At 37.8% G+C, this 138,604-nt stretch overlaps 19 protein-coding genes and 2 pseudogenes across 24 annotated transcripts; 10 read left to right on the top strand and 11 right to left on the bottom strand.

The window, feature by feature from the left end:
• The first annotated feature begins 443 nt into the window (after positions 1-443).
• Positions 444-6,779, top strand: LOC114738023 (probable glutamyl endopeptidase, chloroplastic; annotated as a pseudogene).
• Positions 6,780-7,934: 1,155 nt separating this feature from the next.
• LOC114738024 (uncharacterized) lies at positions 7,935-9,859 on the top strand. The gene is made up of 3 exons (XM_028926035.1): positions 7,935-8,393; positions 9,031-9,629; positions 9,676-9,859. The coding sequence occupies exons 1-2, from the start codon at positions 7,961-7,963 to the stop codon at positions 9,573-9,575; spliced, it is 978 nt and encodes a 325-aa protein (XP_028781868.1). The 5' UTR covers positions 7,935-7,960; the 3' UTR covers positions 9,576-9,629; positions 9,676-9,859.
• A 1,344-nt stretch (positions 9,860-11,203) lies between these two features.
• On the top strand, positions 11,204-13,942 carry LOC114738015 (protein trichome birefringence-like 6). Its single transcript, XM_028926028.1, has 5 exons — positions 11,204-12,392; positions 12,535-12,727; positions 12,812-13,002; positions 13,242-13,400; positions 13,485-13,942. The coding sequence occupies exons 1-5, from the start codon at positions 11,674-11,676 to the stop codon at positions 13,798-13,800; spliced, it is 1,578 nt and encodes a 525-aa protein (XP_028781861.1). The 5' UTR covers positions 11,204-11,673; the 3' UTR covers positions 13,801-13,942.
• Positions 13,943-14,748: 806 nt separating this feature from the next.
• On the bottom strand, positions 14,749-22,950 carry LOC114738032 (histone-lysine N-methyltransferase EZA1). Of its 2 annotated transcripts, none has more exons than XM_028926043.1 (17): positions 22,800-22,950; positions 22,208-22,309; positions 21,493-21,767; positions 21,138-21,299; positions 20,811-20,895; positions 20,514-20,669; positions 20,362-20,412; positions 20,210-20,281; positions 19,107-19,747; positions 18,058-18,211; positions 17,339-17,559; positions 16,716-16,847; positions 16,179-16,266; positions 15,792-15,839; positions 15,580-15,708; positions 15,317-15,394; positions 14,749-15,211 (listed from the first exon to the last, which is right to left on the bottom strand). In XM_028926043.1, the coding sequence occupies exons 1-17, from the start codon at positions 22,836-22,838 to the stop codon at positions 15,020-15,022; spliced, it is 2,625 nt and encodes an 874-aa protein (XP_028781876.1). In that variant the 5' UTR covers positions 22,839-22,950; the 3' UTR covers positions 14,749-15,019. The 2 variants fall into 2 exon arrangements, with proteins under 2 accessions (XP_028781876.1, XP_028781877.1); XM_028926044.1 differs by having other exon boundaries at positions 20,362-20,409.
• Positions 22,951-24,199: 1,249 nt separating this feature from the next.
• LOC114738018 (DELLA protein RGL1-like) lies at positions 24,200-25,789 on the bottom strand. The gene has a single exon (XM_028926031.1). The coding sequence runs from the start codon at positions 25,787-25,789 to the stop codon at positions 24,200-24,202; it is 1,590 nt and encodes a 529-aa protein (XP_028781864.1).
• A 2,873-nt stretch (positions 25,790-28,662) lies between these two features.
• On the bottom strand, positions 28,663-29,669 carry LOC114738035 (uncharacterized). The gene has a single exon (XM_028926047.1). It carries the CDS (start codon positions 29,651-29,653, stop codon positions 28,784-28,786), a length of 870 nt encoding a protein of 289 aa, XP_028781880.1. The 5' UTR covers positions 29,654-29,669; the 3' UTR covers positions 28,663-28,783.
• A 3,403-nt stretch (positions 29,670-33,072) lies between these two features.
• Positions 33,073-34,647, top strand: LOC114738031 (probable WRKY transcription factor 69). The gene is made up of 3 exons (XM_028926042.1): positions 33,073-33,586; positions 33,717-33,854; positions 33,979-34,647. Exons 1-3 carry the CDS (start codon positions 33,507-33,509, stop codon positions 34,520-34,522), a joined length of 762 nt encoding a protein of 253 aa, XP_028781875.1. The 5' UTR covers positions 33,073-33,506; the 3' UTR covers positions 34,523-34,647.
• A 2,898-nt stretch (positions 34,648-37,545) lies between these two features.
• LOC114738010 (ATP-dependent Clp protease proteolytic subunit 5, chloroplastic) lies at positions 37,546-41,053 on the bottom strand. Its single transcript, XM_028926024.1, has 9 exons — positions 40,842-41,053; positions 40,142-40,261; positions 39,941-40,055; positions 39,758-39,850; positions 39,474-39,519; positions 39,298-39,370; positions 38,800-38,834; positions 38,573-38,661; positions 37,546-38,018 (listed from the first exon to the last, which is right to left on the bottom strand). The coding sequence occupies exons 1-9, from the start codon at positions 40,967-40,969 to the stop codon at positions 37,797-37,799; spliced, it is 921 nt and encodes a 306-aa protein (XP_028781857.1). The 5' UTR covers positions 40,970-41,053; the 3' UTR covers positions 37,546-37,796.
• Positions 41,054-42,003: 950 nt separating this feature from the next.
• LOC114738014 (ABC transporter F family member 4) lies at positions 42,004-46,238 on the bottom strand. The gene is made up of 7 exons (XM_028926027.1): positions 45,911-46,238; positions 44,316-45,028; positions 43,399-44,041; positions 43,201-43,301; positions 43,009-43,098; positions 42,796-42,923; positions 42,004-42,396 (listed from the first exon to the last, which is right to left on the bottom strand). The coding sequence occupies exons 2-7, from the start codon at positions 44,979-44,981 to the stop codon at positions 42,252-42,254; spliced, it is 1,773 nt and encodes a 590-aa protein (XP_028781860.1). The 5' UTR covers positions 44,982-45,028; positions 45,911-46,238; the 3' UTR covers positions 42,004-42,251.
• A 1,539-nt stretch (positions 46,239-47,777) lies between these two features.
• LOC114738028 (pectinesterase inhibitor-like) lies at positions 47,778-48,420 on the bottom strand. The gene has a single exon (XM_028926040.1). It carries the CDS (start codon positions 48,343-48,345, stop codon positions 47,803-47,805), a length of 543 nt encoding a protein of 180 aa, XP_028781873.1. The 5' UTR covers positions 48,346-48,420; the 3' UTR covers positions 47,778-47,802.
• Positions 48,421-48,945: 525 nt separating this feature from the next.
• LOC114738026 (proline-rich receptor-like protein kinase PERK3) lies at positions 48,946-55,314 on the bottom strand. Its single transcript, XM_028926037.1, has 8 exons — positions 54,744-55,314; positions 53,404-53,802; positions 52,538-52,909; positions 51,658-51,867; positions 50,501-50,872; positions 50,143-50,386; positions 49,912-50,059; positions 48,946-49,639 (listed from the first exon to the last, which is right to left on the bottom strand). Exons 1-8 carry the CDS (start codon positions 54,772-54,774, stop codon positions 49,262-49,264), a joined length of 2,154 nt encoding a protein of 717 aa, XP_028781870.1. The 5' UTR covers positions 54,775-55,314; the 3' UTR covers positions 48,946-49,261.
• A 1,136-nt stretch (positions 55,315-56,450) lies between these two features.
• On the bottom strand, positions 56,451-60,960 carry LOC114738027 (beta-carotene isomerase D27, chloroplastic-like). 2 transcript variants are annotated; one of them, XM_028926038.1, is made up of 8 exons: positions 60,648-60,954; positions 60,465-60,560; positions 60,071-60,175; positions 59,408-59,507; positions 59,236-59,327; positions 59,028-59,108; positions 58,827-58,895; positions 56,451-56,965 (listed from the first exon to the last, which is right to left on the bottom strand). In XM_028926038.1, the coding sequence occupies exons 1-8, from the start codon at positions 60,774-60,776 to the stop codon at positions 56,822-56,824; spliced, it is 816 nt and encodes a 271-aa protein (XP_028781871.1). In that variant the 5' UTR covers positions 60,777-60,954; the 3' UTR covers positions 56,451-56,821. The 2 variants fall into 2 exon arrangements, with proteins under 2 accessions (XP_028781871.1, XP_028781872.1); XM_028926039.1 differs by having other exon boundaries at positions 56,826-57,358; positions 60,648-60,960.
• Positions 60,961-62,114: 1,154 nt separating this feature from the next.
• LOC114738011 (uncharacterized) lies at positions 62,115-66,814 on the bottom strand. 2 transcript variants are annotated; one of them, XM_028926025.1, is made up of 8 exons: positions 66,460-66,814; positions 66,243-66,310; positions 65,934-66,000; positions 65,637-65,791; positions 65,437-65,513; positions 64,454-64,522; positions 64,076-64,179; positions 62,115-62,573 (listed from the first exon to the last, which is right to left on the bottom strand). In XM_028926025.1, exons 1-8 carry the CDS (start codon positions 66,715-66,717, stop codon positions 62,277-62,279), a joined length of 1,095 nt encoding a protein of 364 aa, XP_028781858.1. In that variant the 5' UTR covers positions 66,718-66,814; the 3' UTR covers positions 62,115-62,276. The 2 variants fall into 2 exon arrangements, with proteins under 2 accessions (XP_028781858.1, XP_028781859.1); XM_028926026.1 differs by having other exon boundaries at positions 64,076-64,176.
• A 2,681-nt stretch (positions 66,815-69,495) lies between these two features.
• LOC114738019 (nodal modulator 1-like) lies at positions 69,496-81,954 on the top strand. Its single transcript, XM_028926032.1, is given in 28 exon segments — positions 69,496-69,734; positions 70,153-70,218; positions 70,637-70,723; positions 71,354-71,410; positions 71,550-71,614; positions 71,718-71,887; positions 72,389-72,450; positions 72,780-72,863; positions 73,096-73,255; positions 73,634-73,749; positions 74,355-74,483; positions 74,808-74,879; positions 75,036-75,131; positions 75,204-75,281; positions 75,747-75,875; positions 76,321-76,497; positions 76,625-76,828; positions 76,928-77,041; positions 77,173-77,414; positions 77,744-77,789; positions 77,878-78,126; positions 78,444-78,674; positions 79,017-79,108; positions 80,617-80,786; positions 80,789-80,844; positions 80,941-81,297; positions 81,404-81,477; positions 81,582-81,954. Coding segments are annotated over 28 exon segments (3,594 nt in total). The 5' UTR covers positions 69,496-69,635; the 3' UTR covers positions 81,694-81,954.
• Positions 81,955-82,538: 584 nt separating this feature from the next.
• On the top strand, positions 82,539-85,574 carry LOC114738017 (stachyose synthase-like; annotated as a pseudogene).
• A 1,016-nt stretch (positions 85,575-86,590) lies between these two features.
• Positions 86,591-87,514, top strand: LOC114738029 (putative ubiquitin-conjugating enzyme E2 38). The gene has a single exon (XM_028926041.1). It carries the CDS (start codon positions 86,591-86,593, stop codon positions 87,512-87,514), a length of 924 nt encoding a protein of 307 aa, XP_028781874.1.
• A 3,104-nt stretch (positions 87,515-90,618) lies between these two features.
• LOC114738022 (transcription factor UPBEAT1-like) lies at positions 90,619-91,176 on the top strand. The gene has a single exon (XM_028926034.1). It carries the CDS (start codon positions 90,619-90,621, stop codon positions 91,006-91,008), a length of 390 nt encoding a protein of 129 aa, XP_028781867.1. The 3' UTR covers positions 91,009-91,176.
• A 6,537-nt stretch (positions 91,177-97,713) lies between these two features.
• LOC114738021 (WRKY transcription factor 23-like) lies at positions 97,714-99,239 on the top strand. Its single transcript, XM_028926033.1, has 3 exons — positions 97,714-98,081; positions 98,357-98,500; positions 98,617-99,239. Exons 1-3 carry the CDS (start codon positions 97,714-97,716, stop codon positions 98,984-98,986), a joined length of 882 nt encoding a protein of 293 aa, XP_028781866.1. The 3' UTR covers positions 98,987-99,239.
• A 1,155-nt stretch (positions 99,240-100,394) lies between these two features.
• Positions 100,395-107,558, bottom strand: LOC114738009 (flowering time control protein FCA-like). Of its 2 annotated transcripts, XM_028926022.1 has the most exons (15): positions 106,988-107,558; positions 106,228-106,298; positions 105,467-105,545; positions 105,206-105,288; positions 105,046-105,097; positions 104,416-104,463; positions 104,181-104,245; positions 103,706-103,757; positions 103,222-103,301; positions 103,069-103,133; positions 102,676-102,732; positions 102,260-102,557; positions 101,549-101,710; positions 101,333-101,449; positions 100,395-100,787 (listed from the first exon to the last, which is right to left on the bottom strand). In XM_028926022.1, the coding sequence occupies exons 1-14, from the start codon at positions 107,367-107,369 to the stop codon at positions 101,372-101,374; spliced, it is 1,572 nt and encodes a 523-aa protein (XP_028781855.1). In that variant the 5' UTR covers positions 107,370-107,558; the 3' UTR covers positions 100,395-100,787; positions 101,333-101,371. The 2 variants fall into 2 exon arrangements, with proteins under 2 accessions (XP_028781855.1, XP_028781856.1); XM_028926023.1 differs by lacking the exons at positions 100,395-100,787; positions 101,333-101,449 and having other exon boundaries at positions 101,630-101,710; positions 102,245-102,557.
• Positions 107,559-117,453: 9,895 nt separating this feature from the next.
• On the top strand, positions 117,454-119,366 carry LOC114738034 (probable glycerol-3-phosphate acyltransferase 3). The gene is made up of 2 exons (XM_028926046.1): positions 117,454-118,173; positions 118,340-119,366. Exons 1-2 carry the CDS (start codon positions 117,454-117,456, stop codon positions 119,234-119,236), a joined length of 1,617 nt encoding a protein of 538 aa, XP_028781879.1. The 3' UTR covers positions 119,237-119,366.
• Positions 119,367-124,534: 5,168 nt separating this feature from the next.
• LOC114738016 (long chain acyl-CoA synthetase 1-like) lies at positions 124,535-130,287 on the bottom strand. Of its 2 annotated transcripts, XM_028926029.1 has the most exons (20): positions 130,187-130,287; positions 129,668-129,887; positions 129,453-129,516; positions 129,304-129,393; positions 129,161-129,217; positions 129,021-129,069; positions 128,752-128,828; positions 128,592-128,631; positions 128,390-128,484; positions 128,014-128,181; positions 127,594-127,704; positions 126,503-126,590; positions 126,338-126,404; positions 126,162-126,237; positions 125,937-126,054; positions 125,523-125,768; positions 125,297-125,436; positions 125,009-125,191; positions 124,784-124,903; positions 124,535-124,668 (listed from the first exon to the last, which is right to left on the bottom strand). In XM_028926029.1, exons 2-20 carry the CDS (start codon positions 129,811-129,813, stop codon positions 124,615-124,617), a joined length of 1,989 nt encoding a protein of 662 aa, XP_028781862.1. In that variant the 5' UTR covers positions 129,814-129,887; positions 130,187-130,287; the 3' UTR covers positions 124,535-124,614. The 2 variants fall into 2 exon arrangements, with proteins under 2 accessions (XP_028781862.1, XP_028781863.1); XM_028926030.1 differs by lacking the exon at positions 130,187-130,287 and having other exon boundaries at positions 129,668-129,947.
• Positions 130,288-138,604: the final 8,317 nt, after the last annotated feature.

Below are 138,604 nucleotides of genomic sequence, written 5' to 3'. Positions count from 1 at the left end.
TGAGGGGAAGGTGTCGACACTTGACCCGAAATAATATAGTATCCGTTTTCAGACCAATTCAAGGATTCGAAAAGGAGAAGGGTATCCATTTTTCCTCCTTGAAAAAGCCGGAGGTAATATAATTTGTAGTTTTTTAACCTCGTCTGTTAAATTTTAAACTATAAATTTTGGTTATTAAAAAAAAAAACCGAGAACAGGCATGAGATCGGCCCGGACATAGTAATAATGTAATAATATATTCCCTTTACAGTCGTTAAATAATGCCTAATAACCAAAAAAAACCGAGAACAGACATGAGATCGGCTCGGACGTAGTAATAATGTAACTAATATATTCCCTTTGCGGTCGTTAAATAATGCTTTTTTCCTCTCAAAAGGGAAAAGGATAACATGATTGGCAGCCCCACTTGCCAGCAAGCTGCAAAAGTGCACAGTCTTTAAAAATATCGAGCAGGAATAAAATTTTCCTCTCTCATGATGCGACTTCACAAAGTATACCATCGCCTTTCTCTTCTCAACTGCTCCCCAATCTCTTTGCTTTCCAATCCTTGTATTCTTCCTTTAATTCCTCCATATTCATCACGACTCAGATTTCCTCGCAGAATCGCCGCTAATTTTACTAGCATCACCTCAATGGGTTGCTCCCGGTTTCGCAATATTGCTCCTCTTAGTGCTATGGTTACTGAAGATGGTGGGGGCGGAAACTCGAATGCTCCTGGTTCTTCCTCTACCGCCACCTTTGATGACGAAGGTAAGCTGAGAAGGGTTTGTTTCTATTTTTAATAACAGTTTCGCCGATGTTTTGGTCTTCGAATGTGAGAAAGTTGCTGTATTGGTTGACTTTCCCTGAAAAAACACCTTAGTCTGGAAGCGGGTAGTATCCCTGAAAACTAAATTTGTTAATTCCATGCATGTTGCAGTCAAAAGATCGAAAAGAATACTACTTCTGCATCAGTTCAATCATCTCTCCGAAATTGTGTATATTATAAGCTTGTCCTGTTTTTGTAATGGAAACGTTGGAGCTGTAATAAGAACAATCGATTTCACTGCTGTACTGTGATGACTAAATTGAATATCCTTTTCTGTCTTAATTCATTATTTGTGAACCGGCAATATTTTTCTCATTAAGAGTCATATATATCTTCTGTGGTTAGCATTGCTCTATGCACATCTAACTTTTTGAGCTCAGTATTGGATATGAATACAGTTCTCTAACTCACAATGGCGTGCGTGTTCTTATTTATACCATGATAATGTCTCTAATTGCTGGGAACTATGTTGATTGGTTTTTATTAGAAGAGTCAACCGTTGGAGTAGCATATCGTGTTCCTCCACCTGAGATCAAGGATATTGTGGATGCTCCCCCCCTGCCTGCCTTGTCATTTTCACCGCATAGAGACAAAATTCTATTTCTCAAGCGACGATCTTTACCACCACTGACAGAACTAGCAAGACCAGAGGAAAAGTTGGCTGGTATACGCATTGATGGAAGCTGCAATACTAGGAGTCGCATGTCATTTTACACTGGCATAGGGATCCATCAAATTCTTCCCGACAACACATTAGGGCCAGAGCTAGAAGTTCATGGTTTCCCTGATGGTGCGAAGATCAACTTTGTTTCTTGGTCTCCTGATGGCCGGCATTTATCCTTTAGCATTCGTGGGAATGGGGAGGATGATGAGAGTAGTAAACTCAGAGTATGGATTGCTGATGTTGAAACAGGGAAAGCAAGACCTTTATTTCTGTCGCCTGACATATGCTTAAATGCAGTTTTTGACAATTATGTATGGGTAGATAACTCCAAACTGTTAGTTTGCACTATTCCGATGTCTCGTGGAGCTCCACCGAGGAAGCCTTTGGTCCCTTTTGGCCCTAAAATTCAGTCTAATGAAGAGAAGAGCATTATTCAAGTAAGAACTTTTCAGGATTTGCTGAAGGATGAATATGATGAAGATTTGTTTGACTACTATGCAACCTCACAGTTGATTTTAGCTTCCCTGGATGGTACAACAAGTGATATTGGCCCACCAGCTGTTTATACTTCAATGGACCCATCCCCAGACCATAAATACATTTTGATTAGTTCAATTCATAGGCCATACTCTTTTATCGTACCTTGTGGAAGATTTCCAAAGAAGGTAGATTTATGGAGCGCTGATGGAAAATTTGTTAGGCAACTTTGTGACTTACCCTGGCCGAGGACATCCCAATTGCCTTCAACAGTGTACGGAAAGGGATGCGGTCAATTAACTGGAGAGCTGATAAGCCGTCCACACTTTACTGGTACGCATCCGAATTTTTGGCTATATTTTCTGGTGGGGCATGAACATTTGAACCGTGACAATTACTGGATTGAATTTTACGCAAATCACATGCACTTTGCTGATAAATGCCATTTAATCAACTATTTGCAATTTCTTGAATTATTTTTCCTCAAAATTTTTAATTGCTGAAAACAATTATCCCGAGAGTGCTTTCAGTGTGGAAAGCTCAGAATGCTCTGAGATGCCCAAGGGAAAAGAAAAAGATCCAGAGGATGAACTTTCGACAACTAATTTACTAGTGGATAGTTCACTGCTATTTGTAACCTTCTTGGACCTCTGTTCACTGCTATACTTAAATTTTACTTTATTCAAGTATGCCGTGCAATTGCTTTTCCCCTTTATATACATATATTGGTTTCAAATGCAACCATAGGGCACATAAAAAAAAAAAAATCAATATATGTTTTTACTGTTTTGCAATTCTCTTGGGCTTCTATAATTCTATGGTTATTTTCCTGGGGAAAAAAAACTGGCATGTGATTTCTTTTGAGTAAATTATTTCATTTGAGGTCTCTAGGGTAGAAACACAAGATGGAGGTGATGCGAAGGTGGAGGTTTCTCCACGAGATATAATTTACACACAACCTGCTGAGACACTAGAGGGTGAGCAGCCAGTTCTACTGCACAAACTTGATCTCCGCTATGGGTATGTTCATGGTCTACATTGACTTCTCTTTATTGGTGTCTCCATGTCTTTGCCATAATATTGACATTATTGGACCATTTTCCCTAGTCAATCAACCGATTAGCATTTCATGTATGCTACCAAAGGCTGTAATTGACCTTATTTTCAGGGAAGTTATTGAACATTTTTCAAATTATCAATGCTCAGATTGTGCATGTAAAATTAGCATGCACTTTCTTATCTGATCAATAAACTTTTTGGCAAAGAATGCGTGCTAGTTAATATGAGCATTATGTCTATCACATGTCTTTGGCATGCCTGTAGCAGTTGTTAGGGAAGTTCCTTTCCATATTTAAGGTTAACTCATCAGTTTCTGTTGTCTTAATCGTGTGATTTGTGTTGGGGAAAACCTGAAATAGTGGTTGATGTACACTTTTTCAACTCTACAGAGGGATTTCATGGTGTGATGATTCTTTGGCTTTGGTATATGAATCATGGTATAAAACACGACGAACGAGGACATGGGTCATCTCTCCTGGAGATGATGATGTGAATCCCCGCATCCTATTTGATAGATCTTCAGAAGATGTCTACTCTGATCCTGGCTCTCCCATGCTGCGGAGAACTCAAGCTGGGACATATGTTATTGCCAATGTAAAGAAAGGAAGTGATGAAGGAAGATATGTTTTACTAAACGGAATTGGTGCTACGCCAGAGGGGAACATCCCATTCCTGGATCTATTTGAAATGTAAGTGTCTTACTTCATTTGTTTCCTGTATGTTATTTTGGCTTCTTACTTAGGTGTTGTGGTCTAAACCAAAACCTTACAGAAATACAGGTAACAAAGAACGAATCTGGGAGAGTGACAAAGAAAAAATTATGAGACTGTTGTTGCCCTAATGTCTGATCAGGAAGAAGGGGATTTGCATCTAGATCAACTTAAAATACTGACTTCAAAAGAGTCAAAGACTGAGAACACTCAGTATTACATTTTCACCTGGCCAGATAAAAAGGCATATCAGATTACAAATTTCCCTCATCCATATCCTCAGCTTGCATCATTGCAAAAAGAGATGATCAGATATCAAAGAAAGGATGGGGTTCAACTTACAGCTACATTATATCTGCCACCAGGCTATAATCCATCAACAGATGGCCCTTTGCCATGTCTGGTTTGGTCATACCCTGGGGAATTTAAAAGCAAAGATGCTGCTGGACAAGTTCGTGGTTCTCCTAATGAATTTGCTGGGATAGGTCCTACATCAGCCCTTCTTTGGCTGGCCAGAAGGTGTGGATTGCCTTTTCCTATTCTTGTGTGCTTTAATTCTTTCTAATTCAGTGTTATTTTCTCTTATTTGAAAGTGAATTGTGGCATGAGCTGGATTTTTCTTTGATTACTTTAAATCTTGCAGATTTGCCATTCTATCTGGACCTACTATTCCTATTATTGGTGAGGGTGATGTGGAGGCAAATGATACGTAAGTGAATTGTTATTGCCAAGTGATGTTTACCCTATGTTTATCACCAACATGTTCTTAAAGACCATTAGGGATCTTCTCTGGGAGGATCAATGCTTTGAGTGCTGTGGTCATTGGTCTTGTCCTCATTTTTCTTTATTCCATAAATTTTTAGTTTCAGATATTTGAATTCTCATGTATCTCTTTGTATTTTGTAAATCCTTAGAATTATATCTGATTATAAACTGTGTATTGATCAATCAGGTACGTAGAACAATTAGTTGAAAGTGCAGAGGCTGCTGTGGAGGAAGTTATCCGGCGAGGGGTATGCTTTATTCTTAATGTATAGTATTTATCAAGAGATTTCAAAGTATGGTTTAAGTCAAACCTATTCACGTTGTCACATCTAGGTAGCTCATCCAAAAAGAATAGCTGTTGGTGGACATTCCTATGGCGCTTTTATGACTGCTAACCTCCTGGCACATGCCCCTCATCTCTTCTGCTGTGGAATTGCTCGGTCTGGTGCTTACAACAGAACACTCACTCCTTTTGGTTTTCAGGTAATATACTGCAAACAATGGCTTGATTTTTGGTTCCAGTGGTTAAGGGCATATTTGGTTCACATTATTATTTGATCAATAATGGAATGACTATTGCTATTTCAGTGTTTGGTCGAGCTAGGGATGGAATGACATTGATTCCGTTCCCCTCATATGTATCGTACATGGTATATTTATGAGAGAAAATAATAATTATAATGAATAAAGATAAGTCAGAAAAAAAAATGAAAATAGACCCTGGCCCCTGAATGGAACTGTCAATCCGTGTCTTCTTTCCCAACAAATCATGGAATCCTCATTCCAGTGGGATTGAGACAAGAATGAAATCGTTAATTTGTGGATCAAATGTAAGATAAGTAGTATAAATTGAGGTTTTAATATGATGATCATGTTTTCGTTTTATCACACCTTATTCTCTAGCACCAGATGTCACTGTACTGTTCTTTGCAGAATTTGAAGGCCATGGTCTTATGTTTCATTTCCTTTCTGTAGAACGAAGACAGAACTCTTTGGGAAGCCACTAATACTTATGTAGAGATGAGTCCTTTCATGTCAGCTAATAAAATTAAGAAGCCCATCTTACTTATGCATGGGGAAGAAGATAATAATCCAGGAACATTAACCATGCAGGTAAGATAGCAACTGTTATCAATCAACCTTCCTAACAGGTTACCTGTAATTTACTTTCCATGTGGGCCATCCAACTAACTTGTTTCCTCCCCACTTGTAAATACTTTCTGGTTATGCAGTCAGATAGGTTTTTTAATGCTCTGAAGGGCCATGGTGCTCTATGTCGACTTGTGATTCTGCCTTATGAAAGCCATGGTTATTCTGCCAGAGAAAGCATCATGCATGTCCTCTGGGAAACAGATAGATGGCTGTATAAGTACTGTGTATCCAACAGTTCTGATGCAGATGAAGATCATGGCTCTGGCGCAGTCGAAGGAAATGCTGACAAAGGTAATAAAGACTCTGAAAGCAAGGTGGTTGTTCCCAGCGGAGGTGGTAGCACAGAAGCATATGATCTCAAGTATGAAGGACTCCACTCTATGCCAAGGTCGTCATTGTGGTAAACAGCCCTGTTAATATATATATATATATATATATATATAAAGTAATTAAGCACCATTTATTGGAACTTGAGATAAAGATATTTTGATATGATAATTTTGCTATCAGTAAAATACTCAAATGACCTGGACATCCTTGCAGCCTTATTTAAAGTGCTATAGATAATATCTTATACTTTTCCAGATTAGATACATGTTCAATGAAAATATCCTGGACAATAATAGAACAAACTATAGATTATGCTTGGTGCGGTTATTTTCATGGTGTAGAAGAGACGGCTAATTTTTGGCTGCCAAGGTGAAGCATTGGAATGATAAGCCCGAGCAACAAGATGCTTCCATTGAGCATGCAACGGCGTCAAGTTATGACAGAGGCGGACATGGGGAGTATGAGAGGTGTAATTGCACTCCATCACCATCAATCAGGCAATCCCTTGAAAGCATTCATCACAGGCACAAATTGATGGTGTAGTGGATTCGCCAGGATTTACCTCTCTATCACTTTTCCCCCCGGAATGGTCCTTAACCAAATAATTTAAATATGTTATGGGAATAACTGAACTCTTATTCCTCCTTTGCAAACTATATTCTGATGGGGAGTAAGTAACCTTGTAAGTCTATTCTAAGGCTGATCCAGAAGTTTCTATCGTACTGGCGCCTGCATGGTTGTCTTTTACAAACATTCTCATTTGGCTGACGTCAATGTGTCTCTGGAGATTAAAATCAAAATAGGATTTGCCCCTTATTCAGAAGGTGTCCTCTGGGTAATCAACCGGAGAGTCAACAGCAGTGGCAGAAACTGACTCTAAAACATGAAGACGAATGGACAGTCAATAACCATCTGGATTCATTGCATGGAGGGACTGTTCGTAACGCCCTGCGCATTTAATTTTAAATCTGAAGTTGACTAATTGACTCTTGATGAATTAACTGGGTAACAGTCATGTCTTAGAAGGTCCTAAAATATTATGAAGGGAAATGAATTGCAATTGGCCGTTTTGGTAGTAATTGCTCGGTAGATATTTACAACTAGTACATGTTTTTAAACTTAATTGTCATTAAATAAATTGATTTATTGAGACATGACCCCTTTTTTAAAAGAATGCTCATGGCGTTGGCACTTGGCAGACACACAAAAGGCTGGAGTGGATAGCCCGCGTCCGTTTTTTAATTCCGAGTACGGAAGCCCATGCTTCGCTTATAGCATCAGATTTTCGCGAGCAAACACGGCCTTATATCCCCATAATTCATCCGGGTCTGTGGTTACTGCAGCAGGGGATAATTATCGACTTGGGTGGATGGCGACGTTGGTAATCATTGTTATTGTTGAAGAAATTTGTCAATGGCTTCAGACAAAAATAAAAAAATTATTGATATTGATATTTTCCCATCAAGATAATTACCAGATTGTCTTTGGATGCATCGTGTTCCATGGGTGGAATTTGTTTATTCATTCATTCAATCCTCGCTATTCAATTTTTTAGTCAAATGCATCCGCCAAGGACCACCACTCATCTGAAATAGGTACATGTGTTTTCTTGAAATTTAAGAATAAACGACAAACGCTCCAACGTCCAAGCTGTCAGGGATCTTCCGTTTTCCCGACCGCTCACCAGATTCACGAGATTTTTCCCTTCCATTTTTGTTCGGTTTTTCTTTTATGACGCTTCTTTATATGCCATGCACCCAGAGAATGGATCTGTTTCCCTCACCCAATTTTTCCAACCAAAAATCAAGTTTCCTCTCAGAATCAATGAATTTCTCCGTCGTTGCAACAACCCCACTTAAATTTAATTTAATATTACTATTTGTTGGACTTTTGTTTTTAGCATCCACGGCTCAAATATTCCAGCCAATTCCCGTTCTTGACCGCGCTCTCAGTCTTACCCACAAGCCTTCTCTCTTTTTTCTCTGTCTAGCTCTGATGGCTTCCTCGAGGCTTTGCTCCCCTAAATTTCTAGTCTTCCTCCTGCTCCTCTCAGCCATACCGATCGGCATAATCATCTCCCTGGAGCTAGCAAAACCCCCCACTCACGTGTACCATTACCACAGCACGGGGTGGTTTAGAGAGTGTGGCAAGTGGGATGAACAAAATCGGCGCTTCATCGTGACTTTCTTCGAAGGAGGAATCGGTCAGATTCCGGTGACGGGAGCGGAGGGCGAGGTATTAGAGGAGATACCGGTGGTCAAAGACATCGACCTGGCTGGAAACGCATCCCTCGGACTCGTCATCGACCGGCCGAGGAACCGGCTGCTGGCAGTTCATGCAGACGCAATGGGAAATCGGTACGGGGCACTTGCGGCCTACGACTTGTCAACTTGGAAACGATTGTTTCTGACCCAACTCAGTGGCCCAAGTAAGCTTTCATATTCGTGTCTTTGTCGTTTCCATTCTCCATTTCCCCGCCTCCATCTTCTAGGTGTTTGATATTCTAACTTACGAGGTTTTGATTGTTACACACACACACACTTCCTCCCATCCTAAATATAAATCTCATTTTGTCGATCCTAAATATAACACTCATTTAGGATCGGAGGAGTATTTGCCAGTAATGTGTCGGAATAATTGAGTATTAGGACTAATTTATGGCTATTGGGTAAAAACAAGTGAGTTCTAAGGTTAGAAAATATCAATGATTAAGTTTATGACCGCATTGACCATAAAAAAGCAGTCTAAATAATTCAAAAAGATTTTACTGGTAAAAAAAAAAAAACCTACATTTGTTAGCGCTTTGCCCTTTTGGTGGAGCAACTAACATTAAATTGTGTTAGCTTTAAGTTTGGTGTGCGACAGCTGGTAGTCTACCAGGTTCAGACGCTGGTTAATCTTGCTTTTGGAATCATTGCTGCTACATATATACAGTCTTCTCCACTAATGAATTTTCGGGAAATGGCTTCTCCACATTTGTAATCCGAACAGTTATAGCAAGATTATTAACATTCCCTAGTTAGTCTGTTATTATTAATGACATAATTTTTCTCCATGGCATGTAGGCGACGAGAAGTCATTACCAGATGATGTTGCAGTGGATGCAGAAGGCAATGCTTATGTAACAGATACCAAAGCCAGCAAGATCTGGAAGGTTGGGGTGGAAGGGAAGCTTCTATCAATCATAAGAAACCCACTATTTGTTGCAAAAGAATGGTACAAGAACTTGGTTGCGCTGAATGGCATCGTTTACCACCCAGACGGATATCTGATAGTGATTCACACACTTAGCGGCAACTTGTTGAAAATTGACCTGTCAGGTGGCAAGGAGGAAGTGAAACTAATAAAGGTAGAGGGAGGGCCACTTACATTCGGAGATGGCCTAGAACTAGTGTCCCCTACCAAGGTGGTGGTGGCCGGGAATCCTTCAGGTAGATTAGTGGAGAGTTCTGACGGCTGGGAAACAGCTTCTGTGGCAGCGACATTCCGGGGGCTTAAGCATCGGTTGGCCACTGCGGCCACCGTGAAGGACGGCAAGGTGTATCTCAACCATATGATCGGAATGGGCTATCCTAAAAGGAAGCATGCTTTCGTTGAGGCACAGTTTTAAAAGAGAGAAGAGAAATCACTGCTCTATGCTCTGAATTTCAAACGCTAAAGAAATCTGTCGTACTTTTGGCAAAAAAAAAAAAAAAAAAAAAAAAAGAAATCTGTCGTACTTGTATGATGATCATTTATTTTGATTTTGGTTGTATGGTTGGTGGGTCTGTGCTCGTCAATCATTTGTGCTGGTGTTCAGGACACACAATTTAATTTTTATCCTTGGAGTGACTGATCATTGACCCTACTGGTTGTGTTTGCTGCAATTTCCTTTCTGCTATTGTCTGCATTAAATTCGGATGACGGTGAACGAGAGGAAGCTGCAATGGTAACCCCACTTGAGAATGTTTCCTTTTGCCTGTGGCCTGTGGGGACCAACGATTATGTGACTAGAAGGCTCACCAAGCGGGGACTTTTGTTTTTCTTTTATCTCTTATGTGGACGAGGGGATAAATGGGCCTACGATTGCAATCCAGTGCTCGTGGGCTTTTAAGTTAGTCGTCTCTGTTACTCTGGCTTTTGTCCACTCAAGTTGTTGGATTTTTTTAGTCAGTGTTGAGCCGAAATAGTAGGAAGTGGGAAGGGGGAGCTGTCGTTGGGTTTTTTTAATCTTCTGGGGCACGAGGACAGTTAATGCATGCCTCCGGGTGAGGGGACCACTCAGATGGTTGAAGTAGGGGGGTGGAGTTATTAAGTCTAAATTTACACAGTGATAGTAGTAGTAACCCTTAGACATTCTAGGAAATAGCAACACGGACAACAACAGAACAAAACAACGGGGACGGGGAATGATGTTTTCTAGTTTTTAATAAATCATAAATATAGTCACGCATGGGGAAGGAAACCTCGAATGAATGATGATATCCGGAGAAACGCTAGATTTTGACTGCCCACTTTTGACCCCATTTTACGGGCTTCTCCAAAACATCCCGATACGGTGTTTGCTCACCACATCAATTCACACACACCAAGACTCTAAGCACCTGAACTGTGCCCTTGTGATTCGCTTGTGAGAAGAGAGAGCTAAAGAATTATATTAACTTCCAAGTAGAGGGAGGTAAAGAATTTTACACCGACATGCGTAACTAATAATGTGATCATGAGCGGTCACCTATGTACTATATATAGTGCTGAGGTATTATTTTAGTCTCCTGTCTAACGAATAAAGGTATTCTCGCTGGCCACTTCATTCACATCTAGTTTTAAAAACTGATCAGGACTAGGAGAGCCCTAATTTGAACCCAGCGTCCGGCCAAAGAGATGAAAAAGAGGGGAATCCGATGAGGCATTTCACAGACCATAAATGGATAAGTATTTCAGTCCTCATCCGTGGCAGATGAACAGCGTCATCTTTTTTAAAGGAAAAGCCAATCCTAAAAATGCTTGTAAGATTAAAAAAAAATGTATTTTTACCCAAAAGAAAAAAGTTGGGGCGGGAGGGACAACTTCTCCCGTGCGCCAGAAGACATCATTTCAAGGCTCTTCTCCCGAGCAAATTACTTTCTTTGAAGTTTAAACACCTTTGAATTAAAAAACATAACTTCCTTTGAAGTTAAACGCAATAATGCGATCTTGTGAAAATGACTTCTGGCGCCGCCCCCTCCCCAAAAAAAAAAATCCTATTCACTATGAGTTGACGTTCTTGAGAGCTGATCGGAATTGAACCCCGGAAAAACCCGTCTGTGGTTTTCTCGTTCTGGTTTTTGCTCTCTGATGTGAATGTGATTATCCAGGGATTCTTAGCCGAAATATAATAAATTTTGTTTGAGAGCAGATTGGCCTCGTGGATAGCTGTCCAGAGATGTTCTTCTCATCAGGTGGCCAAATATGCAAATATCCTTCCGTTGCCGCTACAGGGAGAGAGAATCCTTTCCCTCCCTATTTCCGGATTCTTCTACCTGCTCGCCCCTCCCATTTTTATTTTTATTTTATTTCTAATACTGTCCTCCGTCACACTCTGTCCGCCTTATCTACTGTCTCTACGCTGTTGCCTGGATTTTTTTTCTTCCTCCAATATCAAATCCTGCGTTAACCCGTGACAAAACCATATGCGAACCACATTACATCAATTATCTGCCTTTGTTTTCTATTAGAGTATAGCTTCGTCTATGGAGAGGCAGAGAAGCTTCTCCTTCAAACCCACTAGGCTTCTGGTTTTCTCGTTCACAATCTGTTCCTCTGTCGTCTTCCTTACTACTTTCGCGTTTTGGGTCAAAAAGTTCTCACCTTCAGTCCACCAGCAGACTCATGTTCAGTTCAACAGATCTCTCAGTGGCGGTGACGGACCTTTGAGCCTTCAGAACTCGACTGGTTTTACTAGAAACTTTACGGTAGATGGTGTAAAAATCCCTGCTTTGATTGAAAATCGTCGTGGTCGGTCCGATAACTTTTCTAATGGTGACAGTTATTCCGGGTCAAATTCTTCTGTGCCGGAATTTGGAGGACATGAAGCTCGTGCTTCGGTTACTAATTTCACGCCAATGCAAGATGTCGTTGCGGATGAATCTCTATCTGGGGTGGTTAGAGATAAACAGGGGAATACAATTCTTGGTTTAGATGAGAGAACTGATGGCAACAGGAAAGAAGAGTTTATTACAGCAGCTTCGTTCAAGAAGATTGAAGTTCTGGCCGGGAAGAAGATTGGGCAGAAAACAGTCAAAGGCTGTGATTTAACAAAAGGGAGTTGGGTTTTTGATGAAAGCTATCCTCTGTACACGAAAGATTCATGTCCTTTCATAGACGAGGGTTTCGATTGCTTGGGAAACGGAAGATTAGATAGCGACTACTTAAAGTGGAGATGGCAACCGCAAGACTGTGATCTTCCAAGGTACTATCAAATTCAATCTCTATATTTCTCTTCTGATTCGCGCATGTTTAGTTTTACGATGATTAAGCTGAGGAACTACTGAGCTTTGACCAAAGTGATACTTACAGGAACAAGTATTGAAGTAGTGTGTGATTTATGATAGGTTCAATGCAACAAAAATGCTGGAGTTGATAAGAGGGAAAAGATTAGTGTTTGTGGGGGATTCGATTAATCGGAACCAATGGGAATCACTGCTGTGCATGTTAACTGGTGCTATCAGAGATCCGAAGAGAGTGTACGAGACCCGTGGGCGAAAGATTACCAAAGAGAAGGGAAATTATAGTTTCAGGTTTCTGGTAATTCTAATTTCTGCTGAATCTCACTTTGTTTTTGTGTGCCCGTGGGAAGCGTATTGAGTCGTTGGACTACCCACCTCGCAGGATTACCAATGCACAGTTGAATTTTATGTGTCTCATTTCTTAGTCCACGAAAGCAAGGCAAGAATAGGGCAGAAACGGAGACCAACCTTGCGAATTGACGCCATTGATCGCGGTTCCTCAAGATGGAGAGGAGCTGATATCTTGGTTTTTAATACTGCACATTGGTGGTCACACTACAAAACAAAAGCCGGGTGAGCACCATCTTTTATCCTCTTCACTCATTAGGCCTTTGAAGTTAAATATAGGGCTCCTTCCACAAGAAAAGTGCGTTCGTTTGAGTGTCAGATTGCGTTGAAGAATCATTACTGAAATTTTGATGCCTTGAGGTTAAAAAAATATTGCAGTTGCAAAATCCTTGTCTGCTAAATGATCAGCCATAGCTGAATTACTTATTGATCTGCTCTGGATTTCATCTTTGTATTAATAACAGGATTAATTACTATCAGGAAGGAAGCCTAGTTCATCCGCAGCTAAATGTGTCAACAGCTTTCAGGAAAGCTTTGACGACTTGGTCTTCATGGGTTGACAAGCACATCAATGCCAGAAAAACCCGAGTTCTCTTTCGAAGCTCAGCACCTTCTCATTTCAGGTTTGCTTATAATTATATTATATTTGAACTGTGAAATAGTTTCTGTAATCTCCCAGACCTCTGAAATTGGACGCCTTGTTACAGGGGAGGTCAATGGAACACGGGAGGGCATTGTAAGGAAGCGACAAGTCCGCTGAATGAAACCTTAAGCACAGCTGAACCGGAGAAGAACAGAATCGTGGAAGAGGTGTTGAAGCAGATGAAAACTGGGGTGACATTGTTGGATATAACAAGGTTGTCAGGGTATAGAATAGATGGGCATCCATCTATATATGGATGGAAATCAGGCAAGAACAGTAAATCTCAGAGAATACAAGATTGTAGCCATTGGTGCCTTCCCGGGGTTCCAGATACGTGGAATGAGCTCCTATTCTATCATGTGCACGCTACATCAAAATGAGCCGTGCAAGACGGTCGCACCCCCTCAATTTATTTATTTATTTATTTTTTCAGATGTTTATTTGTACAATCCACCTCTAATTTAGACACCTATCTTCATTTGACTTTGGGCTTCTTTTTGGCATAAGTGCGCCTTATTTCTAGCATAGACATGCACCGCATGTTCTATCTCGCAAATCCAGGCAAGAATCGCATATTTTACTGGTCAACTCCATCAAAGTTCCATGGCCCATTTATTAATTAAATTAATTCGCAATTATTTGGATAGAGACGAGAGTAACGATAACAGATTATTTTTCAGATAAGATAATTAAGGCATATAACACTAGTATTTATTATATCTGTGTTATTATTATTTATCTTTATATTTATTATATGTTTGGTAGAGTATATATTTCTTTTGGATTGATTTGATTTACTTGGGTGGTTTCAAATTTACTGTTTTTTATTTGATATTTTTAAATCAGTATTTTTTATTAATATATTTTAAAATGATTATCTTAATTAAATGTACAAATAAAATAAAACTCTTTCATATTAAATTTAGTCAAAATTTCTCTCCGGCTAAAAGCATCTACATCCTTGTGTGTAAGTCTGCTTAAATACACAACAATAAAAACAAAAAAAAGACAAAGAAAGAAACTTACCTTCATATCCTTTTCTTATTTAATACAACATTGACCCTATTTTCACGAGATTTATCCATCTTCGGTTCTCCTGATATAGTTTGTTAAGACTTAAGATATTAAACTAGTATATCAAAGGTGTAATCTTTGAATAAAATAAAACTCCCCATTTTAAATTTATTCGAGATTTCTCTTCAGCCAAAAACATCTACATCCTTGTGTGAAAGCCTGCTTAAATGCGGAATTATTAAAAAAAAAACAAAGATGTAATCTGCGAGTTGTTTCTCAAAAGTTGGTTGCCCGATGCATCATCACGGAGCATCTTGAAATATGAATCTGCGCTTACTTATAGCAAAAATCATGAGCAACAACATATTAAACAGTACAATAGTTAAAATCATTATGAAGGGTATCACTGCTCTCAATATTAACATTAGAATGTTCCATCGCTTGCCCATTTTTATTGTTACTCTGAACATATGTAGGGATTACTATGTGCATTTCGAATTATTATTTTCCTCCCCTTCAGCACTATGCTATAAAATATACTAAAATACAAGCAGAAGGCAAGCCGGATGTACAATGAATATCTCATCAATGAGACTGGTGTTTTTTGGCCCTTCCTTGAGAGGCTGCCGATTCATCCCGCTTGGAAGACTCAGGTTTGCGAGCCCAAGCGGGTGCTTGATCTGGACCGTAACGATAATCATAGAACAGCTCCTCACTAGCTTCAATGTGTTCCTTGGCAAAGATGCCTACTCGATGATCCCCAGCAACCAGCATCACCTAAGCAATCACATTATGATGAGGATTGAACAATCAAGCTCATGCTTGTCAGCCTAAGAGAAAAACTCATACAACCCTCCCAAAAATTTAAGTTACTGAACTCACCTTTGCGTAACAGTTTGGATTTGATGAGTGGTTAGCAAATTTTAGTTTGTCTCCTTTGCGATAAGCATCCAGAACATACTGTGAAGATACAAGTAACAGCTTTAGGGTCATGAATATATTGCCAATGTTCAAGTCCCGGTATATTGTAGTTTGTCACGAAGGGAAGAGTGAAAAAGGGCAGCTTGGCAAAAATACAAGAGAGGCCCAATCCATGGAAGAAGATAAAGGGGTAGGTTCGGTTATGAGGACTATAAGACACTTGCCTGATCATTCAAGTCAAAAAGGAATGATGAGTTTGCACGATCATATATTTTTCCACGCTTGTCTGCTTCTCGGTGGGAGATCAGTTCCCCAGTGTATTCTCCTAGGTAGTCATTTTTGTTAACTGGATTCTGAAATGAATCCATCAATTAGCCACCAGAAAAGACTGACACTAACTAGAAAATAAACAAGTTCATGCATCTCAAGTCTCAACCTTTAAGAATGCTCCCCATCCTGCGACATCAGACTCTGCCAAAAGAATCTGACCAAGAGAAATTGAAACAAATGGAAAACAGTGTGAGACAAACATATAATTACAATGTTAAATCACAAGAAAGATGCGCGCGCGCGCATAACTTCTCATGACAAACTTCAGTTGCTAGAATCCATATGTCCTCTGATTCTGTGTCCCATCATATGGGACAGGAAGAATGACACAATGGATGTGATCTCCACACAGATGTGCCTCATCATGTAATCAAGTCACATTAAGGGTGTGATACCCGCACAGGCGGATTCCACTGGCTTCACTCATCATGTCATTCTCTCTCCCACCTAACCGGGCACAGAAGAGGAGGGGATTCAGATGACAATTACTAACCCTCTGTTGTTGCCTTAAAAGAAGCCTCATATTTCCACATTGACTATCTCCACGTCTAGGTGGCTCTCCCAGTGAACCGTCTCCACAACTGTTTAAAGAATGTGATATTCAGTGTCGTTGCAGAAGCTTAAAATAAAAACATCCAAGTTTAGATATTAAAATGCCCATGAGTGCCACCAAGAGTCAGTATTTTAACCCTAACATCGGAACCGACAGGAAGGTCACATGATGCACACGACTGTTACTGAAAAAATGACAGCCACATCAACTCCACATGTTTGGATCTTCTGACTTTTGCTTTTAAAGAGGTAGAAATTGGAATATAGAAATAATCATAGTTTAGATTTAGATCATATAAATTGGAAGCACAATGCACACATTAATTGCTAATAGATAGTGCAGTATGCATAAAAGTTGGCGAGTATACTGTAGTCAGTACTCAGTACCCCAAAGTTGTGCATAACAATAAAGGTACGGATGCGTAATATCCCAAGCCATAAAGTCAAGATCACCATACAAATGTTCAAAAATTGTTACCTAACCCAGCAGTTTCGACAAACATCTGGGTCACATTCGCGCCCAGCAGCAAAGCATGGACATTGTCGACTTCTGCATTGACTCTTGGCACAGTGGCAACCTCTGAATCGATTTTTGCAGCTTTTGGAGCACCTAAAAGTAGAAAAGCTAATTCAATACATTTGCTTGATCTGGCCAAGGAAAAAAGCAAGTGACTTGAGGCAAAATTTTCATCTTGGACAAGTCCCTACAATTATTCACGAAGTTTGAAATGTGTTTTAATTTTCTGGCCGCCGTAGCCAAATGCCAGAAAGAAATGAATTGTAGCCTGACATGCATGAATTTATTAATAGCTCGTAAACAAACAGATTTATGATCAAACGAATTTCTCCTTCATTGCTTCAAGAGTTTTTCCCCCTTTCGTTCTTTCTCTGTTTTTTCTTTTTTTGGTATTGGGAGGGCATAGGCTTAGCTAGCCATAGCTGACAGCATTTCAAGATGGTCCCCATTAGAAATCATCCTCAGGCTAGATGGCACCCAACACAAAACAATTGGGACAGACTCACACATGGACATGAGACAGATATTTCGTTGTGCATTTTGATTGATTAAAAAAAAAATTATCAACAGAAAAAATGCCATACCCACAATATTTTTCACAGCAAGTTCCATTATGAAGGCACGGGCATTGCTTTCCACACATTGATTGACATCCACAGGGTGTATATTGCTTGCAAGATTGGTTTTTTCCATCTGCAATTCTTTTCCATATTGATGGGTGGCCAGCAGATTTCCAGGAATATTTAAATTTCCTTGTTTTGCCTCTTTTCCGTATCAATCTTGCTCTGGTTGGCATCTCTTGGTCCTAAAAATGAGTACAGAAGCAATTTAATGGTGTCTAATATGCAGAGCACATAACCAAGAAGGGAACACATTGACAGGACAATAAATTTGGAAAAATATATTAATGTGCGAACCGCATCATTTATAAGCCAAGAAAGAGTACACAATGATAGGGAATCTCCTCCATGCAAAATTACTTGGATCAAATTTCATCAAGCTTCTCTAACCATGCATTACGGAGATTCCAAATCTTTTATTAAAAAAACAGAGAGAATAGGTGTTGGAAAAATAAAATCTGTTATGAGATTATAATAAATGCAGATTAAAAATCCTTTGCCACATCTTCACCAAGCACCAAGTCACTTCACTCAGCCCAGCCCATCCACCCACCCCCCCCCCCCAAAAAAAAAATCCACGACCATTCTCACGCCCAAAGTGAAAATAGAAACATCAAAGACAATGAGAATAAAATAATGTAAATATAAAAGAAGACTGGGAAAGTAAAGTTTGACACTCTCACTGTGCATTCTGCATCAGTGTTTCCGTTGTCATTCTTGAGTGAATTTGGGGGAACATTAGATCTGTAGGGCATTGATGCTCCACCAGCATGCATATAAGTAGCTACTTCCATGCAGGTCTTCAGGCCAGAAAGTAAATTCCTTGTTATCAGGCAACTGCAGAGCATGAGTTGCACATGATCACAAAGCTGACAAATTCAAATTCACAGCTCCTACATAAAATTAAGATATAGGATAGCTAATACCTGGCAATAAATCCTACTTTTAAATTTATTGTTTTATGATCCAACTATGAAGAAATACAGGTCCAAGCATTTTAAATCTTGCTTTTTTTAATCACGTGTTGGGAGAAAGCTACTCTCTAAAAGCCACTTCAAACTTCAATAGTAATCATCGACCTCAATTTAATATAGATAAGAGTTCCGTAGAACCCAAGACTATTTTGCATGTATAGAGAAAACATAAAACATTTTCATATTGAGTTCAACTATATTCCAAACTCACAAGTGCTTGGCATGTTAATTTGAATTTCACAAACTATGTCTTCAAGTAGAATACTTGCAATAGAAGCTAAACCAAGAGGACGTGTTTGTAGGATATAGAGACCAAAACAATATCGTTACATGTGGTAACATTCCCTAAAACGAAACTGACACCATCACATCATAACTCACCATAATACTAATACTCCCTCCTGTCCTTTTTATAATAGAATTTTGGGGAGGGTTCTGATGGTTTTATTTATAAGAAGCAACCTATTGTTTGGAGCATTTATTACAAGTTTCCTTTTTTACCCTCATTAATAAGATCAATTATTAAAAACCAATAAAATTATTAAATGAGGACATCAAAAGAGACAATTTTACATTCGGAACATATTTCTTGAATTCAAATTCTTTAACCACATTTTTTTTATCCTTGAAAATTAGTTATTTGTTTGGTATAAAATAGACCAGAGGGAGTATTGTTTATGAAAAATAGTGGAAACAACAAAACTTGACCTTAGTGTGTTTTTGAGTAAGAATGCAGGACGATTCTGAAAGCCACATACCTGTTTCTCCCAAACATTTCTACTCCCTTCAAGTATAGCTCTTTCTCCAGAGGTTTCCATTCTGAAAGACTTTTCATGCCTTCAACATGCTCATTCATGAAATAAGAGGATTCATTGAATTCTGCCTCAGCCATGCCATCTTTGGGTCCATCCCCAACATTTCCATGTTCATCAGGACAAGTGCTCCCAGAAAGTAGTGGTTTGTTAGAAGCACGCTCAACAGAATCATTTAAACATTCAGAAGCAATAATACATTTTTCATCACATGCACTGACATTTAGGTCTCTGTTATAATCATTAACTGCAGTGACCACATCAGTATCTGTGATTTTCTTTTGCTTTTTACAAGAACTCTGTGAATCATCAGTAAGCAATGTTAAATCAGACAGTGCTTTATCTGACTGATTTATGGTCTTCCGTTTCCCCAGACTCTCTGCAACAGGCACATTTAAGTTGAGACCTCCACAGCCAGCAACTTCCACTGGGAAAGGTGTTGCGTTCATAGAATTGCATCTTTCCTCCACCAAGGTAGTTGCAGTACTCTTGTTTCCCAGTTCTGCTGCACCAGAGGATGCCAAAGTCAATACTCCCTCTTCCATAGTTGTGGCTTCATTTCCCTCCAAAATTTTCTCAGCCTTTAACTGCAAGCAAAAGAAAATGCAGTCAGCCAAATTTTGCCCATCAAACATGTTTGATAAAAAGGGGTGACATTCTTAATAGTTCAGTCCAAAAGTTGGCAATAAAGCCTACCCACACAAGAAAACTTGAATATAATGGTTCTGCAGCAACTAAGTAACAAGCATGTCTTATTGATGCAATTCAGCAATGTCATTTTGAGTGATCTATTTGATGTGCACATTCCTTGTGAAAACGTTTTTATGAGACTTGCAGGCAATTCAAATGTATAAATTGCTTAACACAGATAGGCCACCATTCTGTTCAATATGTATACTAATCCCAATCCCACTGACAAAAGAAACAATTTTCAAATGGAATGCCAGAAGAGAAAAACTAATTTACCACACCTCATTTCTTCTTCTTCTCTTTGAAATCAAAATAAGTATGTGGTTTCATTTGTTCTGGTATCAAAAGAAGAAAAATACCCTTAGGTAACATTGATCACTGCATGGCTTCCTGTCCTCTTCATGTTCAAACCAAACTGGCTGCTTTTCACTCTGCCAAACAAACGATCAAATTTTTTTATGGATGGTCTATCTATGGTTTAAGTAGCAAAAAACATATAGTGCTCACTTACAGGATATATTAGGGGTTGAGAACATCCATGCAGGCGACAATCAAACATCTGCTGAAGAAAAGCCCCCCAAAAAAAGATGAAAAATATATTAACCAATCATTTTTCACACTATGAAGATGTCCAGAATGTTAAAGAAATAATGAAGCATGTACCATGCATCGGCGACAAAAAAGGTTATCAAAAGAATCTAAAGCAGTACTCAAGCTTTCCTCCAAACTTATGCCAATCCGAGATTCAACATCTCCAGAACTTTCAGACTCCTGGTCCTGCCTCTCCATGTTCTTTTCCCTAAGAATTTTGTACCTATCCTGCATATTATCATGAAAACATTTTTATCAGATAAGAAGGGATACTTATTATAACTACTTCGCACAATACTTTTTCCAGTAATTAATTAAAAGCGACAACCATCAAGCTTTAATCCACGTCCATAAGTTATTCAGAGTCACCTGAATTTCCTGTCTAGTACCTCCAACAGACTCGCTCACAGCATCCAATACTTCCTCAGTTAACCCATATTCCTCAAATGCCATCCTAGTATATCAGAGAGTTAGACAATGATTATGAAACTTTCGATATTTATATATTTTTTGAAACACCTATGAACTTATATTCAGAATTGAATATCTTGTGTGGTCATGATGGGAATAATATCACTTTGACTTTGACGCATCAATAAAGGATTCATATTGCAAACCCATATGCACTTAAAAACAGCTCCTCCAGGGGAAAAAAAATCTTGTTCATTCAAACCTTGCATCTCCATTTTAACTTACCATAAAATTCGATCTTCAGCATCAGTAAATTCATGCTTATCTTCCTCAGGTTCTGTTAGCTCTTCCTCACTGTCACTGCATATCAACGCTTCACTTCCATGTTGATCGTAGTAGATACGCCTTCTGCCTACTACAGACTGATCTTCAGCCATTCTCTGATTTCTGTTCTGTGAGTAAAAGATAGTAAAATAGCAGAAGAAACAGTACTATCTGCATATGGACTGGTAAAGGTTTTATAATCCAAGCTTCTAATCAAAAAAGGGATCAGACTCAACAAGTAGGCATTTTTATTACCCAGAAATCCACATTATGCACAACTGGGCAGGAAATAAATGAAATTTATAAGGATATGCACCTGTCCAAAAATATCCAAGATGTGTATGGTGGTAATCTTTCGATATAAGGCATCTTGATACTCGCTGTAAAAATCACATCTAGACTGTTGTTGAGATCTTTGTCACCAGAAACTTGAGAGAAAGCATTGAACTTAAATAGAGGATGGTCAATTCTTGAAGAAAGCATTTGATTAATCCTATTTTCCTGTGTATGCAAAGAATCTCTTTTTGATATTGCTGAGACAACATGGGAAACATGACATTGTACCTTCTTGCCATTCCTCAATAGTTTTTCCTATTAAAAATCAAGAATTAGTTGCGAGCAAACATGTAAGGCGTACAGAAATAGGTCTTCATAGTTGAGCAAGAAATGATGCTGTAGTCCTAACCCACATACGAAATTGAAAAGCCACGTGGTCAATAAATTCACCACAATATAAAAAGGATCTTTTGTGAAACCCTTGTAGTTGATTTGCGTGTTGTAGTTTGACAATTCATATTAAGCTTTGGTCCTGTCCAGTTTACCCCAGAAAATCTCAAAAGACAACTGAACTGAAAAATGATAATTCAACAAGAATGAGTTGGTGGGGAATACTAAATATTACTAGAAGATCGGTGCAAATTCCCTCCGTTAACAATGAATACATAATGAAGTATCTGACCGTAAAGCACATCAACAAAAGTACCATAATAAAAGCAAAATTTCCACATTCCCTTTTCCACAGGGCAACTTACTTTAATTGATACGAATCTCTCCGCCTGGATTTGCTTTTCAAGCTGATCAATCTTGCTTGACAAGGTTCCAACAGCATCATTAGCTGGCTGTCCATGTGATTTCTGTGGAAATATGCAGTAATATCAATAACATGATTTGGTTAAAAACACAAGATAAGAAAATTAACCCAAGAATAAAAAGATTCTACAAAAGCTTCCCCTGTCTCTGATTAGCTTGTTTGGCTGCCCGACCAAAAATTGCAAGTAACTTGTTTAAAGTTAAATTCTCAATCGATGTAGGAGAAAAACTATCCGTTTACTTCAAAGAAATTATCCAGATTAATCATAGAGCTGGATTTAAGAAGCACGTTATGGGGAAGCCCTACACCTGAACTCAATTGTTGGAGATAGAGATCACAGGAAAACGAAAGCCTTTGGGTATCAATCTTTACTATCCGATTAGATTGAGAATTTTGCGTGATTATCTGAATTTGAATACTGAGATAACAACACGATTCCAATTCCGAGAAAATTAAGAGAGAGAGAGCAGCCAGGCGAATTATTCAATTCAAGAAATGGAGAGAAAAATAAGGGAAGTAAAAGAAAAACTGACTCTTAGTTTGATCGCAGAGTCTGCTGCTTTGGACACCATGGATGCTCTGCTCTGCTCTGCGAGTTGATGAAGTGAACGGAGCGAGATACACTCAAATATGCAAGAAAGTAACGCTTTAGACCTTTAAGACTGACACGTTTGCTGTAGGGGGTGAGGAGTGACATGGCCTACCGCGGAACTCAACGTAATTTCGGGGACCGTTTTATGCGGCATTTACGTTGTGCGCAAATCGCAGGGCCACTCTGGGAAATCACTAGGCAGTGTTTGGTTCGGAGTTTTAGCAGATTCCTTTTTTGCCCACAAGAAGTCTCGTTCATCGCGTTTGCATTTACATTTTCGTAAATCGCACTCCGAGTCTTCTACCGCACATGCGTTATTGCGTATGGAGTCTCTGTATGTTCAGCTGCTGCTAATTAACTTGAGCTATTAAGAAAAGCTCTTAACTGATTTCGCGCATGTTAGATACATTATTAGTTGTGCGCGGGTTTTTTAAAAAAAAAAAAAAAGTCTTAGGCGGGAAGCATTTATTCTGTTGATATCCTTTTTATTTTTCACCCGAATAATAACTTTGCTGAGCACAATAATCAGTTTCCCCATCTACTTGTGAAGTGCTAATCTTTTTTAATAGGAAATTTAAATGCTTAAATATCAACTAACTCAATCATTTACAGCATGATCAATTTTAAATAAAAATGGTCGACAGTTAATAATCATTGGATAATACTAAAATTAATACGTTGTCTAAATTAATAAATAAAAGATATTTTTATATCGAAGTAGTGGGATTAAAATGATTGGGTTATTTGAAGGGGAGAACCCGTTAAAAATCATAAAATGGTCCTGAAAATAAGCTTTTCATAGTCATCCCTGTAATTTTTTTTTTTTAAAAAAAAACAGAATGACAAAATCATATTGAAACCGGCCAGTATCTTTCGGCTTGTCAAGACAAGCACAGTCATTTTAGGCCCATCTCGATCCAAAACTACCCAAGTCATTCGTTGAAAAGGCGTGTAACTAATTAAAAAAAACTTTGTAATCAAGAAAATCCCAAAATATCATAATAACTTACATGGTAAAGAACCAAATTATTTGAGTTTTACGAATCAGTTTCAATGCTCATCATTTTAATGAGTATTTTAAGCTTATTAAATTTAGACTGTTTATGTCTAATTTGAAAGTTTCAGATTTAAAACTTTTAATTAATTATTTTTAAATAAAAAACTATTTTTTAAAAAAATGATAGTTAAGAGATTATTTCTATTTTAGATTATATATATTAAAATAATTATTTTGAATGAATAAAAAAAATTAAATATGGATTTTCAGATTTGATGAGTTTAAAATACTCATTAAAGTAATTAACTTGTAAGTCATGAACTTGCTGAGCTTCCATATTTAACTTACAGCGACGATTCGCTAAAACTTGTCTCCACCACTCTGTACCTCGCAAAGAACCTTCTCCAAACATCCACCTTCACATGCCTCTGTGTCCTTTCTTTGCCTTCCCTGGCCACAACGTTCCTTATCCTGTCGCTGAATAAAGCACCCATAGTCACTCTGCATTCTGCCTCATCTTTCATGCATGTTTCAGTGCAATCAATATAAGCCGAGAAGAAGAACAACGCTTCCACGAAGCGCTTCCCGAAGAACTGCGAGTTACTGTTTGCTTCCGTCTCATGCACTATCATTATGCGTGGTTTCTTTTTCCTCAGTATGCTCATCAAGTTTTCCAAGCACTCTGGCCTTGGTATCATTGTCGCCAGAACGCAGGGAGCGTACACCGCTACGGCTTCATCGTCATTGATCTCGAATTGTTCTTCCCTGATTTCGATCATGTCCGTCACAAAAACCACTTTAAATGAGAAGGGCAAGTTTAAGGATCCTGCAAAATCGGCTAAACACTCGCCTGTCTCTTCTAACTCGTTTCTGCCTTCGAATCCAATAGCAGTTATGGTGAGAAGCTGAAGGGGTCTTTGACGACGCTCCGCGAGGGCTTGCATCAGAGCCGTCCATTGCACTCCCCATCTGATTTCAAGATCGATGAGATGGATTTTGGTCCCTGACGCGAGGTGCTCTATCATAGCCTGTACGCCGGCTATTTGCATTGCTTGACAGAATGGAATCTTTCGGAAGCATGTAGATATAAACGGTAAATTATAATTGATCTTCTCAAGTAATTCGTGCCTTTCGGTTTTCTTATATCCGTCGAGTGTTGTTACCATTCCTGTTTCCTTGTGGATCCTCTCTCGCAGAGCTTGAGCGAAATGGTAGACTATTTTCTGAACTGGGGTTGCACAAGCGGATGAATTCAATTCACATTGTAAAAGGATCCTGTTTGCTCCTTCGTATTGTTCGCAGCTTACCCTCTCGGCTGCAGTTAGAAGAAATTGAGCCAGTTCAACGTCTTTGTTCTCTTCGTCAGACAGACCACCCAGACCAAACCCATATGGGTGCGTAGGCATGCAAGTATTATCGTCCCAATAGGCTGAGAATTGGACGTACCTTTCTCCAGTGACTCTTATTATTTCTGCAGTCGACAACTTCTGGCGACCCACTGAGCAATCAGTCTCGGTTGTGTCGTTGATATTTTGCCCCTTCAGTCTCCTGAGCCTGCTTTTGTAATTGTTTAAGAGCTCCAAGGAAGCCAGGATTGAAGATGCTGGAGGGACTGGCTTATCGTTGTACTTGACGGATTCAGAACTCGCCACTGCTTTATTGTTTACCTCAACCGTTTCCTCAAACGCTTGTGGCGGTTGCAGAAGAAAGTCAAAGCTGAACTCTTCCAGCATCAAGTCGTCAAATTTAGGTTCATGACTTCGATTTTGATGTGAATATGTTTCTTTCTCGTGATTCTCGATAGGGAGAGCATTCATCTCTTCTGTAAATTTCATGTCTAGAAGACTGTTTCCCTCGTGGAACACAGCCTCCTCTGGTGCAAACTTATGACCGCCCTGGGTTCCATTGCAATTCAGAGCTGCATCGTCCCCCATGTCGGATTGTGACAAACCAGAAGTGGTTTTAGCAATTTAGCACTCAAGAAAATGTCCTCATCTAGATCTTGCTCACGGTCTGATGCGAGGGAATAAAGGTAATAAATACGGATGAAGAAGCTCCGTTGCCAATAAAATAATGGGGAATTGTCAAAGGTTTGCGTAATACTTTGATGGTGATACATGGATATCCAGCTGGAATATTTCTGAAAATAAAAGGATGGGTTTTTTTAAAAGTCATGTCCTTGTAATTGTAGGGAGTTAACAATAATCAAAGAGACACAATCTTGATTCTAACTCCGTACAAGAAGTCAAAGAGAGACAATATCTTAATTGTAACTCCCTACAATTACCGCCATAAGCATCACCTTGATGAGGATTGTGTTGTGAATTCGAATTAAAATTAAAGGAAAGTGCTGTATATGCTTTGAAGATATCATAAACTACTTTATATGCGTATATATCTTTTCCTTGCACCTTTAAGAGAACCATTGACGCCATACAAACGTCACGCAGCGATTAGTTATGACTAGAAGACGATTGATGGAACAGTCCGCCTTACCATCGTGGATCTGGTACTTCTCAGTTTGTCGTAATTGAAACAGCTGCAAAATTCCAATGAAATGGAAGGAACAACTTTAGTATTATATCAGTTTTCCTAAGAACTTCCGCCCAGCGTGACTGGGAGCGGTTCAGGAGCAACAACAAAGTGACTTTATCTGCCGAAAAATGAAGTATGCACTGACAACTAGTGTGTTCTTCAAATACGAGGTCATACCTCTGCAAGCATATAATATTGTTGGCTGTTGTTCTAGGAGAGACACTGGTGAAATAAAAAAAGGAAATTATGACATTGTCAGATTTTGTTTTGACGTGTCATCTTGGGGAACAACAAGCAACATCGGAACTGGCGGAGCGCTACATTTTGCGAAGTACAGTTAAGTTAGGTGAAAAAAATAGAAATAAAAGCAGATGCGCCTGCATAGAGAATGACTCTCTTGTCTGTGTTTGATATGGCAGGATCCATTTTTCTCTTTGGGTCGATTGCAAATGGGATGGCCGAATATAGTTAGCGTGATATGCATAACGATAAACACATTGCTTTCTGAAAATGTATCATTGAACCTAGGATTTGCTGGTGAGATCGTAATGCTTTCAATTGTTAAATCACGAGTTGGAATCGGCGGGCGACCGAAGAATACGCATTAAAAAGAAACAAGGCGGAGCATACTAAAAGTCTCACCAGATTATAAACTACTAATTCTGCTGTAGTTTCTAGTCTTGTAGGAAAAGAGATGCACGTTCTAGTTTTACCCGTGAAAATCAGATGCCTGGTTAGAGGTACCACGTGCCACAAACCGCTTGTTAAGACACGACACAATGGAAAAATATATCAAGTTAGTGAAAGTCATGGGCTTAACAAAAGAAACCAGTAGCTCCCGCAAGCGGAATGAGGAGAACATGATGCTGGGCTGTCTGTAGGGAATAAAAAATGCCACCTCCTAAGCCAGGCTATTATCTAGCTATGGGCTGGGTGGGGCCCATTTTCTATTTGGGCCTACCAAACCTTGTCTTTCTTGGCCCCCGTTTTGCTAATAGCATGTTCTCTTACAAGTTTATAACGACTCTCCTGATCTATGGTCATCTCCCCCCCCCCAAAAAAAAAAAAAAAAAAGAATGATGGTCTTATCCATGTGTTAGTGGGAGTGTTTATACTTTCATTTTCATCGCATTAGCAAAAATGATCACTTTGATCTTTTAGCTTAGACTAATTCTAAAGAAAAACACTTCACTAAATTTGATCCTGTAACTTCTTGAATCCCAACAACATCTTTTAATTTTTCAACCTATATTATATTCATCCCATAATTTACTGGGAGACATATGTAAGAATTAGCATTTGCTTGCCGGGAGCACGATTTCTGACGCACTTCTGAATTTTGACACCGTCAACGCGCCATTACCAATTGCGCTGTAATTAGTGTAATGCATCATACTGGTTTATTTATTTTAAGGGAAAATTGCGGAAAAGGATTAACTTTTTCCCCATGTTCCATGAGTCTGGTCTTTTTCCTAAATATTTTGCTGATCTGGGATTTTTTTCACAGTTTTCTCTTAATTTAATATCCATGTTGAAAAAAATCTGTCGCTAAAATTTTAGCGTCTAATGTCTTCTTTTTCCCCGTACTCGTCATTGGGTTATTTAAGTGTATGATGTCATAAAAAGTTAGTAATATTCAGGGATCTGATTGAATAACTTGTTAAATTTTGTGGCCTTAAAAAAAAAAAAAAACTGTGCCTTTGAACCTTCCCGGTGAGAGCCACTAAGGGTGAGTAAAACCGAACCGTAACCGAAAACCGAATCGGACCGAATTTAATTTCGGTTTTTCGGTTCAGTTATATATTCGGTTTTTATTTTTTAAACAATTCGGTTTCGGTGTTCGGTTCGGTTAGTAGAAAAAAATTCGGTTATAACCGAATAACCGAAATAAATATATTATATATTTATATTTAATAAATATTATTATAATAAATATATATGTGGGTATATGTGAACTTTTTAAATATATTTATATTCAACAAATATTATTATAATAAATATTATTATAATAAATCACATTGAATGATGAAATATTTATTAATTAATGGTTATAATTGTGTTTTATTATTATTTTTAATTTAAAATTATTTTTCATATTTATATATTTCGGTTAATCGGTTAACCGAACCGAAATTTTCGGTTAATTCGGTTTCGGTTCGGTGTTTGAAATTTACTCTATTCGGTTATTCGGTTAATTCGGTTATCACCGATAATCGAACCGAAAAATCGAATGCTCACCCCTGAGGCCCTAAGAGCCACGACTGTATGCAAATTTATTGCATTTGCAAAAGCGAATTTCAATATTATAACGTCCGAAGGATGTCAAATGTGGACGGGCAGATAAAGAATTCATTTGAGAAAAGAAATAAAATTTTAGAATGGATCAAATTAATTTACACCTTGTCATCGTTGTCGCGGGATTCAACCGGAGCAATCTCCGACGGGCTTGTTCCGCGCAGACAAAGGGAAGCCATCCACATGAGAGCCTTCACCACCCTCACCATCCCAATCGTGACGGTCAGATAATACAACCACCACCCCACGAAATCCGCCATTCCCACTTCCATCCAATGCTCTTTCTTTGCTTCCGCCATAACCACCAACGTCTCCACATCTTCCCTCAACCTCCACCACCACAAACCACCCAGGCTGGCCGCCATGATCACCCTCTCCGTCCATCTTTCCTTTCTGTCAACCCCGCCGAACACCGTGTCATCCACAACCGGCTTCACCACCCCTCTGCTCCAAAGCTGCATCGTTTCGTGCAATCCCATGAGAAAAATCACTCTGCTCAGTAAACTCCGCTCCACCCCAAAACTCGAATCAGAGTCATAAAGTCCCGCCGCTATGCTCCCCTCAATGCCCAGACCAACGCAGACCTGGAAAGTGCAGAGGAGAACCCACGCGGTGAAGAGACGAGGCCGGTCAACGGAGGTAGATGAGTCGCTGAAAAGGGTGATTTTTCCGGTCAAGCCGCGGATCAGAGTGGCCACGCTGACAAATGAGACGAGAACGTAGAGAATGGCAGGGTTGACATGGAGAGCGAGATATAAGAAATAGGGAAGCGGGTTTGGCGAACGGTACCAAGTGATGAGGGATTGAAGATGGTATTGGGCGCCGGAGAGTCTGGCCAGTAGAAGAAACGAGAGCGGGAGGAGGAGGCTGAGAAGCGTGAGGGTGAGGAGGTAGAAGATTTCTGTAGGAGATGAGGCATAGCTTTTCAAGAGCTCTTTAGCTCTGTGCTGACATTTTTGTCTCCCCATATGTGAGCTGAAGCAATGATAATCTGAGTCGAACTCGAAGACCCCTTTATTTGCAAGCCACGGAAAGTTGAACATAAACTTGAGGTCTCTGTGTACCAAACTATATATGTGACCTCTCAACTTGGTGCTGGACGAGCAACTTAAAGTGGTTACCACGTCCTTTGTTTATAGGACATGACCATACGCGGTATGTATATTTCCACGAATCAATTATTAATTGATTAAATAATTAAATTAATGAATCAAGTACCCCTGCCCAGGACAACAGAAGACGGGGATTATTATTAGCTATTCCATTGTTCCTCAGCGTTTGTTACCAGGAAACCAGTTTTCTTGCTCATTATTTTAATGGGTACTCTAAACTCATCAAATCTAAACTGTCTATATCTAATTTGAACCGTCCAGATTTGAAATTTTTAATTAATTATTTTAAATAAAAAACTATTTTAAAAAAAATAATAGTTAAGAGATTATCTTCATTTAGATTTTATCCATATTAAAATAATTATTTTGAAAAATAAAAATAAAAAAGAAATCAAGTGCTAATCATCCAAATGAGATATGAATAATCCAGATCTGATAAGTTTAAGGTGCTCATTGATGAGTACTGAAACTAGTTGCTCATTATCAGTAATTCTCCTCATACGAGAGGAATCGAACGGATGAATAGTTTAGAGTTGATAAGTTTAAGGTGTTTATTGATAAGTACCGAAACTGATTTCTTGTTATCAGTAGTTTTCTCTCCGGGGGGGAATCGAACGGATTAATGATACACAAATTAGTTCCTTTTTCCGAATTAAAATCTATAAACAGATAATCTCAGTAACAAAACAAACACGTACGTAGACCTGGCCTTCGGTGAGTACGGTAATAACAAACCAAGTCAGAGTAACTAATTATAGAATTGCAAATTGGGACCTCGTCAGGTGCTGAAGCACAGCTCTGATATATCATCGTGTCAAACAAGTGTTTATACGAAAGTCGTATTACATGCAATAGCACGACAGGAACAATCCAACATTGGTGTGTGCGCGCGTGCATCCTGGTTGACTTGACCAGCTAACATTCGGCGTTGAGCCCTCAGGTTTTCTTTTTTACTCTTCTTTTTTCTTCTTCCAGTTTTTTTTCCCAGACCCTACCTTGCAAAACAAGTGATGAGTTATTACATCTGTTATACTCAACTAGTGGATAATTAGCTTGCAAGATATTTCAGATAACTGCGTGACCCATAATCTAATAAGACATCTTACTTACTGGGAGTCAATTAGTTATCTTGTAACTAGTAATCAGTAGTAATATTTAGTATGGTTATCTAAGCTCTTTCATATGAAAAGATTAGCCGCGGTGAAGTCATGTCAATAATTACACTGCAAAATTTCTGCCATAAATTTCAAAGTGTTTAGTTTTTCTTCCATTTTCTAATTTTACCTTGAAAACGGAGGTTTATTTATACCTTATTAATTATCATTACCACTTTTATTATTTTTGTTTTGATTTCTTCCTTTGCTGTGCTGGTAGGTTCTAATTAATTATCATCACCACTGCTATTATTTTTTTTAATTTTTTTTCTATGCTGGTAGGTTCAAATTTCAATCAAGTAATTAACTGAACGTTGTAGAGTGGAAAGAGATTTTTTTTATTTATTTAAAGAAGGATATATGTTTGACCCGTAAAGCTATAAAGTCTATAATATTTGGGTGAAAGTCAATATCCACACAAGTAATGAATTCTAAGAACGGGAACTAGTAAACACACGTTTTTGCTTCCCGGCAAGTGGTATATAATCTAACCAGCAGTGGGACTTTACCCAATCCGCCCAAGTTTGTTGGACGGTATTTGATCATTTTTTTTTTTTGATATTTTGGTCCTTGCAAATGCATGTATTGGATCACCTGCAAAATTACTCGGTGTTTTTTTGAATTGTTACGTGTTCTATAAACATGTCTTGTTTTTAAAAGCGGAATTCAAACAAAATACGTGGTCTAGTGAAAAAAAGGGGGGGCTCGGCATCTGTGGAGGGAGATGGATGCCATATGGCTCAAAAATATCAAGCTGCATGGTTTTTTCTTTTTAGTAGGAGACAAGCCTTGAAAAAGAGGGGGGGAAAAAGGGTAGGAGACAAGCCACAGAATAGAAACTGTTTTAACTTTTTTATTTTGCCCTGAGGAAAATAGGATCGTTGTGTTTAAAACAAAAAAAGGTGCAAGGAAATGAACAGCGGAGAAAGGGGAGTGAAAAGAAAGGGCGCGGGGCAGTGAGTGTGGAGTTGGTAATTCTCAGCTGTCAAAGAGATCACGTCACGGAGAAACCCAGGGTGCCGGGTCCTTGTTCATTGTCTTTTTTCTTTATTGTTATTTTCGGAACGAAAAAGCGTCACCCTATATATATCTTCGGAACAAGCCCTTTTTTGGTTCATATTAGGTAGTGCAGAGTCATCATGTTAGCGGGGAAGAAAATCGTACAGCTCACTTCATAGCTAGATTATCTTACATTGTTAACAGTTTTTGTATTCTTGATTAATTTCTACTCCTATGCCCAGAGGCAGAGAGTAATGAGAGAATTTAGTCTATAATCTTTTATTGTGTTTGAGTAATGTCATCCAGCTTTTCATTTTAAAAAAATGACAAAACATGTTGAAAATTACTAAATCTCAAATTATATTTGGTAGTAATATTTTATTTGGTGTTTGTAATACTAAATTTATAAATAACAATAAATTTTTGTTAATATTTTTTATTTAATATTTAGTAATTTTCATTTTTTTTGGGTTATTTTTTCCAAAAAAATGTGGTTACTTTCACGGGTGTCTTCTTGGGCCCGTAAACTGTGCTCCAGGGTTCAGCCCAGGCTGTTTTGGGCTTCATTCAAAGTCAAGCCAAAAAGCCCATCGATGATCCAACTACCCTGCTATGCTTGGGATTCTGGTTTTTGTTTTTAGCGGCGACGAAGACTTGCAATTCCCTTAACATGCATGCCCACGAACAAAAATGAAGTACGAGGTCCAATCATATTGATGAGCTTATAATAATCACAACTACCAACTCAGAGACATTTTTTTTATGACGTAGACAGCGCTGGTAAATGCTCTGCATAACATGAGATGCCCCGGGGAATATGGAGAAGTCCGATACTTTCGGGTATTGCATATACGGGGTCAACCTTCGTTCCTACGAGCTTCAATTTCGAATCACACTTTGCTGAGTTAGCACCACCGATTCTGGTGAGCATATATAGACACGCCCAATGACTGGTGGCTCAGTTCAAATGAAGAGAGGCTAATAGAACCCTTTTAAAACAGTGATCTCTTCTAATATGCTGCCAATGTGTAGTTTTTATTTTTGTAGGATAAGCATAAACGAGCAATCCCCAACGTGGCTCAAGACATGGTCATTCACTCCACAGTAATCCAAAAGGCAAAGCAATTCAACTGTACTTGCAATCTGGAAGTTCCCAATTGCTTGTTTCCTCGCAGACGGTAGTATGTTGGAGTGGTTGTCGCAAGACGCACTGGGCAAGGATATCCATGACTCACACGTGGCAGAAAAGAATTCAGCGTAGTAACGGAGCAGGACCACGCTGAGCTCAACAGGTGCGGGGGTTGTTAAGTGTTTATTATATTGCAAGGTGGGCTCACATTGATATGTGCTTAGTTGCTCCTAGCTTTACATTAAATTAAATGAGTGAAAAGAAAGAAAGACAGCAACTCGAGGCCTTTGTCATCATCCCTTCTCTGCCCTTCTTTTCTCTCTCCCCCTCTCTCTAATCAATGATCTAACCTTGCCTCCATCAGAGCACCATATCTTTCAAGCTTTCAGCGAAAATAAAGTAACAAAGAAAGGCACTGTGAGCTGCTATGGAGGGCACTATCTCGCCTAAACTTGAGTCAAAAGCATCTCAAGCGCCCACACCAGAAATTCAAGAATCCAAAAAAAGGTGAGTTGGACTTTTTTCTGGTTGGGAGAAAATGAAATGAAAAGCCAGAATTTTAGGTATTGTCATTTCCAAATTTGGGATATTTGGTTTAACTGTTTGCTGAGCAAGTTCTGAGGTGTGCATGTTGCAGGAAAATGGTTCAGAAAACAGTTGTGAGGGTGAAAGTTGGAGAAAATGTTAGTAAAGTGAAGAATGAAGGGCTACCATCGGACTCATGGTCTTGGAGGAAATATGGACAAAAGCCTATTAAAGGATCCCCTTATCCAAGGTTTACATTCTTCCCACGTCCCAGATATAAAGTGAAATTTAATTTAATGCATGCCTTGTGATTTCTTTACTGTGAGGCTGCTCATACAAATAGACTTCATTGTCTGTCGGTCTGTCTGCCGCAGAGGCTATTACAGGTGCAGCACATCCAAAGGTTGTTCGGCCAAAAAGCAAGTAGAAAGGTGCAGAACAGATGCTTCAATGCTCATTGTCACCTACACTTCTTCACATAATCATCCAGCTCCAGAATTACCCCGCAAAGAATCGAAAACCCAAGCTACTGAAGATCTCTCACCTGCTACTTCAAAGGCGAAAGACGACCAAGACCACGAGGAAGAGAAGAAAGATCTTCAACTTGCAACAGCTAGCGATCAAGGTGCAAATGAAGAAAATTTTCATTACCTGCAATCGCCGATAGGCTGTCCTGAAGACATTATTATTGACCGAGAGGATCTTTTCAAATTGAACCCAGAGAAAACGCAAGAGAGGATGGATCTTCTCTTGGAGGAAGAGCCCCTCGGTTATTCTCAGCACAAGAACCTCTCGACGCTCAAATCGGAGGAACTTGACTTCTTCGACGAGCTTGAAGAGCTACCCATGTCTCCGTCTTTGTTGAAGTTGATGAGGAACAATTTTTCCGATGAAAGGATTCCGGTTGCCCCGTCATGATTCAAGCCTTTGGTTAGTGCTTGCTGTCTAGAAGAATATTACCAGAATGTTCATATATACGCCATACCCACATGAGCTAAGTCCTCAATTACGAGTATTTATATTAATTTTCTGTTTTGTGTACATCTCATATTGTCGTCGACGGGGAAGGGTGGTTGGCAAATATGGCGGGTGATTAAATTTGGCACTGACAGGGAAAGAAAGAAACTGCAGCTCAGGTCAGAGACAAGGAGATGGAAGGAAGCGGTACAAGGGTAGTTTTGTCGTTTAATTTAATTCAGGGGAAAATGGGATCCAACGAGCTTCAGGGTTGTTTGGATTTAAACTAAATTATAGTTTTAGAAGTGCTTTTACAGTTTATGAAATAAAATTATAAAAAATTTGTCTTGTTTTGTAAAAAAATACTTCTGAAATCATGATTTACAGGTTATCAAAAACCCCCTAATAGTGTAGAACTGACATGAAAAGATTCTTAGAAAGTTAACATTTTTATTAAACGATTTAATTTCTACCGTGTCAAGACGAAGGTGCTTACTGCTGGTAAAAAAAAAAAAGACGAAGGCGCTTACCTTAAAGTAATAAAACTAATAATGATAATCATCGATATTTTTAAGGGTTGTGTTTATATTCTTTCAACCTATAACGGTTTTTTATACCATAAACTTTTGTCCATTAAAAGATAGAATGAGATTCACGTGTTAATGAGATAGAAAAAGCTTTCCCTTTTCCTCTGGGGGGTGGCTGAAAGTTGCAAGGTGATGTTCAGTCTGTCTGGCGTGACGTTTTTTTTTTGGGAGGGAGGGAATAATTATAAATATGATAAGTCAATTTATAAATTTAAAAACTGTTTGTTATAAATCCTTTTCAATATGATTTATAGGTCAAAAATTATTTTTTTAAGTAGGATTATAAAAACATCTAAAACTTATTTATTACTTATACAAAAGTAACTTTTTAAAATTAAAAGATATTTTTACCCTTATATCTTTGTTGTTCTTATACTTCTCTTTATATATTTTTTGTAATTTCCAGTCAGTTTTTAGTTATTTATTTTAATATTCTAAAATAATTTTTAACAGTTGTTATAATATTTTTAATTTTTAATATTATTTTTCATTCTATATTTACATAAATTATATAGAATATGTCATCTAATTAATTACGTAATATTATGTGATTCAAAAAATTTTATTTCTAATTTAAATATGCTTTATTAATTAAATATAACTTTTTCATATTATTATATTTTGTAAATTCCTATTTTTAATCTTTTTTATTATTTAATAAAACTCATTCATTTTGGTCAATCGGAAAACTAAAATTACTTATTTAGTCATAATTCAAACAATTTTTTTATTTTATAAACTAACTTTTATAAAAGTGAATCCAAACATAAATCAAACTATCTACTCTAATTTTTACTCAATCTCACTTTTCTAAAGGTCAAATTGAAAATAAATGATTTTTTTTACCAGTAATTCAAATGGGCCCGTTATCTGGTATGATGAAATTGGGGTAGTTCATTTCCTGAACCAATTCGGTGTTTTTTGTTTTGTTTTGTTTTGTTGGCATTATTCAATGAATAACGAATATATCAAATACATAAATCGTACAATTTAGAACGAATATATACTATTCCAACCTTTTTTTTAATAGGGTGTGGCACAATAAAGGACTAGAAATGAGACTTGTATCAAGTGTGCTGGTATAGTGGTTTAAAGCGCATTCAAAAGCTGGGAGATTCCAATGCACCAAGATGTCCTTGTGACGGGGGATTCGCAAAGGCAATGGTCTTCCACGATCATGATTCATGTCTTTAGTGCAGCACTTTGTGTGGCAAGTCGCAGTTTCTTTATCGAACTTGAAGGACTCGTGATGTGGGATAGCAGAATCTGATTTAGTCCTTGATCATTTATGTCTTAATTTCTTAGAACTTGGTCTGGAGAAACAATATTTAAATATGGGTTATGGTCTTCTCCCGAGAGCTCTCATTTTACTATTTTAGCCAGTCCAGTTCTTAATTTCTCTATGAGGCTTGGTTATGGTAGACCTTGTGCTATTTTGTTGTTTGGCATCACAATATAATATATTTTATGGTGTGCGTGTGAGGAATTTCGATTAGAAAAACACAACCCGATTTCCAAAACGAAAGAGTTTGTTTCTTGTTCTTTTTTTTTTTTTTTTTAATCTCTAAAAACTAAGTTTTCTAAAATAACAAAAAAAAGGGCTAGATCTAAGGGTTAAGGTACATCCAGCGTTTCGAAATATTTTCTCGGATATATCTAGCACCCGAAGTATTTTTGGTGTACCCATTACTAAGATAAAAAAAAATATTTCATGATGTTAGATGCACCTAAAAAATACTTTAAAATATTGGATACACTAAAAAATACTTGAGAGTACTAAATGCATCCAAAAAAATAGTTTGGAATGTTAGATTCACCTTAACTCTAGATTTAATTAAGACTTAAACTGGTTGAGCTTTGTTCAACTTTAACAGGTTACTTGATGTGTAAAAATTAAGGATGAAAAGTACACTTCGAGACTTGATGTGTGAAAATTAAAGATGAAAAGTATACTTCTATTACCCATTCAAGTGAATAACAAAAATAGTAAAAATAATTACAGCCTCACGTTCTCACTGTTCCGGTCCATTTGTGGGGGCAATCATCGTTTGTATTCTGCCACGCTTCTACCTTGCTAAATTATGACAAGAGATTTATCTAATCACTATTACTGGGAGTCGGGTCTTCACTTCATCATTTTTAATTTCACGAAATTGTGATGAAAACATGGATTTAACTTATTAATACTCTTTTCAATTTATAATATAAAAACTAGTTAAAAGGTAAATATAATTCTAAATATAGAATCTTAATAATACACATTGGTATTTTTAATTACCTAACCGTGATTTCTATAATCTCTGTTCACTATATTTTGCACAACCACTAGGAACTCTTGACATTTTTGAACACCATATAACAAATTCATCTTAAAACTGTTTGCCAAGAAACCAAAAATCACTTAATATACGACCAATCATCATAGCAAAATTAAAATGCATGAAGGACAACGCCTGCTGTGAATCTATAGCTCCAGCGTCTCTCCGCATAAAGCAAAACGGGAAATAAAATTTTCACCACCTTATTATACAGTTGGAAAGCTATGAACGGTGATATAAATTAAGCAATGCAGATGCAACGAACAGCCGAAATAATTGTTCTAGTTTTTACACTAAGACATTTGTCCGCATTAAGGTGCAAAACAAAATTCAGACGGTAGCCTGATCTAGGCCCTCTGCAGCAGCAGCTAATGGCTGAAGAGCTTTGAGAGGATTCATTATGACACCATCGATAAGTCCATATTCTTTGGCTTCTTTTGCACTCATGAAGAAATCCCTGTCTGTGTCCTGGTTAATCTTTTCTAGACTTTGGCCAGTGTGATACGACAGATAACCATTCAGGTTTGCCTTATGATGCAGCATTTCATTTGCCTGAAAGATTATGGCAAAAGAATCAGTTTTCTCCGAAAGGCTTATGATACTTGTGGAACGAAATCAACACAAGAATCAATTGTGGAACCTGTCTCGTCCAATTTCAGCAAATTATCAGGAAGCCTGGAATTAAATACTTAAGCTTAACATGCAACAGACAACCTGAACTACTATTGAACATTTTAGCACCTCTTACTTAACCACAGGACCAACTCAAGGATTCGGATTAAAATGAAGTATGAAATACCATATGTCACAGGTGTCAAAAAAAAAAAATCAGTTCTAAATCCAGGTTGTAGGAACTGACTTTACACACACACGCACGCAGAAACACAGAGAAAGACACAGACATACTAGGGGCCAAATTCAGAATATTAACTATATTGACAACTTGCACGTTTACCCTGTGCAAACCCATCAACCTCAATCACCACAAAATTGAGTCTTAAAAAAAGCCAGAAGAATAAACTAACTGGAACACATAAATTCAGAAATTTAAAAGCAAACAAGCAGTTTACGTCAGAAATAAATGGAATAACAAACAGGATCTATACCTGAATATCTATGTCTGTTTGGCCACCTTGAGCTCCACCAAGCGGTTGATGAATCATTATCCTTGAATTAGGCAAGCTGTATCTCTTCCCTTCAAGCGAAAGGAAGAAAAGGGATGAGGGATTAGAAGAACGCATCTTCCTTGGAGATAAAATGACAATGAGATCTACCATAAAACAATGAAAGGGGACAAAAGTATGCAGTGATTACAAGATAGAGGAATAATTACCTTTAGTCCCAGCGCTAAGGAGAAAAGCCCCCATACTGCTCAAGAAAAGGCCACAGATGTTATTATATTAAGTATTAAAGGGGCAAAACATCTCTAAAAACCAAAAGTAACAAGCATATGGTCAAGTATGGATCACCCCTAAGAGAGAAATTATCAATATTAATGGGGAGTTTGAATTCTAGGAACTATTCATACACAAAAAAAGTATTTTGGCTTTTATCTCATTGCCATTTCCGATTGCTTTACCCCTAAGAAGAAAGACCGTATCTTTGGAAGAACTGGGAATATAATGTATCTAAGAACCAGAACATAAATCAACAGGGACAAGAATTGTTGAAAACATCATGAATTCAAACACCATGGTGCATCTCTGATAATAGCTGGTACGAATAAATTTCAAGGCCATAGCAAAAGAAGCCCTCAGGTTGTGATCTTGACATATACTTAGATCAAGTCAGAATTAAGGTGATCCCATCCGAAAGAAAGATGAACCATTACCTAGCTGCTAGCCCAACACAAACTGTGGACACATCAGGTCGGATATGTCTCATTGTATCAAATATAGCCATACCTACAAAGAGAAAATGAAATCACATCATTTTTACCCTGTATATATATGTATGCATGCATGTATATAACAAAAGACACAACACGGCTACTTCAAGAGCCATTACCGGCTGTTACTGATCCTCCAGGAGAATTTACATACATGACAATATCCTGTTCAAAACATGGCAAACTAGTCAATTGAAAAAACTTCTAGCACAACAAAAATTAAAGGTAACACACACACTAGAAAGAATCAAAGACACATTCAAGGTAGTAATCACACCAAAATGACAAGATACCAACATATTAGTATTTGATGTCATACTCCAGAAATGCAAAAGATTGTTTTAAATAAACTAAGATATGAAAAGGTAAACCAAATTTTTAGTGACTAAACTGAAGAACAGACCTTGCTAGGATCGACAGCATCAAGGTAAAGAAGCTGAGCAACTATGATATTAGCCATATCATCATCAACTGCTCCACCACAACGGATTATTCTCTAAAATCCAACACAGCTTAGAATCAATAGCTGAAGACCAAAACTAATAATCAACCTTAGTAACATTTACAAGAGTGAAAAATGGCCTACATATTGAAAAAGCTGACTTATAACACTCTGAAAACGCTCCTGCACCATGGGAGGCGGACCTTGTCCTTGCGCATAAGTAGGGAAATATGGAGAAGATGGGACTTGCAAATCATCTCTTCAAGAACATTTTAAGAGCAGTCAATATAAAATCTTAAACGAATAACACGGGAAAAAAAAAGAAAAGAAAAAGAAAAATTATACCTTATGGACCAAATACCCTGGCGTGAACTTCCCTGAGGTGCCCAAAAATCATTAGCGTACACCGCCTTCACAGGAAAGCTTTGAGTATTCCTTTTATTTCCTACGAATTTCTTTAATTTCCTGCAAGTCATATAAGCTTCATCCGCTGTAAAGACACATCTTACAGGGATATCTGACGATATTCTCCTCACCTCGAGGCTCAATTGCAAAAGCATAAACAAGATAAGGACCATACATAATATTTCATTCCGAACAAATCAGTTTACAATTAAGTTCAAAGCCCGCGACCCAAGATTGATCATTTGACTTCAGTGAAGAAATCCTACAGCTTTGTTAAACGGAAGCAACTTTGTTCATATCATAACGTGACGTCATTCCTTCTCACGAAATATGCTTCCTAGTAAAATCTGGCTAGTTAACAAAGAGGTACTCAAGGACTGCTTATGTTTAATTCATCATTCCTCTCGAAATCTAAACCAACGATGATAGTCAAAATAGTCCAATATCGCCATTATCACCAGCACCAAAGTGTAAAGTCATTGTTTTTATCAATCCTTTCCTGGTTTCTCTTGAAGGCATAAGACTCACATCATTCATTCAGACAAACGCTTCAATCAAAGTGTATAACATTTAAAAGGGGGGGAAAAGTTTACAAATTTCCGGACTACAAGTATAGAACCCGAACATCAGGGGAAATTACCTCGACCTGAAAGGCTCCGAGGCGAAAGAAAGCTTCTGAGTGTCGGAACAAGAACTAGGGCTCGACGAAAGAAAAAGAGGGTTGAATCTAAGAGAGGATGCCTGGGTGGAGACGCACGTATGAGCCATTTTTGGATTTGCTTGAGGGCTATGGTATGGAATTCACTGGGGCTACGGCAGGCCTTATCCGCATGAACGAAGGGCACGACGGCGCGCAGAAGCAACAGCGAGCAGAGTGTTCCTTGGCAAAAAGTAACCAACTAATATCTCCGAGCTGCGTTCGTTCTCAATGTATGTGACTTCACCACGCAACGCATGAACAGCCATAGAGCTGTTTTTCTTAAAACAATTTTTTTGGGGTAATATCTTAAAATATATTTTTGTTCGTTACTGTTTTCATTCTCCCCCGCAAAGAACCTCAGGCCACTTATTAATGCAGTTTAATAAAATAGAATATATTGATATTATAAACTTAAAATCGTTTGTTTAAGATTAAAAATACTTTATTTTGACATAATTTAGAGATTTTATAAAAAGCAATTTATTGTGTAGAGATTTTGAAAAAATAAAAAATTATTTTATGTTTCGTTACAATCATAATAAGTTTCTTTTTGCTCAAAGCAATTATTTTTTAAACATGCGAAAATAAATTTTTGCAATCCGTCCCGAATTTATTGAGAGGCGGCTGTCACAATGTGGCTTGAGAATCAATCACACATACACCACCACGACCCATTAGATATAAAATGATACCACACATCATCACAACTTCTTTTGACAATCATGAAAAGTATTTTTTTAAAAACATTTTTTTATAAATTAAGATAAACTTTTCCATATATTTACTTTGTATATCATAAAAGTAATTTGAAAACCATGACTTTTTTTTTTGGTATAAAAAATCATGACTTTGATTCCATTCAAACATCTTCTTACTGAAAATACAGAGGAAGACTGTTTTTGCTTTCTAAAAGACCATTGAAGGGACCACCTTGCCCAAGGCCAAGGGAGGCGGTGAATGAGGATGGGTTAGAATAATTTTCTGTGCTTGTAATTTTTTTGACGCAAAAAAAAGAAAAAAAAAAATAAAAAGAAAAAACCACTGAGAATCTTTACTCAGGTGGATACTGATATGTTCAGAGCGGCCCTGGATCGGCTAGACATTATCTGCTTCATCAATTTGTATATTATCACGTTAAATTTCATGCAACTAGAGCAAAGGTTATTCATTTTCATTTAACTCGCACCATCACCCAAAAAGATGCAGGGCGCCGCAAACGAACAATCCGCAACATTAGCTCTCGCAATGGCTCAGAATCGATCTACCCTAAATCTATACCCAAGAGATATAAACACTTGTGAAGCCATATATAACAGGCAGAAGTCGCGGATAGAGGGACTTTAGGTAACATCAACTGGTATTTGCAGGCACCATCTGCTCCCGGACTGCCTTGTAGCATTGGAGACTGCAAAGCGGGAGCTTTGACTTTGAATCTCGATACTTGTATGGGTTACCACAAGATGGACCCGCACACTTCTCTCGCGGTGGAGGATACCTGCCACAACACCATACAATTTTATCAGCACAGAACCTTTTCATTTATCTGCTCAATAACTTTACATGCATCAATATCTGATTCACGATGGATGCAGCCAAACAAATTCTCACGCCGACAGATGGGAAAGAAGGCTCAGGACTAATTCTGACTACTTTTCTTTTCTCTGTCCGGGGATATCTCGTAACCTTTGATCGATGATCAATTAAAAAGGAGAAACTGAGAACATAAAAATTTATTGGGGTATCCATGCACGCAGCATGTCTTACTAATTCAAGGCCAAATTCCATTTCTCATTTTTATTTTTATTTTCCAAGACACATAAGAGCTTCTGGACGACAATCAAACAATAAAAGTGCATTGAACTTATGAATTAATTGAATTAGCAGAGTTCGGTACCCGCAAGGTTTGGAGTTGAATAACCTAGGGAGGCCCATCTCCTCAGGAAATGTCACAGTAGTCCCGGCAGGACCCATCACATATCTGATGGTGTTTGACGCAAGCATTCGTGCATTGGCTGCCTTCTCCTGTGGGGAATAATTCAATGAAAACTGTATCTATACAGAAAATCGAAATAAATAGCATGTAAAAAATCTTTCAATGCTGTAAAACCTGTGCCAGTTCTTCTTGGCGCTTCTTCATTTTCTCTTCTCGTTTCTTCCTACTGGAGTCTTGACCGAGTATTTTTCTGATAGCTTCAGCCTGCAAAATGAATCCAAGCAGTCATGAGTCTTTTCAGTGTGAAATAAGAAGATAAAAAACATAACAATTTAGAAAGGAAATTAAAAAAAAAAAATAACAAACCTCAGATTCCCTGGCAGCTTTCTCTACTTGCATTCTTCGCCTCTGGGCAGCCTCTGCCTTCTTTATTTGTTGTTCAACTTCTGAAAGCTTCTCCTTTTGCTCTGCAATTATGAAGTAACAATATAAATATAAAGTCACATGGCTGATGAATGAGGTATGAAATTCAAATAAGAAAATAATATGGTAATAAATTCTCACTTCTAGGTGGAGCGGGTGGTAATCCATTAGGAAATTCGATTAAACTTGAACCAGATGCCAAGGCATCTTTACTTGATTGGAGAGCCCGTTGGCGAGTTGTAAGAGTTATTTCTCTTTTACTGTCCATCAAGACATCAACAGATTCCTTCCTCTGCTTTTTCTTTTTCCTATCGTCACGCTCACCATCAGACCCAGTCTCCTCTTCTTCCTCATAATCTGTATCCTCATAAATTCTATCTGATCTGGACTTTTTCTTGTCATCCTTGACTGACCTTGATAAGGCAGCATTTTCCATATTAGAGACACTAGAAAGTTTTCTGTGCTTCTTGCTTACTTCTTCATCATCTCTGTAAACTGCAGAGACTTTTGAAGTTTTGAGCTTTTCCAAGTACCGAATCTCAATATCCTCCTCCTCCTCATCACTAAATTCCCCATGAAGTACACGTCTCTTAGGTACTCTCTTGCTCTTACGAACTGGTTCAGACCTGTCCCCTTGCTTACCTGACGCATTCTTCCCATGAGTTTTCCCCATGATCGAATCCTCCTTCCCAAAACCAAAACCACCCTTAGGGAAATCTTTCCAAGGGACACCCTGGAGGCCACTCCTCTTATCTGAAGAAGAATGGTTGTCATCTGAATTTCCCTGTAACAACACCAATCAATGAAAAAATTAAATGAGATAATATGAGCTAAAAAGAGTTGGGCAATTATTACCTTCATAAATGAGAAATCAAGGCACCAGATACTGTTCAATACAAGTAAGATTTAAAACTAACTTGGTAAGACATGTAGCTGGCCAAATAAGGTATGACTCATGAATATCAAGTAACCAAAAGTATAAAACTAACTTGGTAAGACATGTAGCTGGCCAAATAAGGTATGACTCATGAATATCGAGTAACCAAAAGTAAAAATACCTTTTGCTTTGGACGTTGTTTGAAAGAATCAGATGTCTGAGAGCTCTTTACAGCCAATCCATTTCCTGATGCCCCATTAGATACAGAGTTGGCTTGAATAGTCCGTGTCACACCACCAACCTTGAGTTTAACCTTCTTAACCCTGCTTTCATTCCCTGCTCCATCCGGATGAACTCCTGAATGTTCCGAATTCAGCCACTCCAAATTCCTTCCACCATTCGCATCCCCACTTTTTGATTCTGATTCCAAGCTATCTTTTAATTTGCTAGAGCCTTTCCAATTAGCAGGAGCAAGGACACCTTCACTACAGCGTTTATTAGATAATCCACTCTGTCTAGGTTCATTATTATAAAACACATGGAATCCTACGTCATTTTTATTATTCTTAAGAGGCTTATCATTTTCGGGTGTGGCAGAAGAGGAGACTCGAGAGAAACATTGGTTAAGGTTAAATTCTTTTCTTTTAGAATTAGAATCACAACCGGCATTCTCATCACTAGAAGCCTTGGCCACGTCATCTGAAGGTGATGTAGATGACAAAGGGTACAGATCATGTCCTTCAGAAGTAGGCTGTGAATCAGGTCGAGGTCTGCGAGAAGTTTGACTCCTCCTCTTCCTTACTGCAATGCCAATAGCATCAAACCGTGTACCACTTAAGTCTTCCATAAGAGAATTTTTATGATAGCACAGCTTTTCTGCTGCTTCTTCCACAACTGCAATAATGGTAAGTTGAAAAAAACCATTACAACCACGCAGCTTATCAATAATTACATCAAGGGCCATTCATTATAGAAATCATTTTTTAAAAAAAATACAATTTCATTATAGAAATCTATTTACCCGTAACTTCAAAACAAAAGATTCTCTTTTCAGAGTAACCAACACAAGGGCAAAGGGAAGACTAAGTATTTTCTATTAATTTAGTCATCTTGAAAAATAATATAACGCATACCAGAATACAATTTATTGTCTAAATTACTAAAACTAATGGTGTTGATGTAGACGCGATGAAACCACAGAATCCCTTAAAGATAACCCGCAATAGGCACGAAAAAGGTAAATTGAAAGAGGTGGCACGAAAGCAAAGTTACGCTGAAAATTAAGATGCAACCAGGAACCGAATTTAACACAAGTAAGAACTGCCAATGTCAACGGCCAAGAGTTTAAAAAAAAAAAAACAGAGAGAGAGAGAAAAAAGAGTTCGAAGAAAATTTATCATCCTAAAATTACATGATGATTTAGAAAACCAAATGAAGCAGTAGAAACCCGTAAAAAACCGTACTTCATTTAGAGTAAAGAGACCAAAGTCACAAGCAATCCTAACATGATCTGAAGTAACACATTATCATCTGCGCAGGCAAAATATAATAAAGAATAAAAATCCAACCACGATAAATCACTAACCCTTCACATAGGGCAAGGTTGACGATCTATCGCTATAACCAAAAAAAAAAACACGTCCAATAAAACAGAATGCCAAGAATCCACCAAGGACGAAACACCGTAGAGAAGAATTGGCATCGAAATCTAAATTGCCGAGAAAAAATAATCTCCCAGTAAACAAAGAAACAGAACGCAGAAAAAGGTTCTATTACCTCAGAGGTCGAACACAAATCTCCCCGACCAAAAAGATCGAAAACCTAGCGAGAAGCAGGAATGCAGTGGAGGAGAATCGAAGTAAGAGAAAAGCAGAGAGCTTTGAAGCCAAATGTCGGGCGGAGGCGGAGGGAAAAAGCGAAGGGAAAAAGGAAGACGACGGAAGAAGAAAGAGATGAATTTGGGGATTAGGGTTAGAGGAGTTGGATGGGAATAGGGATAGTGGAGAGAGAGTGGAGGTGGTGCTGGTGGTAAAGGTGAGAGAGGACTAATTATCTCCTTGTTCACCATTTTTTGCTAATTCCACACCCAAACCCACCTATGTGTTATTTTTTTTTGTTTGATGCAGTCACTCGACTCGGACTCGTCGATCCTACTCACTCACCCTGTGTCTCTGTCTGATGCCCAGCCCTCTTACTTCTCCCTCCGCTTTTTATTTCCCTCCTCTTCTATGCTCGCACGGTTATGCTGCAACTCTGTGCGCATGCCAAGCGTGTGCGCCTCCCCCGGCGTACGTTAGATCCTCCCCTCCTCTTCTTTATTCCCCTGTGCGTCACACGTGTTCTTTGTCATTCTAATCTGATTTTTTTTTTACTTACCAATTTTCCAATGTGATGATTATTCTCGTTGATAATTAAAAATAAATAAATCGTATTTATATATAAACGTCATGAATGGTTAATTTTTTATAAAAAATTATTTTCTTAGGAAAAATTCTAACTTTATTATAGGAAGAAGTTGAGGACCTGGACCTATATTTTTTTCTTCAATTGTTTTTTAAATGAGGTTTGATTAAATATGATAAATCAATAATTTATTATATGACGGGCCAAAATACATCCAGTACGTACGTACGTACGTACGTACGTTTGAGTGACGTGTTTATCAAAAGTATGATGAACGCCGGCGGATTGAGAGCCGTGGTAATAAGTTTGTGGATGCTCAATAATCATGCATCGAAAAAGGAAAAGAAAGAGTTGGATGGAAACTCATGAATGTGATGCTTCCCTCCTTTGTCCAATTCTCCAATTCCAAGGCCCTTCTTAATGAATTTCGATTCCCATTCCGAAGACGCAGAGATGATTTTTTTTTTCCGTTGACTCTTTTGTCATCATGTGTTTATAATAAGCATATATAAAATCTGTCAAATTTTTGAAGTCCTCGTTTCTTAGAAGATTAAGGTTGCAAACAAGACTTTTCTAAAGGAAGCGCAGAAATCAAACCGACGAAGATAATCATGTTAGAAGTAGGTTGGAAACTGTTGTGCCTCGGGTGAAGAGCAATTCAGTTCGGGTGATCCCGGAGAGAAATTGGCCCGCAAAATTTTATTTCTACCAACATGGTCCGTCCAACGGGAAAGTCTTGATGATATGCCCAACGCAATCACCAGCATCTCGTGGTAAGTTTTTGCAGCATAGGAGTCGGTATTTCTCAAAAAAAATATGAAATATCATATTCGACTCTAATTATAAGAACTAGTTGATTAATTTAGAGGGAGATTAATTATTTGTAATAAATATGTGTTGTCCTTTCTAAAATATCTTTGCTGATTAAGAACCTTGACAACAACTATCATTGTTAGAAGGACTACCTTAAAAAATATATAAATATGAAGACAAAATAGATTAGGTTTTGTATTTAAAATTAAAATAAAAATTAAATAAAAACTTATATTTAAAAACAAAGATGATAGGTATTACTTTATTTCTGATCTCAATTTGCAAGAGAGATAAGAAACAAATTATACTAAACTGCGAATGTGACATTAATGTGTCAATTTAGTTGATGTATATATTTGCGTGGGTGGAGCAATAGTTCTGCTATAGAACCAGATATCAGAAATAAATGGCAGCCATTACAATATCTCCGTCTCCAATTCGCAGTTGATTAATCAACTCTCCAAGGCTCGCATAATGTCCAAGCAATTGCCGGTGAGTTGGAATATATGTTTAGATTGACGAGCAAAAGGTAAGTCAACTCCTGATTCTTTAAAGGTATCCTCACAAGTCTGTTGGTACGAAATCGCCGCACTCAGAGAAACCCGAGCATCATACATGGCTTTTTTAGCCACTACCCCCAATGTAGTTTGAATAGAATCCAGGATGTTTCCATACTGTTCCTTGCATGTGCTAAGGCTATCAGATAAGCTTTTAGGGTTGTTTGGTTGGGCCATTAGCCTATCGATTATACCGAGGGCTCTCCTGGTGTAGTGGGCGGCGGCGTCGATTTCGGTGACGAGAGCCTGATAGGGATCCAGACGACCATGCAGTGTTGGCAAAATGGTTCGAATGCAGAGGCCTGGGTTCTCTGTGTCTTTGCATAGTTGTCCGAGCTCGAGAGGGACCGCGGAGGGGATTACGTTCAAAGGAGTGGCGTTGATACATAGGAGAGAAGAGAGGGTAGTAAGGAAGAAGAGCCTCCCATTAAAATCCATTCTTCGTTCTATCCCCTGCAGCGAAACGAGTCGTCGTTGGCCTTGGAGAGGTGGGAGTGCAAGGATAGACCCCTTAAAATATGGTGGGCGGGCTGTAGCCTCCTTTGTGCAGAAATAGGATTTCTATGTATAGGGTTTATTCTGAAATCTACCCTTTTTTTATATACTAAAGTGAATCTATTAACCTCAATTTTAACATCTGGTCCGGTAAGTTCGGATTCCAGCAATGCCCCCTGGCACCGCCATCTTGAAATCTGTTACGTCATGGACTCGTAGCAAAATCATCTTCAAACAATTCTCAACTCATTTCATCCCATGTCTGATCTTACCTTAACACGAACGGCCTGAATTTTATTTCATTTTCTGATATAAAAAAAAAACAAATATTTTTTATTCTCATACATTTAGAATATCAATCAGATACATTTTTCCAATTTTTATTTGAAAATATTTTAATTTAGAACTTTGAGAATAAAACATTTTAAATCTGAATACGTAACGTGATTTCAGTCCAATCTTTGCCTGCCAATTCTCCACACAAAAATCACTGGATAAAACCAGTTTAAAAGAGTCAGCAAAATCGGCGATTCATCACGATTATTTATAGTTAAAATGCTGGCAATTTCAAACGAAAAAGATTAAATTAAGGAAGAAAAAATCTACAACGCATGTGATATGTACAAAAATTGATCCCCCTCCCGGTAAAAACAAGACGACCGTTTGCCCCGGAGGATCTTAAACACGCGACAATAGTACAATCTGCACCCTCAGCAGCCAAATTTAGAAAACTGCAATCCTTTACTAAAAAATGTCGCCGCTTATGAAACCTTCAGGCATAGGAAAGCAGGCTGCTCTAGATTGAGGCAACGAACTTCGAAATGGATGCTGATTGTAGGTTAGCTTGTCTTTCCAAGTGTCATCTTCCTTCATGAAGATCTTCAGAGAAAACTGCCGTCCTAGAACCGTTGTCATTGTCAAAGACACTTAGACCAGAGTACGGACCTGAAGAGAACATAGAAGATGTCCCATCGGACTCGAAAGTGGTAGAGGACTGTCTTAGGTTAGTCCTTGTGTTGGAAGGGGCCACCATGGAACACTGATGTTCCGTCATGCGCTGCACCATTTTAAGTGACTGTACCACTTCCCCCATGGTGGGTCGTTGGCTTGCTTCAGGTGCGACGCAGGCCGCGGCAATGGTACAAACCCGGACAAAATCTTCCTTCGGATATTTTCCCCCCAGCCTTGGATCAGCAAGCTCTTCCAACCGGTCTTTATCTCTTAGGATTGGCCTTGCCTGAAAGGTATATAGCTTTGTAAGTATATTGTCCATCACCCACAAATCACTCCAGAGGACAGACGAGGAGGATTTAACAAGCATGATAATGGATAGGTCAATGTATGGAACCAACCTCCGCACAAGAAGTTATTAACATAAAAACTCCAAAGAACACACGCAACTTTAGTCTTGAGATATTTCCAGTTAAGGGAACACAGAAAGCCAGATGACTATGATTTGAACTTCATGAGGAGGAAAAATTATGGAATAGGTCAAGGTGAAGAACTAACCCAAGTAACCAGGTTCTCTTGTCCAGCTGTTTGTGACATATCAACAGGTTTCCTTCCGGTCAGTAGTTCCAGCAAGACAACCCCATAGCTATAAACATCACTTTTAACAAGTAGATGACCGGTCATGGCATACTCAGGGGCTACATACCTACACAACAGTTTCATTACATCTTATTAAGAACCTTATTATATGGAAATAAGAAGCCCAAACAAGATGAGACTGGCACAAACCCAAATGTGCCCATGACACGAGTAGACAGGTAATTAGCTCTGCCTTCAGGTGCCTGCTTAGCAAGACCAAAATCTGCAACTTTAGCATGGAAGTTATTTTCCAGCAATATGTTGGACGCCTTGAAATCTCTGTGTATAACACAGGGCTGTGAGTCTTCATGCAAGTATGCAAGTCCTCTTGCAGCATCAAGCGCAATCTTCATCCTGGTATCCCAATCCAAAGGACAATTTATTCCCAAAGGACCTGTTGCAGAAATAGTGCCAGTTTTAATCCTGTGCATAAAACTAGTTCTGAAACAAAAGATACTTCATAGACTTCAAGATTATTGCCAACTTATAATTTAAGAGATCATATTACCATGAAGCCAGGCTTCCAAACTTCCATTTGGAACAAGCTCGTAGCATAATAGATTTTGTGATGAGTCACGATTGCTATAGTATCCCACCAATTTTACAAGATTTCGATGATGCAACCGACTAAGCATCTCAACCTCAACCAAAAACTCTTTATCCCCTTGCTGCCCTCCATTAGTAAGCCTCTTAATTGCTACAGCAGTACCATCATTTAAGACCCCTTTAAAAACTCTGCCGAACCCGCCTTCTCCGAGTAAGCTTGCTGCTTCAAAGTTGTTTGTTGCTTCTTTAAGTTCTTCATAAGCAATAAATCTTGTGCTGGTTGGATGAGGAAAAGACCCTGCGGCTGAAACTGCACCTTCTGTCCTTGGCTTCTCTATAGGACCGAGAGAAAAAACTATTATCAAAACTTGAATGCAAAATAAAGCTACCAAGGATACACAACTTTGAAAGATTACTATCAACGCTACAATGGATAAGAACATCAGAAGTTTCAATTTTTCTTCAATTCATTCAGGGGTTAGTCAATGGATGAAAATTCATTTCAGCGAAAAAATAAAAAATTGAACGTTTTGAGTCTCGCATGTCTATTTATCTTACAGTCTACTTTTTGTTACTGAAAAAATTAGCTAGGCTGAAACGTTATAGCGTCAGAGCAGTATTAAGTTTCTCAATAAGGTAAGGCTCTTGCTTTTTGGTTCTAGAAAGGGTGGTAGCCATCTGATCATTTGCAAACTTCACGTTAAGAAGACAGAATACTCTCCAACAAAAAGGTCAGCAGTTTTAATTTTCAAATTCTGATTCTGCAGATAAAAGTGTATGCTAGACAAAGTTTCACTAACAAGTCCATATTCAACTCCCGAAAAAACATATTAACTAATAATTAATCCCTCTCGTTACTAGCACTCAATAAATATACCTCTGGAGAAAGTCCCTTCAGCCCAGAGTACTTTCTATTTTCTCTATATTCTTTATGACGTCTAGATTTTCTTTAAAGAGGGCTCAACATTCCCCTATTAAATTGTTGTAAAAGGGTGACCAAAAATAATCTTCATAATAGCTTGCTCCATAAGCTTTTACACGGATGTGTACAAATTAAAGGCAAAAAATGAAAAACGAATAAGTAAACACGATAAAGGAGCTAGTATTAAAGATAATTACCAGTATCTATTGATGGTCCTTTGGTCTTCGGCCTTAGTGTGCATAAACAAAGTATGAGTACAGATATAATGGCAACGAAGAGTATGCCAGCACCAATTCCAAGAATAGCATACAAACTTGAATGCCCTCTCCTATTTGAAGCACTTGGAGTTGAAGTTGCTGGTTTGTGGTAAATAGGAGCTTTCATAGGCGACACAACAGATGTCGGAGCTGCACTAACACACAACAATATCTTAATATTCATTCAAACAGAAGGCTAAGGCAACACATAAACACTTAGGCGTTCATTCTTAACCCGTTCATCAACCCACAGATACTAGTTTAACATTATATCAGATATTAGGTCTAGAACTGAGTTTGAGGGGCCAAGGAAACTTGAAGCATATTTTAACATAAAAAATAAGGACAGGTCATCAGATATATTACACGAGACATCTCTATACAATGACGAAACAAAATTAAGAAGCGTCTGAAAGAATTAACAAGTGGATCACATAAATAAACTCACAGAAACAAAAAATAACATGCATAAGCAATGTTATGACACAAAATGCATCTCTCACAATATACAGAAAGGAAGAAGAAAATTTTGTGAACATCAAAATTATATGTTCTGCATTTGACGGTGAGCAAAGAATAAGACCTCAGTGTACATATATCTTTTCTTACATTACTTCAGCAGCAGTCATGAATTAAAACAAAAGGGCAACAATAAATGCAAAATTTTGCATATTAAAACAGCATAGTAAAATTATAGTTAACAATTTTATAAAGTTTCATTACTATAATACAAGCATTAGCCATATGTCATCTGCACTATAATCATCTTGATGTAAGTTTCAATTGTCAAGGACACCAAAGTATAATAATTTGGACTTACCTTGAGATGGAGGCGGAGGCTCATACCACGTCAAATTGAGAAGTTTGTAGTCACCCACCAATCTAGGATCTAGCTGAATCTTATGCGTTGAAAGCGAAGAGTTTATTCTAGATGCATCATTGGCAGAGAAACTAGTCCCTTTATGTGGAGTGATATCCATTGATATATTTAATGCTGATAAAGTGAGTACATAAAAATTTACCAATTCAATCTGGGAAATTTGCAACCCAAGTTGAGTAGCTAATTCATCAAGAACAAGATTCCAATTAGAGTTTTGAGAGACATTCAAGAGGAGAAGGTCTAGTTTTATGGGATACACGCAGTGACAACTCTTACTCCCACGCTTCAACACCATGTTTTGTTTACAACAATCTGGCAGAACAAATATAAACACACAGGTCATTGTCAGATTCAGATTCCAAATCTCACATTTTTTTAGTAAAATATTGTATAATTGTATAATACTTCAATTGAAAGTTAATCAGCTATTAGCAACATATACAATGCTTCGTTTCATTTTGGCCCCCCTACTTTGTTCATTAAATGATTTAGTTCCTTTATTCCAAGTCACATGGTGTTGTCTCTTTTAGTTGACTAATCAATGCAGTTTAGACCTTTTATTCAGTTAAAAACGATACTATCCCTCCACTCCTTTTTATTAACGTAATTAAAATAATAACTAACTTCCATTAAGAGAAAGCAGATTCTTTACTACAGAAGCAAGATTGTTAAAGGCGAAAGTAGAAGATATTGACAGGTCTAACAATAACATTAGAGAGGCTCTTTTGAAAACTATGCATACTAAATTGCTCCAAAAATTGAACTAGAAAGACAACAAGCACGGAAGTCCCAAAAATGGCACTTACTGGAAGCATAGGGGGATAAGGGTGGCTGAGCCAAACCAGAAGGAATCGCACCAGCTGTTGAATGTACAGGGGCAATATCTCCAAAACCAGAAACATGAGGTCCCAATTCACTGCCCTTCATGAATGGATTGGATGAATGTGAACTTGCCAGCAGGTGACCTGTACTCAATGATGGACTATATAAAGGAGGATGGGTAGGTGATGGTGTTGGAATTGGTCCACCATTGGATGGTAGATGCTTTTGTCCATGGAGACTTGCTGGTAGGGGCAGATCATGAACAACCATAGTAGCAGAAGGTGGTCTAGCCGGAGAAAACGCATTAGAGTCGGCCATTAATACTAAGCAAGATAATACAAGCAACCATTTCAGCAACAGAGGTTCGATGACTTTTAAGGCACCTGCATTTTTTGTAAAAACTAGAAAGTCAAACTCAATTTTTGATGATAAAAAATAAGAAAGCAGTATGCTGACGTAAGTTGAACTTTACTTTCCATAGCTACAGAACCGTAGTTTAGGATTATTTAGTAGCATGGCCGGAGCTTCAGCCTCAAGACTGTTTCCAAGATAGAGCATAGACTGAAAGCTAAAACTCAAGTCAAGCTAAGCTGCAACATATTTCTTCTTAATGAAAATTATGTCGGCTTTGTGCAACTGCCTCAGCATACCCTTAGTATATATAATTTGAACTAGTTATTGCCCTTGCATATACCCAAAAAGTGCCGCAGCCCCCTCCCCATAAAAAGAAGTATCATGATTTGAATTCCTTCAAGTGTCTATTTCACCTTCAAAGGTTCAAGGTGGCATAATAAACAGGCACCACTAACTGAAACCCAACTCCAAAGACCCTACCAAGTAAAATGAACACGTCTTCCAACTCAATGGGTTTGTAATAAATGGGTTTTCATCTTAGTTTCACCACCAAGTTCATAGTTGAGAGTGTGAAGCTACGAGGAATGAAATTCAGCTTTCATGTTCGAATGATTGTGGATAAAAAGAAAAAAACCGTCTTAGCAAATCCTACACGTCTAATTAAAAGAGAAGCTCTAAGATCATTAAGAGCAATATTAACAATTTACATCAGTTTGACATTGGTAGTAGCCAGCAAACGCAGAGAGCCAAAGTAAGATAAATTCTCGCTCCGAAGATTACACGATAAATATACGGGAACAATATGCAGCTGACGAAGGACTATGAAATTGCCTGATTCTAAACACCAAATTATACAAACATGCAAGCAGAATTCAAGTCCATTGCATTGTTTCCTGTTTCCTTAGTCATAAAAGTCCCTGTGAAACTGCAAGTGAACGCAAAATGATGGACTTCTAAAAATCTGTATTACCGATTAAGATAGAAACTGGAAGGACCGACATCACCGAGGCCGTTGATTGCCCCTGACGCTCCAGATCTATAAAATTTCGTTGAAATCAACGGCGGGGATGAGCATAAAAGTCGAATAGCAGGAGCGACACTGTGACTAGGAGCAAGGAGCACGAGTAACAGAAAACGAAGGGGGATCTAGGAGAAGAAATACAGGCGCCGTAATTCGAGCTTGAGAGAGTAAACTCCGAGTCCAAGAACCCATAGCTGAGTTGAATCGGAGAGCCAACGGAAGGTGACTGCTAGTGTTGGTACGTGGATCTGTTATCACTTGCCAGCGACGGAGAAGGTCGTTTATTTGGTTTGGGAAAAACGGATTAAATGTTTTTTCGGCGTTTTTTGTTTGGTTGCCGACGCGTGTGGGGGCATGCGCGCACGCGGGCGTTAATTGCCAGTCACTATGTACGCTGTAACGGAAAAGAACCCATTAACAGTAAGTGGCTACGGGGAGGAAAGGGAAATACGAGAGAGACAGTCAAGGCAAGGGGTCTCGCTTTTCAGATTGCCTCGCCGTGAAGCATGGAGACGATCCTGTATAGTGTCGGTACAGTGCTATTTCTTGTTGGGGAAAAAAAATTAATACGAGTAATAAAAAGAGCACAGTGCTATTTCTTGGTCATCCGAATCTAGACGTTGGTTAACGGTAACATAGAACAAAAAGGCCCTTTGACTGTGCGCTGCCTGTAACTTTCTTCTTGCGTTATCTTGTCAGTTGAGATCCTCTTTAGTTGAAGTTTTTTGACCTTGAATTCAGGTAATTAGATTTTTTTGTGCCAGCAGAATCAAAGTAATTAGATAGATAACAAACTTCCGCCACAAATCAATATATCCCTGTGTTAATGACAGCTAATATAAAATTACGTATATTTCCTTATGATGCCAGAGCCCAGAAGTATTAGATACTTTTTATTGCTGGTGGTTTGCCAAAAAATGCAGTTCATTCTATATTTTGGCTTTTGTAATATTTGCTGACCTTATATTGCGTGGAATACTTTAAATATCGAAGAAAATATCATCACACGATAGAAATAGAAAAATTTTATATAAAAAATAGTATGGGACAAAATGCCTTTTATTTTAAAACCCAGAAATAGAAAATATTGCTCCGTTAGTTACATCGCATCTAAAACGAGCCATATGCCCACCTACATTTATACAAAATCTATAATTCCGTAATTAATATTAAGTTAATATTTAATAGTACTATTTATAACTTGTAAATATGAATCTCTATACTTCTATATTGATATTTAAGGAGGCTAAGTTAACTATAAAAATCGGTATGAGACAAAATAATTGTTAAAAAACAGAACATCAATAATTAAAAAAATCCAAAGAGAATGAAGGAGGTAAAATAGTATCACACACTTAAATTTCAAAGGAAGTAAGCGTTTCGTCTTAAACAAAATAATGTTTGACTAAAAGAGATTAATTGGATTCATAACTTGAAGTCTATATTTCACATGGGAACAGTACATCTCACAATTAGTGAAGAAATTAGAGAATTCAAAGAACAATAATATTAAGGTGGCATTGAATCCTTATTTCTTTTCCACTCTCCTGCCAACAAAGAAACGAGTCGCCGAAGGTATTTTTTATATGAATATCAGCGAAGTGAGTTTTTTTTTTTTTTAATTTATCAGCTTTATTGAATTTGCAGGAGAGGTGATTGAGAGAATCTGATCCATTGCTGAAGTAAATAAGTCCACCCACATGTACAAAATTTAAAATAAGTCATAACGTCCATAACCGTTTATATTTTATACATCCTATATTCCTATCCTGATTACGGGTTGTCTAAACAAGCGAACTCGTGTGTGGTCGTTAAATCCACAAATAAGTCAAACAGTGACGGCAAAAAGTCAAATAGTGACATCAATATCTCTCCTCATGCCCGGCTGACAATAACAAGTACTAGATGATACAAGGATGAATGATCAGTATGGAAGTGAGAAAGTGATATTCTATGCCTTTCTTTTGGCCTGAAGAAAATCTATACCTAAAAAGTTGCATCTTCAAACGGTGGGTTTTGAGAGTTAATCAAATCTTGGGGCACGGAGCTTGAGCTTCATCTATATTCCTGGCAACGACTCTTCGCTTGACAGCATGTGGACATGCCTCCAGGCAGGGCTCTTTCAGGATGCTGTCATCTTCCGGTTGTGGTGGAAGGACTCCAAATTTGAACTGACATTTTAGTGTTTTACAACTATAAGAAACTTGTGGCACCAGTTTATCTTATTAGACATATTGGTTATACAACTATTTTCCGTCAACATCTGCGGCTTTAAGACATCAAAAATTGACACACGGAATGTCAACTTTAACTCCGTCTAGATCCTTAATTGCTAATAGAACTTCAGTTTTCAGGCACAGCCCACAATCAGTGGTCAACGCTGGAAAACTAGTTTTACTCTAATTATGCCTCCCGCTTCTATCTTTCAATTGTTCCAAAGATCTTGAAATAGATCACAATGAAGACGAAGAAAATGTAATGGACTTCAATCACTGGTCTCTTAAAGCAGCAAGAGCTCGACAAGAATGCCATCACTGTTGGTTGATGACTATCCATCCGAGTTTCTACCAAAATAATCAGAAGACCATTGAAGAAAGTAGCAGATGGCCACCAACGAGGGGCGAAAGAATTGAAAGTTGAAACCGGTCATTTTGGAACGGATTCCTGAACGTGCTGTGTTGTTTTAAATAGAATTTGAAAAATTCAACCATTTATTTAGATCTGGAAGAGAACTGAAAGTGACCAAGAGGATAAAACTCAATATTTGAACCCAGCGTGGGTAGTGGAAGGGAAAAAAATGTGAGAATTTTAGACAACATTACAAAATCTGGAAGAAAAGGCCTCTACATTAAGGGTGTGTTTGGCAAACACTCCAAACCATGATTTTGGGACCTAAACCATGGTTTGAGAAAAATGTTAGCCAAACACCTTTAAAAAAATCAAAACCATGGTTTGGGTTCAAAACCATGGTTTTGACTCCAAAACCATGGTTTTGGGAAAAGCAGAAATTTTTTACTTTTGGAGAAAAAAGGGAGAGTATGAGAGCCTATAGGATATGTATCTTGTTGTTTTTTTTATAAACATATTTTTATAAACATATTTAATCTTATATCTTATAAATATATATACATATTAATTATTTATTAATTATATTATCTTATATATTATTAATATATGTTAATAAAAAATATATTATTAACAATTTTATTCCTTCAAATTAAAATATATCATAAAATATATTTTTTCTATAATTATCATATTAATTTATGCTAATTTGTATATATAAAAAGTACTTTTAATAACAACTATCCAAACACTCGCACTTCTCAAAATCACTTTTTCACAAAATCTATTCTTCCCAAAATCTATTTTTTTCAGAATTTATTCTCCAGAAGCTATTCTCTAAACCATGGTTTGGTTTCATCCAAACACACCCTAAGTCGATGGGCCTGGTGGACTTTTAGTCCACTGCCAGGGCGTGAAATAACAGCCCCTGTTTCATTGTTAGAGTGAATAGAGAGGAAAGAACCAAGTGTTAGTTTAAATGTAAACATCAACCCCGTGCCAAAAAATTTCCCTTTCAAAAATATGCATAGCTGAGACGTGGTAATTGAAAATTTAATTTGAGGACTTGGGCAAGTGAAAGGGGTGGCCATGGCCTTCCTTATCCGCCCGCTGAATTGGTTCGTCAGGGTCCGCTACTGTAAAACATATCCCAGTTCACGTTAAATATCACTGAATCCATCGAAAAGGAGTGGGAGCGGGCGAAGGAATCTGGCTAAACAGCATTTGGTATGATGGATTATCATTCCCTCGCTCACTATTGCAAGAATCGAGATCCATAAAATTAAATTATTCCATCAGCAGATTTAAGGAATGTTCTGCTGAACTACGGAAACAAGTGGGAAATGCCTAATTATCACTGGCTAGCAGTGAGTAGATAAGAGATATAATAGAAAGAAGTTTTCCCTGAAAGCCAAAGTGACTGTAATTTTCCCTAGGGCAGAGATAGACAGATAGTATAAATATTACCTGACAACTGTAATCACTGAAGTTGGGCTCCATTAGCAGTGGAACTCCCATATGATCCATGAAGAAAGTCTAAATGGGATATAATGAAAGCCAAATGTAAACATTGGAGGTGCCAAAAAAAATTACTGAGAAGTGCTCAATACTTTCATCTCTTATGGCAACGTAATGAATGGCAAAGAAGTATTTTGAATGACCACTAACCTGTGTCGGAAATTTGCAAGTATTGATGCAAATACTGGCACATTTGCTTTCTTCCAGATACTTGCATCTTTCCACATAAACCTACAAGAATTGAGAAGTATGTCAGTCTCGAATAAAATGTTATCATTCAGTCATATCATTATTCTCTTTGGCCTAAAGCTTGACGATAATCATACTAGATCTAACACAAGGCAGAACAGGTGATCACCCCACTACTGCAAGAGACTCCATTGTCCAAGTCGACAGAATTGACTTTGCACGGGCCCATTAGCCATTGACAGGTCAGTGCAGTAACCCTTGCTTGAAAACAAAATACTTTCTTAGAATGTTTAAACATGTTTTTGGCTTCTAACGATAGAAATGAGATGTATTTGACTCACCAACCATCATAGCAGCAACTTTGCCCCCACCTATAGGAGCTACGAGAATTTTATATAGCTCTAAAAGAAATGGAGGAAACAAGGACCTCAATACTCGTACCTGCCATCAATAGTTAGTCGACTAAGTTTGCCACAAACGTTATTTCAAATTCATAAGAAACCCAAAAGGACAAATGATACTAAAAACTAAACGGCAAGAAACATCAGTTCCTATTTTACCAACTTTTAGTCAAAAATAGTTCAAGCTAAACCTTATAAAATGTTTGTCTTTACCCAACTGTTTATTTGTTTGAACCAAAACTTTCCCTGCTCTCCATTTATTATAGAATCACAATACCAATCTGAGTCATAAACAGTTCTAAGCTGGTTTTTGTTTTACCAAACAATTAAATTTAATCCAGTGAGACTCGAACCATATTCTGCTGCATATCAAAAAGTTCACTCATTCTGTGGCAGTGGAGGGTTACACAACAAAGGTCTAACAAAGTTTGCATTGATCCGCCTGTTTCATATGAAACTATGTGTGTCCATGCATTGTTTATGATTTGTGAATACTGTGACATGATATAAATTTTGTATTGTATGTCAAATGATGATATTGCTATTCATTGATACTGATGCTAAATAGATGGCAACAGAAGGAAGCACATTAAACTGATATACCGCTGCTTCAATCGTATCAGCTCTTGTTCTTCCCTTCATCATGAGATGGTTCGCAACTTCAATAAGTCCATCATATCCAGGTTTGTTTGAATCCCATCCAACCTCCTGAAACCAGGTCGTGTAATGATATTCCAACACCATATTTTGACAAAAAGCGTCAACAGACGGACTCTTCACAAACATAGGAATATATAGCACTCCGTTCCACAATTTCCAGCTAGTAGAGTTTCAGCGCATATAAACAATCTTAATACCATAATTAGCTAATTGAAAATAGAGAAGACCATTCTGTTCCCCAATTTGTTTCTCTTTCCTCCCTCCCCGATTATGCTCAAGAGGGAAATTAAGCTCAGAGAAACAAAAGGGAAGAAGCTATAAAGCTCAATAGATTTACCGCCACTAATTTGTTGCGGAACAAATTGAGGAACAAGTCATCAAATACACCGGGCTTGTATTCTGGAGTTGAAGCTGCAGTTTTCGCATGTTCTACCTGATTAATCCATGTCGAGTGCATAACAATAATTAATAATTGAAGGAGTTTCAGAACCCAAAAAAATAAAAGAAAGTTGAAGCGCACTGATCTAGATCCTGAAGAAGTGCAGGAAACGCAAAAACGATGGCTTTGAAGGCGCTTAGGAAGGAGAAGGGAATTCCACGGCGGAAAAGAAGAAATGATAGGGGCTCTAACAACGCCTAGCGGTTCCATTCCACTCCTCCGCTCTAAGCCTCTCCCTCTCCCCTACGGATGCTGTTTCGTCAATTGCCAGTCGGTACCTCCGTGAATTTGTTTGCGCAATTGCAGTGGGCAGTTTCACTGGATGGTCTCCATACGAATTTATCCAATAGTTTGTGAAATGGCAAGTGATTACATGCTCCTCAGTGCTAACATTTCGTTTTCACCCGTTAGAAATGTACCCGCGTATATCCGAGGATTACCTTCAGTTCTTCGACCATACTAATCTATCAATCCCAGTTATTAAAATTATTCTGAAGTAGAAATTAATCTATCAATCCCAGTACTACAATTATCAGACGCGTCCTTATAAATACAGTTAATCCCTGTATTTTTTAACGGTTTCATTTGTCTGCCAGCAAATATTTTCAACGGTTTCACGACCTCATTTTCTCACTTTTCTTTATTTGTTAATTTTTTCATCGTCCTTTTATGGCCTTGTTTTTCTTCACTCCTTTATCCGTTCTGTTCTTCTGCAGTCATTCTGTATAGTGCTCCAAACTTCCAATATCGAATTAATTCAATACTTCGGCCATCAAATGCCATTCCCCCTTTAAATAATCAGAGCCCGTTTAAAAATTTGTGTAAAATATGAGGATAGAGTAGACATTAATGTGCTTTTCAATTTTTTTTATATTGGTCCGCATTTTATCTATTTAATATTTTACTGATGGTTTCGATAGAAATTCATCCTCAAGGTATAGTTGATTTAAATTTTCATAGCCAAAGTTATGAATTACTCTTCCGGTCTTTTAATATAGAACCCAATTGTTGAGTCAGTTTTGGTCCTAAATATAAGACTCATTTATCATATTTATCAATTTTCTCTAAATTACCCCTATAGATACTCCTTCAACTATAATCAAGTATAAGAAAAAGATGAGGTATTAAGAAAGATAATTTTGGTATTTTAAGAAAAATATATCACATTTTTTATAATTAACTAATTCACCTAACTTTCCTAATCTAATCAAATTAGTTAAATGAGTCTTATATTAAGGACCGGAGGAGTAATCTTTTTCTGGATGCGAGTTGACATGAATTTAATTTAATGTCAGAAACCCGTTAAAATTACCTCATCACTGAATGAGCACTTATAGAATATTCACCAATGTAATTTTCATATCAGTATGAAAATTAGAACCTAGAGGCATACCCCAGATCTTTACCATCCAGACCTTGTTTTGTCAGCTTATATTTATACCGAGGCATCAATATCATTGGCTCTGGAGGAAGTTTCCCGCTCCTCTTGATCGGGCCTATATACAGATCCCGGAGATTATAATCTACTAGGCGCAAGATGGAACTCCATTATGCTGACTAGGAACTAAATTTTCTAACATTGCCTGGATAATTAATGTTTGAATTAAACTAAACAAATGGAATAAAGTGAACGCACTAAACAGTACAATCATAGCCAGTACAATCTCAAATGAATAGTACAATACCAAACTCACGCAGCTTGGGCTATGTTTAAAGCTCCTCCATAGGTGTAAAAGGGACATTCTTCGGTCTCAAAAATACATGATAACCCAAAAACACAGTTGCGCATAGTGCCGCTGCTGATAGGAACAGAGAAAATGCACTGGCAGCGCTCCATGAACTAGTTGCTGCTGACTTGCCGAGCAAAGAAGTTCCTGAAGATATTTCAAAGGGAACCCAATCACAGTCAATAGAATAGTGTCCAGAACCATGCCATGGTTGATCATCAACTGGATACCAGAATGCAGCAGACATCTTACTGGATCCACCAATAGTGAATTGTGCATCCTGCAACCACCAGGTAAAGTACACCATTTCAGTTAGTTGCTGCCACGTAGAAAGAATTCAAAAGCATTAAGTAATAAGACAAAACTGCTAGGTTTTGAGCACTCTCAACGATACAAATTGTGGCGAGGGAGCAATTTATGATGCCACTTGTAACACCAATGCCACAGCTAAGTGGCTGAATCTTGGCCACATAAATTATACTCGCTGGAAGTTGATGATGGAAACTTGATGCAATAATCATCTAAAGAGCCTTAGCTCAAGTGGCATCTTTTTTGGAGATAGTTGCTAGGAGTTTTCATACTCCTCCGGTCTTCAATATAAGGCCTAATTGGAAAGTCGATATTGGTCCTATATACAAGACTTATTTTACATTTTTATCAATTTTTTTCCAAATTAACCCTATTGATATTTCCCTAATAATAATCAAGTAAGAGAGGGAGGGAGGGAATTAAGAAATATGCTCAAGGTGTTTTAGAAAAAACATATCATGTTAACCAATTTAACTAATATCCTTAATTTATTTAAATTAGTTAATTAGGTCTTACATTAAGAATCGGAGGAACATAATGCAAGTTCAATCCTTACCCTGCCTTCCATCTCTTCTTCTGAAGACTGTCTTTACTTTGTAACCTAAAAGAAAATTATTCTCCCCAACAAATTTTACAAAAATATTCAGACATACCCTAGGCTCTACCTCTCTAGAATCAAAAGACAAAACCATCAATGCCAAACCATCTTTGGGAGTTAGAGTTTGCATATAATCAGATTCCCTATGGAAGAAATTTGCCGAATCACTACATCAACAAGCATCAAGCTCAATACCTTTGCGGAAATCACCTACCCAGATCATCAAATAAACCCAAATGTTTCACGTCAAGTACAGGAAACTCATTTTCCAACAGCCTTTCTATGAAAAGCCAGAAGTGAAAAGCTTAGTTTCATGCCCCTTGTAAGCTTAGAACTCACAAGCAGCAAGGACTGCAAACGTGTTTTTACCCCGTAATATCCAGAGAACATTGATCAGTTGATATAGCATATTTCAAACATGCATTAAAATATTAAAAAAAATAATTCTAAAACCGTTCCAAAAAGCATTTAAAAATGGGCCCTAGAAATAATTTTGGTGGTCGTGTTGCTGCCACAACTTTTTGGCTGTGACATGAGAGAATGATCTCTGTGTCGAGTATAGCAAGAATTTTGTCAGCAACGATAGAAAATATACTAAGGATGTCCCCTATTGAAATTGTTTAATCATAGACCTCCCTTCAATTATCGATTATATCAACTAAGCACTTAGCATGGTGATGTCAACAAAACTGATCAACAATAAAGTTCAAAACAGTAGGTCTAGAAAAACCCTCCTGACTTGACAAGAAATCCGGATATAAATTGAGAGGCAATAATGGACCCAAATTCAGTAATCAACAAACACGATATCTGGACAGGTCAATACATGCTCTGACTACCTATGAACTTCTGAAAGCAGCATGTTAGTTTCTAACCTGTTGAAGATGATCCATGGTTCTCAAGGGCCTTGAGAATTCAAAAAAGTATGTACCCTTTTTTCCATTTTCTGCATATGGACTCTCATCCTCGATAAAACCTGCTATGAACAAGCATGAAAGTTTGTTAGTCTGGGCAACATAGACATAAAAATAGCCAGATGATAAGGTGAAAGGAAGAGAGATCAATACAATGCAACACGTGTGAGTAGATAAAAGCCAAAATATACTTTAACATAGAAAAATAATTATAGCACAGCAAGACATCCACCCAATAAGGGGCAAAGAATCAATTATCTTTTATAGATCAACTGAATGGACTTCGTGACTTAGTGGGGATTAATTCTTTTATACATTAAGGTGGAAAGGGTTACTCACCCGAGTGAACTGTAAAACTGCTGTGCCACCAAGCGCCCTTCCAGTCATTCTGTGCGCTAGAATCATTTACTGGAAACCACCAAAAAAAAAAAATGATCAAGTTTTAAAATAACCTTAAATTGGGTAAATTATTTGGGATACCAAAAAATACCCCTTTCTCTATTACAATAGTATACATAAACTTGTCACCAAAAAAAAAAAAAAAAGTACATATAAACTTCCCTAGAAGGCAAAGCATGACCAAAAGTATACTAAAATTCTGTACATCAGAAAAAATATTAAGGAAAGCAAGATTTTGGGGAGAAAATGAGAAACAATATGATCAGACAAAACATCCATAGAACAATAAAACTTTTTTTCCCCGCAAGGACGGAATGTTTGGTTGGAAGAGTGGAAAGTAACGGGAGATGGAATCAAAGAAAACAAAGCATTAAGAATTTATGCATTGTCTAATATTCTTGATAGTATTACTTAATTAACTGTTCCTGCCCCTTTTCATCATTTTTTTAGGGTCGTTTCCCACTCCATTCCTATCCCCTTTATCAGCCAATCCTTCAACATCATGCATACCAAACATAAGTAAAAGGACACACCCAGACACACACACCCGCACACCCACACACGTATGCACCAAGGAAGGCACTGCTTCAGTTGTTCAAGAGAAAGCGGGAGTAAAAGTGAATCATTTTCCAGTGTGCACGAGTGTGCCATGCATGAAACAGTCAAACGATTTCAATCTACGCTCAAGTCAGTAATAACGATTTGAGAAATATTGTAAGATAGTTAAAAGGTTTACGCTAAAGAAGTAGCTTTTGAGTTTTTAAAAGATCTATGGAGGAACCCGTAGCGTTACACTAAAAGGAAAGTTGTAAGGTTGTTCCCTAAATTAATATCACGTAGCTGTCATCTTTGCAGCATCCACTTTGCTTCTTTTAACCATATAAATACATATTTCTTATTGAAAATATGATATCCATCTATACCTGAGCCCGGAGGACCAAATCCATCTAAGTATCTACAGTGGGGATTCCAGGCATAAAGATCCACCAAATGGCCAAACCTGTACAGATGAAAGTGGACAATTGAATTAACATGTCTATTATAATAATGGCTCTATAACCGACAGTCTCATTTGAACCTAATACTCAAAAGTGAAAGCCACGAAAATTTTGCAGTTTATCACCTGTCACCTCCATTTCCATTCCTGTTGTCTACAGGATTCCCGCCATATAGCCTTCCTGGAATAGCATTACCGATGGAGAAATGCATGATGTCGACTTCATGACCTTTGCAGGTTTTGTTTGTGCAAGAGTTTGTATGTTCTCCACAGCCGCCCATCTCATAAAGTTGACGCAGATTTATCATTTAATAATTCATTACGATTTCCTCAATGTGCTTAAAATAGATTGAAGCAACAGGAACTGCAAAAATTTTGAGAAATTTTAAATTAACTAGACCGTTAGTCAGTGGTGTTTCTTACATCGTGATAAGAGGCACCATCCCCAATTTGAAACATGAGAGCAACGGATGGACATTTATTGCTATTTCTGCATTGACAAAAAATATATCGAGTGAACAAAAGTTTGTCGTAATTGAGGAAGAAATAACGTAGTGGATGTAAAGATAAGGGAACATTCCCTGTTTTTCAGTCATTTTGGGCCGCAATAACACGAGCTTAAAATAATTATTAGGAAAACATTGTTATAACAGTCAAACATGCATGTTAGCATTAAGCAAATATACACAACTCGGGGAATTGAATACAGTTCCTTTGCACGCCATGGCTTACCCTTTAGAATAAGTGTAGACACCATCAACTTCAAGCAGAAAGAAAATATCGCGGCCGTCGTGCAGAGTCTGAAATACACCGCAATCATGGCGTGAAAACATAGCGAACAAATGTTGAAGATAATTCACAAGCAGCTATGCAACGCACGATTATTCCACACACACACATATTGGCTATAGATAATAGCATCAGGTTGGATGAGAAATATGAAGAGTACCTTAACAGTCATCTTCCCGCCTTTGTACTCTTTGTCAGCATCTGGATCAATAGCGGGGCGAAGAGAGAAGTCGGAGCCATCAATGTCCTTCCAATCGTCGGCATGGCCATCTAGAGTGATAAGTCCAGGGTTAAAGTCGACCTTGAGTCGGATCTCCGAGTTAGAATCGCAGCTCCACGCACCTGACTCCTCGTGTGAGTCGACCCCTCCGATTGAGACGGAGGCCAGGAAAAGTAGAAGAGAGAGCGTGTGAAGCATTGTGAGGAATGAGTAAATCGGTCCATCTATTCCCTCCCTCCTTCCCTCCCTATTTCAGGTTGACCCGCCACCCGTCCCCAGAGGCAACTAGGAAGGATCGCGCCTTTTTTTTTTTTTGGCCCTCCTCTTTCTTATTTCCTTGGTTCTTGACTTCCTGTCCTCCCTTCCTTTTTTTTTTTTTTGGCGTTTTTTCCTGTTCCAAATTACCGTATGCCTGTTTAGGGCTTCTTCGTGATTCGTGAATTGCTCGTGTCCACTGTCACATAATTTTCTGGCTAAAAAAAAAAAGAAAAGAGGAAGGAGCACTGACACATGACATGCATTCTGGTCGATTACGCTGTGTATAATATTGAATGTTCATCATAAAGCATAGATTAAATTATAATATGGAATGTTGATCTATGCTGTGTATCTTGTATGCCCTGTGCAAATATCTTTTCAATGCGCGCGTATGTGATTTCTATAAAAACATACTCCTCCATTTCTTAATATAAGACTCATTTAACTAATTTGATTAGATTAAAGAAGTTAAGTAAGTTAGTTAATTATAAAAAAAATGACATATTTTTCTTAAAACACCATAATCATTTTTCTTAATACTCATTCTTTCTTTTACTTGATTCTAGTTGAGAAAGTATTCATATGGATAATTTATAAAAAAATTGATAAACATAATAAATAGGTCTTATATTTAGAATCAAAACCAACTCAAGAATTGAGTCTTATATTAAGGACTGGAGGAGTAATCCACTGTAACAACAGACCATGGTTACCAGTGAAATAAATACTTGAAAGTAATTAATGCAAACAGATAAAACCTACCCTTTGAAAGCATGTTATTTTCATCAAGCATGAGGTATCGACACTGTTCACAGACAGAAGATCACTAGCTATTAGCCAATATTGTCCGGTAATGGCTACTCCGTCAGCCTCTAAATATAAAAGTTGGGGGAACAGATTATTTTTTTAGATCTGTTTGGAAATCAAACATTTCCTTTTAGATTGTTTTCAATTGAGCACACAGATTCATGAAAAATGCATCGCACGGAAGAGGCAACTGTTGGAAGATACAGATGGCCAAAAGTAGCCTGTGAGAACTCCTTGCTAAAAAAAGGAAAAAAACATTGTTATTTTTATCTCAAAAGTGGCCAAAAGATACAGACTGGGTTGACAGTATTTAATTTAGAATACAAAAGGAAACAAAAAACAAAAAACACCACAGCATGAGGCTGCCATCTCAATCCCACGACACAGAGAAATCAAATATTACAGCGAGGGAAATGTCACTCTGGGGCCAATAATTTAATTTCGGTTGAAAGCAAGAGAAATTCAAATTTTCGGATATAATCACCCTTCCCATAAAATATTCAATGTTAAAATTTTAAAAGTCATTTACAATTTATTATTATTTTTATCTAACGCAACAACTAAGTAATTAATTTATAAATATCAAAAATCAGTTAAATTAGTTATTGATAATAAATGTGTATTAATTTTTTCAAAATACTAATTTAATTGTTTGCAGGGAAACTGCCTTTATTAATAAAAATCCTGTTAGTATATGCAATATTATTTTTAAAAAATTATAAATTTGTAAAACAAAATGAATTGTAAATTTAAATTCATAACAAAGACAAACTTTTCAATTAGTTTCCACATTTATAAAAAGAAAATGGATTAAAAAAAGAATTTGAACATAATCTCAAATCAGATGTTCCTAAAAAATATTGTCATTTGCAAATTAGGTTCAGTTAAAACTTGTTAAAATATAAAAAAAATAAACTTGATTTAGGATTTAGTAATTTCTACTTTTTTTTCTGTTGTTTTTTCTTTATAAAACCAGAAGAAAGTATATAATCAGTGACAAACAACCTAAGAGAAATGTTTCAAATCTTCCGCGCAAGGAGTAATCAGGATGTAGTTGCAATTTTGTCGTGTCAAATTGTGGTAACCCAGTGCAAATTTTTTGCGCAGTTAAAGATTTATTCCTGAAAATGTTTTTGTGTTTGAGGTTGAAACATCAACGGTACTTTTTTTGTGCATGCCAACGTCAAATCTGGCAGTGTTTGCGTAAAATTTGAAAGTACCTTTTTTTTCCCAATAAAATAGTACGTGTTGCGAGAATGTGACGAGCTTTTTCACGATTTACCAGCAACCATAAAATAGTGCGCAACAAATCTTTCAATTTTTCACTCGATACGAACTAATATTCTAACATGATCATCAAGGACCAAAAGTGCCTTCAGAAAATTTCGAAAATTTTTAGTAAATTGAAATGGAACTAATGACAACGTATTAGTTCCTAAGCGTCATTCCGCAATAGCAATTTTGATATTTTATGGGCGTATTTTCAATTATTATACTACCTCCAATCCTAATTATAAGATCCAGTTGACTAATTTGAAAAGATTAAGGAAAGAAGTTAAGTTAGTTATTTGTAATAAATAGGTGTTGTCTTTTCTAAAATATCCTTACTAATCAACTATATTGGCTAGAACTATAATTATTAGAAGGACTATTTTGAAAAAATATATATAAATATGAGAGAAAAAATAGATTGGAGTCTTCTATTTAGGATCAAAATAAAAGTTAAATAGGATTTTATATTAAGAAGCAAAGGTAGTATTTGTTAAAAGCTTAAAATTTAAATATTACCGGCAAATTACTGGCCTAAAAAAATTGCCGGCAAATTTAAAAAAAAAAAATTCCAGTTTGTTGCTGAATTTTAAGAGCGCCCCGCCGGGGGTGACGATTTTGGTGCTAACCTAAACCCATAAACCCTGCATCTGGGAAGTGTCAGTCCAGCACTTTGGCAGTGATTTTTATTATAAACGACAAACGATCCCCACATGAGTCTCAAGATCTGTCTACTCCATCACAGTTGATATCGCCGGCAACCTCAGAATCCCGATCCCGAAATGTCGATTAGAGATGCTTTTCTCTGCTTACTGATTGCAACATCTTCGATCTCAGCTGCTTGGGCTGATTTAATTTATGGTTGTGGTGGCTTCGTCCAGGTAAAATAGTCGTGCACTTCTAGTCTTTTATGTCGAACTCTAGAAAGATTTGCAAGCTTTGCAATGGCCGGTTTTGGCGGCAATTTTTTTTAATACACTCGGCTGCGATTACTATACCATGCATGTCAGGTTTTATTTTTCGGCGTTGAATTAGAAAGTAAAATTTTCTTGGCTGACTGAGAATTTATGAGTTCTTGCTTTTCATTTAACATGCTAAATAATATTTTTCAATAGAAAACATCTATACAAGGATGAGATTTTTTTCTTTTTAATGAGTCTTGGCAAGAGCTGTTGGTCAATTTGTGAGCTCGATGCTGGATATTACTACAAGTTTCTGTTTCCTCCTGTGTTATTTGGTCAGATGCTTACACACACATTCTTGAGTTTATTTATTTGATCACGAATTTCCACCCTGCAGGCGAGCTCATCCCTAATTAAGTCAAGGAAGCCGACTGATGCCAAGTTGGATTATTCCCATATCACGGTATGTTTTTGAACCAAGACCATCTGGTTAAATGGCTTCTCCCCAAAGCTTTTGGAACTTTGCCACTCACTTATTTATGTCCTCACAAAGGGCATGTACTGAATGATATCTAAACAGACAAAATGAGGATGATACGGAGTTAGAAACTTTATTGCATAATGCTCATAGAACAGTTATCGGCTTGAAACCTTCAACATTCTGAAGCCGTTATAAATAAGGAAAACCAAGGCATGAGTAAAAGATCCAGCTTATGTCTTTTTATTTATTTATTTTTTTTTTAACTTTTCCTGATCTGTTTTTGGGAGGAAAATGCGCTGATGCAATATGCACGTTATATGTGTCATGGACAAGGGAATTCCTGTTGTTCCTTAGAAACAATGCATTCACCTGAACTCGTGTTAAAAAAATTTACTTGTAGGTTGAGCTTCTCACGGTTGATGGGCTAGTAAAGGACAGAACGCAATGTGCTCCAAATGGATACTATTTTATTCCAGTATATGACAAGGTGAAATTTTCATAACTTATCGTTGAAGTTGTGAGTTGAAAATTTCGTGAAGGTCATTCTATTCCTTAAGATGATCTGCATGCTGTATAGTGATCTGATGATGTCCTTTTAATAGTTTCCTGCCCTCATTTTCCTCTTATTTTTTTTTTCCAGGGTTACTGAGAGATTTTATTGGTTAAGCAAGTATTTGTCATCTTTATTGTCTTGGGATTGGTTGGATTTGTTATACGCTTTTATGTGAATTAAAGTCTCCTTCATTACCAAGTGTGCACGTAGATAATCAGTTTATGGGAACACAATGGCGAAAAATTTTTGTGCGCATACGTTGCTTTATATCAGATGTCTTCAAATCACTACCTCTTAAACCAAATCATTTGTTTCTCCGACAGCTTAAAGAATTCAGCTAGGGGCTTGGGGCTTCAAGAGCAGTTTTTTTAGCCTTTTTTTTTAATCCATCAAACTCTGATTCCCCCCCTTTTTTTCTGGCGTCTTTTTCAAGGGCTTACATTAGGTTGAAATTATTATGAGTGTTTTTGAGATATTTTCGGTTTCATGATTTGGTGGCAAGGTTTAAACCTTACATTTGAGTGCACTCTTCAATTCTTCTCACTGCTAATGTTTTTACTGTAGGGTTCTTTTGTAGTTAAAATTAATGGACCTGAAGGATGGTCATGGGATCCAGAAAAGGTTAGTTTATAATTATTATGTTGTTACTGATATAGAGTCTAGTTATTATGCTGTTATGGCATGGTCACGGTCTGCTTATCTGAAAGGGAGTTCCTATGAAATCTGACATATTTTTGTCCCTATTTCCTTCTTCCTACAGGTCCCTGTTGTGGTTGATGACAATGGATGCAATGGAAATGAAGATATAAATTTTCGTTTCACAGGGTGGGATATTTATTTGACTTCATGTTTCTTTGCGTCCTTCTGAATCATTTGTTTCCACTCTCTCTGCTTTTCAACAATTCCTGCTGATGTTTGCATTATATAGGTTTACTATATCTGGTAGAGTTGTGGGGGCTGTCGGCGGAGAAAGCTGTTCAGTTAAAAATGGTGGTCCTTCAAATGTGGAGGTTGCGTTATTATCCCCTGCTGGTGATCTTTTCTCTTCTGTCTTAACTTCATCATCAGGGAGTTACTTGTTCACAAATATCTTTCCAGGTGGGAAAGCTCCAATTTATTTCTACAAGGAACTTGTATATGAATAAATTCATTCTATCATTTCTCGTGGCATTTTTTTCTTGCACTATTGAGGGAATCATAAGTAGTCGTCTTAGATTAATGAATATGGAACTTGTTGTATTTGATTGATTGGTATCGATCTGTGCTTAGCAAAATTGTTACTTGAAGAAGTGGATCTTGTTGAAATTCAAAAATTGATCCCCACTTTGAACCACTTTCTTGAGGAAAATGTTGATCATTTTAGCAAGGGTGTGCATGGGGTGGTCCCAGGTTGGGGATTGTCCTTGTTTGAGGTCTCTAATCCCAAAGTTATCTAATTATTAGTGCAACACCGGGTCTTGACTCTCTCTTCTCTTGCCCAAAAGAATCATCTTTATCGTCATCATCACTGTCATCATAATTATTATTCACGACTCTCCCTTTCTCAAAATTGCTCAAACAAGTGAATTTCTATTGTAACGGCATACTCTTTTTGTTCAGGGAGATATGAACTCCGCGCATCACATCCTGAGTTGAAAGTCGATGTTAAAGGTTCAACACAGGTTTGGAGTCTCATTATTGATCTGTATTAGATATAGGGCGAAATAAATGAAATTAAATACATTTAAATAATGAACTATTTAGACTAGATAACTATTGGGCCCTAGCTATGTGCCTTAAGCCTTACTTCCAACAAGCACAAGTCTATGTTTGCAAACCCTTTGGAAATGGGCTTTTACAACTTTTGAGGCAAAGCTACTGTCATGTTTCTTTGTCACATTTTATCCAAAACCAACAGGTTTTCAAACACAAACTCTTGTACTATATTTAACATCAACAATCTTTTATGTTCCACATGCTGTTTTTTTCCTGAATTATGTGCTTCTTGCAGGTGGAATTAGGCTTTGGAAATGGGATAGTGGATGATGTTTTCTTTGTCCCTGGATACAGCATCAATGGCCATGTGGTTGCACAGGTAATAGTTATTAAAGGGACAATATACTAAATTGATTGTTTTAACAATTTGTTGGAAATATCGTTTAATATCTGTTAAAGTCCAGAATAAGTTCTTATTTGCAGCATCCTGGTTTAAGTTCATAGGCATTTGTTGAGGGATGTTATTTTAGTTTTAGGCCTACTTAACTCCCAGATTAAATATCTTTTGCTTTTATTTTATGTTGTTTTTGCTTCGGCTCTTGCTTTTCCAGGGAAATCCAATATTAGGAGTCCACATTTACTTATATTCAGATGACGTCTCTGAGGTAGAGTGTTTGCAAGGTCCTGGTAGTGGCCCTAGGGAAGGTGTTGCTCTATGTCATGCCGTATCAGACGCTGGTGGAAGGTTCACATTCAATTCAATACCTTGTGGTAATTCCCTTTTCTCTCTGCCCCCCCACAGGTTGTTTTGAATTTCCGGTGCCCAAATGCTTCATCACAAAGTGATTTCTTTCGCAGCTCCTTTATCCCATCTGTTAGGAGTTTATTCATCAAGTTTTGAGCAAGCACCTTGTACAGTTTATACATATGGAAAGATATAAGCTTACTTTTCCATATTCTTTCAAATTCTTTTTTTTATTTTTTGGGGGGCTATTGTACTTAGTTTCTCTTGCCAACTTATTTCCTGCAATTATCCTTACTTTAGAATTCAGTATTTCTATCCGTTTTGCCTTTATAAATGAGTGTATATCGAGTATATGTTTATGCCTTGAATGAATAAGTGCTTCTTTTCATTGCTGGGTTCCTCAGGAAGCTATGAACTCGTGCCTTACTACAAGGGTGAAAATACAGTTTTTGATGTTTCACCTTCCAGTGTCTCTGTTAATGTTAAGCATCAACATGTAACTGTTCCTCAAAAATTTCAGGTATGTTATAGGGATACTGTGTCATAGATTGATGATATTTGTTGTTTGGGGTTTTCAGCATATCAATGCTTGGAGTAAAATTGTGTGGTTGAAGGCAAGAAAAATGTGCTTACTAGATTATGTTGCACACTTCTTAAGACTGCCTTCTTAAAAGACGTAAAATCTGTTTCAAAGCCATGCTTCTGTCTAGGAGTCTATGCCCATCCAATTTGAATTCATTTCTACGTGAAATTCATTTCCTGCATTGGCTGCTAATTGCCTTTTGTCCATTCTTCTTAAAAGTACTGGCATCAAATAACTCTATAGTTTTGGATGAAGAAATTTTTGCTCTTCATTGCATATATTTATGGTTATTATAAATTATAAATTAGTATTCTCTGTTATCTGCCCACAGAAGGACACCGAGAAGTTGATTGCCTCAAAAGGATGAGTGAAATTAATATTGAAATTTTATTAGAACAAAGAGCTAAGAAAACTATTTCTGTTACTGTATGCATAAAATATTTCACCAAGTTGAAAGGAATTACAACAACCATTTTCATCAGTTTTATGTCAGGTTTGGTGATTATATTTATGTTATTCTACTGTGCCATCTTTTATTTCAGGTCACTGGATTCTCCATAGGAGGTCGTGTAGTTGATGGGAATGAGATAGGAGTGGAGGGTGTTAAAATTATAGTGGATGGTCGTGAAAGGTTCATTACTGATAAACATGGATATTATAAGCTTGATCGGGTAACAGTCTCAGTAGATTTGCATTGCATGATGCATTAATTTGGAGAGACTGCCTTTTTATGTTAAGAATTTAAAATTTCTTGAGCTCAATTAATTTATATTATTTTTGCTCTATCCAAAATAATATCTTCATTATGTCTCTCTTTCTCCATCTCCCTCGCTTGCCTGGTAACTTGGGTTTTATCTTTCTTTTTATCAATTTTTTTAAATCTTCCTCAGGCCCACATGCAAGGAATTTCTTTAATCATCTTACATTGTGCTAAGGCTATCTTAACTGTTTATAGTCTATATATTTTCTTCTAACTCTCATGCTGGTATTTTTAGGTTACATCCAAGCACTATACCATAGAGGCCAAAAAGGAACACTACAAGTTCAAGAAGTTAGAGAATTATATGGTAAAATATGCATTTGAGGGAAACGTATGTTTGTCTTACAATGTGTTGCTAGCAAGTGATTACTAACCATATTGTTGGGAAAAGAATGGAATTTTGATTTGATTTGTAAGTGAACCTTGCTGCTGCCATGCTTTAAAACATTGTTTATATGCTCAGGTATTGCCAAATATGGCTTCAATTGAGGAAATCAATGCCATTTCATATGATCTATGTGGTGTGGTCAGAACGGTTAGTGGTGGCCTTAAAGCAAAGGTATGCATCTACCTTCTTGTAATTTATCAAGTATTTTTGCCATATCGACTGAAGCTAATCTTTTATTTTTAGGTGGCTCTGACTCATGGACCTGAGAATGTGAAACCACAAAAAAAGCATATAGATGCTAATGGGAAGTTTTGCTTTGAAGTATGTTAGTCACTTTTTTCTTGTCTCGTTTTGCTTATGTCGTCTGGTTTGGCTTAAACTGAAAGAGAAGTAAAGTAATATGTCAAGCATACAAACTAGTGATCTACAAGTTTCAGCTGTAACTTTGGTTGCTAGCTTAGAAACCACTCTTTAATTTTATTTTATTTTTTGTCAAAAATATTCGGCAGAAATTTTGTACTCTATATTCTTTAGTCAGAAACCTTTGATAGGATTTTTCTAAATTAATAACGATGCAAATTTTGATCACTATTTTGACATAGGTTCGTGCTCTTTGACATAGGTTCGTGCTCAGGACATTTATTTTTAAGAGGAAAATACTTGTAGATTTTTTTCTTTTGGGATCATTTTAAAGTATCTGCTAAATTTTTATTTGTTCCTTCCCCTTAAAGTGATGTCTAACTTTTTTTTCTCTCCCTTTTTCAAATAATAATTAATAATGTTTAGGTTTTACCTGGTGAATATCGCTTGTCAGCTATTGCTGCTACTCCTGAGAGTGTTCCTGGACTCATGTTTTTGCCATCTTACATTGACGTTGTTGTCAAAAGTCCATTGTTGGATATTGAGTTTTCACAGGTAATATGTCCATCTCTACATTTCAGTGCCTTTCGTTTCCATCTATATAATCTTCACCAGATGCTTGCTGAAGTGAAGTCCTTTGAATCATAAAACCTGCAAATTAGAGTTTCTTGGCATTTACTCACCATGGTAATGATCATTCTTATGTGTAAATATGCAGATTTCATGGTGTTAGCTTTAATTTTGGATAGAGTAGAATGACTAACTTAAATTTTGGGCCTTCAATTGTTATTCACGCGTTTTCCCAAAAATAATTAGAATGTTTTAAATCTCTTTTGCTTCCTTTGTGATTTTTCTTTTTCTTTTTTTTTTTTTTTTTTTGGGGGGGGGGGGTTTCTTTTTTCTCCTCATCCCTGCATAAGGTCCAGCAGCATTTAGGCCTTTACAATTTATTTATAATGGAAAATGTTCGCTTCTGATATCTTGTGCTGCATGACTATAGGCTCTAGTCAACATTCATGGTGCCGTAGTCTGCAGAGACAAATGTGGTCCATCTGTATCCGTTTCTCTTGTGAGACATTTCAGTAAACATAATGAAGAGAGGAAGACAATTGGTTTGACCAATGAGAGTAATGAATTTCATTTTCCAGACGTTGTTCCTGGAAAGTACAGGCTCGAGGTTTGTCCCTGCATGCATTCCGGTTTTATAATTATTTAACGCACTCAATTGTTGTGAAATATATTTCCTGGACATCCTCATTATATTTTTCCCCTTTGTGCTTGCTAACCATAATGCTTTGATTTAGGTAAAACATGAGTCATCAAAATCAGCAACCACGGAAGATAATTGGTGCTGGGAGCAGAGATTCATTGATGTAGATGTTGGAGCTGAGGATTTAAAAGGAGTTTTATTTGTCCAAAAAGGCTACTGGGTCAATATTATTTCCACCCATGATGTTGATAGTTACATGACTCAACCTGATGGCTCAAACCTGAATTTGAAGATTCAGGTAATTTAATCTGCCAATTGCCAATTATAGCCACCGAAAGTTTGTCAGGGAAATGCGGCAGCTACTTAAAATTCATCATATTTTTGGTGTGGACTGCAGAAAGGTTCCCAGCAAATATGTGCAGAATATGCTGGAGTGCACGAATTGCATTTTAAAAACTCGTGTATCTTCTTTGGGAGCTCAGCTGTGAAAATTGATACGTCTAATTTATTGGTATGGAGGATTTAGATGAACATAATGACCTTCAAGTGACCCCCCCCCCCAACCCCCTGAAAAGGAAAGAAAGAAAGAAATCAGTTCATTATTTTGACTTTCTTCTCTTTTGTTTAATAACGTTTTGGTAGCCCGTCTATCTGAAAGGAGAAAAGTACCTTCTCAAAGGACAGATAAATGTTGAGTCCAGCTCCCTAAATGAATTGCCTGAGAATATGATTGTGGATATCCAAAATGGTGGAGCTAGTGTAATTGATGCTGCCAAGGCCATACTTTCATCCGATGGGAAAGATGAAACAAGTACTGCTATCTATGAGTATTCTGTATGGGCTAATCCTGGAGAAAAGCTTACCTTTATTCCTCGGGACCCAAGGTGCTCTTTTTTGTCTGGTTTGTTTTAGCAATATCAGCTGGATAGCATCTTTTGAGCAAAAGATTGTGTTATTATGAGTTCACTAAGGAGTCATGGACTCCACTTCAGGGCAAAGTAGTGATAAAAGTAGACATAAGTATGTTTTAAGAATTGAAATTTTGATTAATTTTGTAATAATCAGTTGTTTATTGTTTTATAGTATATTGTACTGCACATGATACATCAAATCGTCAATAACATGATTACTGGACTTAACATTGAATTGGTTCAAGAAGCTCTGCAGTCTGGTTTGTACGATACTGTTGACATGTTCTTTTTATTTGTTACAGGAATGATGGGGAGAAGAAGATATTATTTTATCCTAGAGAATATCATGTAAGTGGTAACTAGTAATAGGTTAATTTACTCACTGATATCTTTCTTGGAATGTTACTGAAGCTTCATCTCAAAAATTCACTCGCAGGTCTTAGTGACAGATAGCAGTTGTCAAGCCCCTGTTCCTACATTTTTGGGTCGACTGGGTTTATATATTGAAGGATCAGTTTCACCTCCTCTTTCTGGTGTTCATATTAGGATTCTTGCTGCTGGTGATAGCCGCATCACTGGCTTTAAAAGTGGTAAATCAGTACTTGAAACTATCACTGCTGCTGATCGCTCCTTTGTAGCAGGTCCTTTATATGATGATGTTACTTACAATGTCGAGGCTTCAAAGGTAGTAATTTGCTCAGTTCAAGGTTCAAACTGGATAAAATAAATGCATCATTATTAAATAGATAAAGGGTGTGCGTCTCTGTACTGATGCTTTAAGTTCCAGTTACACAGTCTTCAGCGATTCAACACGTAGATAATGAAATCTCAGAAAACCACAATCTCAAATTTTGCTTTTAACGTCCCTTTTTCTACCCGTATTAAGATTTGTATGTGATCAGTGAATCTGAAAACAGAATGCAGATAACCATTTTCCATAATTCTTTCCTGTGACTTCATATCATTCTTTCCTTGGATTGATTGATTGCTTTTCTCTTGCAGCCTGGTTATTATTTAAAACAGGTTGGGCCTCATTCTTTCAGCTGTCAGAAGCTTAGTCAAATTTCAGTACGTTTACATCACAAAGATGATGCTAAAGAACCCATTCCTTCTGTGCTGTTATCCTTGAGCGGTGATAATGGTTACAGAAACAACTCAGTATCTGGGACCAGTGGAACTTTCCTGTTTGATAATTTGTTTCCTGGGATGTTCTATTTGCGTCCTGTTTTAAAGGTACTTATATGTAATCTTCTTTTTCCTAATTATCTGGTCAGGCTTGAGAAAGAAAAAATGAAAAAGCCTCGTATGTTTTAAAGGTACTTATACGTAGCTTTATTGTTTACTTTGCTCATCCAAAACCTTCCATAATCTATCTTTTCATGTCTCAATAGTCATCTTATTATGCTTGTATCAATTTGTTGATAATTTCTGCTTGCTTGGGACTTGAAAAATGAAGTGAAGCAAGTTGCAGTAGTATGTAGATATATAAGGAGTTTTTTAATTGGTTTTTTTTTTTTTTTGGGCTGAAGCTCTTTTTTAACTGCCTTACCCGCTATAAATTATCTTATATCCTAGGAGTTTGCTTTCTCACCTCAAGCACAATCAATAGAGCTTGGAGCTGGAGAATCTAGGGAAGTCATTTTCCAAGCCACCCGTGTAGCTTACAGGTTTTATTTTCTTAACCTACGTCATCTCTTCTTTCATTTATTTTAATTTTCTTTCATTTAAGCGGAACCAATAATTAGTGATAATATACAAGATAACTGCCCATCTAAACATATATATCAGTGCTGGGTTTCCATAATTTTGTAGTTTAATTTGCTTAGTTTGGCCATAATACTTGTTGGCAAAAAAAAAAAAAAAAGTTTGGCCATAATTCTTGTTTTTAGAATCTTCGATTTATATTTCTCTTCTTCCCATGTTGCAAGGGATAGGAGAGTTTGGCGGTATCTTTGTGGGCCTTGTATATCCTCTATATTTTCTTGGGCCTTGTATATTCTCTATATTTTCTCTACTCGTATCATGTGCACAATTATTACCTGCCCACAGTCGGCAAAGAGTATGTGGTTAATTTTAATCATATGGTTAATGACGCAATGCATGTTAACCGCACTTCCTCTCTTTTTCTTCTAATAACAAAGGAAGGGACACCAAACTGAGTTGAACTCTTAGAGGCATTTCTTTATTTGATTGATCAGACCTTAGTCTGACGGAGAATTCGTAATAAGGGATGCTAAATCTTATATTGAGTAGTATAAGATGCTTAATGGAATATTTAAGTAGGTTCTACTACCTCAATGGCTAGTTTTTGAGGTAGGGTTATTCGTCTCATGCGCTCATCAATTGATACTAAAGTGAAGTTGTTGGTGGTTCTGGAGAGGGATACTTATAGGGACATCTAACTAGCACGAGGTTGAGTGTGAAGTGCCGTGTGGTGTAGCAGTGTAGCTCTCAGGACATTGGCTTTCCATGTGGGGTCAATCGATGGAGATTGGGTAGCATGACACAAGTCCTACATTGAATAGTATGGGATGCTCAATGGGATATTTAAGGGGGTACTTCCTCTTGGGTGAAATTCCATATTGTGTGAAAGTGCATTTGACCTGGTGGGCCACCTATGTCTTCAAGGCATATTACTTTCAGTTCAAATGAGAAATGGAATTCTGGCAACCCCGGCTCATAAGATGCACATCAGTTACCAGGGCCTCGAGTGCTTCAATAAAGAAGCAGCTGGCAATTTTGTCTTCTTTTTTTTTAAACAAATCAGCGAATCTCATTTTTGGGCAAGTGAAGCAAAGTCTTATTTATGCTATGAACTCAATTGAGCCTGTAGTTGGCCCAATAGATTGACGTTTAATAATTTGGTACCCAAATATACATGGCTGAAGAGTCTTGCATGGGCAGGAGACACAAACTATAAATACATTAATTCATTAATAGTCCTAAAAGCAGAATCTTCGACAGCCAGTCCTCCCTCATCGCTTGAGATAGCCTTACCAAGACTAGGAGCTGCACACTGTTGCCTGGTTTCTTAAAGCCACAATGCTTAAACTCCTTTGTGCAGGGAATTTTGATTACCTTACTACCCAATCCAACTGTCCTTAGTGATTTGCGTGCATTTTCCAACTTACGGAAATATTACTCCTGAAGATGCTTAGGCAAATCAACTTTGCAGTGCTACAGGTAGAGTTACTCTGTTATCTGGCCAACCAAAAGGAGGGATTCCTGTAGAAGCACGGTCAGTGTCAAAAGGTTATTTTGAAGAAACAGTGGCAGATTCCTCTGGAAATTATCGTCTGAGAGGGCTGTTGCCTGATACTACCTATGTTATTAAAGTAGCTAAAGAGATGGTGTGAGGAGTTCTCGCATAGAGCGTGCTTCTCCTGACTCCATTTCTGTCAAGGTTAGTTCTTGCTGGCTGATCCTTTTTAGCCCTGCTATTGATATGCAAAGTTCAGACTTGGGTTTGACTTTCAAGGTTGTTTTTTGATATTCCCAGGTTGGAACTGAGGATATGAAGGGTTTGGATTTTATAGTTTTTGAGGAGCCAGAAATGACGATTATGAGTTGTCACGTTGAAGGAAGCAGTACGGAGGAACAGAGGAAACACCTAATAGTGGAAATCAAGTCAGCTAGTGACGCAGCCAAGATAGAGTCTGTCTTCCCCTTGCCAATTTCCAACTTCTTCCAGGTGAAGGACTTGCCTAAGGGAAGATACCTTCTGCGGCTTCGTTCTGGTCTTCCTCCAGGCTCCCACAAATTTAAATCGGATAGCATTGAAGTTGACTTGGAGAAAAAAGCCCAAATCCATGTGGGCCCACTGGGATACAGGTTTGAAGAAGATCAGCTGAAGCAGGTTTCTTTTTTCAGCCTTCATGTAGCAAAATTTGCAATAATTAATTCTTCCATTCTTTTTGTCCTGTTTTAGTATATAAATAAAATAATGTTCTTAATTGCTTCAGGAATTGACCCCTGCACCGGTATTTCCTCTCATAGTTGGAGTGCTAGTTATTATACTATTTGTTAGTATGCCGAGGTAAGTGATTCGAATATATACATTCTTATCTACCAAGGCACCAATTTGAGGTCTTTTCTCATATATAGTTTAACTCTTTTTTCTCCATCCATCTCCATATGAAGACTGAAGGATTTGTATCAAGCCACGATAGACATGCCCATGCCCACAGGAGGACCTGCTGCGACTTCGAAAAGGGAAGTGCGGAAGCCAGTGTCGCGAAAGAAGACATACTAAAACTTTTTCCATCTCATAAAACTTTCTCATTTTGTTTACGTTTCAAAATAAGAAAAATCAATGGAAAAAGTACAGTTAGGATCGGGGGAAAAAAGATGAAGTTGGCCATATGCTCAATTCAGCTTAAAGTTGCCCCCCAAAAAAAAAAAAATCTTGTTAGTTTGACAGCGTTTATTTTCCCTTCTAGGATTTCCCTTTTATGCTAAAGGATGATTGTACTAATTAAAGATTTATCAATTTTTCGTGGCCGTTCCCGTGAAATGTCTCTTTTATCGTTAGATTTTTTTTTTTCTATCTGCTTATTAAAATAGAAATTTTTCTGCAAAGAGTACGTTTCAGTCATATATAAAACTGAAAACAACATATATATATATATATATATATATATATAAAACTGGACTCTACTTTTTATGAGGAACTAAAACTGATTCGAAAATTGACGGATGGGTTAATTACCATGATTTCTTAAAATTAGTTATGGTATGGTAAAGAGAGATTGATTTGCAAATGAGGGGGTAGTGATTGTGTAGGGGCTTGAGAGGAATTCTGACCCAATTATTATATTAATATTACCCACAATGAACGTAAGGAACTCAATCGGATTTCGCCTTGAAGAACTTAGATTATAAATTCTAAATTAAATGAGTAATAGGAAAATTGGGACAAATCCAGAATTTATTTAGGATAGAGTTTTCTGAGAAAGATGTTTTATGCTGTGCGATTTCGTTTTAATAAATATTAATAATTATCATATATACAATTTTTGTAAGAGTATCTCCTCTTTGGTTTGGCATCTGTGAGCTTGAATAGTTGATTCTTTGGCTATAATAGTCACATGCATTAAGTATTGGGAATCCCAATATTGATTCACTTTCCCCTTGTGGTCTAGAGTTTGGTTGTATATATATTATATAATACCGCTAGAGTGCTCTTCCCTCACTCCTATGCAAGATTTTCCTCTCCGGTGAAGCTGTGAATCCCTTACTCTCGGTCCCATGGCTTCTCCAAATGATTCAGTTAGTCCTCCCATGCCCTTAAACCGTTCTGAACCGTTGGAAAAGAATTTTGATTTATGTGATGGAAGGCTTAGCGTCAAGGGTGAGCCATTGCTGACACAAGTCCCACAAAATGTATCTTTTGCTCCTTTCTCTTCCATTCGTCATTCCTCTGATTCTGAATCTGATGCTCCACCATCTCTGCTTCAGCGTGTGCTTGCCTGTCTCGCAAGGGTGGCTTCCTAGGCTTCTTCCAGGAAGAGCCCCCTGATAGGTTGATGAACTCCTTGGTTAGATTCACTGGAAGGGACTTTCTCAGTATCTTTAGATACAAAACATGGTGGTCTACCCAGTGGGTTGGAAATTCTGGCTCTGATTTACAAATGGAAACCCAATGGGTTCTCTTTTATCTTCCTGAGATAAATTCCTACGTTATCATCATTTCTATAATTGAAGGCAGCTTTAGGTCTGCCCTTCATTCTGGCTCTGATGGGCACGTCATGATTTTCGCAGAGAGCGGCTCCACTCTAGTGAAAGCATCCAGTTTCAATGCTACAGCATATATTCACGTGTCTGAAATCCGTACAACTTGATGAAAGAAGCATTCAGTGCCCTGAGGGTTCACCTCAACACCTTCAGGCTCCTAGAAGAGAAAACCCTGCCAGATCTCGTTGACAAATTTGGCTGGTGCACTTGGGATGCCTTCTATTTGACCGTAGACCCTATCGGAGTTTGGCACGGATTGAACGATTTTGCCAAAGGTGGTGCGGCCCCGAGGTTTCTTATCATCGACCATGGCTGGCAAAGCATCAATTTGGATGGGGACAACCCCAATGAGGATGCCAAGAACCTCACTGTGGGCGGTAAACAAATGGCTGCAAGGATTTACAGGCTTGAAGAGGGCGATAAGTTTAAAAAATACCAAGGGGGTCTTATGTTAGGTTCCCATGCTCCTCCTTTTGACCCAAAGAAGACCGAGAAGCTGCTCGCAAAAGGGGTTGAACTAGAGCGCTTGAAGACCCGCGTGGAGGCCATCCAACATGATAGTGCCGATCTACCAAAGGCTGAATTGAGGATGAAGCAGTTGAACCAAGAAATCGATGATCTGTTTGGGGAAGAGCGAAGAAGGGTTTGGAACAAAGAACGTGGAGGATCGTGTTGCAGAACAGAGGACTCAGGAATGAAGGCTTTCACAAGGGATTTGAGGACCAAATTCAAAGGTTTGGATGATATTTATGTGTGGCACGCCCTTTGTGGTGCCTGGGGTGGTGTGAGGCCTGGGGCAACCCATCTCAATTCAAAAATAGTGCCATGCAAACTGTCCCCTGGCCTTGACGCCACAATGCCTGATCAAGCGGTCGTCAACATCGTCAACGGTTCAATTGGGCTTGTTCATCCTGATCAAGCCACGACTTGTATGACTCTATGCATTCCTACCTTGCCAAATGCGGCATTACTGGAGTAAAAGTTGACGTCATTCATGTGATACCAACTTTTAGATTGAACTTCAGTTTTTTGTTATGCTTAACTATTCTTTCCCACCTTATAACATGCATATTTCAAAAAATGCAGACCCTTGAGTACGTGTGCGATGAATACGGAGGCAGAGTCGATCTCGCCAAGGCATACTATGGCGGGCTGACAAATTCCGTTGTGAAGAACTTCAGCGGTTGTGGAGTCATCGCTAGCATGCAACAGTGCAATGACTTCTTCTTCCTGGGCACGAAGCAAATCGCGATGGGAAGAGTTGGTGAGTATAAGCTGTCGTTACTGTCCACCCATAAATCCGTGTTCACTGTTTCAATCAAGGCTCTAACTTCTCCCTGTTTTGTCGCAGGTGATGACTTCTGGGTCAGCGATCCAGAGGACCCAATGGGATCCTTCTGGCTGCAAGGCGTCCATATGATTCACTGCGCCTATAACAGCCTGTGGATGGGGCAGATGATTCGGCCTGACTGGGATATGTTCCACTCAGTGCATGAGTGCGCCAAATTTCATGCAGCGTCGAGGGCCATTTGTGGCGGGTCCGGTCTACTTGAGTGATCCGGTCGGCTCTCACAATTTTGATGTGATCAAGAAGCTTGTGCATCCTGATGGCACCGTCCCCAATTGCATACACTTCGCCCTTCCAAGCAGAGACTGCCTCTTCAAGAACCCTCTGTTTGACCAGCAAACCCTTCTCAAGATCTGGAATCTCAACAAGGTACCCTCCCGAGTCCTAAATGGTCCCTCGCTTTGAATCCTTGTGTGCGTGCGAGAGATCATGTAAAGCTAACCAATAATTTGATTCCTATACTTGAAACAGTATGGTGGGGTGATTGGCGCTTTCAACTGCCAAGGGGCTGGTTGGGACCCGGAGGCCCACTGCATAAGGGGCTTCCCTGAGTGCTACAAGTTAGTGTCTGGCTCGATTCATGTATCTGAGATTGAATGGACCAGAAGATGGAAGCAGCTTATATGGGTGAGGCAGAGGAGTACGCAGTGTACCAGAGTGAGGCTATGAAACTGACTCTCATGTCGTTCGACTCTGAACGGATCCCAGTGATCCTCCTGCCTTCTACATTCGAGCTCTTCAGCTTCGTTCCCGTTCGTAAGCTAAATGGGGGCGTCAAATTGGCACCGATTGGGCTAACGAACATGCTGAACTCTGGAGGAACTATTCAAGAATTGGAGTATGAGGAGGGTGGAGGTGAGACTGTCGCCAAGGTTAGGGTTAAAGGGAAATTCCTGGCATACTCGAGTGAGATTCCTAAGAAGTGTCAGCTGAATGGCGGTGATGTTCCTTTCCTGTGGCAGGCCGATGACGCCAAACTGACCCTTGACCTTCTTTGGATCGAACCCGCTGGAGGCATGTCTGACCTGTCATTTTACTTCTACCATTACTAATTTTTTATTTGTTTTAATCAGTAACAGCTTTCACTAATGACGGAGATAATCTCCCTAGGCGAAGGAGAGGCCGTTGGCGAGCGAGCCTGATGATTATTTTAGATATTTTATTTTGGCCCAACTCTCTTTTGAAATGAGTTTGATATTAATATCTCTCTTTAACTAAAATCCTTCCCCGTCGTTCATGGAAAAAAAATTGTTAATTTCAATAAATCAGAGGCAAGGATATATGTATATTTAATAATCGGATGGAAATAAAATTTGATATAATTGGCTATTTTATCAAAAGGGTCGAAAGAACTAAAAAGTAAGAATAGCAGTCTTCACGTCCAAACAAAATGTAGCATAGTTTGGATAGCTTGGTATTAAAGATATTCGCCGAATAAAGTGCACTTCATATATATAATTTATCATTTATAAGTCTTACAAATCTATTGAGCAGTATTTGTATTTGATCCTCTGGTGAAAAAAAAAACATGTATTTTATTATCTGTGATTTATCTGTATCTATAAAATCAAATCTAAAAATCTCGTAAAGAATGATTTTTTTTTTCTATTCCATAACAGTAAAATATTTAATATAAATCAGAAGTCCCCGGAAGACTTGCTCGTTATGAATAATTTTATTGGATAAAAGATTTTACAAAACAAAATGTTTTTAAAATAAGTGTATACATATAATTGATGAAAATGTCAAAAGAATAAAATACCGGACGGTGGAAGCTGGGGGGTTGAGATCCGTTTAGCGGATATAATTATAATGAACAATAGTTTTTTGAATCTGTTTTTTTTTTCATATGAAAAAATGAAGTATATCGAAATCAGATTATTAGTTTCCCTATTATCCCGTATGAGATTTTGTTAGTTTAGATTAATTAACATAAGAAATCTTTCAAAGCCCCGTCTCTTATTTACTGACTTATCTCTTAATCCTTCCACCTCTATTTACCCAGAAAATTGTCAGGGTTTCATAATATTTTATACTAGCCATCTACCGAAGTCCAGTAGAAGTAGTGATGGCGGATTCTCAAATTCCAGAGGACTATGACGCTTTAGATCAGAAAATGGAAAACAATAATAGAAGATATGGAGAAATAGAAGAGGTGATAGATGATGTGGAGAGGGCTTTTGAGAAGTTCCAGAACTTCGAAATCCTTAACAGTGCTCCATATGATCACTGTTTCCTTTCCAAGAGAACCATGAACTGCAGAAGAAGTAATCTAACCGAACAGATGAAGCAAGAATGGAAGGTGTTGAAGTTCAGTCTCGCCAAGTCATCCATTTACGTGAGAGCCTACGAGGAGAGGCCTGATCTCATGCGAGCAATTATCGTAGGCCCTGAGGGAACCCCTTATCACCACGCTTTGTTCTGCTTTGACTTTCGCTTCCCTTCCAATTATCCCAATCAAACCCCAGACTTGTTCTATCGCTGTTATTATGCCCCTTCTTCCATTCCTAATGGAAAGCTTAAGGGTTTTTTGAACCTCAAAATGAAATCTCATTCTGCTCCGATGACAATACTACGTCTCCTCACTCTCATCCAGAACTCCTTCCTTATTAACAAACACGATGAGGCTCCGCGCGTTCCTTCCGCTGCAGAAGAACCTAACATGAGAGTAATGAAACAAACCTGGGAGGCCATGCTTTGCATGTTGAAGTCGCCGCCTCAGAATTTTGAAGTGTTCGTCCAAGGATACTTTCGAACTAGGTCCCACCAGATTCTCATGAACTTTAAATTCCGTATAGGTCTTGACGAAACAACCATAGGGCTCTTCTTCAGACTCATTAAAGCGTTTGAAGCGAATGGAGCTTACTGTCAACATCATTATAATAAGGATAATGTTGATCAATTGCTTCTCAAAGCGATGCTGCCCAGGCAGAAATCTAACTCTGGTATCGTCAAGAAAATATCAACTATGTTTCAGGGTACGTTCTTGTAAGTTTAGTCCTAGTGTGCCGTACGGTCTCTTCCGGTCGTGTTTCCTTCTTGAACTAGACGTGATGGGCTTTCGTGCCTTAATGTAGTCTGCGAAATGAGTCATGCTTATAAAGAATTTTTCATTTTTTATTATTCATCCCGGTGACTCTGGCAGATAAAGAAGGGAGATTAGTTTGGTTCATTCATTAAATTTTTCATATGAATGTATAATTTTACTGTTGATATAGTTTTTTTTTTTAAAATTCTGATGAAGAAATTTAGAGGCACAGTGCTGGATGGATTAAATCATTCATTATATTTCTCCCTCCCTCATCCTTCCTCTTACTCTTAGCAATCAGCATGTATAACTTCACACGCTTCAAGAATGCCTTTAACATGATTTTATTAATCCTTCAAGAACTAAGCAATTATCCTCTCTTAGCTAAAAACGAAGTATCTACAAAATAGGGAGTAGGACGCCATACCTCAATAGATGAAACTGACGCAAGTTTCTCCCCTAGAATCGAAATCTGAAATCAAATACAAAAAACCAGCCGTTTCCTTCCCATCATGTTTTGGTTTTCGCGGGAATTCCGAGGATGAGAGCGAAAAGACAAATCGCAAGTTTGTGCGTGAATCTATCGCGGAAAACCTCGGCCGAGTTTGAGGAATTTCCCGACAAAGAAATGGAAGTAAGGCGGTCAAAGTCTTTGAGTAGATTCACTCACAAACCTGCAATCCGCCTTCCCTCTAGGATACCAAGTGCAGTGCCAAGAAGACGATGAATGAAATTATATAGGAAGAACCAAGATTCAAAGGTTATGGTGCGGCATCTTCCTCCGCAAGCGCCCCATTCGGTGGGCAACAGCTTTGGGGTCAGATTCCCAAAATAATTGCATTCTTTTTACTGGAATTTTTGAGAATAAACTCCAACACCCTATTTTCTATTATCTTTCTCCTTTTTTCTTTTTTCTTTTTCTGCGACTAGATTTTCTCTCGGCCCTTGGTATAAAGATCATGCTGCCATTGAGTCCAAAAAAAAAAAAGATCATGCTGCCATGGACACTTGGGCCATAGGCCTCGATTGCACTGTCCACCCACAGGCCCATGTGTTGTGAGTTTCTGATGTTGGTTGGGCCATTTAAAGCCCGATATTAGATCCAAATCATCTCAATTTATTTTGTTGGGCCTGAAGATGTAAACTTAAGTTATCTGGTTAAAACCAAACATTTATTCGTGGTGATTTTCAACACGTGCAAGGAACATGGGATGGTTGTTGGGTTCGTGGAAGTGAAAGCGAAGCAGTGCTGGTTGCGAAGGGCTCTACTGGGCCACCAGGACCACAACTTTTTTTTTTGGTCAACACCAGGACCACAACTAATTTCAGGGTTACAACCTTCTTCTGTTTTTTCTTTTTTTTTGCGTTACCACGTGGGTGTGACCTGTTAAGGCTGTCGGCTTGTTGTAAAATATTGAGGTCATTCAACAATTAAAATTTAAGAGAATTCTGGCCTATCGGGAAAAAAAAACAATTAGAAGTTGCTCCTGAATAAAAAAAATTTAGTGAAATAGTAAAATGAGAAGGAAACTGATTAATTAAATCATTAATATATTAATTAATAAATCAGCCCAATACTGGAGATTACAATTTTTTTCATATGAATAATAATGATAAATGTAAGGATATTTAATTATTCATGTCAGCTAAACGTGAGATAGATACAATATTTTTTTTATTTTCAAAACAAAAAAGAGACAATTTTTAATTTGAGCATCGAAAGTAAAAGGCAGTTCTTTCTTCTTTTTTTTACCGGAAAAAAAGATCAAAGGCAGGTGAATTCAAAAGAATGGCGAAGAGGAAATAGGACGATGAACAGTGCAGGAACCCATTGTGTACAGGGGAGCGTGGAAAGGAATACTGGGCCGGCCGATACGATGGGACGTGACACTGCTATCTTCCGTATGCTTAACACTTACTACAAGCCCACGGCAGCACGTGGAGGCATGTTCCTCTTCATAACTCGGGGGAAAAAGCAAGGTCCAAAAAAAAGCTTCATATTGTTATCTTCATCAGTTTCAAATTACGATCTTGGATCACCTTCTTTACATGCATCTCATTTTATTTGCTCCCATGCACCGCCAAGCGTTATCGAATTAATAGCCATTTATTTAATTTATTTGTTACCCTTTCCCCTTTTTTCCCTGAAATAGCGAGGCATTATAATGCTGGCGGAGAATGTTGTAGGAGAAATAAAGAAGCCACGTTGCGATTGCTTCCCCTTGAAACAAGTAAAGGAAAAGATTCTGGTCCATGTTCTTCCTTCAGCCTCACCCGCTCAGGTATCATCAGTGACAAATCGAGATGCATGCATCTTTGTCTGGAACATTGTCGAGGTGTCGGCTTCTCGGCCTAGGAACCCTAAAAAAGATGGCTGTTTCTGAGAACTCAATCATATAATCAGTTCAAGGGAAGACTGGTTCATGAATGTCAGAGGATAACCCACCTTATCCCAACATCAGTATCCATGCTGTCTACTTTTTGTTTACATAAGCATTGACAAGCCTGCACTTAAAATATGATTTTAAAGAGGTTTCCTCAAGTGAAGCACGAGCTAGGGGCATGAATTAAACACGTTACATATATTTATTAATGCAGAACGCCATGTTTATTGAGCTGGAAGGGGGGAGACGAAGGACCCCATTAATCGCGCATATTGTAAATGCATTGAATTTAGAAAGTGGCGGGGCAGGAATAATCCAGGGTGGTCTTACGAGGTGGGGAGGTGAGTGTGTGACGAAAGGTGGTGGTTTAGAGGGGTTTGGGTGCTGTGAGGAAGAATCATGTGGATGCATGTGGATTGAGTTGGATAACATGCTCAAAGCAAACGACACCGCACTCGGCCACACCTGTCCCTTTCTCATTCATCCATCCCATTCCCTTGGAGGCCTTCTCTGAAATTGTAGCCTGTGGTCCCCACCTCCTAATTATATGTATAGCTCTTAGTATTATCCTAAATGCTCAGCGGCCTACCAGATCACACAGAGTATAAATGCGCACATTGTCTCTCGTTCTTGCAAATTGCAACAGCAAACCAGAAGGAGATTCCAACGCCTCTCTGTAGAATCATGGGAGCTTCTTCGCAGCCTTTCCCTGTTTTCCTGTCCGTGAAAAACCAGCTTCGAGAAGCTGATCAAGAAGACAGGAATTTATCGTATGGGTATCTGGGGAGCAAAGCGGGGGCAGGGCGAGGCATGAAGCACAGGCTGAGGAGCGGGGGGAGGAGAAAGGTTTTAATGAAGAGGAAGGCTCGCACGATAGGAGGTTCTAGAAGACAAGGGGCCATGGGGATTGAGACGAGGATCAGAACTCTGAAGAGGCTTATACCCAGCAGCAACAGCGAGTCCGTGGGGTTGGATGGGCTCTTCAGGGACACAGCCGAGTACATTTTGTCGTTACAAACGAGAGTGAGAGTCATGCAGATTATGGTTGACGTACTGGCAGTTTCTGACGGGTGAATCTGAGTCATCTGTAAAGATTAATAATTAGGTTTTGTCTAGTTCCCCCTTGTGGTTTGTAGGGATATATTATATATAGAAGATTCATGTGCATGTTTAATCTCGCCTCCCATCGCCTGGATTTAGAACAGCATGGGGATCATTTCAATGAGTCACTGTGTGGAAAGATGAGACCAGTGCTGGTTCATTACAATTATATCTGTAATTCATATACCGCTGTTACTATTAGTTGTATTTCTGTCATTCATATATCAATTTGACGTACTTTACTTGTGGATGCTTTGGACATATCAGGGTAAGAGATAATCATGTTTTCATACGCGCTGCATATATGATGTCTTTTTGAGATACAAAATATCAATCGACACAGCGATTTCTCCATAATTAATCGAAAGCCCCCACTTAAGGAGAATCCAAGTGTAATTAGCGGGAAAAGAGAAGAATTACGACGTCCAATAAATAAATTTACATCCACGACGCGCGGTAAACAGTTGTAGAGAAACGGAGAGTTCGATTGTACATTCTCATTTCTTGATGCAACCATATATCATTCCAGGCCACACGTTATATCTATCTCGACCCAACTCGATACTTCCATTTCGATGGTCACTGCTGCGGCGTTAGCTTTCACTTCAATTTCTATTTCTATTTCTTTCGCAGTTTAATTTCCACGATTCCTTTTTTATTTCTTTTCTACTGAGCCTTTTTCCTCATGGTTGAAGTTCCGAGCCAGCCAATAACTCTCAGAAATGAAAGTGAAGCCCCGGCGTGGATTCTGGGCCACGGAATGGAAGGCATGTTTGAAGCATGGGCTGGACACGGTAAGACCATTCATTTGGTGAGATCAGGGTAATCTGAGAAAAGCCCAATCAGATTGGGCCTATTTTACAAAGCATGTTTTCTAAGAATCACTTTGATTATTCCGTGATTCCCCAATGCATGGGACGGCCTGTTTATTGTTCCCATCCCAAAATTTGCCCAAGTAGAAGGGGGCCGAAAATAAAACAACTCAAACGTTTGAAGCGCAAATCTGGGCATTTTGTCCATCCCACGAGTGATAGAATTCGGATGCTCTACAATATTTTATGTTTGAAATAAGCGGTCTTGATCTTAACAGTATTGATATTGTGATCAAAGTGGGCTGAGATTTTGAAGTAGCTTTCCCCGTTCAAGCATTTGAAATTCTGCAATTCCTCTTTGTTCTTCTGTTTTCCTTTTTGGAAAAAAAATAAATAATAACAAATCGATGACTGTCTTGAATCTCAAAAAGAACTGATTATGAGTGAACGACAGAATTAAGCATAAGAGTTGGATCGGAGGGGAAAAGCAGTGATCCAGCTATGAGGCATGATTGAGATTGGATTATCTGGTTGAGATTTGGATTCCGAAAACAACAAGCATTTCTGGTAAGAAACGGTAGGTCCAGAGCCCCCACGTAAAAGTGCTTCGTCCAGAACAGAAAAAATAAAACCCTATGACCTACATATGGCATTAATATTAAATTCAACGTATTAAAAGAGAGGAGTGGGGGCTAAATCTAAACTTACCTAAAGTGTCGCTGACAAGATCACATGATCGGGTTCAGCATTGTGTGTTGTTCAGATCACTAAAAGCCATAGATTTTGTAATCGTAGCATTTAAAGTGGGACACCGGCATCATGATATCTTCAATGCTCGTTAAGAAGTCAAACCAATCGAATACATTGTTTTCATCACAAGGTAAAGCAAAACATGCCACACACACCCCATATTATTATTATTATTGCTTTCTTCAATTCGCAGCTATTATTCAGAATTACATCAATGATAAAAATCAAATGAATATGCCTGTCTGCGGATGATTGATGATGTTGTGTGGGCTAGCTAGGAGGACAATTCTAGATTTATAGTTACACCTGATCATGAACAATGGTTTCTGTGTATATACCTACATTCTGCAGATCAAATATGAGATATTATATGTATCGCAGAAAAAATATTCGTAATCGTGTGCGAGAATCTCGCATTCTGAAAATTTACGACAGTGTCGGCATTCATCACCAGCCGAAGTACACGCATACACACGAAATATATTCCCAGACCATCACTCGTGCTACGGCCAGGTATGGGCTGCGCTTCTTTTTTCATATTTTTATGCTACGTACTGGTTTTCCCCATGTATACTCTCTTATAGCAGCTCTGAAAGCTCTAGTCCATTGAAATTTATAAGTCTCTGTTTTTATTCCCTCCTTACCTGAGCTGTCTTATTGAGATGGAGAAGTTTGATGGTTCAGATTAACTGAGAGGCGTGTAATTATCTTGCGAATTTAACCCCTTTTTTGGGTTAAAAAGAAGGTCCTTTTAAAGACGTGTGGTGGGGTTGTACTGTCTTGCTGGATTCCATACATAATTATGAAGGTTAAAAAGCAGACCGTTGAATGATTTATATAAAAAGTTTGGATATAATTCATCTCTTTCTATTTACTCCCACCCAGGAGCCAATCTCGCAGGTGCGAGTGTATGTAATATGGAATCGTATCCGCGTTGAGGGGCGTGTGCTCGGTAGGTTGAAGTTGAACATATATAGACACAAACCAACCAGACTCAAATGCTGTTTAATTTTAATTTAAGGTCAACTGGCCTAACGCTCTCGCCTGAAAACTTGTTCTGTGTCTCGACTTCGAATGCAACTGGGTGGTAAGTTACAGGGAGGATGAATAATATATGTATATGTTATGCTACGATAAGATTTGTTTGTCTTGTGGATTCAGGATCACGAGTTGGCCGGAGCCCTGAGTTAAACCTAAATAATGTCAACGTTCTAGAAGGTGTTTCCTACCGATCGAACGAATCAATAAAGATCTGCTTAGTTAATTATAATTTAATTAATTGGGACATGAAAAGGATAAGTTCACCATTCCAAGTGGGTCACCTGTAACAAAAAGTAACGGTTAGGTGGGGTAAGAAATCCATATCAAATATAGAATAAATCATGAGGCTTTCAACAAATATTTGGCTTTAGCTTTCTAGCATTTTATATATATGACCCGCCGGCAATCATGGATGGACCTATTCCTCATCAATGCCAAATTCCCAACCCACCAGAGCGCTCGATATTATTACATGCTTCATTTTTATATAAATAATTTTTTATCTCCCATAATATTTTAAACAGATAAGTTCATATTCTTCAATTTTGAAATTAATTAAGGCTTTTTTAAAAAAATGATCCTGAATCAAATTCCTTAAATTTCAACACCATTCTTCAAGAGAAAAGTCAACAGAATGACTTCTGATAAAGAATATTCGTGATAAAAAAAATCAAACATTTTAAAATGTAACTTATATTTAAAATTTTAAAAAAATTAGGATATGACCTGCACAATAAGACCATGAGACAATATCACAATGCCTTTTTTCTTGTTCTCTTCCCATAATGTTAAAAAAATGCCAAATCCGCAAGTCAACGTAGCCTTAATTGATTCAAGCAGTCATTGGTTTTGCTAATTACCACCGACATGGGTAATCACTTGTCCTGCTATAAGCTGCCTTCACTGATCAAGTAGCTATGAAGGTAGGTGCCTAGCTGATACTTTTCTGATCTTATTTATAAGACACTTTCAGTATAAAAAAAAAACCATAAAATGTATTAGCTCTCTATTAAAATATGATAATTTTCTAACTCTATCCATATTTAATATATATATTTTTTAAAAGAAATAACTACTTATACTATAATAAATAAATAATAAAATAATACATTTACTAAAAATTTAATAGAATGACTTATAAATACGATAAAAAATTATTTTCCCTCCTTAGACAGGATCGGAAGAGTATGAACTGAGGAAATAAATAAATAGTGGACTCGTGACTCTGGTCAATTATGGGGCTCGTGGATCGGTGCGAATGGGGATCGGGCTTCCAAGGAAATACGGCGACGTTTCACCCCCAGACAAAACGCATTTTCGTATTTTATTTCGTTTCCACGTTTCCCTTTTCCGGTCTTGAGCTCCCCAAACTTATCCCAGAAGCGACCTCCGGTCAAAGTCAAACAAGCACCAACTCATGAGTCACGCCCTTATTTTACTATTTAATTATTTGATCAAGGACCGCCCTTAATTCCAAGCAGAATTGAGAAATTAGAAACATATCCCTCAAAATAAGGTTGGTTTTTACGCTGATCTTAGTCTCTTGGTATCCCCCCAAAATATTATGCACAGAAAGTGTCAGGAGACTAGTGGAGGGAATTTAAGGTTAAAAAATTAAAGTTGGATGAAAACATATTATTTTCATTTGAAAATTTGCTTAATTAGAGAATTACAATCAAGTCCCATATAAGATAAATAATGACTAAAAAATCTCAACAACAACCTAAGCAGCTTGTAATAATAAGTCTTACTGTGAAAAATAACAACTTGTAGAACTTGTTTTGTAATTTTTTTTCTTTTTATGGGATTTGATAGTAATTATCTCTTGTTGAATTATTTCAAAATTAATACCATATCCTTTTTAAATACTATTCAGTATAAAATATGCTGGAACTCTCCAAGCGCGCGTCATCACGAACGTGAAGTTGTCAATATGACAGAACCCTGAAGCGTATGATACTCCCTCTCTTCACCAGACCGTAATTTTGTTTCTGATCTATTTGTGTGTTCACAGACGACCCAGTTCAGAAAATCCTATTTTGTCACGTACTAAGATCTTATATATAACGCCTAAATACTATTTAAAAACTGAAACAAACCATACGGGAAAGTATTCTTCCCAAGAACTTCTAGAATAATAAAATCGGGGCGAATTCATTGCAGTTATTAGAATAAGGAGTTAAAAGTGATTGGGAATTTAAAATCAAATAAGTAGCTGGGACACATAAAATAATCAAAGATTTGGAAAATCGACATCCACCGTCCACGCGGGACTGGCCGAGAGGTGTGACTTGATTATCACACCGCAAAGAGAACACGGCTATAATTTCTTGAACCCGTAATGGGAAACCCAGAAAAAGGTTATGAATCAGGTATTGCGCAGAGCGTAGTTGCACGAGGATCCACGTTTTACAGTTATACGGAATGGGCATTCAAGATATGATATGTATTGTGACAATGGGATCTTCAATTATCAACCTTTCAGAGGAACACAATTATGTTTACATGAGTACTTGTTTTGTTTATGTTATGTTCTTCAATATATATATATATATATATATACACATATATATTTTCTTGTATAACTAACCTGGGGATTGCCAGCATTCTGGAGTGACCAATTTTACGTCATGATTATATAACACGAGCCACAGATTAACAAGACGGTTGTGCAAGTACATGTGTGTTAAGAAACAAGACATGGGATTTGTAATAAGAGGGGAAGGCCGTACGCGGACAAGAGCGAATGAAGAGCAAGAACAAGAGAGAGAAGGAAAGGAATAATGAATAATGAATAATGAATGGGGTGGATGCGGGAGTGGGAAAGGAACAAACAAGTATTGGAATGGAAAGCAAGAGAGAGAAGAGAAGCATGGGCAGCTAGGTAGGAGGTACCAAGTACTCACACGCAAACTATGTCAGCATGCGCCCTTCTTAGCCGCACGTGCACCACCTTTTCCCTTTCTCACCAAAGGTAAAACCCATCTCCATCTCCTATATACTGATTCATACATTCACCAGTACATATACGCTCACAAATATATGTTTTGCTAAAAAAGAGAACAAGAGAGAGAATTAAGAAGGGGAGGAAGAAGAAGCAGAGTGGGTAAAGGAAACCCCTTGAGAATTTTAGCCTCTTTTGATATATACATATCTATGTATGGTAGTTTTAACAACTAAATTCTTTGCTCAAATCCAGTCCCTAAAACTCACTCACCCTTGTACCTTTTTACATCTATAGTTCCCTTTTCGGCCCTTCATTTACGACCTCCTCTGCTGCTTCTCGTCACAATCCAGTGATCCGCACCCCCCCCCCTCTGTGGAATTAATAATTCGCTTCCCCACCCTTTTTAACCCCAAAAAAATTGATTCGTTATTGTCTTTAATGAACCATGTATAAATTGTAAATCGATTTTTAACTCGCGTAATTATACGCCTGTCATGATCACGTGATGCTTAATATAGTTTTGTGCACCGGCGGAGAATTAAAAGAGCTGCATGCACAAGGTAGCAGAGAGCTAGGGAAGATGTTAAATTCAAGACAAATGAAGCAGAATATGACTCTGGGAGGAAATTCTCAGGCGAGGCAAGACCGGAACAATTTGCATTGAATATTATATGAACTCATATTAATTTAAAAGAGTTCGTTATAAGAATAATCTAAAACGTCGGCTGCTTTGAGCGCATAGCCGGAACCCCATTCACACCTGACACCGGTCCAAGCAGTGATATTCTACGTATGGAAAACCTCGACCCTGGCACCTTCCTCATTCATTAAATGCCCCCGCCTCGTCATGACCCTGTCCGTACCGGTGAATTACCTCCATTTGCCGGTCAAAACTTGTTTAATTTGCTTTGCTTGGCAAGCTCCGATTATTAGCCATCCTCATCCTCTGAACTTTCTCTTTCTTCGTGAACCCAAAACTATTCTCTCCATCCTCCCCCACCTATTAACCAGATCAACCCGACCTTGCTCCGTCTCTACCACCCACTCCGCGTTGCCAAGTTTCATTTTTTCCTGGTCGAGGCTGAAGGATTCAGGCTTGATCATGGGAGTGTAATCTGTGGTTCGTTTATGGAGAAGAAGGGTGTCAAGAAGGAGGAAGCAGTTGGATCCTCTTCGTTTGGGGATTATAATTCAAACGGCTTCCCACTTTCGAGTGTCTTTGATTTTCATGAAGTGGAAAAGAGCTCTCTAGGGTTTATGGAGTTACTGGGTGTGCAGGAGCAGGACTATGGTTCCTTTGATTTGCCCCCGCAACTATTTCCTTCCGACCTCAAAAATCGATGTGCCGCTGCAAAAAACTACTGCGAGCCGTTGAATCAACAGCCTGCCACTCCAAACTCTTCATCCATTTCATCTGCGTCCAGTGAGGCACTGATTGATGAACACACTAAAACTGTAGATCAACGAGGAGATGAACAACCAAAGACCAAGAACCAGTGGGTTTTCTATTCATGTCCTTTTCCCCCATTTTGATTTAATAGAAGGGAGTATGGGACGAAAGGAGATAATTTGGTGCGGTCTTGTGTAATGTAGTACGTGATTTTTCTCCTTTAAATTACTTTTGCTTCGATTGCCGGAACCTTATGCGCGCGCGCGCGCACTTCTTATTAGGAAATAAATTTAGTATGCCTTAATTTTTCTTCTGTAGCACGTAAATTGGTGTTACCGACATTCTAAGATTTGATGGTTTCGTGGATCTGGCTGGGTATAGGTTGAAGGCCAAGAAGACAAGTCAGAAGAAACAGAGGGAACCGAGATTCGCGTTCATGACGAAAAGCGAGGTCGATCATCTGGATGATGGGTACAGATGGAGAAAGTACGGTCAAAAAGCCGTGAAGAACAGCCCCTTTCCCAGGTGATGCTTCAATTTCTGCTGTACATCTCTTATTTTCACTCATCTGCACCTAGCTTTGCTAATTCTTTTTCTAGTTTAAAATGAATTTTAAATATCGTTCTTAAAATTTTGAACAGAAGCTACTACCGTTGCACCAGTGCTTCATGTAATGTGAAGAAACGAGTGGAACGATCCTTCACTGATCCAAGCATTGTTGTCACGACCTATGAAGGCCAACACACACATACAAGCCCACTCATGCCTCGTTCGACTCTTGCCGGAGCTTTGGTACCAGCGGTGGTCTCCGCCGGATGTGGTTCAGCTGCAACGCCGGGAAACTTATTATCCCCGCAGTATCATGAGCAGCTCCAACATCATAATGATCACCAATTCCTAGCGAACACATTGTCGTCTTTGGGTTTTCCTCGCATTTGTGGTTCAAAGAGTAGTATCGCCGCTTTCCTCAAGAGAGGATGCCTTGTAATCCAGGGACCAATGCTTTTTTAAGGGACCATGGGCTTCTCCAAGATATCATTCCTTCCCATATGTTGAAAGAAGAGTAGACAGACCATCAATCCTTAATTAACTGCGTGATCATGCAAATTCTTTGTAATGATGACGTTAATTTAATTTATAATAGACTTAGACGTGAACTCCAGTACTCCTGCTAGTTAATTAATTATATGTAAAACCCAATGTTTTGCGCATAGCCCTCGTGTTTATCATTTACTGTATGCTATGTTGCTTGGATTTTTAACCAGTGCAGGGACTACATCTTCTAGCGAGCTTTAATATTTTTGTTGAGCTAAAAAGGAAGAAGGGAGAAGAAAGTTCTCGTAGGCGGGGGTTGTGGGAGAGATAACAAAGAAACAAAATAGTAAATAAGCTTTTCTGTCCGCTTTGAATCTTCTGACTCGTCCTTTGTCTTGTATTCTTGTTTCTTTTCGTTGAAGGAATGTACGTCGATTTCACTGCGCAGCAGTAAAGATTGTTAGGTTTAGGTTTATTGTCACGAGAACGATCCCGTGTGGAAGCTTTCTTCCTTTGCTTTGTCCCGGAATCCACACAAAACTAATTCTAGGAAAATGTTTTAAAATTTGGAGGATCTGATGGTGAAAGCAGTGTCCTTATATGGGCACGTTGTTATAAATAGGAAGGTCGCTTCAACCTCTACCACTCTATTTCGAGCTTGTTGAGTAAATGCCACTCTTTAATCTGCACGTTATGCAATCCATTAATGAAATCGATTCATTGAAGAGAGGCCAGATAAGAGCACCTGAAAAGGAGGGAAACTGGAGAGGGCTAAAAGAAAAAAAGCCGAAAAAGAAAGAAGAAAACCCACGGCAGCATGTCACAGATAGTGGTTTGGTTTCTGTGACGGACGGAATAGATCCTGATAACGACATCTTTTAGCTTTTATTGAGGAAGACACCAGAACATCTCGAGTCATGTTCTTCCTTCTGCTGCGTTCTATTGAGCAGGTGAGACTATCATCGTACAGGAATAATTGAAGTTGATAGGATGGGCACAGGCCAACTCACCGTGAAGCTTGAGGGTGAAATGATGGGACCCTTCTATTCCAATGGGCACTGACGATTTCTTAGCACTATTAACACACACGTACATTACTCCCGACCTAAAATTGACCAATTGCTCCGCGTAAAGTGCGGGATTACATCCCTCATTTCTCTTCTTTTACTTGGGATTTGTTCACCATCTCTACTGTATGATTTTTAAATCCACCTTATTTTGTTCTTTCAAGATTATACCCCCTGATATGCAGTGCCAGGAATTTTCGTTTGTCAGGCCCCATAATCAGGCCCAACGTAAAAGTGAGCCCTGATAAGAGCAACCAAACTTTTTTTAATGTACGTAATGACCATCTTTAATCCGCGTGCGTTGCTGCGCACAGCCATGAGGATCTAAACATATTATTATAACCAGTTTCGAGCTTTCTGTACACTTCCTTGCCTGTAAATAATTTTTGCTAAAGAAAAGAAAGGGGGGAAAAAATCGGCCAGCCGTTTGTTGTCTAAAGCTCCGCCCGCAACAGAAGACCCACAAAACATCAATCTCAAATACAATGCTAGGAGTCCACCGGCTACACCCCCCCCCCCCCCAAAAAAAAAAACCACAGGAAAAAAAATATATTACAAGATAGTAGCAGCCATTGCAAAGTTCATGCAGCCGAGGTGGTCCGCTGTTTGGAGGATCGAATCTTCAGATAATGGAAACATTTCCAATAGTAATTGTGGTTTCAGATATTAGATTCTCCTTAAGACAGAGACGTGATATAACTACTTGTTTCCTGCACAATTACAGCATGTTAACTGATGCAACCAAACGGGAGAATAAAATCATCCGCCCTATTTGACGACAAAATGGTAAAGTGGCAGTTTTTTTAAAAAAAAATAAAAAGAATTACAAGTAACTGAGAGTTACTTCCAAAAGTCAGGTTTAAACATGAAGGTAAATGACTCGGTTTATATTTAATCAATTTTTCTAAGATGCGAAAAGTTAGCATCTGTAAGCGATATACTGAGCTATTGACCCCAAAAAATGTGATCTGCTAAGCCATGGGACTATAACGTGAAGTCAAAAGAACACACCTGCTTTTAATTCCACTAGCAAAACGCACGATAGGTAGATAGCTAAATCTTAAGAAATATCAGGATGATATGAATACCCCATCTTTGAAACACAAAACCCCACACACCCCCCCCCCCTCTCCAAAAAAAAAAAAGGATTTGAATAACTATTTTCTCTCTGTCATACATACAAGGGGGAGGTAACCCCCAGACAGGCAGGAAAGGTTTGCTCCGTAGTTATTGGAAGATGCATTTGAGAGTTCACCTGCTGTATCTAAGCAACTTGTCAGGAAGATAATGCCAACTATGAATTTGGACAGCCATGATCCTCCTGCTCTTGTAGTTTGTTCTCATACAAGGCATATTCGTCGGGCTTCTCCCACTGCAGCAACATTCAGAGCAAGAATCATAAACTTGGTTTAATAAAATTCAGGGAAAAAATGTAGGAACAGGCTCAAAACTGAAAAGGGAGAAACATTACCCTACTTTCACAAGTTACGCAATTATAGTAGTACTTATTACCATCAGGACAGATATGCTCACTCCAGTCACACTCTGGAAAAACTTCGTCGTCAGGACTTTCTGGCATATTTGGTGATGTACTGCCAGCAACAGCACAAGGACTGCCTCCGGTCTGGGAAGGCTGCAAAGAAAAATATAAAACTAAGAATAACATTCAGGCTGGTCAAATAAAAATGTAGATAGCCTACCCTGACCTCGCACCAAATCAAATTAATCTAGTCAATGTATGGTAAAAAGAGTTGATACTTAAACTCAACAGCAAGAGAATGGCAAATTCAGTAGTTTTGTTAATCTACAGTAACTTGTAAACGGGCAAAACCCATGAAATTAAGGTTGATTTTATTGAGGCATCATCAAAGATTAAAAGAAAGAAATCCAGAATCACCTCAAGGCTTGAGGTCGTCAAGGTACAGGTGCCGGGAACGTGTTTAGAAATGCTCTAAAGTTAACTTTAGAAGGCCTAAAATTTTTTGATGATAATTTCCAGGAGGAAAAAGAAACACAGTTTGAAGAAATCTAAGAATGTCGAGTTAATAAGAGACAAATATCACTGCAGCTATGTGAACCTATCTCTTCAGTAACTAAAAATTTACTTCACAACCAGAACAAAAACCTGAATGAAGAGCTCCTAAATAATGATTGATTAATGTATTACCTGTTAGCCACTAACCTGTGTATTTATCTGCTGCTCTACTATATTTTGACTTGATGAATCTGTTGGATGCGACTGCTTCAGCACCTCGGTAACAACTGGTTGAGAAGATAACTTTTGAGCCTGCATGGACTGGGAGGGCATTGGAGCCAATTGTGGATGTGCTTGCTTGGAAGGAAATGGTTGTTGCACCATGGCATTAGCAGGTTGCCAGTTTTGAATATGAGGAGCAACTTGTGGGTGTGGAATTGTGGGATGATGTGGGGCCATAGGCAGATTACTCCCTCCAGTGGAATCACCATAGTTCGGTGGCAGCCTGCAACAACTCAATTAAGCAGAAGCGAATTCAGCTTTCTTGCAATTAGTTTCAAAAAATTTGTGTGTGTGTGTGTGTGTGATAGAGAGAGAGAGAGAGAGGATGAAACGAAACCAACCAGACAGCTGGTTCTTGAGAACATGGACCAAATGCACTCCCAGGCATATGGTTGACCCTACACACAGCCCGGGGGGGGTGAGGAGCATAAAAACGGACATAAATCCCTTGCTTACAAATTTTGTTCATTAACAAAATTACGGATATATTGAGTACATGAAAGCATGCACCCGTAAGCCTTGACAAGGCATATGTACACAAGGTACTTGGCTAATCAATTACCAGAGCAGAAAACGGTGACAAGGCATATGTACACAAGGTACTTGGCTAATCAATTACCAGAAAGAAAACGGTTCGGACAAAATATGAATTCAGTAACAAGTAATTGAAGTTCTTTCATTAGAAATGTCACATCAGAGTTATATCTGAAAATAAAAGGGAAAGAAGGCAGAACCTGGGTTCTCCGGTCTTGGGTTTCTTAGGGTCCGCAAAACGAACAATTAATGGATGATCACAACCCTGCTTGATTAAGAAGATTTAATGAGCCTTCACAAGAACCATGAAGTAATATATATAAATTAAAAATAAAAAAGAAGAAGAGCTTTACCCTCATTGTGAATGCATTGTTCAGCGCTTTGATTGCTGCCAAAGCCATATCTCTGTTTGAAAATTTGACAAAACAATATCCTTGAAATTCAAGAAAGGTATAGAAGTGGCGAGTTGTTAGGCAAAAGGTGAAATATGAATAATAAATTGATGAAGCAGGAAATACTTATCAAAATCAAGATGACACAGCGTTCCAATGCTAAAAATATATAGCCTACATTGGACTATTATTCATGGTGAACGTTTATCTCTTTCCCCTCAATATTTTGTATATGTTCTAATGGGTGTGGCATGTTCAAAACCAATCGCTTAGTTATACTTATTACTTCACCCAAGAAGAAAAGGCAGTTCTCTATCTCATTCCAACCTCAACTACTTCACATGATACCCAACCATCTCCGGCCACTTGGGAGCTTTAGTTGAGAAAATAGAAATGATTGAGGACACACACACACATATTTTTTAAAAAAAGATCATAAACCAACCGCGAGATTGAGCAATGAAGATGTCCTCCACATGTCCATAAGGAGAAAATACCTGTAGAAAATATGCATAAAAAGAATTACAAAATAGAGCCTAGGATATCAGATGCATCTTGGCATGGAAGTGGATAGTGAAGGATATTTCACATGATAATCAAAATAAACGGTAAGGAAATTAAAGAATAACATTAACCGTGCAAATTAGACACAAGCACACATTAACAAACAATTTCACCCAGCTATTTCTGCATAAAAGCATTATGAAGTATGAACAACTTCGACATGGCGCCCAAAATTTTGAACTCCATTAGATGCCAACCAACCAAGGGCGTGGATCTAATGCGTTTCTAAAATCAGCACATTCTGAAGTTCAAGAAAAACACTAGCACTAACATGTATAAGACAGAAAAGTAACTTGAGCTTAGATGATGACAGAATATATTCGAAGATTTTAGTGAATGTGAATGGTAAGACATACTTCTTCAATTTCCTTTTTTGAAGCTTCTTTGTTGATGCAACCAACAAACACTTTGTCCACCGCCTCTAAGAATAAATATCAAAACAAAAGGCAACAATGAGCTAGGGGAAAAACACAAATTCAAAGAGTAGAGGTAAATAAAAAGAATATCAAAGAGAATATATTCAGAAACAGAAAGATAATCAGTATGGCCATAAAAGGTTGCAGGCTATCTTGAGAGCAAGAAGAAGCATGCCTTCTGAGAGATTTTTTTTGTCCATAATTTGGGGGAACCCTCGAATCCCTGCCAAAAGAGTAAAAAATATAATTCAATACCAAAAGACCATGATGCTTTTAGTTTTAATTGCTTATTACTCGCTGAAGAAGCTCCACTGTAATCTATGAAATCTGAGAACATTCATCAATCTCCTTTTCTTTACTTTCAAACAAATATATGTGAATCTGACAATATTTCTTGTATCTCCTGTGTGCTTCATCAATAAAACTTAAAATTTGAACATCTCAGTACAAATCCTGGAATTTTCAAAATCAAAGCTCAGTAAAATAACAGAAAGCAATTTTGAAGATATTGTCATGTTCTAAGAATCCTCAAAACCTAAGCTGAGAGCTTACAACATCCCAGAAGGTACAGATGGCGTATAGACTATAGAGTCATCATAAACATGGTCCACCATAAAAAGTAATTATGATGGAGTGTACAAACTTCAAGGCAAAGGACCCCATAAAAATATAGCCAAATGGACTGGAGCTTGGGTTGGTTTGTCAGGAAATTGTTGCATATATTCAGCTTATAGCACATGTTGGTTCAGAAATATTAAAACACTACTATAGGAAAAGGGTCAAAAGGAGATTCTTAAAGAATTACCAAGACGCTCTTTTTCTCGGTCTGCAAATCTGACAACAATGGGTGATGACTCCTATAAAAATTAAATATGTCAAACAACAAAAGACTTCGTTTAAACTGATAGAATTAGTGGCAGCAACAAAGGGTTAATTTAATGCATTACAGAAAAACTTGTACTCACCCCAGTGAAAGTATATCGATTGCTTAAAGCTTTGATAGCCCTCTCAGCTTCATCTAACGTTGCAAATTTCACAAAACAACTTCCTGCATGAGTTAAACAAAATTTTAACTGTGATTAATTTTGGTCAGACTATGCTACATACATTCAAGGCAGCACAAGGTTAAACTCAATTCCTGAAAGCCCCTAAGGAAGTTAGAAGATATCGAACTTAACAATACTGATGGACATATAGTACATAAACTCAAGATAGCAAACTAGTACCTTGTCTTTCTCCTGTTTTCTTATCCCTCAAAAGAACAACTTCAACAATAGTTCCGTGTTCTTCAAACACCAGGCGGATCTGGTTTAAACATACAAAATACGCAAGTGAAATGTGATCAACAGTTATAATTATTGTAGAAATGACAGTATTGTGGAAGAAAATAACAAAACCTATATGGTTATGCATTTTTCTTAAGGAAGCATGATTCAACCCTTTTTTTTTGGGGGGGTGGGGGGGGTGGTTGGAGGAATCATCTTGTTGGGGGAGGATATAAGGAAGGAGAATCTACTGAAACTTTGTATTGGAGAGACATGTGTGATAATCTGATCACATTTCTCATTCTGAGGATGGCATATGGAATGCCCATCTCTGTTCCAGTGTGTGGTTGTATAAAGAATAAAATGAGTCAACTATAAACCGTTTTGCATTTAGCACATGTGGTTTTCATGATATAGAATCAATATTGAAGCTAGATGATGATGATAAGGGCATACAACAAATAAGATTAGATTTTGGAGTAGGTTGCATTAGTCACCATTCCAATATTTTTAAGAGCGAATGTTAATCCCACCCTTGGCAAGATCAGGACCTAGAACGGAATTGTTAGTCCAAGGCTTTCAAGATAAAGTCAAACATGGGAATAGCCATTTCCATGGACCACAAACAGAAATGGATTAAACATTTTTGTGTGCCAAAAGTATTCTTGCATTCAACATTCCATATGCAACCAGTGTATGATTTCTGGAAGAAAAAGACTTACATCATTTTCTGTCGATGTCCTTGGAACAGGAGCAATGTAAAGTTTCACATTATAAGCACCGTCAACTTGATCTGGCAATTGGAAAAGAAATGAGTCTAGCGATGCAGACGAAATTGCATCTAAATGTATCATCCACTCCAAAAGCTAAAATCTTCTCAAGTAGCGAGAAAAACACAAAGTGGTGTGTGAACGTAAAATTGTAGGTTAAATTCAAAATCTGATCACCTGATCAAAATGCGACTACATAGAAAAGAACCAAAGTTTTTTCTTTTATTTCTTTGGTTTAACTTTTGGTGTTTGGGGTGGGGGGCTTTTACCCGAGAGCGATGAAAAGGAAACCCATTAGACCTCAGGTCCAAAAGCTACAAGACTGTGTTGACTATCCGTTGCCGTTCAGGGCAGTTATCTCATCATCATTTCATACAAGAATGAGGAGGAACAAGCTGTCATTGCTATCTTCCATCAAATTAGACTCCTTCACTGACTTAAGGTCATACTAGTGGAGTAAGAGCAAGTGAAAGAGACTGTAGATATCAAGAAAGGGGAGGGGAAGAGAGAGAGAGAGAAGAGATGCCAAACAGCATTCCAAATGAAAAGCAAAAAAGCTGTTATAACTGATGACTATCTAAACCGTATTGCCAACCGCCTTGAGTGGTTCCTGGTTTCGGTTATTTACTTGGCCGGAACTTGATAACAAAAGGATTGTTATTCTAATGAAATGAGGCAATAAAAGAAAACATAGAAAGAAATAAGCTCGTACCTGGAGAAGCTCCTTGGGTAGAGGGATGCCAACCTCGTTTCCGCCCCGGACGAGGCAAGGGATGGTTAAAACCATATCCAGAGTTGCCATTGGTAGAGGGAGGTCCTCCAGCACCGAACGAGTTGTTTGGATCGCCATTCATGTGATTAAAGTGGTTATAAGGTTGATTATGGTTAGCAAAACCATTGGGAGGGCCAGGGACATGGGGGTAAGTGAAGTTACCGGCGATGTGAGGATCATGGCCATTCGGCTGTAGAAAGTTGCAGTGGTTGAAAAACGGTTCATGGATATGAGGGTGAATTGGGTGACTGGAAGGGGGAGGGGGCGGGGGGAGGCCGTTTCCGGTGACTCTTTGATCCGGGTGGTTATTAAGATTCTCCATCCTTGTAGACTTCGTAATAAACACTTGACCTTACAGAAGATATGGCCTCAGGAAGAGGAAAGTGGCGAGCTTTCGACTTTGCAATGCTGCTTGTCCTCGACAACTAAACTAGGAACGGTTCAACAGTTCAGACTTGATTGATTCCGTCGAAACCTTCCAGACAAACGTAATCTGGATTCCGAAAATTTATACCGGCGAGCTGGCTACTGATTTTTTGGGGTAAAAATTAAGATATTTATATGGAGACAATTTACTGAATTTAGCGTTTAAGTTTTTAGGCTTACTTTAAAAAAAAGTTCATATTTCGAATATTTATTTTGGAAAAGGTCACGTGTCTATCTCCCATTAGACCAGACCCGGTTTGACAAAAATGGATGGCTTAATGTGTTGGGGAAAAAAAATGAAAACAGCTTCGTGTGCGATTTGTTTTATGTGAAAACATGTATCTGATTTGCAATGATAAAAAATGCTGGCAAAAAAAATAGGGAAAATTGCAAATAAAGACCCCTGAATATATAAAATAGCAATCAGGGACCCTGAATTTGAGAAATTGCTCACAAGGACCCGGTCCCAATTTGCAATTATGAAATCATGGCCAAATTACCAAAATACCCCTCTTTAATTTTTTTTTCAAAAAAGAACACCACTGCCTCACCGGAATCCGGCCGCCGGAGCTCCGCCACCTCAGCCGCCGGCTGCCGGAGCTCCGCCACCTCGGCCGCCGGAGCTCCGATGCCGGCGGCCGGATTCCGGTGGCCTTCCTTTATTTTTTTTTTTTAAATTGGGGGGAAGTGAGGTTGGGGGGATTTGATCCCCCAACCTCATGCTTCCCAAAATTAGGAATGACCATTGAGCCAACAAATTTTTGCTAACATTATAATACAAAAAAAAATATAAGTTAACTCATTTACTCTTGTTCCAGGTGATAATAAGAATACATTTGAAAATAACAAGTTCTGATTATAAAATAACAAGTTTGGGATTAAAATTTAACAACACGTTTTTTTTTTATAACAACACACTCTGTTGCAGGTGATAACAACAATACATTTGAAAATAACAAGTTCTGATTATAAAATAACAAGTCTGGGATTAAAATTTAACAACACGTTTTTTTTATAACAATACACTCTTTTTCAGGTGATAACAACAATACATTTGAAAATAACAAGTTCTGATTATAAAATAACAAGTCTGGGATTAAAATTTAACAACACATTTTTTTATAATATTTTTAACAACTCATTATAATATTTTTATATTATTTCATTCTTTAAATATTAAATTTATTATTAAGTATTTAAATATTATAGTATAATTTATTATTTCATTCTTTAAATATTAAAAATAGTTTTTATATTTAAAGAAAAAAATAGTATTTTTAATTATAAATTAGAGATAAATTTCATTTATAAATTTAAACAATCAAAAAGTATTTTTAATCTACAATAAATTATACTATTTATAATTTATAAGAAGTAGTTTGATTTATAATGAGTTATATAGATATATAGATTAAAAATTTTTTAAAAAAAATTAAAAAAGTGTGTTGTCATTTTTCCTAAATTTTATTTATAAATTTGAACAATAAAAAAGTATTTTTAATCTATAATAAATTACACTTCAAGTTTTGATTATAAATTGGAGATAAAAATTATTTTTTTAGCAAATTAAATAGATTTAAAATACTTTTTATAAGTTATAAATAATTTATTTTTCAAAGTATAAAATAATTAATTGTTATAAAAAATGTGTTGTTAAATTTTAATCCCAGACTTGTTATTTTATAATCAGAACTTGTTATTTTCAAATGTATTGTTGTTATCACCTGAAAAAGAGTGTATTGTTATAAAAAAAACGTGTTGTTAAATTTTAATCCCAGACTTGTTATTTTATAATCAGAACTTGTTATTTTCAAATGTATTGTTGTTATCACCTGCAACAGAGTGTGTTGTTATAAAAAAAACGTGTTGTTAAATTTTAATCCCAGACTTGTTATTTTATAATCAGAACTTGTTATTTTCAAATGTATTGTTGTTATCACCTGCAACAGAGTGTGTTGTTATAAAAAAAAAACGTGTTGTTAAATTTTAATCCCAGACTTGTTATTTATAATCAGAACTTGTTATTTTCAAATGTATTCTTGTTATCACCTGGAACAAGAGTAAATGAGTTAACTTATATTTTTTTTTTGTATTATAATGTTAGCAAAAATTTGTTGGCTCAATGGTCATTCCTAATTTTGGGAAGCATGAGGTTGGGGGATCAAATCCCCCCAACCTCACTTCCCCCAATTTAAAAAAAAAACAGTTTCAAAAAAAAAAAAAAGGAATGCCACCGGAATTCGGCCGCCGGCATCGGAGCTCCGGCGGCCGAGGTGGCGGAGCTCCGGCAGCCGGCGGCTGAGGTGGCGGAGCTCCGGCGGCCGGATTCCGGCGAGGCAGTAGTGTTCTTTTTTGAAAAAAAAAATTAAAGAGGGGTATTTTGGTAATTTAGCCATGATTTCATAATTACAAATTGGGACCGGGTCCTTGTGAGCAATTTTTCAAATTCAGGGTCCTGATTGCTATTTTATATATTCAGGGGTCTTTATTTGCAATTTTCTCAAAAAAATATATAATCACAAATAAAGCACGATAAATTTAACAGTAAAAAAAAAAAATCCAACTAAATAGGAAAAGCGAAACACTTAACAAATTACCACATCCAGACGATTATGCAAAATTATAAGCTATTAAACAATGTGTTTATTGATTAATACCAATCACTTCCAAATAAAGAGAAACACCTAAAATTCAGTACCAAAAAAACAACAGAGAAAAAACCCCTTATCCATAGTTTTAGCTGGCAAAGGAGTTGGACGGACTCATTAAGGGAGAGGGTTCAGTTATTGAGTCAGTTGGGGCGCTGAGAGAGGCATCTCACAACTAAGTAAACTGACATCTTCTGAAACTAATTCTAAGGTTGTTAATGCCTTTTAGCTAGGGGGAGGTGAAAGCATGTATACTCTCCTACCTGGTCGTAAAGTAGTGGATCATGAGTTAGGTGCCTTGTTTTTGGATTGTGGGTGAGCCCAGCTCCTTTCTTAAATTTTGTTACAAAAAAAAATAGAGAAACAATTGAAAGAAGGGAAAATGACAAAAAAATATTTATTAAAATTGAAAAAGACAAAAAAATGATCCAAATAAATGAAATGACCAAATGAATATGAGGTATGAATTTGGGATTTGTAGATTTCGGTAAAATGACTAATACGCCTCTAGAGTAAGACAAATAAAAAGCAGTTGAATATTTTTACATACTAACACGTTGATTAAAATGGGTTGCAAAATTCATTACATAAACGGTCACTTTCATTTTGTAAGTTGTTATTTTCATTTAGTAAAATTGTGGGTAAAAGCATTAAAAATAATTGTAAATAAACAAGTTGCAAATCCCCTGATATAAATGGCAACTTTTATTACACAGGTTGTAGTTCTTTTTTACTCGTTTTGTAAAAATGTCTGTAAGTAGCTTATAACAAATTGCAAAACTCCTCATGCAAATTGTCACTTTTATTTCATAAGTTGTTGTTCTCGTTATATGTTTAGTAAAATTATATATAAATAGATTAGAAATAATTACAAACAAGGAGATTGTGAGACACGTTATAGAAATTGGTATATTCATTTTGAAAGTTGTTAATCACTTCACAAATACTATTAAAAACTACCTTCATTATAATGAAACCTAAAGAAAAACTAAATCCAAGTTCCTCCGGTCACCAAAAAGAGTTATTCGAAATCACATTGCCGCCGTCGTAGGAGTAGACTGCCGTTGCTAAAGTTGGTTACCGTCGCTGAAGTATATTGTCCTGTCTGAAATAACTCGTACTCCCTGAAATTGCCGCCGTTGAGGAGGTTGCCAAAGTAACGCCATCTGTAACAAACAAATAGGTCGCCGAAGTACATTTAGTGGACGTGCACTTAAAGTGCATCACAGTAAATATTAAACTATTAATTTTCATAATTAACTAAATGTGTAATGAAATATACCATTCACGTAATGATATTTACCAAAAAACAGCAGGCACATGACAACAATTACATTGCGTAGTTACTTGCCACCATTTTTTGATTTTTGCTACATCATTCACCAACTACTAAATATAAACCCTCAACCCCAATAATTCTGTCCCTATTTCACCATGAAACAGCCACAAAAATGAACAACCCAAGCCCCACCATCAACTTCTATTCACTTACATAATCTCACAAGTTTACTCCCTCTCTTCTTCTCTCTATCTCTTCTTTTTTTCTCTGCTTCTTCTCTAAATTTTATCTCTCTCTTTCTCCCCCTTATAGTGTTGGTGATGAGATTGAGAAGGGAAGACAAAAGACAAGAGGTACCAAGTCTCAAACCCCAAGCCTAATGAAATATTCATTAAGAACATACCAGAACGCCGTAGGAGAGACTGCATCTTCTTCTTCTTCATCGAACCCTTTGACAGTTCATGCCCAGCCTATAGTTTTGCTGCCCTTCGAAGAAGAAGAGAACCTGACGAGAGAGAAAATAGCTTTCTAGATATGATGTGAAAGAGAAGACAAAAAAAAGATGAGAAAAAGGGTATTGATGTAATTTGTTAAAATTTGTGAATCCCAATTCAATACCTGTAGACCTATTTGTCCTTTGTGAAATTAGAGTGACTAATATGGAATTTTAAAATTCAAATGGTATTTATATGGGATTTTCCCTTGAAAGAATAAATTGATTTAATAATATAATGGGCTTGTAATACCAAAAAATATAATCAGCTAGTTGGGCCGAAAATTTAATGGGCTTGTAACCAATGGGGTGGGATAAACTTCAGGCACAAAACTAAATATAATAGAAAGCGTTGGCCGAAAAAATGTAATGGGCTTGTTCGCCCAATATAAAATGACCTTGTAACCAATGGGCTGGGAACTCAGGCCCAAAACAAAACAAAATGCATATACTAGGCCCAAAAATTTAATGGGCTTAATGGGTAGAAAATGTGACGGGCTTGGAACCAATGGCCCGGGAAAAACTTCAGGCACAACACCATATATAATGGGTAGCCTAGGTTCAAAACATTTAGCGGGCTCGTCCCAAAAAACTTAGTGGGCTTATGCGGCCGAAAATATGTCGTGTTGTAACCAATAGAGTGGGGACGTTAGGCCCAAAAAGAAACATAGAGGCTAGCCCAAGCCCAAGTCCAAAAACTTCAATGGGCTTACAAATCTCAACTTGGGTCCGATACAAAATATAATGGATAGCCCATGCCCAGGCAACCCCGACTGGAAGATGCGGCCTGCGGGGCAACCCGGAGAGCGCCGTCCATTAGGTTCGTTTGACATGATCAACGTTTTTGCCTTGATCGTCGTCTCCTCCACGGAGCGCCCTGTCCGCATCTCTGCCTGAAGTCTTATTTAGTTGATTTTAACTTCATCTCGTTTTTCGCTTTTATGATTATTATTAGCAGGTGAAATTAAGGATTGCTTTTGTAGTATTGCTGTGTGGACAAAAAGATTCTTTTAGAGTTAAAGCCACCATCTTAGCATCTTAAATCAAGTCATAATTTGTTGAATTGAGGCAGACCATCCTCGGTGGCATCCTGAATATACTCTTCATTTCGCGAAGCTTCATTCAAGCCATTCGAAATCGCCAAGTCAAGCACTGCAGACTGGCTACGCACTCATAAAACTTCCTTCAAAAGACGTACCAGGTTATAAAAAAATGGGTCCTAATAAGATGATGATTAAAATCCTAAAGGATTGAATATGATAATTAGACCTGGTCAATATCGGTTTTATTTCGTTGCCTTGGCACAGAGATTAGAAGTGAGGCTGCAGACCTGTGGAAATCCGTGACAGAAAGAAGATGGAGAAAATTTTAAGCACAGTCGGGTATTAGCTTTGCAATAATCATGTTGCGAGCGCAACTTTCATCACTTTGAAGCGCAAATATTGGTAAACTTCAAGCTTTATATCATTATTTTCTAAATGGATATTTGGTTATGGTTAGCTAAGACGGAAGTATGTTTATTTCCTGTGGGTCAATCATTTCGGCACGATGTTAAGTCTTATTACAATTGCTAGCACCAACTTTCTACGATAGCCACTAAGGCCAATCCTTTGATGGATTTTGAGTTCGAGAACTGATGAAAGGTCGCTGGTTTATAGTTTAACTAGAGTCTCTCTGGCATTTGTCTATTTGTTAAGCTGGTACCAATACTGACTTCGTGAGACAGGATTAATAGATTGCCATCTTATTAACTGAATGTTAAGTCTTATTAACTGAATGTTAATGCATTGATTTTACCACCTAGGCTACCCATCAATCCAGCTGGGGGAGGTATTGCTGATCCAAATCTTTCAAGGCACGGAACTGAAGAGAATCCAAATTTTTAGGTTACACCTTTCGTTTTCTTCTCTCCAGTGTGTTCACATGTATAGTATCGCTTCTTGAATATGATGCTAAATATCCAAATTCTTCGATTGTTAATTAAGTAGATTATATATGATGGCCAGTATGCTGGTGAGGAGTTAAAACTTTTTCGTCTTCCCTATTTTATATGCTGAATTGGTGGCGCCAGCAAAGCTATTGAGAGGATAGGTTCCCCGAGAGCAGTAGGAGATTAATCGTTTGAACTGAAGATTGTTTGAATTCTCGCCATTGAATAATTGAACTATATACTTTTTTCTATTTTTTTGGGCCAAAAATTGAAATATATTCGATAAAGAAGCCCATAATATGAGCTGATATATGCAAATGGTTCATTTCATAAATTAGCAAATCAAATCTTTTGAGATGTTAGGTTAAACCGGTACAATATTGGCACAGCTTCAAAACTTTTCTGAGAAAAAAAATAACAAACAGGAAATGAGCAAAGAAAATATATAGCAATTTGCTCCCACAAGTAGCTAAGGTTATATATGCCCTGTCGGGTAAGGTTAACTATCTTGTAAATGGTTTGACGTATTTTACGGGGTTCATCGTCAATGCATGTATCCAATTATTGAGGGCGATCGCCCAGGATTGAGCAAGAACAGATACATTGGATCGATCAAGCATGGAACGTATACGTACGAGTCTATGACGAACTGGCCATTGTAAGTTGAATTTGAAAAAAGAGCCTTCCGGATGATTCCTTTTCTCCTGCTATGGTCCATGCACAGCTCATGCCCATGACCTTGCAATTGAGCCATGGTAGCATCTGATGAAGACTTCTCATCAGCATTTATAGTGCAATAAATTAAAATTAAAAAAAAAAAAATTGCAGTTCGATCGCAAATGTAAGAAGAAGCCCATCTTGCAAAGGAGATGTTTAATTAATGGTTGCATTCAAAACCTGCATGGCCTTACGCCGCTCGTATGCATTTTGAGTTATCCAAAACACGCATACCTCGCTATATTCAGCACGGCACGTGCATGCGCCTATGCATAGACGCTGTGTGGTCGGTTCATAGCTCAAATATAATCCTTCATTCCATTTTCTGCGCGTAATGCGTTGGCGCACATTTTCACCGATCCAACCACGATCTGTTTCCACAGGGTTTGGTTTGATGATCTTTTATACGTTGGAGACTTTTCTAGTTCTTTACTCGTTCTACTTTACCATTCAAATCCAGAGCCCACAGCATTCTAGCTGCATCAAAACACACGCGTCGCTTAAATATGGTCAAGACTGATCATACGAAAATGTACTATTTTCCAGGCCCATGCGGACGCCAATTTGAAGCTGAGTCAATACTTGAATACTACTACTAATTGTTCCAGCTGCATCTGGTACGGCAGCAGTTAATGCGCATGAGTCCAATTCAATATTACAAATTTGCACATTCCCCCCCGGGACGTCTCGGGAGGTTGGAGTCCAGAGATGACAAATTGGCTACAGATTCTATGATGTGATCGGGAGTTCACAAGTACACCGTTCGTGACTTAATCAGAATTGCTCACCGCTGCTAAACAGGACTGTATCCTCATGGGAACTGAAAAGGATGTCCATCTTCTTCATTAATTATTCGAGAGTGGGATTATATCCACATAAAAAACGTTAGTTAGTTAGCTCTCATATCCTGCTTCATTGTAATTGACGCTGACAACCAGGGATTTTGTCAGAGTGACAAAAATTTATTATTTTTCTCCCTGCTTTGGTTTTCTGTGACATAGTGATGTCTACTTGTCTCTTCAAAGTTACGCAGTGGAAAATGCGTAGCAAGGGGAAGAGGATGAAAGGAGGCGGGAATTGGAGGGGCAAGCTAAGCCTGGGCTTGGGGTCGGGGGGAACCATGGGGTGACAGTAGTGGAGACAGTAGGCTGTAGGCGTGAGCCATAAAGACTCTCGAAACCCCAGAATCCTATCTATCTGATATATATGTCCCATATCTCTGCGTCATATTTACGCTCCTTATCCGCTCCTCGCCTTCTGTAAAGCTACTTTTCATTTGAGCCCACGTCGTCTTACGGTGCAATATAATATGATTAATAAACTAATCAAGTGCGTCATATTGTTAGCAGTGCGTTAATTTTCTCATGTTCATAATCAACCACTCATCCCAACAAAGCCATCGTTAATCTCCAGCTCCATGCATACATAACATCCTTAAAACATCAAATTTTACATACTACTTCTCTAATCCTAAATAAAAGACCCACTTTATACTACTATCTCCAGTCCTTAATATAAGATCTTGTTTGACTTTTGTTTTGGTCCTAAATATAAGACCCTAATCCACTTTGTCTCTTATATTTTTATATTTTTTTTCTAAGGTAGTCTTTTTAATAATGGTAGTTCTAGCCAATACACTTGATTAGTAAGGATATTTTATAAAAGACAACGCATATTTATTATAAATAACTAACTTAACTTCTTTCTTCAATCGTTTCAAATTAGTCAATTAATTCTTATAATTAGGATCAGGAGTAGTATAATTTATATTATAAAATGAGTCTTATATTTAAGAACGGAAGGAGTATATTACTCATGAGCCACCGTATTGAGAAGTTGGGTATACTCCCGGGAGGATGAATCCGTCAATAATATTAACATCAGTCAACAATCATTAGCGTACCTATGGATCCACCCAAGAGAGGGATTGCTCCCTTTTGGATGGGTTGTCAAGCCCCCCAATCCCTACCCTAGTGGTGTGCGTGTGTGTATACGAGTAGATATAGTCTCTTTAATCTTTATACACCCATTTTCCTTGGTTTTGTCAACTCTCTATAGTTGGCACACAAAAAAAAGTTCCGTCGGTTACGTTATGATACAATAAATATTAATCATAAACAGTATCATTTCTTTGAATAAATTCATCACTGCGGTCAACTTCATTGCTTCGCTGGCTATTAAAAAGATTGTTTTTTGGTCAACTATTAAAAATTGTCCATCTTAAGTTTTTTAAATTATTAAATAAATTCATATTACTACAATTTATTTCATGACTTTTTTAAATCGGCTACTCAATAGCTACTATTTCTAGTCCTTAATATAAGAACTAGTTAATTAATTCAAGTAGATTAAAAAAATTAGTTAAATTAGTTATTTGTAATAAATAAGCATTATCATTCTTAAGATATATTTACCAATCAAGTATATTACTAGAATTATTATTATTACGAGAACTATTTTAGAAAAATATGAGAGACAAAATAAATTAGAGTTTTATATTTAAAGTCAAATTAAATTAAAAGTTAAACTAATTCTAGGACAGTATGTACACTACCATTTGGCCGACGCGTGGTAAGGGTCTTTACGGCCAGCCGATTGACCAATTACCATGACTATACAAGTCAACATGAGCTGATGTAATCTCCTTCTCTCCTCTTTTTTTTTTTGCCGCCCTTTTATTTATATTAAATCTCCTTCTCCTTTTTCCAAAATTAACGTCGGAACCTTCACACTCACCTTTGGTCAACATTTTTTTTAAAAAAAGGGAGACTTGACCGCGTCTGCCGGCTTTTGCCCAGTAAGCCATGCCATTCTCGTAATAAAACTAAAGCGTAGGGGCAATGATGCACGAGTAGTTCTATATATGCTTGCGCGCGCGAGGGCCGAAGCAGAGTGTCTAACTAACGCACCTCGATGGCTAAGATGTTCAGAGCGTTTTTCTTCAAATCCCTTTTCTTCTTTTGGTACCGTTTCCTTCTCAGGCAGCTTAAGAACTTGCTAGGCTTTCATAGATCTACAGGCGCCAATGCCTTTCCTTCCCATTTTAGATACCAAAGGTATCACTCCCTGGCTCACAGATCAGACCTCACTGACCATACCTTAATCTTCGATGTAGAAGGAGCTTTGTTAAAATCTTCTTCTCTATTCCCCTACTTCATGCTCGTAGCCTTCGAAGCCGGAGGGCTTATAAGAGCCTTCATCTTCATTCTGTTGTATCCTTTCGTCTGCTTCGCTGGACCCGAGACGGGGTTGAATATAATGGTGATGATATGCTTCTTCGGGATCAAAGCAAAGAGCTTCAGAGCGGGAAGCGCTGTTCTACCAAAGTTCCTGTTGGAGAACGTTGGTTCAGAAATATTCGAAATACTAAACCGAGGTGGGAAGAAAGTAGGGGTCAGTAATTTACCTCAAGTAATGGTGGAGAGTTTCTTAAGAGAGTATCTGGAGATTGATTTCGTGATGGGCAGAGAGCTTAAAGTGTTCTGTGGATACTACGTGGGGTTGATGGAGGACAGAAAAATCGCTGCGTCTTATGCTTTGAACCAAGTTCGGGAAGGCAAGGGACGTCCTGACGCCATCGGCATCTGCAGCTTTGACAAGTCTCTAGATTCCGAATTGTTGACTCATTGCAAGGTCTGTCATTTTAGTCTTATTTTTCCCGAACGTTGTAATTAGCTAGATCAACTTCTGGTCAAGCTTCATCGGGTGCATCAGTTTTTAGCCAGTAATGCATAATTACTCGTTTTAGAATCTTAGAAACTCACATTCCGCTTTGCCTTGTTTTGGAAAAACCCAACAGGAAGTGTATTTGGTGACGGAAGCTGAGAAGAGAAGCTGGAAAACACTGGCAAGAGAGAAGTATCCGAAGGCACTGATATTCCATGATGGTAGACTGGCCATGAGACCCACCCCAGTGAATGCGGTAGCAACGCTGATTTGGTTCCCTTACGGGTTAATCCTGGCCATTATTAGGATGCTTATTGCGTTATCACTCCCGTACCACATATCAACTCCTCTGCTGGCAATCACTGGTCTGCGTCTGACGACTTCAATGCCCAGTGCGTGCAACAAAGATGACGATGGCCCATGTAGCAAGGGGAATCGTCATCGGCTTTATGTATGCAACCACAGAACATTGCTGGATCCTCTTTACCTGTCGTTTGCACTAAGAAGAGACTTGATCGCCGTGACATACAGCTTGAGCAGAATGTCAGAGATACTGGCACCCATTAAGACCGTCCGATTAACAAGGGATCGCGTTGAGGACGCCAGGATGATGAAGAAGTTATTGAAACAAGGGGACCTAGCGGTGTGCCCCGAAGGGACCACTTGTAGAGAGCCATATTTGTTGCGGTTCAGCCCGCTGTTTTCTGAAATGAGTGACGAAATAACTCCCGTTGCTGTTGATTGCCACGTCAGCATGTTCCACGGTACGACCGCCGGAGGACTTAAGTGCTTGGACCCTCTTCTGTTCCTCATGAATCCTTCTCCTATCTACTCCGTCCGGTTGCTGGATAAGGTGTCCCCTTCCTCCACCGCTCGTGACAGATTTGAAGTGGCTAATCACATACAGTCGCAGATCGGGGAGGCCCTTGGATTTGAGTGCACCATGCTTACAAGAAAAGATAAATACTTGATTTTGGCCGGTAACGACGGCCTTGTTTCTTCCACCACCAATGCTAAATCTAAATCATAATCATGCACGCCCTGTAACATTTACCGATACCGTATATAGCTGTCATGACGAGATATATAGTTTAGTTCGGGAGAGAGAAAACGCCTTTCTTTCTTCTTTTTCTTGTATTAAAATTTTTTTACTGTTCACATATCTTCCTGTCTTGTAATATGCATATATATATATGTGTGCGCGCGCGTCTTATGCGATGCTGATTCTATTCACTTACTTTCTCCTCTTGGGTTTATTTTTACTTCTCTTGCGATTAATATTTTGTTGAAGCAGCCTACGAAATATCCTGCAGAGGCAACTCGGGTTTAATGATCTCGTATGTGTGTTGACCCCAAAACACTCGCGCGAAACCAGATTTTCCAAGTGCTATTGAAAATTCACTGTGTGTGTGGGTACTAATGTTTCCCCTTTTCAGGGTTCACTTGCAATTCCCAATTTATTTCATCTGATCATAAAATTTCAGCTGTACGACATTCGTCTTTCAAGGTGGTCCGCTGAGACATGAAAGCAGCCGTCGCTGATGGCTCACCACCACATTAGTAACTTTTGAGTGCTCCCAGTGGTGGAGAAAACAAACGCAAGAATTAGACTGGCACGAAGTGATGATATTTATTTATGTTGATTTATTTGCCAGAACATGACGAGTGAGATATACCGTATCAGTATTTCATTTCTCAGCGTTTCGCGTCTTTGCAAGTCGCAGCGATCAATGAGTTGCAAAGTTACATTAGGAAGCTGCATTTGTTTAACCCGGCCTTGCCAACGCCTTACCAGCTGCATTTGTGAAGAGCTTAAAATTGCGTTAGGACTCTGCTGGCACTTTTAACCATCTAATTGGGTCTGCATGCCGCTTACACCTTATTCAATAGTATCCAGATATTTACACCAAAAGCATTGCATGAATATTATATTGCCCCACAAATATCATCGTGGATCCCATCGATGTCATCGTATTCCTTTTCTGGGACAGAGGTGTCATAGTCTTCATCCTGCCCTCAAAAAAATATCATCTCCAGTAGACTTACATCACAATTAAGCTTGGGGTCGCGCACATATGCAAATAACTGATATGTCTGGTACTTCAGGACATTAAATTCATACGTCAATCTTATTCATATATTTTTTTTTTTTCTAATTTGAGCCTGTTTAATGTAAAGTTCTGTCTATACATCCTCATATATATATAGTCCAAGTCTCCAACAGATTGGAATGAGCATTCAATTAGAACACAATGAACAAACAGGCATGACTAGCGATTAGATATTCGGCGCACACAGCATATATGCATTGGAAGGGGGAGAAAATTACAATGATGGAGATATAGGATGCAGCTAGTTTGGGGTCACGGGGTGGGACTTGGGATAGGGAGGAAGCAGGAAAAGAGAAATTGGGAATTGGACGAACCCCCAGCAGAAGGGAACATGTAAGAGTGAGAGGGAGTGACGATATGGATTGAAAGTCAGAACCAACCAGCCGCGCTCATAATAAAGTGATCTGGTGCTGGATGACGCGGACGTGGTTGTACAGTTGGGTGCCCACTAAGCTGGCCGGGCCCCTTCTTTTTGTATTGTTACTTTCCCACTTGAATGATGTATGGCTACCTTTGCCTCTTTATTTTTTGAGGAAAAGTTGTGTAAAATTCCCTCACTGAAAAGTTTATTAGTGAGAAATTTCTAAATCGGAATGCTAATCCTTCATATGTATAAAATTTGTGGAATATTAATGCTTTTTTTGTGAATCAAAATTTATCAGATCCTGCTCATTAATGAAATTTTAAATGGAAATTTTTACCTAATTGTTCCTTCTTTTTATTAAATATGGAATGCGTGACAAGCAATAAACATGGGTCCACCGTGGCAGCATAAATATGGAATGCGTGACAAGCTAATAACAACGCGACCCTTTTATGTAGTTCTTTTTTTTTTTTTTCAATTTTCTCGCGACACATTTCATTGGATCAGTAAAATTCAAGTGTCCAAGGAAAAACAAATGCTCCCCGTACCCCTCAGTCAGGGAGTTGGTTCTGTCATAAATACAAGTTCATAATTTTAATTCTGTACAAACTGATTTATCTAATTTATAAAATGATATATGATTTAACAATACAAATATACACTTTAGGAGGATTGTGTTATATTTATTAGAATTATGCAATTTATTTAGTTTTTTAGTTTTCTCAAATTAATTAAGCCATTTTTACACTTCTGCGAGGAAGAAATAATGGTTGAAAAAGAGAACTGGATTTTTAACTGAAATTTGGGTCGGCCCATCGAATTTAAAGGCCTGTTTGGGTAATATCTCAAATCATGATTTGGATAAAAAAGTTGCCAAACAAGGGGTAAAATTAACAAACCATAGTTTGGGGCCAAAACTATGGTTTTGGACTTAAAACCATCGTTTCAAAAAATATAAATCCATTCTGCTTCTAACTCAAATTAAAAAATATGATTATACTTGTTAGAGTATATCTCGGTGATAATATGATTTTAATACCCCTCAATCATTTTTTTTATAAACATATTTAATCTTATATTTTATAAATATATATACACATATTAATTATTTATTAGTTGCATTATCTTATATGTAATTAATTATGTTGGCAAAAAATATATTATTAACAATTTTATTCCTTCGAATTAAAATATATTATAAAATTTATCTTTTATGTAATTATCATATTAATTTATGTTTTTTTAGTAATTAACACATATAAAAAGTGCTCTTGATAACAGTTATCCAAACACTTTCACTTTATCAGAATTACTTTTTCACAAAATCTATTCTCCAGAAACTATTCTTCAAACCATGGTTTGATTTTATCCAAACACCCCCTAAATACATTTTATTAATTCTGCTAGCCCAGAACTAGAATCATCTCATTATCTAAGCCGATGCACTCAAACTAATAACCAAGATATATAGACGCGATCAAAGGTGGACTTAGGAGGTGTTTGGATGAAACCAAATCATGGTCTGGAGAATATATTTTAGGAAGAATAGATTATGAGAAGTGAAAATGTTTAGATAGTTGTTATCAGAAGCACTTTTTATATATACAAATTATTAAAAAAAGCATAAGTTAATATGATAATTATATAAAAGATAGATTTTATGATATATTTTAATTTGAAGAAATAAAATTATTAATAATATTTTTTTACCAACATAATTAATAATACATAAGATAATATAATTAATAAATAATTAATATGTGTATTTATATATTTATAAGATATAAGATTAAATATGTTTATAAATATACTTTGATAAGCATAATCATACTCTCCAATTTGAGTTAGAAGCAGAATGAATTTACTTCTTCTGAAATCATAGTTTTAAACTCCAAACTATGGTTTTGATTTAAAACTATGGTTTGTCAGTTTCTTTCTCTATTTGGCAAGTTTGAAATCCAGATCATGGTTTTGAAGGTTGGCCAAACAGGCCCTTAGACCGTTGGTCATTTGGTTGAATAAACTCTGGGCAAAAGGAAAAATGTCGGTTCAAAACATGGGCGGGTGACCAGGCCCAAAAAGAAAAGCATGTGCGGGTCATTGAGGTCAATTTAAAAATCTAATTGGGTTGGATTAGAATAAGATATGCGAAGGGCCATTCAGGCTGGACATGAAAAGTTCAGGCCTAATTTATTTAGGCCCAATCTATGACTCCAAAGCCTACTGTCGGTTCGCCCCGCTTCAGCCCCAGCCGACGGGCACAGATCGAGAGTCCCGGCTCAGCGCATCGAATGAAATAACATCTGAGAAGGATAATGGCTCATTAGTCGGTAATTCCGGATTCTTTTCTCCCCCTTGCCCGCCATAACTCATCCCAACTTTTCTGCGTCGCGGGTTTACCAGTTCCAGGGATTTGGATCCTGTCCTCAAAGAGTTTGATTCATTATATGGCCGAATTATTAGAGTTTCGCATTAATTTTCCTTGTCTCGACTGCTACTTCGCGAGATTAAGGTTTTGATGGGCACGGTTAAAATGGCAAAAAGCAAGCAGTGGGAAAATCAACATCAACACCAGAGGGGCCATCAACGTCAACAACACCACAGGCAACAATCTAATTAATAGGTGGGCTGGGAGACCTTGCTCACAGAGTTACCATGAAATTTTGGCAACAGAATGAGGAGTGTTTTCAGGCTTTGAAGTTTGAAAGTTAAACAGACTCTGATATTGGCGGGGGAGACTGGTTGTGGCTAAATTGCCCAGGTTAGCTTGTTGATTCAAACAATACTAATGGCAGTGTGTTTATATGTTTTCGACAACCTATTTAGGTAAATTGTGGCAGCGGCGATTGATGGGGATTGATTTAATTGCCCCCGTTTGCTGAGCTTGATACTGTGCGGATGTTGCAATGCCAATCTTTTCTTTTTCCTTCTCTTAAATCCGTGTCGTATTTGAGTTACCAGGGTCAGTTACATGAAAGAGGAGTAGGAACTGACAAATATGGGGCTAGGAGTATAGGAAGTTGGTAGAGCTGCTTTATAGTTTATAGTTTGTGGTTTATTTATAGCATGGTAATTTCTTCACTCCACGGGTTAGGATTTCCCTTAACTCAGCTCCAGCTCTCACCTAGAGGAGTTGGCCCTCCTGGAAGAAATTTAGTTGCAGTTTCTCAGTATTCTCTGATGAAGCAATGGTCTCGCCTCTATGCTCGTGCTGACCTACCTTATAGACCTCCTCTGTTGTAGCCAATTTCTTTCTTTGGTACCTAACCTTTTTTTTTTTTTTTGAGATATTTGTTTCTGAATGATTTTTGGACAATATTTTACAAACTATTTTATTTGACCTAGAGCATCGTATTGCTTTAGTTTACATTTGTTTTCAACGCATCTTATTTATATAAAATTCAAGATGAGTTGTATTGTTTAACATTCGTGTATAGTACGGTCTACTATTCTTTCAAATTGCAATAGTTTTAAGGTCAAATAACAGTTGAAGGTTGGAGCTTCGAAAAGTAGTTGAGGATTAGAGCAAATAGTTTTAAGAAAAACAAGATGAATACTTCGCATTTAAAAAAAAAGATAAATTATACGTATTCACTCATCTTTAGTTACAACGGTTTACAACTAGCCACGCAACGCATTAAATAGTTTTAGAGAACACAACATAATTTAATCTGCTAACAAAAAGAAAAGTGCATCATAGGGCTTATTTAGGGTGTGTTTGGATAGAAACCAAACCATGGTTTCAGAAGTACTTTTACGGATTACGAAGTAAATATGTGGAGGAGATTATCTCGTTTTGCGGAAAAGTGCTTCTGAAACCATGGTTTGGGGATACCCAAACAGGCCCTTAGTCTAATACAATTGCCTTCTTTCCTTCACAGGATTTGAAAAAAGATCGAAAAAAATAACAGAGAAGATCCAAATTCCAGTTCTCTATATTTTATTCTTGTCTCCCGACAAACTTTGGTATAGTTCATCTATTTGCGCCTGGTAAATGACAAGTTATTGTGAGCATTTTATAGATGAGTAAATGTTGCAGTTACCGAAACAAAAACAAAAAAAAGGGATTTCAGCGTAATTTATATTGGCAAAAAAGGTGTACCTTGTAATATTTAAGCATGTTGTTTCTTCTCTTTTTCAACGTGGCAGTCACCAAATCTCTCTCCATGTCAAATGGCAGGGGTTCCAAAATGACTCCTTTGATGCGTTCAAAGCCCTTGAGCTAATTTCACAAACAGGAAAGAGTTATTGATACCAGAGACGAAGAAAGATGCGCACAGGATTGGGGAGTTGAAGAGCTAATTTAATCCTGATAAAGGGATGTTACCCGATTCCTCTCCGCGGTAGAGTGGAGCTCAGATAGTACATGTTTCTTCAGCTGGTCTAGACCACAGAGTTCTGGGAAAGGAACCGTGTGGCCCTTTGAATATGCCCACTTCTTGCTCATTTCTTCGTTTGGAACCACCACCGCCACCAGCATTGACTTGAAGCTGTCCCCATAGACCCATATCTTAACACACAAATACCAGCAGTTAGTTAGTTAGTTACCAACTAATCCACAGCGTGCCTGGTAAGCACTAAAATGGCCGGAACCGGGGACGATTCAAGCGCTTACATCTTCAACAATCGGAGTGATTCCATAAATGTTTTCCAAATGCTCGAGGGCTATGTACTCTCCTTGGGACAGTTTTATAAGGTTCTTCTTTCTATCGATAATCTTGACAACGCCATTAGGAAGCATTTCTCCTATGTCCCCTGAGCACGCCAATGTGAGACGGCGTCAAACTAAAAGCGAGAAAACAAACGACAAGGACTAAAATTAATTGTTGGCCAAAAAAAACCTGTGTGAAACCAGCCATCTTGAACGGCTTCCCTCGTCAACTCGGGATTCTTGTGGTATCCGGTAAATACAGTTTTGCCTCTGACACAAATCTCACCGCAGGGAGGAGTTGCAAGAGGATTGTAGCCCATATCTGCAACCTCCTCCAGCCGCATCTCATTGTATACGGACACAGCTCCCACCGTGCCGATCATGCACATTTCATCAGGAAAGCCCAGGGTAGTGGACCCACATGTCTCGGTCAACCCTGAAATCACCACCACATAATCACGTAACCCTTCATTTTCTTACTCACAGACACAATCTATTTCTATAGATTCTAATACTAATCTTGAGTGAGTTATGAGCAGTGGAATCCTTCGTTTAGATACTGTGGAAAACACGGTGCCATCGCCGTAGTAAGAGAAATGATTACCATAGCCCTGGCATACGAAGGCACAAGACGTAACGCGCAAAAACTCTTCCACCTCAGTGCTCAAGGCTGCGCCTCCAGATATTATAAGTCGAACACGCCCCCCTAGCCGAGCTTTAACCTTAAATCCCGCGTGCCACAGCAAGTCATCCATGTCAATAACATTACCAACATAAGAGGCAACCATTGTCAAGTGATATAGTTCTATAAATGGGTAGTGTCCACAACCTTTCTGAAGGCCAATAGATCTGCCAAACGTGATGCTTCGCTGTGTTTGTATCCTTTCTTCATCCACCCAAGTTTGCTGTGTTACCGTACAAATGTAATGTACATTTCAATATCATCCCCCCCCCAAACAAAAAAAAAAAGGGGGCTTGGATGTATGTGTTAGATTATCAGCTTACTGATTGTAGAGCCAGCCAAAAACTGTTCTCCTTATAGGATTTAGCTCCGCCACTGCGCTCTTGATTCCTGGCGCAAATATCAGTTTGACTGAGTTTTAATGGGTCAAACAAACAATACGGAGGATTTTCGGATGGCATTTATATACATATATATTATAAACTTGCCTTCATAGACTTTTTCGAATACACGTGGGACCCCAGCGAACAGTGTGGGCTTCAACTCCATTAAGTCATCCCTCAGTGCATTAAGATCCTTTGTGCAAGTAGTTCATGAGATCCAAATGCATAACAAATTATTTCTCACCATCCCTCAATTTGAATGCATACATACATATGTGTGTGTAGATATATGCATTTAAACATCATATGTATAGTGTACGTTCGAAAACTGTAGGTAACAATAATCTGTAGTTCTTTATAAGCTACCTACCATCATCTACCCGAATACAATCATCTTTAAGTCAGCAATTTTACTGTATGGTGTCAGGCATTTATGCCATTCACCTACCCATAGCGTAAAGCAAGTATTAGGCCCCGTTTGGGTGACACTCCAAATCATGGTTTGAGTGATAAGTCACCCAAACACCCACTGGTTTTGAGCAAACCGTGGCTTTGGAAAAAGCAGAAATTTTTTGCTTTTGGAGAAAAAAAGGAGAGTGTGAGAGCTTATAGGATATGTATCTTGTTATTTTTTTTATAAACATATTTTTTTATAAACATGTTTAATCTTATATTTTAAAAATATATATACATATTAATTATTTATTAATTATATTATCTTATGTATTATTAATTATGTTAATAAAAAATATATTATTAACAATTTTATTCCTTCAAATTAAAATATATCATAAAATCTATTTTTCTATAATTATCATATTAACTTATGTCTTTTTATTAGTAATTTGTATATATAAAAAGTGCTTCTGATAACAACTATCCAAACACTCTCACTTCTCAAAATTATTTTTTCATAACATTTATTCTTTCCAGAATCTATTCTTCTCAAAATCTATTCTGCAAAATCACTTTTCCAAACTACGGTTTGGTTTCCCTTAATCGGTTTCTTTGATTTACCTATATCTTCCTCTCTAATGGCTAGCAGCAAAAAGGTTTAGGCCTCTTGGGGTGTTCTCGTTTGGGGCTTTAATTTTCTCCTTTATGGGAAGTAATTCTCTTTTATTACCACTCGTAAAAGTCAAGCGTGTCATGATTTTAACAAAGGCAAACAGCTAATTTTGGGTGCTTATACGTACCCCATGATAGTATCCTACAGATGCACCCTTATGGAAAAAGTACTCTTCAATTGTGCGATCAAGGACGTGAGCCAATGGGAGGAAAGACAAATACACATCATCCACAGTCATCTGTACCAAGTAAACATTACTCGTCAGAAAAGCTGAAGAGGAAATCCAACGTATCAAAATTTGAGTCGAATAAAGACTCTACACGTGAACGTTTTGTTGTTACCGGGACATCGGTTAATTTTCAGTACATCTAACATTTAGTCTTACCTGTTCTCTCGTACGGTATGGAAAGAGTTCTAACGCATGTAGAAGCAATACATATGGATATCAGTGAATTAGGATAAAAATTGTCTTGTCACTGTGGACAAGGGATGTAACATGGGATCATAATGATTAGCCGGCCGCTCTGGGGCATGAGATCGCAATTACCTTGTCTTCAAACTGTTCCATGAAAAGATCCATTCCTCTTACTAGTGCGGCTATGTTCTCGTGCGTCAAAACGACTCCCTTAGGGTTTCCACTGGTCCCACTCGTGTACATTATTGTGCAGATGTTATGAGATTGAGGGGGTAAAACGTTTGATGGATTTTCCTTCCCCTGTAAGATAATAAGCCCTTTGGATTAACCAGAAATACAGAGAATTTCAAAACCAACCAAGCTTTTCTGAACAACCAGCAGGTAGCCCCATAATCTTGCGGGATCTTACATATTCTTACAACGCTTCTGGTAGTATTAACTAGCAATATTTAACCAAATGCACGAAGGAGTATATACTATTATAAAGACAATTTCCTCAAAAACCAACCATGTCCAAGAACTCGTCCCATGAATATTGCTTCACTCCAATGCTGGCTGCCTTGTCTTTCTCTTCCTCCGTTAATGAAGTGAAGCACACCACCGCTGTAACCATAACCCAACTCAGTCATCAGATATTCTTGCAAGCCATCTGAATACTAATTCTTCAGCACAAATACAATCTTGCAAGGTCAAAGTAGCTATACTTTTACCTTTCAGTCGCTGAGCAGATTTACAGTCAGGATCAAAAAGCTGCAGAAGCAAGTAAATGCATCAGGTCAGAAACCTAATGATTTGCCTCCCGGAAAAAAAAAAAAAATCCCAAATTGGGAATCCAACAAGATTTAGATCAAGAAAGTGATTGATTCTTACTTTTGCAACCTTCTTATCCTGGACGAAAACAAAATCTACTTCTGCGTGATCTATAATAAAATTCACAGCACTAGGCCCTGCAGGTGATGTTAATAATTTATTTCAGACTCTTCATGAATGAAAAAATAACAAATGACGAGAGTAGGTATGAATATTGGGATCGTTAAAAAAGAGGAGAAGGCAGAGAGTTGGTTGCGCAGCAGTTCATTGAGGTTCAGGGATGAGTAAAACAGAGGAAGCACTCAGGACATAATACAGAAGAAGCTTACCGAGGGTGTCATAGAGAGGCACGCAAATCAAACTGTGAGCACAACAAGCCTACATCCATAAATAAATCTTGATGCTTATGATGCCCTCATACAGGGTGAACACAAGTTAAAAACTTGGGGAAGTGGCAGAAGTGACAAACCTCCATTGCCACAATCCATTGTGGGCAGTTAGACCCATAAACTCCAATTCGGGAGCCCTAAACCAAACATTTGCCAGAAGATTTCCCTTTTAGGATAAGCTAGTGTACGCAGTGTATGATAATGGGCGTGTGCAACTACTTACGGGTTCGGCGCCAGATGCTTGTAGAGCAGAGCCGATTGCCAGAACTTCATCATAAACTTGCTCGTACGTCTTCCAGGCATAAGGCCCTATCTATAGCAAGAAGTCAGTCATCTATTACTGATGAGAAAATAAATAGTCGCAAAATATACCTTTCCATCAGTAAAAACACGCCATCCCAGCATCCGGTTCTTGGGGTGCTTCTTGACAGATTGACTAGAATCATGAAGCAAATGCTCAATTTAATATGCACCAGACAAAAATCCCGATTACAAGAATACAATTTTCCGGTTATCTATTAACATAAAGCTATGATGTGGCAATCAGAAGATACTAAAAAGTAAGGGAGGGAGGGAAAAAAAATTACTCGAAAATATCCCAAGCGGTGTTCAAATCGGGATCCATGGGAGGAAACCCGTGTTTGGAGAGCAGGTTTCGATATACGGGACCGACTGTTGGCTTCCCATTTCCACCTTCTCTTCCTTCCTCGACCTTAGCTGAAAAGTTCTTCATTTGAGCAGAGACAGAAGAAGAAGCTATAACTCGCTTCAATATAAGTGGATAATTCAACCGCTCGTGTCGCCGGTCTGTGATGGCAAACAGGAAAATTACATGCTGTGGATGAATGACTTCTGAATTCCATGATAACGAAAGTGACTAGAATTAAGTATGATTGGACCCATAGACACTGCAATACGTGTCAAGTTTTGAATTCTACCCAGCAGTACTAAAGCAAAACATGAACAGCCAACCAACTTGAACAGTACTTTATGAAACTAAGAGTAGTAAAAATAAAAGCCCAAAAGATCCAAAATTTTTGGAAGAAATAGAATCACGACGACGATCATAAAAGATAGAGACACAACAGTATGAGACTGGCCGTGACCTGCTGCGGAAGGATCAGCCCTGACGGTGGGACGGAAGCAACTAGCAAGAGGAACATGTTCTTATAGAATTGGCCGAAGAAATAGGTGAAAAGAAAGTATTTTCATAGGAAATAGAACAGTTAGTAATGAGTGATGCAGTGAGGTAGTTGAATACGTGATGGGCACAGTATTGGCCAATTCCATTTATTACCTTTGCATAGTGAAAGCACTTCGTCCTGAAGATCTTCCTGACCAAACGTCTCTCTCTCTCCCCTTAGCTATGTCAGAATTCACGCCACACCTGTAGCAGTAAGTAACCGTTAATATTAATTAACGACTTAAAAGTTTATAGCTCCGGCAAAGAGATAATTTAATTTACACGGACCCAGTCTTAAAAGAAAGAAATACTTTAGGCTCCAAACCAGCAGTTTGTTTTTGTTGAAAATAAGCGATGACAGCTTTTGTTTCAAGTTAAAAAGAGCAAGAATGTTGGACGTGAGGTTATGAATGGACGAGGAATCGAGTGGTAGCAGAGATAGACAGGGTTTCCATTTTTTGATTTGGCTATATGGCGCGGGCAGGGAAAGTACAGATTAAACAACTTCAGATTCAGATCTTTACGATTGGTTGACGGATAACGGATAAGCAGAGTACTTATATATGTTCGATGGAGAAGAGGCTTTTACATTATTCCTTTTTTTGCAAAAAGAAAAATCAAAAGAGGCGCTGCAATTGAAGATCGGCTCCACATGGGGTAGGTTTGGTGGCAGAATTTATGTGTACTGTGACGCAGCGCGGTTCTAATTAATGCGCATGTTCATCTGCTAAAGGAGTGAAACCGCGATTTTCCCTCCCTAAAACTGATGGATTATTAGTCCAGTACAGGTGTCACTTCATAATTTGATGATTTGACTATCATGACATTATTAATAATTAAATACTTTCCACGAGTATGTTGTTAATCCGTCATCGTTGTAGCATACTCATGCAAAGTTTACGTGTGCTTCTGATACATGAATAATATAAAAGCAAGAGTTTCTTTCCAGCCTGATAAAGGAGAGCGTACGTTCTCCTTAAAACCAGAATGTGTTGCTAATTTTTCTCTAAATTGCAGAATATTTTAACTCTTTCCACCCTTCTTGGTCTAATTGAAACGGCACCTTTGATATGTGAATATCGTCGGGGTATTGTACATTTGCAGGTTTAAAAACACATGAAAGTACGATAATTAAAATAAAAATACTAAATGATCATTTATATAGAAAGTATCAGTAATAATTTTGATCATTTGTAATATTTTGAATTTTTTTAAAATAGTCATGATTTTTATTTGAATATCTAAATGTCATTTCTTTTGAATAATAGTCTTTAGCTTCGTGGTCCATTATTCAATGGAATGTGAGTATTCTACTTTACATTGAAATGAACATGCACATACTAATTACAGTACCTGCCAGTAGTTCTTTTTTTTTTTTTTACCAGAACCTGCCAGTAGTTCTTGAAGGCTTAATTTAATGCTTAGATGAATATTTTTATGTCACGACACCAAATTGCGACATAAAAAGGCTGTAATATAATCGATTTCTGTCTATCCATCATTAACTAAATTATTAAAATAGCTTTTTCATGAAGTGTGTCTGAGGCCCTCTAAAGGTTAATTCATGCAAAACACGGGGCCAATCTAACTAGTATTAGAATTGACATGCAGAGTGTGTTAAGTAGGCCTCTAGATGCATATACTACTTCCAATTCTTAATATAAGAGCTAGTTTGGCTTTTAATTTGGTCCTAAATATAATACCTTAATACATTTTGTTTATCATATTTATCCATTTTTTCAAAGTAGTGGTCATTCTAATAGTTTCACATTTTAAAAATTTCATCAAATAGTAATTCTAGCTAATACACATATATAATTAGTATGGGTGTTTTGTAAAAAAAAAACAACTATTTATTATAAATAATTAACTTAACAAACTTCTTTAACTTATTAAACATGTGTATATTAGTATATAGGTAAGGTGAGTGGTGGAGGCGCCTTCCTGAAGAGGTTTGGTTTGGAGTGCGTCATCATTTCAATGCTACGCTGCCACATTTCCAACAATAAATGAATTGGCCAGCATTCATTTTCACTCAACGGATCGAACAATCATTTAATCACATCCCTTCACCGGGTCGTCACTCGTCTGGACCGGATCATACATCCCTGCAATCGCCCCACCCACCGCACCGTTGGACGTTTATTAATTAGTACATGATTTTCAGCCAGAGCCATTACTTAGCTTCTAATCACCACATATCAATACTACTAGGATCGCATTATTAACATCGCTGCTACATATCGAACCACGCACTACATTATTTTTCGCCTTTATTTAATTTTGATGCATTAGAAAACTCCAAAACCATCTCAGGAATGTATTCCGTGTAGGTTAGAATTGAGTTTTTTTTTTTTTAAAAAAAAAACGGACTCTTCAGCTGATACGTGATAGCTCGTATTTAAAATGTCATCTCAAAAAAGAGTTAACAGCCGAAATACCAAGATAAATGAACACAATACTCTATATGAAGGAGGAGATTTTATTATTATATAGTAGCACCCCAGTTTTTGGACCACACATCATGATTATGGGAGAATGCGAGGGAGTGGGGTGTGGGTGAGGATGGAGGAAGAAGAGGCGAGTGATTGCCTCTGGCCTCTCTCATTAATGTGGAAGGAAGGCAAGTAGGCGTATGCCATTAAAAAAGATTAGCCATCGCTGAAGCAAACCAAAACCCGCTTTACATTAATAGCACTAAATTGGCGCGCCTAGTCAGACGGATGACGTGGCCGCAGCTTTTCCAGATGTGGCAACTTGCAGCACTATTCTCCGTGTTCTTTCGTGCTCTTACTCACTAACCCAAAGAAACCAGGCAACGTAGCAACCTCGTGTATATGCCGTCCCAAAGGAAGGAATTACGCAGAAACTTGACAGGCATCAAACTGAACGTATTTGATTACTTAACTATCATGGAATCGGTCATGGTTATATGTTTCATAAATTTTTTTTTGGTTAAAGTATAAGTTTCTTCTTATTGAAGACAAACTTATTCAAAATACTTTCAGATACTATATATGGGTAGTTCTCTTAACAGTAATTTGAACTTTAATTCCCGGTTAGTATATTTGATTTTGTTTATGTGCTGCAAGGAGAAAGTCCACAAATATGAAACTTGTCGTACAGCACAAGCCCAAAAGAAATCCTGCCCCGCCCAACTAAGCCCTTGACGGCTGATGCCACGGACTGCTCTTTTTTTTTTTTTGGGTTCCGAGCGCCTGTCATCTTAATAGAAGGCTGAAGTTTAAGCACATAGTAACGAATGGTGGGAATTGCAAATTTTAAATGCGGTTGGCGTGCATCAACCAGACAACAACTACTTTGATTGCCCGGTCGACGTTCTCCACGGAAGACAATGTCTCTCTCTTTTTTTTTCTAACTTCTTAGAGATGGTGCGACAAATCGATTTGAGTGTGGATAATTAAGCACCACGATGGAGAGGATTTAATTAGAAAGTTGATGTTGATTCTATATATAAAACCTGTTTTACATATTTATTACTTTTTTCAAATTAATCCTATTATTATTTTCTTACCAATAATCAAGTAGGAGAGAGAATGAGGGGATTAAAAAAAATACTTAGAGTATTTTAAAAAAGCATATCATATGAACTAATATAACTAACATCTTTAATCTACTCAAATTAGTAATTTAAGTCTTATATTAAGATCGAAAGGAATATATATATTTGCGTGTGGTCAGTATTGGCTGTGCATCGAGCGTATATATGTATGTTATGAGTGATAAAAAAAAAAAAAAAAGGACAAAAGTTATGAAGACCTAAAATCGGATTTAATTGTTTAGTGCACAAGCCATTGTGACCAGTATTATTGTGAGTTCAGTTTCTTGCTGACAAGAGTGAATCAAATGTGGTTGATGAAAAATAGGGTAAAGCCGGAGGGAATAATTCGGCGAGAGGCATTCCACGACTCTATATATATAAATATATATATATATATATATATATATTATATAGATGAAGGATTGAAAGCCATAGTTTGCAAGGATGAAACGCGGAGTATGCATGTGGGCAGAATGGCAGGAAGAGCCCGTTCTCGACTAACTGTCCAATACACAGGCCCTCCCTCCTCTTTCATTTCTCCACTTCGCCGTCGAAAATTTTCAATTCTAAATGTAAAAATTATATAACCAATTTATAAAAATTAAATAGTTAGTCATACTAATTATTTGTAGAAAATGTACGTTGGTTTTTTTTTTAAAATATACATACGTACATAGGTAACTATCTGCATGCAGCTGTACTGTCCACATCTAATTTGTTGTTTTCCCATGTCGTTATATATATATATATATATATATATATATATAGCCTTTCTGGCCAATATATATATATATATATTTATATATAGCCTTGACACACACACACAAGGCCGGTAGTACTATACCCTCTACGCACGTCATCGTCAGCGACTGAATCCACGTCGGCTGGACGGACAGAGCCGTGGAACCCAGAACACATTAAATCGTCGTGAAAAGGTTTTTTTTTTAGTATACATTTCACCTTATTGATCAGGATGGAACGGGAGAACAAAACTTCAAAGAAAGAGGTCTGAAAATCAATTAACCAATAATCAGTTAAAAACATTCTGATGGAGTAAACGTAGATTCTTTTCTGTCGTAATAGCGCCACTTAGTTTTATCTTCAACAACCAGATCGAAGCCACTAAAATTTAATAAAGATAAAATCAAAAACTTAGATCTGATAAAAATTAAATCTCTTTAAACTCATATTACACATCATATTTTTAACCAAAGAAAATAATCATATCAAACCACAAAAACAACAAAATCCACGAAAAGAATGGAGGTGAAAAACTCACAAATAAGAATAAAGAGGATGAGGCGATGGCGACGGCAACATCGACGGTGATAGAAGAACATGACAGAGATAATAGAAGCAAAGGATAAATACCGATAAAGGTAGGAGGAAGGAGAAAATCGAGTGAGAACGTTAATTGGGGACTGTGAGCTCTAACTTTGAAAAGTAAAAACTATTACGCGATAGGTTTTAAAATTCCGATAGACTTTTTATAGCAGTTATTTAAAAAACTGCCGTTAAAAATATTTTTTATGACGGTTTTCTTAAAAACCGCCTTTAAAAGTATGCCTACAATTACAAAAATGTCACCGTCATATATTTTTTTAATGTTTTTTTTTTAATAATCACCGTAAATTAACATCGTGAAAGTTTTTTTTTAATAGTAGCCTCTTCTGCTTTCACACCTAGCGGCGGAGCCAAATGCACAAGGGCGCATGTTTGGGGGCAAAATTACGTGTAAGGGTTTAATTTTTGATATTTTGGCCCCTCTAACTATAACTATAAGATTTCGCACCCCCAGAGATTTGGACCCCCTTTTTGTCAAACTCGAGCTAATTTAGAATCACTAACACTAAACCCAAAACTCCGATATAATTTTTATAAAGGAACATGTCTATTTACTATAATTTTTTTTCGTTTGGGTTCCAACCCTGAGCCTTTACAAATAAATCGTGCAAATTTATTCGAAGTTCCGCAAAGAAATATTGGAAAAGGTTGTGAAAGCATAAGAATTGAGAAAGTGTTTGAGCAAATGTTCATGCTCTGTAGCTTCGGAAGATGTTAATTTGTATTGGATGGCCCGCGTTTTCATCCCTTCCCATCCATCCTTTTCTAGACGAATCTCCATCGGTGTCTTCGAGAATGGGCTTTGGACGAGCGAGGCTTTGTACCATCACGAAATTAAGTTCGTTTACACTGGAGTCTCGTACTTGTAGCTTACATGTATGCAAATTTTGTTCGGTTGTTTCTGTCCTGATGCTGTGGTGCGCGTTATTTGTGTAACATGCAATGTGATGGCTGTGTGTTGTACTTGCTTTGTTTGTTTGCTGAAACGGCATAAGTATTTTTCAGGGACAAAAAGTCTTCAACCCCACTTTTCCAGAATAAATAGAACGTTTGAATTGAAAGCTTTGGCCTTGTGCCTTCAATATTAGTTCTTGGTCATCCTCTCTCCGCGTCTGTCATGTTAGAAACCTGGGTCTCAAGCCTCGCTCAAGATCGAGTCGAATCGCACTGTGCCCACACCTAGCTACATGGCGCTAATTAGAAACAGGAAGCCCCTCCGATCCTCTAATTAACTGGTATTAAATAAAATCATATATGCGTGTCAGTGTCTATATATGTGGGTGTGCTACTTGCGTTACTTGTATTCTTGTCAAGTCATCTGGGTCTCCTCGATCGATCATGTCATTTACCAAACCAGCATTATTATGATTCAAAGCCCACCACCCTCACAGCCTGCATAATTCACCAAACAGATGACCCTGTAAAATTCCCGGAGGACCAGAGGGGACATGATAAGCAATTGGATTCAAGACTCTGTCTCGGCTGCTCACAGGGGAAAATAATATATTACTAATCCTCCCATCATTTAACGGATAGATACGTGATCGTTTCTAATAATTACAGAGAATTCACTCTTATAATATTATGGGTCATCCAATATGTAACCCACTCAATTAAAATATTGCGCACTTGTTAATTGTAGTAGATTGTACCAACCGTTTACAGTTTGAGCCAGGCAGAGTGATTTGTGCCGACGCCATCATTTTTGGGAGGAGGTGGGGACCCAAGATTCCGTAGTGATCATTTCTGATGCGTACTCGAGCCGATGGATAAGTCAGGTATTTAGAGTACTGAAATAGATAGATTCGCTCCTGTTAACACGGTGAACGTAATTAATCACTAATCCTGGAGTTGGTTGACCCGTGACAACCTCAAAAGCTGAAATTAACATCCAGTTAGTTTTCACGATGAGATTAAAGAATATGTGTAATCATAATTACTGCTTCCTAGTGATTGATGACAGTTGGAAAAGCGGATTAAATAATTATTGGAGAGGAACGAAATCCGAGGTTTAATTTATCAGTGCACTATCACTCCTAGATAAAATAGTGATATATATATATATATATATATATATTTATGTATGTATGAGAGATCGGGTGGGGGGGCCCGACGGAGGCATGAAGTGAAATTGTAAATGGGACGGCGGCAGAGCGAGAAGGATGGCGAGGGAGGGGGAGTGGGAGGGAATTTTCAAAAGGCTGAACGGAGGAAACGGGCACGGGGGTTTGAAAGGGCGCCACGTGGCGAGCGTAGAATAAGAAAACTCCACCTGCTCTCCCACAAATATATGCCGATAGAGCCGCCGAGGCCCAGGCACAGTTTGGCTCGCTCCCTTTTTCTTCACTCTCCAATGCAATTACAAATTTCACTTCTATTATTCACCTATTTACTGACCTTTTCCATTTCCATGTTCTTGCTTCTATTCCTTAAATAAATTTCAATCATTTAAAAAAAGCGAGCACGATCTTTCAATGACTTTTATTAATTCAATATTATATTATTTCTTTGACTTGCTATATTAATTATTAGCACCTCCGGCGGCTATGATGCCCCGTCACAATATTTACTATCATTCGAAAAAACAGATCTTCTTCCATTGTCTAATCATTTTCAAATTCAAGAAAATGACTTCTAATCGATCAGACTATCTTGTTTCCGCACTGCCAGTTCATCTTAATCTTGTGCGAGAAACATTGCTTGTGGATGCGACGCCTGAAGCGCTATTCCATGATATGAAAAATTGTTAATTCATCTTATTTCTGAGTACATTGAAAATATAGCAATACTTTTATTTTTTTTGTATTAATGCAAATTAATTGAAAAGAGTTTAACACAAATCGAAAGACATTTCCATCTATCGCTAAAAATATTTTTCACTTTTAGATTTTAAGAAAGAATTGTCTCTTCAAGAGTTATACTTTGATGGAGAGGATGAGAAATGTTTATTTTAATTAGTGCTTTCTTAGTTAAAATTTGAATTAGGTTTAAATTTGAAGCTATCTGTTAGGTTTTTTCTTAATATATGTGGATAATTTCAAAGCAACGATTATATTTGAATAGAGAGAGGGCAGCATATATATAAGGGGAAAAATCTATTTGCTCATGTCTATTACAATCAGCTAGATCTTCACCAAATCTCAGTACTTGAGAGCTTTTTTCCTCAGTACTCCATTATTACTTACTTAAAGTGCAGTGGGTTATAATCATGTTTATGATAAAATGCGAGAAGCTCAGATGAAGTGGTATACGGTGGGGTGAGATGTGGGGTGAACAGATGTTGACAAAGATTCATCAAGTCTTAATCCTATCTTACATATATATATAAAGAAATAAATACATTAATGTGCATGCATGGGATTGGTGATTTCTCATTTTTCCATTTAATACACGCGTGTAAAGTCACACACGAGCAGAAGGAATGGGATAATGCGA

The sequence above is a fragment of the Neltuma alba genome, unplaced genomic scaffold, assembly GCF_004799145.2.
Source record: "Neltuma alba isolate B1F8T4 unplaced genomic scaffold, ASM479914v2 tig00013520_pilon, whole genome shotgun sequence".
In the NCBI taxonomy this organism is placed as follows: Eukaryota; Viridiplantae; Streptophyta; class Magnoliopsida; order Fabales; family Fabaceae; genus Neltuma; species Neltuma alba.
The sequence above is the reverse complement of the archived record's forward strand: the minus strand, read 5'-3'. Positions and strand labels throughout refer to the sequence as shown.

Coding starts and splice junctions, on each gene's coding strand:
- LOC114738015 (XM_028926028.1), top strand. CDS start 11,674: ATGGAGAGGCAGAGAAGCTTCTCCTTCAAACCCACTAGGCTTCTGGTT. Junction 12,393..12,534: donor CAAGACTGTGATCTTCCAAG/GTACTATCAAAT, acceptor GATTTATGATAG/GTTCAATGCAACAAAAATGC. Junction 13,003..13,241: donor CACTACAAAACAAAAGCCGG/GTGAGCACCATC, acceptor TATTAATAACAG/GATTAATTACTATCAGGAAG.
- LOC114738035 (XM_028926047.1), bottom strand. CDS start 29,653: ATGGGGAGACAAAAATGTCAGCACAGAGCTAAAGAGCTCTTGAAAAGC.
- LOC114738026 (XM_028926037.1), bottom strand. CDS start 54,774: ATGTCGGTCCTTCCAGTTTCTATCTTAATCG. Junction 53,803..54,743: donor TCCAGTTTCTATCTTAATCG/GTAATACAGATT, acceptor CAAAAAATGCAG/GTGCCTTAAAAGTCATCGAA. Junction 52,910..53,403: donor CTTATCCCCCTATGCTTCCA/GTAAGTGCCATT, acceptor TTGTTCTGCCAG/ATTGTTGTAAACAAAACATG.
- LOC114738024 (XM_028926035.1), top strand. CDS start 7,961: ATGGCTTCCTCGAGGCTTTGCTCCCCTAAATTTCTAGTCTTCCTCCTG. Junction 8,394..9,030: donor GACCCAACTCAGTGGCCCAA/GTAAGCTTTCAT, acceptor CATGGCATGTAG/GCGACGAGAAGTCATTACCA.
- LOC114738032 (XM_028926043.1), bottom strand. CDS start 22,838: ATGGTGTCCAAAGCAGCAGACTCTGCGATCAAACTAAGA. Junction 21,300..21,492: donor TCTTGGATATTTTTGGACAG/GTGCATATCCTT, acceptor CTCACAGAACAG/AAATCAGAGAATGGCTGAAG. Junction 20,670..20,810: donor GTACTAGACAGGAAATTCAG/GTGACTCTGAAT, acceptor GATAATATGCAG/GATAGGTACAAAATTCTTAG.
- LOC114738009 (XM_028926022.1), bottom strand. CDS start 107,369: ATGGAGAATCTTAATAACCACCCGGATCAAAGAGTCACCGGAAACGGC. Junction 103,758..104,180: donor CAAAAAAGGAAATTGAAGAA/GTATGTCTTACC, acceptor TATTTTCTACAG/GTATTTTCTCCTTATGGACA. Junction 101,711..102,259: donor AGCAGCAGATAAATACACAG/GTTAGTGGCTAA, acceptor TTTTCTTTGCAG/CCTTCCCAGACCGGAGGCAG.
- LOC114738034 (XM_028926046.1), top strand. CDS start 117,454: ATGGCTAAGATGTTCAGAGCGTTTTTCTTCAAATCCCTTTTCTTCTTT. Junction 118,174..118,339: donor AATTGTTGACTCATTGCAAG/GTCTGTCATTTT, acceptor AAAACCCAACAG/GAAGTGTATTTGGTGACGGA.
- LOC114738010 (XM_028926024.1), bottom strand. CDS start 40,969: ATGGCTCATACGTGCGTCTCCACCCAGGCATCCTCTCTTAGATTCAAC. Junction 40,262..40,841: donor TCGGAGCCTTTCAGGTCGAG/GTAATTTCCCCT, acceptor TATGACTTGCAG/GAAATTAAAGAAATTCGTAG. Junction 38,835..39,297: donor TGTGTTGGGCTAGCAGCTAG/GTAATGGTTCAT, acceptor TTTCTTGAGCAG/TATGGGGGCTTTTCTCCTTA.
- LOC114738028 (XM_028926040.1), bottom strand. CDS start 48,345: ATGGATTTTAATGGGAGGCTCTTCTTCCTTACTACCCTCTCTTCTCTC.
- LOC114738011 (XM_028926025.1), bottom strand. CDS start 66,717: ATGCTTCACACGCTCTCTCTTCTACTTTTCCTGGCCTCCGTCTCAATC. Junction 64,523..65,436: donor ATTTGGTCCTCCGGGCTCAG/GTATAGATGGAT, acceptor GGTGGTTTCCAG/TAAATGATTCTAGCGCACAG. Junction 64,180..64,453: donor CAGTTTTACAGTTCACTCGG/GTGAGTAACCCT, acceptor GCTTGTTCATAG/CAGGTTTTATCGAGGATGAG.
- LOC114738022 (XM_028926034.1), top strand. CDS start 90,619: ATGGGAGCTTCTTCGCAGCCTTTCCCTGTTTTCCTGTCCGTGAAAAAC.
- LOC114738018 (XM_028926031.1), bottom strand. CDS start 25,789: ATGGGGGACGATGCAGCTCTGAATTGCAATGGAACCCAGGGCGGTCAT.
- LOC114738027 (XM_028926038.1), bottom strand. CDS start 60,776: ATGGAACCGCTAGGCGTTGTTAGAGCCCCTATCATTTCTTCTTTTCCG. Junction 60,561..60,647: donor CTTCTTCAGGATCTAGATCA/GTGCGCTTCAAC, acceptor TGGATTAATCAG/GTAGAACATGCGAAAACTGC. Junction 56,966..58,826: donor TCAGTGATTACAGTTGTCAG/GTAATATTTATA, acceptor CTAAAATGTCAG/TTCAAATTTGGAGTCCTTCC.
- LOC114738021 (XM_028926033.1), top strand. CDS start 97,714: ATGGAGAAGAAGGGTGTCAAGAAGGAGGAAGCAGTTGGATCCTCTTCG. Junction 98,082..98,356: donor CAACCAAAGACCAAGAACCA/GTGGGTTTTCTA, acceptor GGCTGGGTATAG/GTTGAAGGCCAAGAAGACAA. Junction 98,501..98,616: donor AAGAACAGCCCCTTTCCCAG/GTGATGCTTCAA, acceptor AATTTTGAACAG/AAGCTACTACCGTTGCACCA.
- LOC114738031 (XM_028926042.1), top strand. CDS start 33,507: ATGGAGGGCACTATCTCGCCTAAACTTGAGTCAAAAGCATCTCAAGCG. Junction 33,587..33,716: donor ATTCAAGAATCCAAAAAAAG/GTGAGTTGGACT, acceptor TGCATGTTGCAG/GAAAATGGTTCAGAAAACAG. Junction 33,855..33,978: donor AAAGGATCCCCTTATCCAAG/GTTTACATTCTT, acceptor TGTCTGCCGCAG/AGGCTATTACAGGTGCAGCA.
- LOC114738014 (XM_028926027.1), bottom strand. CDS start 44,981: ATGGAAGACTTAAGTGGTACACGGTTTGATGCTATTGGCATTGCAGTA. Junction 43,099..43,200: donor AAGCTGCCAGGGAATCTGAG/GTTTGTTATTTT, acceptor TTCATTTTGCAG/GCTGAAGCTATCAGAAAAAT. Junction 42,924..43,008: donor GCCAAGAAGAACTGGCACAG/GTTTTACAGCAT, acceptor TATTCCCCACAG/GAGAAGGCAGCCAATGCACG.
- LOC114738016 (XM_028926029.1), bottom strand. CDS start 129,813: ATGAAGAACTTTTCAGCTAAGGTCGAGGAAGGAAGAGAAGGTGGAAAT. Junction 126,055..126,161: donor ATCTATTGGCCTTCAGAAAG/GTTGTGGACACT, acceptor GCGGGATTTAAG/GTTAAAGCTCGGCTAGGGGG. Junction 125,437..125,522: donor AGATGGCTGGTTTCACACAG/GTTTTTTTTGGC, acceptor TGGCGTGCTCAG/GGGACATAGGAGAAATGCTT.
- LOC114738029 (XM_028926041.1), top strand. CDS start 86,591: ATGGCGGATTCTCAAATTCCAGAGGACTATGACGCTTTAGATCAGAAA.